Here is a 121,484-nt window from a genome sequence, read left to right as displayed (position 1 = left end):
TTAGCACGGAGCTCTTGAGACTCTCGGGCACACGGAACGACGTGTACCCGTTCAGGTCGCGGTCGCTCAAGCGGACCGCGCCTGGAAAGCACTTCGTGCACTGAAAGCCCTCGGGCACAGCGCACGGCACATTTACCTCCTCAGCAGCAACATGAAGTTGCTCCAGCTTTCCACGCTTCGAGTACGTCTCGAAGCGGTCACGCGCTTGCTTAATCCGATCACGGTAAGCACTCGGCCTCTTGTTGAAGTTCTCAACAAAGGCGTTCCAGCTTTGACAAAGTGCCTGCCATTCGGGCACTTTGCTGCGAGAAGAGGTCTTCTTGCTTTGAAACCATCGGAGCTCATGAAAGAGTCCGATGTAGTAATCGCGCCTTTGATGCGTTTCCGCATCAAAGTGCAGCTCGGCAGCCACAGCGTCATCTTTGATGGCGCTGCATACGTATAACGGCACCTCATTCGGAGGTACCGAGTTCCCAAACCGGTCCGCGATCTCGGACGCGGACGGCATCCATGGATCGCGCGCTGCAGGCGCGTCACGCGCTGCAGCAGCAGCGCGCGAGTACTGAGAGCCCCAGCAGAAGCGAGTGGGGTATCGCTCTCAGTACGCGAACGCTTCGAACTCGAAGCGTCCGATTCGTCCCCTTCACGCGGGCGAACGTTCTTGGCGTGAGGGTCGAGCGATTCGCTCGACACTGAGTCTTTACGCTTTGAGGGCGAGTCCTCCTCGCCCTCCATGTCTTCATCGTCGTCGTCGAAGTTGACGACGTCACCGTACTTCGCCTTCTGGCGTTCGAAGTAGTCGTCGATGGAGAGATGACTCCCCATCGACTTTGCGGACTTCTTCTGAGGCGCGCTCATCGTTGAATGAGCGCGGATTTCTTCTCCAAACGCGGAGAATTGACGAATGGTCAATTCCAAAGATTGACGTGCGGGGACCCCGCGCGTCTAACCTTATGGGGATGGTGTAACGGGGTTACACGTACAAGTGGCTGCAAGCCACTTGTGAATTTAACAGATAGGTTATCTGTTAAACGTTTTGGATACTTCCTCACATTGGTGTAAGACACACCGATGGATACATTGAAGTGGACCACCACAGTGAGTGGTCCACACATACCCAAAGATCCTATTGGTAGAAAGCAGCATCTTTCTACCAATCAGAGACATGCATATTAGCGGGGCTCTGACAGCCAGCCGCTGCCAACCCTTTCATAGATGATAAACAGTTTTTAGCAGATTTTAGAGGAAGATCAATTTACAAGCAATACAGTTCTCATTTTACCTTAAACTTGCTACTTGGAGTCTTGTCTAAGTTAACTTATATTTGTGTATTCAAATATAATTAACCTAAGTAATTACTAAGTACTTACGCTTCCTCCTACACGTTGCGCAACGTGTAAGCTAAAGTAGTGAGTCAAGTTAGACCCACTACACATCGACTTAGCCAAAATGACTGAAAGGCACAATACAACAGCATAAAAATAAGCTACAAACATATGGTAGGATAAGTATTCTTTGGCCGGACACCCGGCCCCTATCATTAGCTGTTGCACTTGTTCCATCCAATCAGCAGTTATTTTTTTACAACTTGTGGATCGGCTGCGGCATTTCAACCAATCCTCACGGTTTAGGGGTATGTTTGTTGTGTGCCGACTTATTTCCGGAAAAAGTTGGAATTTTCCTTTTCGCGCACATAAGTATCTATACAAAACTTCATATATTTAGTGTCCTTTTCAGATAAATCTACTATGTACCGGACGAAACATCCCCAAGGATAGTGTGCATGCAATACTAAAGATAGAATCCCAACGTAGAAACTTCTATAGTCACTCTAAAAATCACACCAAGACGGAGAGGAGATGCAGCGAGCGTCCTGTGGTCTCGATACCCCGGCAGGCACAATTGACCAAGAATTAACCGCAGAAAAGTGTTTAGGGAGTTCCTCTCCTCGACAGGACTGTCAAAATCAGTGTTAGATAGCATGCATAGTTCGATAGCTAGCGGTGTTAGCCTTCCCACTCAAAACTTGTACTCTTTGCTAACAGCTTTTTCAATATTCCTACAGACTAAAACAAGCCACAGGGCCCGTGCTGCGGATGGTTTGCTTGCCCAGGCGACTGCTCTAGGCTACTTTTCTCAAATTGTAAATCTTCTCCGTGAGCGCTACCCAACTTCTCTGTCTGACTCGAAACGCATCGGGCAAATACACGACAAAATGGTCAGCGCAATTGAAGAACGAAATTTACGTGCTAATGTGCAGAAGAGTGATGCGCCTGGATGCAAGATTGATGATCTTTGTGCACTTCAGGGACACCTAGTCATACACGCGGACGTTGCCGCCGGGCTAAAAGTGTGCACTACCCAGCTCTATTAACTATGATGTGGCACACATTCGGCCGTGCTATCGATACTTGCTTCGCCCGAAAGCAGCAGTTGACGATCGCGGCGTCAGGAGAGCTCTTTTTAAATATTTCGCGTGTTAAGACCTCAATAGTTCAAGGTGTATCGATTTACAACTCACCTGTGCGATGGCGGCAATGTATGCTGCATGCCTTCGGAATACTCTTCGTGTGCTATGATCAACCCTCTGAATATTTATTTCCATTAGTGCCCCGATTTGCTGACCCTGACCTCCCTGGCGGCCGCACGTACTCCCAGGAAGAAGCTGTCATCTATTGGGAAAGCTTAGAGGAGGCCAACGATGAAGTGGCTAAACACCTCTCAAGAAAGAACGCAAACGACCAAGTGTAGCCAGCTATATTACCGTAATCCGTGTCACCGTTGCCAAAATGGTTCCTGCTGTAGCCCAGGCTATGACGAGTCACTCTCTTCGGCGCGGCGCTGCAGCGTACGCTAATGCCTGCCCAAAACCTGCCGTCCAGTGGATATCAACGAGGGGTGCGTGGCTGTTGGAGTCGCTGACGAAGGCCTTTGCCTACATTGGGACGACAACACGTGAGGACCAATGCGTAGGCAAGATGTTAACAGGGTACGAGGCACCAGACGTACCTGTGGCAACTCCGACTGTTGGCGATCTACAGCATCGTCTCTCTGCGGTCGAGTTTGGTCAAGTTATTACCCTGCGTGACGAGTTGTACCAACACGTCCTTGGCTCTCCGCACGCACAATACAATGTAGCTGTGGACGTTGTTGACGCCACCTTCGCTGCCCTCTTGATGCACCTAAAGACCGTCCTTGACGCTGCGCACAGTTCCCCGACTGGCTCAACTGTACAACTCACGTAATATGAGTACCAGCTGCATCGCTCGATCGCGGGCACAAACGCTCGTCTTGGCTGCCATATCAGCACCACCTCGTGCTGCGAATGGGGCGAGCACCTCACCGCCCGCTGGCGCGCAACAAACCACGCACAAGTTATTAAAACAGTCAGTGGGGGCGACACGCTGCTTGCATCGACAATGGAGAACATACTGAAGCAGTTAGTGCAGATAAATGAGCGACTTGTGCGTCTAGAAGACGCCAAACCAATGGCAGCTATACTCCCTGCTGCTGCGAATACCACCTCTGTCAGCACGACTGATCCAGCTCCGCTACCTGCTCCAGCTACTTCTTCCACGCTCGCTGGTTGCGTCTTTAACTGGTACACAAACAAAATATGAGAAACCGTGAAGGGTAAGAAAGAACAGAATAAGCGAGCGGATGCAAAAGCAGCAGTCAATATCATGCTTGTACTGTACCAAACACCTTGCACAATCACCGCGCCACCGCATCGGTCGAACGTCGACGCGTACCAAGCGTGGAAGCGCGATCTATGGGAGCTCGCCCTCTCTCTCGACCGCGCTGTGAACGAGCGTCTCCGCAGCTACGACGGCAAGAGGCCGACGACAAAATCCTCCTCGCTTCGCAAGCGCTGGCGAGCGTTACGGGCGTCACACCCGGAAGCGTACGGAGTGCTCACGGCACAGTATCTAACGCTGAAGGCGAATGGCTCAATCTCCGACGCATACACACCTGCATCATACCAGTGGACGGCCAACGACGTAGCTTAACCATGTTCCTATGCGCAGAATCACCACACTCCACACATACCATAGCACATACAAACCATATACATATCACAAATTAACCAAACTAAGATGCTGGAGGCCGGGTTCGAACCGGCGACCTGGAAGCGAAGCTTCCTGCTCTTCCTCTGAGCTGCACCAGCGTTGGAGATGGGTGGGGATCGTACCTCACGGGGGACACCACGCCCGCGGCGTTGGTTGGGCTGCAATCCACCGCGCTGCTGCGCTCCGCAGCGCTTCCCACCGGGCCGCTGCTAGCCGCTATCCGCTGGGCCACCGTCCTCCGCGCCGCTGTCCGCCGCGCTGCTGTCCTCCGCCGGGCCGCCGCGCTGCCTACCGGGTCGCTGCTCGCCGCTATCCGCTGTGCTGCTGTCCGTCGTCCCGCTGTCGTACGCATCGCTGTCCGCTGCCGCTTGCCGAAGAATGCCGAATGGACGCGTGGAGAGGATCTGCAATTTTCAATTAAGTGCGATTGCTATCCGTATTCACTGCAGTCCGGAATGAATAAATGGACGCTGATTGGTGTGGTTTTTGTGTAGGCACACAAGTGTAACTACATTTAGGCTTTCCAGATTCCGGTCCGGAATCTGTCAATTACTGTAGTAGGTCTGAGCGAAACGCTGCTAGGGAAGCCGGCGCTTCCTGGCAAGTCCCTCAGTCTATTGAGTTCGAGTACGAAAAATTTGATCTAATCCACTACTCGGCTCGGTCCGTCGGCTGGCAGTAGTTCCCTAACTGCTCTGTTGTTTGCGCATCGCGTCGTGTGCGATGCCCGCTGAGTGCGAAGAAGCTCGCTACTGTAACCCCCCACCACACTGCCTTCCCAAGCCTTGACCACTCTCTAGACCTCCTTAGCTTGTCATGGTGCGCTGGCCACGTCATTGATGACTTCCTTCATACCTTGCTCCTACCATCTTTATTCACATGCTGCACGAATTTCTGATCCTTTGTGTCCACTGCATACTGCTTCAGCAACACCGGAATGTCTTTGCGTAACTGTTGGGTCGGCTCCCACGAGTCTTCGATCGACTCGAGGCATCTCCAGGTAACTAACACTTCAGAGTCCTTCGTTTCGCGGCTCCAGCGGTAGTCATTTAACTTGGACACCGTCGGCACCATGCCTGGGGCACCAATGTGCTCGCTGAGATCCCCCGTGCCTTCTAATGAGCAGTCCGCGTAAAAATTAAGTCGCGACGGGTGGACGTCCATTTCTTTGTGGGTGAGGCTCGCTCCTACTGCGTTTCCGCAGTTTCACCAAATTCAAACGCACAAATGGATCTTGGTTTCCGGCCCACCGAGAAACCGTATCCGCCCATACATTCGACTTCCTGTCGATGTGTTCGATCTTGTAGTGATACTCAATTGACTTCGTCGCCCACATCAGGAGCTTGCCTCGAATGTGATTCTCCACTTCCTGCCCTGGCGCGAACACGCAGGTCAGGTTACGATGGTCACAATAAAGCCTAAAGCTGTTCGGGCGGAGCAACAAGTAGCTAAGCTTGTCACATGCGCACACAATGGGGTAAGCTTCCATCTCTATTATGCTCCAGTTGCGCTGTGATCCAGTGAACGTGCCACTCAAACAGATAAACATCTCGTGTGCTTGTTCCGACACGTTGCCAGTGTTATCAATATTCTTCAACCGTCCTTTGGATGAGCCAACGTCACACTTCGTGATAACATCTCTTTCATTTCGTCGAAAGCTTCGCGCTCTGTAGCGCTCAGCTCAATCGCAACACCTGTCGCTACCCGCTTCGTTCGCGTAGAAGCACGCGACAGTGTGTCGTCCAGCGCGTATTGCAGCGGTCGATCCACTCTTGCGTAGTCGATGAGTGAGTCTCTCATCCAATTTGTAGCGCACAGAAATTGTTGCACGTCGCCTGCTGACCGCGGGTACGGCATGTCCTGCAACGCACTAATACGTTTCGGGTCATGGCTCACTCCATTTCCATTTATCAGTTTGCCACACTACCGAACCTCCCGTTCAAACAGACTAGACTTCTTCGGGCTGAGCTTAAACCCGAAGAAGTCGAGTTACTCGAATAGCCGTTCTAGCTTCACGAGGTAGGTGCCGACGTTGTGTGCGCACAGGATAAGGTCGTCGATCCAGACGAGTAAATCCTTATGTAGAAGCTACTTCGGGCACTTTTGGACCGTCGACTGGTAAAATAACGCGGCATCCATACAACCTTGGGGTACGCGGCACGGCGTACACACTTTGCGGTGCGTCATGGAAGAGAGCCACTCCTGACCCTCCTTGGCCAATGCACGCTGCAAATATACTTTAATAAAATCAAACAGACCGTAAAACATGGCTCCTTTCACACTTTTGAGGTCAACGTGCAGGTCGGGCATCACCCCAACAATCGCTTCAATGTCGACGTCTTGGCGGAACTCACCACTGACATTGCGCACAGGAAGTGCGGGACAAGCCCATCGGCGTTCCGTGTTCTCGAATACCCAGCCCAACCGTGCTAGTTCATCATTGAACTCGTCCATGAACTTGCGAATCTCGGACGGGTACTTCCTAGCCTTGCACGGTAGTGTAGTGGGTCTAACTTGACTCACTACTTTAGCTTACACGTTGCGCAACGTGTATGAGGAAGCGTAAGTACTTAGTAATTACTTAGGTTAATTATATTTGAATACACAAATATAAGTTAACTTAGACAAGGCTCCAAGTAGCTAGTTTAAGGTAAAATGAGAACTGTATTGTTTGTAAATTGATCTTCCTCTAAAATCTGCTAAAACTGTTTGTCATCTATGAAAGGGTTGGCAGCGGCTGGCTGTCAGAGCCCCGCTAATATGCATACTCTGATTGGTAGAAAGATGCTGCTTTCTACCAATAGGATCTTTGGTATGTGTGGACCACTCATTGTGGTGGTCCACTTCAATGTATCCATCGGTGTGTCTTACACCAATGTGAGGAAGTATCCAAAACGTTTAACAGATAACCTATCTGTTAAATTCACAAGTGGCTTGCAGCCACTTGTACGTGTAACCCCGTTACACCATCCCCTAGGTTAGACGCGCGGGGTCCCCGCACGTCAATCTTTGAATTGACCATTCGTCAATTCTCCGCGTTTGAGAAGAAATCCGCGCTCATTCAACGATGAGCGCGCCTCAGAAGAAGTCCGCAAAGTCGATGGGGAGTCATCTCCATCGACGACTACTCGAACGCCAGAAGGCGAAGTACGGTGACGTCGTCGACTTCGACGACGACGATGAAGACATGGAGGGCGAGGAGGACTCGCCCTCAAAGCGTAAAGGACTCAGTGTCGAGCGAGTCGCTCGACCCTCACGCCAAGAACGTTCGCCCGCGTGAAGGGGACGAATCGGACGCTTCGAGTTCGAAGCGTTCGCGTACTGAGAGTGATACCCCACTCGCTTCTGCTGGGGCTCTCAGTACTCCGCGCGCTGCTGCTGCAGCGCGTGATATTAAAGCTCAAGGCTCTCCGCGCGCTGCGCCTGCAGCGCGCGATCCATGGATGCCGTCCGCGTCCGAGATCGCGGACCGGTTTGGGAACTCGGTACCTCCGAATGAGGTGCCGCTGTACGTATGCAGCGCCATCAAAGATGACGCTGTGGTTGCCGAGCTGCACTTTGATGCGGAAACGCATCAAAGGCGCGATACTACATCGGACTCTTTCATGAGCTCCGATGGTTTCAAAGCAAGAAGACCTCTTCTCGCAGCAAAGTGCCCGAATGGCAGGCACTTTGTCAAAGCTGGAACGCCTTTGTTGAGAACTTCAACAAGAGGCCGAGTGCTTACCGTGATCGGATTAAGCAAGCGCGTGATCGCTTCGAGACGTACTCGAAGCGTGGAAAGCTGGAGCAACTTCATGTTGCTGCTGAGGAGGTAAATGTGCCGTGCGCTGTGCCCGAGGGCTTTCAGTGCACGAAGTGCTTCAGGCGCGGTCCGCTTGAGCGACCGCGACCTGAACGGGTACACGTCGTTCCGTGTGCCCGAAAGTCTCAGAGCTCCGTGCTAAGTTCTTAGCACGTGAGGGTTCGGGCGCTGGCGATGATCGCAGCGCTCGCTCTACTTCCGCTGTGCCAGTGCGTACTGCTCCTCGTACGCCCTCACCATTTCCGGAACGTCCTCCAGCAAGACGTTCCGCGGCTCCCATGTATCTCGATGGGGAGGAAATCCTCTCCAACGAATACGAAAACGAGCCCCTTGAGGGTTCGTTTTCGGGATACTATGGTCAACAATCCGCTCAACAATCCAGCGGGTTGAGCCGCGGGCGTCACGGATCGGCGGTGGCGGGGTGAGAACACGCCCGGGTATGATCAGCCCCGGGCTGATCAGTATGCGCCTCTCCACGACCGGGTGACCGTCGTGGAGCGTCTGCAGGTGCTGAGTTCGCCGCCCTAAAACAGGAGCTGGCGAACCAGAAGGCCCAAGTCGCGGCGGTCTCGCAGACCGCCTCGAATATCCAGGTCGAGCTGGGGACCCAGATGAAGGTTGCTCCAGCGCGTCCGCGCGCTGGAGGAGAGGTTGCTCGTCGCCGAGGCCAAGTCTCCGCTTCTGCCTCGGCTCCTGCCGAGGCTTCGGGTCAGCCGAGCTAGATGGCTCGTGCTGCCGGTATGGCTTCAGCCGTCCGACGTAAAAGGTCGGATGGAGGCGCATGCTAGACGGTATGTCTAGCGTGTATGCGTTGCCGTGCCGTGCCAACACAGTGAACGGCCCGATGTAGCGCGGAGCAAGCTTGCTTGCTCCGAAATCCGAAACTGCATGTCTAGGCAGGTTTTGTGTAGCTAACAAAACTAATGAACCAACTTTAAATTCATTTGTGTTGCCTCTGCCCGCATTGTCTGCGTTCAGCTTCTGTTGATCAACAGAAGCTGCTATTGTGTCTTGGACAAACCGAATCACGGCTTGTCTTTTGGTGATGAAACTGATTGCATCCGAGCTGAAGTCATTCAGCTCGCTCTCCGCTAGAGGCCCGGCCTCTGCGTGGTTCTTTGCGGTGTCTGCGCCCTGCGCAGACTCATGTGGTTTGTCCATTGTTGCAGCTGACACTGTGCAAGTGTCAGCGGTTTTCTGCGGCTGCTGTATTGCAGTCGTAGATCCTCCCCCACTTAAAGTGGGAGCCATCACTCCGAGTAAACTCGGTAGACGTGGATGCCGCATGGCATTCACGTAGAACGGTGTATGCCCTGTCGAGGCATGCACTGAGTTATTGATGGCAAACTCTGCCATCGGTAAGCACTCGCTCCAGTAGTGGAACGAGTGAGCGTAGCTCTTCAACATATCGACGAGCACGCGATTCACGCGCTCGGTTTGACCGTCCGTCTGCGGATGATCCGCAGTCGACATGGAAAGCTGGCTCCCAAGAAGTGTAAACACTTCTTGCCACAGGTGCGCTGTGAAGCGCGGTCTCTGTCCGACACGATGTCGGTCGGCATGCCATGGTGTTTGAACACCATGTCGACGAGCAACGGGCCGTCTGCTTCGCGGTCACCTCTGCTGGTACCGCAGCAAGATGTACCATCTTGCTGAAACGGTCTACAAAGACCACAACACCGGTGTTCCCTCCGCTGTCCGGGGAAGACCAAAGATGAAGTCCAAAGACATGGACTTCCAACACTCCGACGGAGTCGGTAGTGATTGTAATGGAGCCTGCGCAAACGGCGCAGGCTTCACGCGTTGGCATACCTCGCAAGCACGGATGTACTTGCGCACCCACTTATACTGGTGGTGCCAGTAGAAGTCGCGCGTGAGAAGGACGTAAGTCTTCACGTCCGAGATGTCCCGCAGTCGGGGCATCATGATACTCGTACATGATCCTGAGTCGCAGGTCATGGTCATTTGGCACGACAACGCGATCCGCGTTGTCGTCGACTGCGTTGTAGAGTAGCAGTCCGTCGTGCACACGAAAGCGGTGTGCACGCGCTCGAAGGTGCTTGGGCAGCTTCTGACGGGACTTGTCAGAAGGCGCTGTGCCATAGGCCAGCAAGAGCTTCGCGTCCGCGTCGTGCGCGTACGCGGCCTTCACATCATCCAACAGAGATGATGTGGGTTTGCTCGATCGCATGGCGTCAATGGCATTGACGTCAACAGCTTCTGCATAGTCCGGCCGACGTGATAACGCGTCGGCCACCACGTTCAATCTTCCGGGTTTGTATTCGACCCGGAAGTTATACTCCGCAAAGAATGAGAGCCATCTCGCCATTCTTTGTGAAATGTGGCGACTTCACTGCGGTGCGCAGTGAAGCATGGTCGGTGTAGACCACAAATGGTCTACTCCCAAGCAAGTACACTCGGAACTTTGCGAGTGCATACTTCATGGCAAGGAGTTCCTTGTCATGCACCGGATAGTTGCGCTCAGCTGGCTTCAGCTGACGCGATTGGTAGACGACACGATCACGGCCCTCGTGATCGTGCTGCATAACGCGCATCCGATCGCGAAATCGGATGCGTCACACACTACGTGAAATGGGCGATCTTGGTCAGCCACTGCCAAGATCGGCGCCTCAGTCAAGCCCCGCTTGACTGCATCGAATGCTTTTGGCAATCGGGTGTCTAATCCCACAGCTTCTTTCTTAAGAAGCTGTGACAGCGGGCGGATCTTGCCCGCATAATCCTCCACGTACTTGCACAAGTATGTGGCTGCCAAGGAACTGCCTCAGTTCCTTGACACTTGAAGGCGTTGGCCATTCATTTATCACTCTGACCTTTTCCGGGTCAGGGCGAACACCATTCTTCCCTACGAGACACCCGAGGACGGGTATCTCGCTCGCCCCGAAGATACACTTCTTCAGGTTCGCGTAGAGCTTATGCTTTCGCATAAGCTCAAGTAGCTTCCGGAGATGCACCCTGTGCATCTCTACGTCGAGCTTCCTGTCCACAGCCCGGCTGTGGATGAACACATCATCGAAGTAGCTCGGTGCGAAGTCGCGCACCGAGCGCAACAAGTGCGTCACGCACCTGTTGAAAGTCGCAGGGGCATTCTTAAGCCCCTGTGGCATTACTAGCCATTCCCAGAGCATGCCGCTTGGCGCGGTCACTGCCGTGAGGGATATCGCTCGCGCATTAGGATTTGATAAAATCCATCTCGCAAGTCGAGAGCACTGTAAACGGTGCTCCCGGCCATCGAATCGATGATAACATCTTTCGCGGTATCGGTGTCTGCGTTGGTACCGTCGCATCGTTCAGCTTGTTGTAGGCATGAACGATGCGCCATCCGCCCTGTGGCTTCTTGACACAGAACGTCGGAGCACTGTGCGGGGACTTTGATTCCCGCACTTGTCTGTTTTACGACGACTTTCAAAGAAGTCGTCGATCGCTTTCATTTGCTCTCGCGGCAGTGGCCACTGCCGCGTGACACAGTACTGTGCCCGGCACGAGATCAATCTCGTGCTGAATGCCCTTATCCTGCGGAAGCTCCGCAGGAATCTCTTCCGGGAGTACGTCTTTGTACTCCCTCAACAATTGTAATGGGGACTCGACTTCAGCGAGTCCCAACCTTGTTCCTCGAAGCGCTCTCGCTTGTCTTCGCACTGAGAGTGTCTTCACTCAGTGGTACTTCCCATGAAGAGCTGCTCAGCTCTTCGCTCGCTCGCCGTTCTTTCGCTGTCCGAAAGAACGCAGACTTGCTCGATGCGTCCATCGTGCAAGTCGCGCGTGAAGCGATTCCAGCTCATGGCTGAAGCGAAGTCAACTCCGACGCCGTCGTCGGAGGACTAGCGAGTTCCATGTCACGATACTGGAAACCGGTATCGGTGCGCGTCAAGACGCTTAGCGTCTTGACATTCGGCGTCACCGCCGCAGTCCGCCCAGCAGACTGCTCTTGTTGCGTCTCGGTCCCGGACGAGACTTGCGCAGCGTTTTCGCTTGCGCCGTTCTTGTTGTGCGGAGCCCGGCTCCGCACAGTTGTTCTTCTTGTCCAGGCCCGGCCGTGGACAGTCGTTCGCCGGCGGACCCTGTCCGCGGGCGCGCGGTATCAAGCCCGGCTTGACCGCGTTTTCCTTCGTGCAGCCCGGCTGCACGGTAATGTGTCCTTCGCCGGCAGACCCTGTCTGCGGGCGCGCGATATCAAGCCCGGCTTGATCGCATGGCGCTTCGTCGTGCAGCCCGGCTGCACGACAGCATGCAATTGCGTCAGTGCGGTACGTTTGCAACCGTCCGCACTGTTTGCAGCGTCAACTCCCGGAGTTGACACGCCTTGTCACCTCGACGCCATTCATTGGCGGAGCCCTCATGACTGAGGGTGCGTCGGCTCCCGGAGCCGACGCGTCGTTGTCGACCTGACCGCTTCGGGTCAGGGACTGTCCCTTACACGCTTGAACGTGGGTGTTGGTTCCCGGAACCAACATATCTTTTCCGACGTCGGCAGCATTGCCGACGTGGTCCACTTGTGCGCGCCCTCGCGCACTTCCTGGCACTCCGGGACAGCAGCATGAAGCGCTGTCTCGATTGAGAGCCGCGCGCACCTGCTGGTGCGCGCGCTGCGTAACAGGGCCATCGCTCTCTGTTCCGCTGTCGCGTCCGAAGCGCACGAGCGTGCGCTTCTTCCAGTCTATTACCGGATCATGCCGTGCAAGCCACGGCATGCCCATTACTACGTCGAATTTATCGTCCAGGTCCAGGACGATAAAGTGTTCGACAAACACTCGTTGTTTGTACGAGAAGCGCACGTTCACGACGCGCTTCTCGGTCTTCACGATGGCACCTGTTGCCAGTCGTACCTCCAGAAGACTTCGAGGTGTATCTACCTCCTCGAAGTCAAGTCTTGACAGCTTCGTAGTCGAACAAAGTTGTTCGACGCGCCTGAGTCTACCAATGCTCGAAGAGAGTCACTCGCTCTTTGAGTAAACCTTCAAGATGACTAGGTTTGGCCTGTCATCTTGTTTCTTGCAGTGAGAGCTGGTCTCACTGGGGCTGCAGTCTCAGTGTCGCGTGCCCGATGTCGGCACGCGCGACTGCATTACCAGTAGGGCGCCCCGCGCCTACTGGATGTTCGCGTTTGTTATCCGCGGCGATGCCTAGCATCGCCACGACGGCCACCCCAGGGCATGGGAGCTGTACACTCCCGTGCAGTGACCGATCCTTCCGCAGCGGAAGCATCGCACGTTACCCTGCTGCTGGTAACCAGCAGTTGTTGCATTCGAGAGGTCCATTGGTTCTGGACCTCCCGTCTCGCTACCGGGCGCGGTTGCGGCCTCGGTACGTTTACATGGAGTTTAGCCTGCCGCAGGCTAAACTCTTCTTGCATGGCAAGAGTTATTGCAGCTTCGAGAGTACTGTACTCTCGGAAGAGATAGGTCTTCACAGGCCCATCTCTAAGCCCTTTCATGAACGTGACGACCTTGGTCGCCTCGTCAATCGATTAGTCACGATATTTGATACCAAATATCGTGCGCGCTGCGCGTAAGCATGGACGTCATGCTTACCTGCTGAAGGTCGAGGAACTCCGCCCTCGACCGGAACTCGTTTGCGGGGCTCAAACGCTTGTTTGAGCTCCTCTTGAATACTTCGTACGTGCTGAAGCACGTAGGATCGGAGAGTCGGCGTCCATACGCCCAACTCCTTGCGCGTCCGCCAAGGCAGGACATGGCGAACGCGACCTTCGACAGCGGGTCGACGATGCGTCGAGCCGCTATGGCTGTGTCGAGTTCGACAAGCCATCGGAGGAGAGGCTCGCCCTCTCTTCCCACGTAATTGCTTACGCTCAACTTTAATGGTTGAGCACGCGGTGTCGTCCCTGACGACGCCGTCACTGAGGAAGCAGCGTCACGCTGCTCCTTCATGATGAACCCCAGAGCAACACCATGTTGCTCCGTCGGCGACAGCGTACGCAGCATTGTAGCTATCGCCGCTTCTCCAATGACTGTTGACAGTCGTTGGAGGCCTCCCACTCTGGGTCAGACAGGTGGGGCAGTCAGCGCGTGCAACATGCGTTGCAGGCGTGTTGAGCTTCCATGGGCACCTCCGTGCTCATGTGGTTTCGGCTCCGCGTTCGTACACCGCGTACGAACGTCAAGCAGTCGGTCGTTGGACGGACTACAAAGTGCTACCAGGTACTTTAGCTTACACGTTGCGCAACGTGTATGAGGAAGCGTAAGTACTTAGTAATTACTTAGGTTAATTATATTTGAATACACAAATATAAGTTAACTTAGACAAGGCCCAAGTAGCAGTTTAAGGTAAATGAGAACTGTATTGTTTGTAAATTGATCTTCCTCTAAAAGCTGCTAAAACTGTTTATCATCTATGAAAGGGTTGGCAGCGGCTGGCTGTCAGAGCCCCGCTAATATGCATGTCTGATTGGTAGAAAGATGCTGCTTTCTACCAATAGGATCTTTAGTATGTGGACCACTCATTGTGGTGGTCCACTTCAATGTATCCATCGGTGTGTCTTACACCAATGTGAGGAAGTATCCAAAACGTTTAACAGATAACCTATCTGTTAAATTCACAAGTGGCTTGCAGCCACTTGTACGTGTAACCCCGTTACAGGTAGAGTTCAGCACCGGCCTTGAGCCGGATCTTCATCGGAGGCACGCGAACTGGAGGATAATCACCTGGTCGGCGTCTCCAAAGGTCGAACCGCGTATCAATCCTACGGTGCGCGGGCGCCAATTCCTCCGGGAAACCCTTCTCCACAGCACGCGCAATCATTTTCTCCACCGCAGTCAGCACCTCGTCACCCAACTCAACACTTGAGCCAATCTACGGTTCATCCATTCACCATCTCGTTCATCTCGCATTGCATTAGGCACTAGCATGTCCAACTGCCTCAACACCTCTATCCCTAACATGGTCAACAGGTCGTTGCCAAAAAGGAACTCGGTAAAGTCACCAGGAATTGCAAGGATCTCAACTGGCTTGATGATCCGGAAACTGTAATGGGGTTACACGTACAAGTGGCTACAAGCTACTTGTGAATTTAACTGATAGGATATCTGTTAAAAGTTTTAGATACTTCCTTACCTTGGTGTAAGCCACACCAATGGATACATTGAAGTGGGCCACCAAAATGAGTGGTCCACACCTACCCAAAGATCCTATTGGTAGAAAGAGCATCTTTCTACCAATCAGAGACATGCATATTAGCGGGGCTCTGACAGCCAGCCGCTGTCAACCCCTTTCATAGATGATAAACAGTTTTAGCAGATTTAGGAGGAAGATCAATTTACAAACAATACCGTTCTCATTTTACCTAATCTAAGTCACTTGGAGTCTTATCTGATTTAAATTATATTTGTGTATTCAAATATAATTAACTCAAGTAATTACTAAGTACTTACGCTTCTTCATACCACGTAGCGCAACGAGTAAGCAAAAGTAGTGAGTCAAGTTAGACCCACTACAGAAACTGCCCGCAGCTGTAGTCAATTTGAGATACAAGTTAGAAGTCATTTCCACTCTAATTGCTTTCCATCAGCACCTTTGCATACGAGTGATTTCTTCAGCCTCACCACTCGTTCTGCCTCCGGACATGCCTTCCTAAATTGTTCATGCACCATCATGATCGTTCCAGACCTGTCTGCGCCGCTGTTAGCACAGAGAGTTGAAAGACGTTTACGGTCTTCCTTGGTAGGGGTTGGGCATAATGGGGCCCTCCACAGTGAAAACAGCCAGCCTTCGATACTGCTTTTGGATCCGTTCGGTTTTTCTTGTTTTTATCGTCTGTGCTCACTGCAGTCGACTGCATAACCTTCCTTTGTTGTTTGTTCGACTCCTGTTGTTGTTCAGTGTGTCTGCGCTTGTTCTTCCGAAATTGCTGAGACTGCTCTTTGAATTTCTACTTACGAGTCGAAATCTTTTCTCGCGCCAGCGCCCGACGCTCGGTAGCCTCGTCCAGCGCCTGCTGACAAATGGGGTTGTACAATTTCACAACCTTGCTCTGTGCTCCTGGGAAGCAGTAGTCAATTTCATTCTTCACTTCATGCTTAGCGTGGATGGCAGCGAGCCACGAGCAACTCCAACTTCTTCTTCGAGCCTTTCTCCTCCTCGAGTAACCTCGTGAATCTATACGTCTTGATCAACGTGTTGCATGACATGAAGTAGCTGGTTACTCGCGCGGTGATGTCTTTGTTGTTCATGTCCATGCGTAGCTCCTTGTGGAACAGTTCGTCGAGCGGCGGCAACACTTGGTTCTGGTAGCTGCCAGTGATCACCATTCAGTCAGGTCGTCCTTCATGACGCCTCAATTCACCTCACACAGCGTCTACAGCAGACCACCATCGAACGAGTTCTTGACGCGCTTCAGTACCACCTCAATTTCCTCCTTGCAGGGTACTTTCACGGGGGGATTTAAGTCTGGAATAAATCCATTAAGTAGTTTCAATGTAACGATTAATGAACATGTTTTTTGTTGTTGACAAAAACAGTGTGTTTTATAGGCCTTGATCGCTGGGCAGGGTTGCTCACGATATCATTGTTACTTATTTTCATCTCCACAAGCAATAAGTAGCGGCGAGAGACCTTCAGGACCAGCAACTGAATAAGGTGAAGTGATAAGACAGCAAAAAAATAACTAGTCGGATCAACGAGTGGGATCACGTTGGCAGCGAAAGGTACCTAGTTCATCACCGCATCCATCGTCGTGACGTCCCAGTACTTGCTGTTTACCTTCAAAAACAGCAGCATATCAAGCATCAGCGGCGACAAATGGTTCCTCTCGTACCGAAGCACCATTCGCGCCATGCTGAACACCCGTTCAGCTGCGTTCGACGTCGGCCGGATGACATTCAGCCAAACATACGCGCTTGCTTCGTCTTGAACCTTCCTGCGCTTCAAAATCCTGTCCGCGAAGCCCACCTTGGTTGTCTCCTTGGTCGCGTCGGCGGCTGCGCGCGCTTCCCTTTCAAAAGGTCTTAGGGCAGCCTTTTCCGCCCAAGAAAGCTGCTTCACTCGTCCTCCAAGGACTTTAACCACGCCGTCCTCGAAGTCAGGAGCAGCGACAATATCAGCGTTCGGGCTGCGAAACTCAAAGATATTAGCAGTAGGAACAAAACATCAAACATAGTGAATTCACACTAACCAAGATAGTGACGGAGGCTTGGCTTTACCTTCAGCATTCCATCGAGCAGGTCGCGCGCAACCAAGAGGTTGAGCTACTCGGATTGCAACTTCATCGACACAGACTCAATATCGGCCAACTCAACCAACAACGCTTCCAATCTCCGGTTTGCAGCTGGCGAAGGCATAAACTCAGCGAGGTCCTCGATATCCGAGCTAATAATTCGCGCAGCTCGAAGTAGCGCGCGAGCATAGCGAAAGTGGAACCCCTCCTAGTTTCCTGGCGCAGCTTCGGCCTGCGAGACGTTTTCAACCTTCATCAAAAATAGTATTAAGATAAATTCAACTACAAAATTGCAACAATGCGTACCGCAACGGGGCGGCTTGAGTCAACGTCCGAAGCCATTTCATGAGCGACTAAACTTGTTCCAGCTCGGCTTCATGTGGTTCGAGCAGCGTCCGAACCGCAAGATTCAGACGATGGCTGGTGCAGCCAACCAGCGCTACGCCCATTAGGCAAGCGAGCCGCTTGTCCACCGCACAATTATCTCCAACCAAAAAATACAGTTAGACAGTTCTTTATATAAAAAAGGTAGAAAAGCAGCCAGCGCGACTCCGCGTCGAACCGACCAGAAGAGTCGACTACAATCGGAGCCAGAGAAAGCAGTGGGTGTTGTGGAGGGCGTGTCGTAACACGCGAAGACACCAAGGTAGTGCTCCGTTCTGTGAGACCACGCGTCCAGCAGTAGCCCGAAATTGCCAGGCATCTCGTCGCCGATATTATTCTCCAGCGCCTTGGTGACGCCCTCCACGTTGGCCCGAAGTGTGTTGCGACACACTGAGGGTAACTTGGTGTACCTAACACAAAGAAACCAAAGCGTAGAAAAATATGGTTACTTCCAAAATACAGTATTTGAGCGAATTGAGACTAATACGAACCTGCGCGTGGACTCCATTTCAACAAATGAAAGGAAAGGGAGGTTTCCGTTAACAACTCACTCGAGCCAGGCATACCGGTTAGACGCCTTCTGGCGAACCCACGACAAAAACGAGTCCGTGGCGGCGATGCAAGCTCCATCTCCAGCTCGAATCGCGGGTGATCCGACTTCACGTGGGACACCAAACTGGTGTACCCTGTCTTTGGGGTGTGCTTCCGAGTCTTGCCACATGCCTTGCAAATTTGGAGCCCGGTCAGGTCTCCATCTTCAGTTAGTTAGGCTTTGAAGAAGAACGTCGCAATCTGGTTGGGGGTGAACTTGCAGTTGGGGCGTTGAGGGGCAGACAGAGATTCGGACATGGGGCCGGTCTGGAGGTTGAGGTTGCTGAAGACTCTTAGCACTGTAGATGCAAAATGCAAAATGCAAAATGACCTCGAGACGGTTGAGTCAATGCACCAGCGGCCAGCAGAAATCTATTGCTTATCCTGTGGGGTCAGAATCGTTGGTCCTCGTTGACCCAATAAATGTTGTGTACCCAAAGACCAAAATCCGTAAATGAATTTTATGATTGTAGCACTATCAATAAATAAAATATTTACGTAAACACTGTAAATATATTTTCAGCAAATATACTTGTGAGCACCCTGCTGCTGGGTGCCTTTCATAAATGTTTTAAACGACTGCCATATATGCAGCAAATTAGGCGAGGCATATGCCGGTCATAAATCACAGAAGGCTCGGATATGGAGCTGATAAACTGCCCTACTCTTAAAAGTATGTCGTGTATCCATCACAAACTATTTGTATACATTAAATCGATCATCACTCTGCCATCACTTAGGCGACTTATCGCCTGGCATGTATCTTCCTGCCTACAACTTGAAGTTGAGCTTACTTTTGAAATAGCCTCGTGCGAAGACCCCAGATCAAAGGTCGGTAATGTGACTAGGTTCTGTTGGTTGTCGACTAACATGTGCGCTGTTCTGAAACCGACGGGATGGCTCACTTGACGCGCTCTACTGCCGACTGGCGGCTGCGCTGCATTAAAGACCCCTCCAGCAACGAGAACACCTCGGCAAACGTCCTCCCGTCTCTACAGCGGTGAAGACGCCTCCAGCGCTGCGGGTACGGTGACGCCTCCATGACCGTCCCCAGGACGGGCCAACACTGGACCAAGCATGTCACGAACCCACCATCAAGTCAGGCCCCAGAGACGGCGCCTCTACGGACTGCATGGGCGAGCGCCAGCCTAACAACCTCGTCCCGCGTGCTCCTGGTGCCTGTGACGAAAGCGGAATGAAGCCACCCATTGTACATTGCATTTCGGAGTTTGTAGCAGAAGGTTGCTGCACCTGCAATACATAAGGGAGCAACAAGGTTTAGGATCATTCTCGTACCAAAGCGATAAATACATATGCACTGTGCTTCAACTCTCTGTATACCCCGAAGATCTTGACGTCAATGAATCCGATTTTGAACTTGAGCAGCGACTCACGGGCTTCGACTAGCTCCGCCAGATCCACTTGGCGCGAATGCGATGGTAGGATAACCCGAGCTGGATCATAACTGTCGAGCGCCTTGGCCAGCGCCTCCTCACCGCGGCGCTGGTTGTGCGACAGTGTGGTCGGAGGCACGCCGAACAACATGCAGAGCGTGCTCTGTTCCATGGAACCTACGTGGTAGCACAACACCATACCGAGAATCTGGTGGTAGTACCGCAGCTTTGGAGGGCGGCCACACGATTCCTTCATGAGGATGTGGTAGAAGCCGACGAACCTCCGCAGCATCTACTAGGACCTGGGCTTCAACACACGTATACATTATAACTTACTTCGCAACAATAACTGAATCAATCGAAGTACCTTGTGAGACTCGTCGTGTCGACGACGTTGGTGTCGCCGCCGTAGCGGTACGGCATCATCCACGCCAAGCTGCACATCGCGTCTAGGCACTGCGTCGTCAAGTAGTGGCGGCTTCGCATGGCGATCCGCTCCGCCGCCTCCATCAAGAAATGGTATACCTCACACGGAGCCTCACCCACCGTCTTCGCCTGCTTCAGGAAGGCCTTGGTCAACATCAGCAGGACGTCCGTGCTTTCTCTAGGCATCTTCGACCACTTGTGCCCAACGGCTTGAATTCAAAGGTAAGGAGACTAGAAGAAGGCGGCACACGTGTAGCCGCTGCGATGACCGGGTCAAAGTGACGAGTACACTTTGCAATAGAGCAGCTATCAGATTGAGGACAGTACGAATAGGACGTAGACTGTGGCAATAAGTCAATTTTGGTGCCGGATTCGAGCGATAAGGCGACATATATCTTTTTAAAGACCGACTTATTTGCAGCATATAAGGCTGTCGTTTAATGCATTTATGAAAAGCACCCACTGCCAACCCAGCTTGACAACGTTCCAAAGGATTACTACCAACTTAAGTACTACGTCTAGTCAGCCGCCAACCACCAGCTGCAAGAAGAACGCTGTTTCGTGCTACGTGCCTCTGCGACCAGCACCAGCAAGGCCCAGGGAGCCGCGTGGTGCGTCTCGCTCCCGTCAGGAGCACCAAGTGATGTCCATCGCGTACAACGTCGCGGTACCTCCCACTGGCAGTAGCAACGATAACTCAAGAGCTGCTCGACGCTGCCCGCTAGCCGCAAGAATAACAAGGCCCTCGTTAAAGCGCCTTCGAGTGGAGCACCTTCCACACCTTTGCGCACCTTCAACGTAGAAGTTGTGCACCATCGTGCACTTCCAGCCCCTTTGAGCACCTTCAAAATGAAGGTGCGCAACATTTAGATGAACGGCGGCACTACTCGAATATTTGCAATAATGTGGTTGGCGCTAAAACGTGAACCAGTTAGCACACGTTGACGCTGGCGGGGATCAGCATAGTGTTGATTCATTTGGCAATTCCCCACGGTCCGACACAGTGTTGTGCAAGACAAAGAATTGTCAATTAGAACTATGAGTTCTCGTTCGCTGACCTGCTACGTCTAGCTTATTTATGCACGCCACGCTATGCATATCAATGCTAAACAGCCACTCAACTCCATCCTGTGGTAGTGGAAACGCCACGTTTTGTGGAGCACACAAAACCTAATTGGAACAGTGTACCAGAGCCGCCTAAATGAGGAATCGACTGTACTACTCGGCTGCGTGGATAAATTGCACCAGTCAGCCGAGTTCACCGAGCAAACGCGCGCCAGAGACTCACCAAACGCGGCTACGTGGGCGAGAGAGTACCTGGAGCTAAGAACTAACCGGCATCGACTGTAGGACACGCACCAAGTCCACCGCCGAGTCTTGGAGGACGCTCAGCCGAGTGCAAGGCGAGTTTCGGCGACTAACGGCACCATGTACCGTCCGGATAAGACAACACTGGCCAAGGGTACAGTATTCCGTCTGGATACTAGTTTCGTGAGCTCAAGGGTCGCTCGCCGAGTTACCCAGACCGATTATCTAGCCCAGCCGAGTTCAAGCGTTGTAGCGAGGGTGAAGGGTCGGCCGAGATCCGAAACCACTCGATTTCACTTGGTATTTGTATTGGACCTTAGAAATAGTGGAGGGGCCCTTTCCGAGAGCCCGGAAGAACAATCAGAGCAGGGTTTTCTAGGCCCACCACTCGTGTGTACGTCACCGCAAGCCGCTGCGCGGGTCGGATTATGCCTGCCCTCGGTACCCGAGAGGCATGGATTGTAGGGTAAGCCTATCGATACACATATTTGAAGCATTTTGAGGGGCGGTATTTTTATGTTCTTACCGAGGTTTTACGAGATGTGTATGTATGGGCATCGATTAATCGGTCATGGGGGCGCTGGTGAGCGAGAGGAGGTACTCGGCGGATTTCTTCTCCTGCTTCCTGCTGCTGCTGCCAGCGACACAGAGTACGAGACAGTCTCCTTCTTGAATAGATACGGCGTAGTACCCAAGCCTTGGTTCTCCGGCTTGCTGCTAGCGGGCAGCAGCGAGAGATTCCTGTGTTCTTCGACACCCCTTAATGCACCTTCGGGTTGCGCACCTTTGCGCATCTTCGATAAACTTACAGACCTAATCACTTTTTTCACAGATGAGGTGACCGAAGTCACAACCGCAACCACGGTCCTGGAGAACCCAACCGATATATAAGCGTCGCATTCCCCGATTCTCCGCTTCGAGGTCAGGTAGGTTCGAAGTTGCGCATCATTTTCACGTGATAGATCCAGTTTAAATTAGATAACCCTGCGCTGGGATGCTGACAAGCGTCATGCCAGGGAAAGGGAAGTACCAGTGCAAGAACTAGCGGGACGGAAAACGAAAGCAAATGCGCAGGCGACGTAGTTGGTGACAGCTACGCTTTTCTAACACGAATATCGAATACGTAGGCCGAGGCGATAGAAGTGTGACACCGTCAGCAACTGGTCAAGTGACCGAGGGCCAGCGTCATAGAAGGCAACTCCTCCGAGGAGGAGACGTTCCTGCAAAAGTCAGACAATATTACTGATCCACGGAATCAGACTAGCAAGAACAAGAAGAACTAGGACTACAATACAACAGCGTAAGTAGGGCTTTAGAAACGTGTGAAGTGGCGTTATGTTGTAATGTTTTGTGTTTGGGATCACATCAAGCCAAACAACTGGGTGGCAATTTTGCGAGCGAGCTTGATGAACTGTCCGGCGGGCTTGGTCCGTACTGTTTCAACATCGTGAAACAATAATGGAATCGAGCCTACATATCAGGAAAAAGCTTTACATGGCATTATTCCACTCGCGATGCGGTCGACCTGTACCTTCTTCATGTAGTGGCATCGATACTGTATGGTGGGATACAGCCCCTCGTACATGCAACTGCTTATTTGACGTGTCAAGTTGCTTACCGTGTCAACACATATTCGGGGTGATAAGCACAGGAATGCCTCGATCTTTAAAGTTGCGCAACATCAGGCTCGTTGGTCAATGAAAGTGGTGGTGACAAATTATCCCATTCTGGCTAAAGATTTAACTAAGCTGGCTCGTATGGGTGAGGTGCACGTGGCGAGGGACCTACCAGTTCGTTTGAATTCCGCAAAAAGGCGGATTGGATATGTAAAATTCAAACGAAGCGAAACGTGTGCTCATCCAGTACTTTCGGGGGGTGAAAAATACAAAGTTGTTCTCGCTGAACTGTTCCCAGAAATTGACGCAATGCAGCACCTTCCAACTAACCAGTTCTACAAATGCTTCTCTGAAATGCGAAGTTCTATTGACGCTTTCAAGAAAACTGGGAATTTATTGCTTCCGGTGATGTCGAAATGATAACACTAATAAGGACATTGAGAGTGGGGTTTTGAGTGATGACGACGTTATGAAGTTGAAGCGTCCCTAGACCCATCACCGACTGGTGAGTTTACGTTGCACACCCTGAAAGCTAAATGGCCTGGCTGCAGAGGTTTGGGAGTTCTGGCTAGTTGATCATTGATCGCAGTGAACGCAACTTGAACTTACGGTCTCTGATGCATCCCAGAAAGTACTGGGGTTTTCAGTAGAATTCAATATCCAAGAATCTACAACAGTGTAAGGTGATTTGGTGGGGGCATGGGGCATCAAAATCACACAGTAGGTTCATTCGACGACAGAAGTTGCGCCACACTGTGTCTACGACACAAAACGTAGCAACACGAAGACTGATCCTGCTTGAGCCGGAACCGTCTTGTATGTAGAAGTAATTACACTGCTTTCTTCTACTCGCGTAACATCAACATCAAGTGTGACCACGAAGAACACGCTTCGGCTAGCCTCTGTACTGCAGTACGTGTATCACCCTATTGATGTGGGAGCTCGTCTTGTGTCGGTAACGTATTTTTCTCATAAGCGACGCGTCAGTGAAATGATAGATCGGTTCCTGGTGCTGTTCTCCGAGTCGTTTTTGCAGTCTCGGAAGTCGCTGTTCTGGCCACTGATGGCGGGTTCACGAGATAATGGTGCTGCTGTATCTTAGTGCGACAAGTTACTGATTAATTTATTGTAGGAAATACACGCATGTAGTTCGGCAGATATATATTGCGCGGGACGCCATCCGCCGTTATGAGGACGATCTCGAGTAGTTTCCAAGATATTGGAGCCTTCGTAACAGTGTTATTGTTGTGCTGCCGCTTTGCAGTATCGATTGTCGCACTAAAAACGATGTATTACGTGGTGGACCCTCTTAATACAGAGTGTAATGAAATTGACCTCTCGGTGTACTGAATGATTATGCTCACATAGTTGTTCCTGTGTATTTGCGAGAGTTGAAGCATTGGATTCCCCAGATTATCAGTCGTTCAGTATACGCAACGCTGATGCCCCATTTAAGTTCTTCTCTACGAATCACTTAGCGCTGCTCCGAGTTTGAAATTGCTGCGAGTTAAATGGAAGCCATACACGTTACTTCTTCTTCACGGTTCGCAAGCTCGTGGTGCAAAACGTGATGCGGGACGGGGAGAGGTTAATAATCCGGGCTCAAGTGGGTGTGATGAGATCAACCGGAACCATACCCATCGAAAGAGAACAATGTGAATCATAGAAATAACGGTTTGGGCTCTACTAATGTGACACACCGTGAGATCGGTGTCTTCTCCCCATCTGTGGAGGAAGAGGTGATTAAACACCCACACCAGCGTGATCAAGTGATTTGTGGTGTAGTATGTCTGGCCCAAGCTTACAATCACGTCACCGTCGACACTACCTATTTTAAGCAGAAGAAGACAACGGGGCGGCGATTTTCAGGTGATACGCCTCTCCATCATGTTGGCAGCTTTTGCACGACTGTGATGAAGCCCAACATTGCTATCGATGCAAAGTTTAGCGACGATCTTGAAGTGTTAGCGACCGACAAGAACATCAAAAGGTTATTCAAAGCGTCACCCCTTAGAGAGGCAAAACTTGTGTTAACTGTGGTGCTGTGCCACGCACAAAATCGTCCATAGCAAAACCCACGAAAATAGCCAAGCAAGTCGGCTCTCTAGCTCTCTTGGCTTGCGCTGAGTTGCACGAAGCGGTTCGGCCCTTCCAGGACAAGAAGTGGCTCGCCTCCGCCGAGACCAAGTACCCCAAGTAAGTCAAATCATGGAAATCAACTGAGCTGCCTGCCTCTTGGTTCAGAAATCCTATGCCCTCCACCATAGGATGGACGACGGCACGCGAGCGCTTTTAGCGGTCGCCGGGGCGGAAGCAACCCGACTTGAAGAGTAACGGCACCCGGGCTGTCATCTTTTGCGCGAGCACATCCTTTTTTTTCAAACGATTTACATTAATGCTTACATTGACCCCCCCCCCCCTCCCTATTACGATAAGTCTAGAGACGATTACCCGGTGGTGAAGGGTTAACCCTTTCACTACTCGGGCAAATCGATCTTGCTAATAGGTCCGCAGTGGACCGCTAACGTGCCCTTCCCTTCAGTGCACGTAGATTGGCCAAAATGACGCTCCCTACTACTCGCACTAAGGCTAACAAGATCGTAGCGGTTCCGTAAGAGAACATCCACATCACCGTACCGTGACGCCCAAAACAATTTTAGTTTGCATGTGAGGGACGTATGCGAGTTTGGCTGTTTTTTCTACTACTATATTTGTTCGTGAGCTCCGTGGCAATAAGCTCCGCTAACTGATCAACGACACCGTAACCAAATACATCTAAATTGAACGCAACGCATAGCGTGGTTTAGAGCTAGTTATCTTGTACTACTGATCAGGTGTCTTCACTACGCGACTTCACCAAAGAGGCTCGCTTCCGCTGCTGAGGCTGATATTGAGGCTTTCACATGCCCCCCCCCCCCCCCCCCCCCCCCCCCCCCCCCAGCACCGTCGTTTCCGCGATCCACTCAGCTCTAGCTTTCGATATCGTTCGCGCTGCTGTACCGGGTAGTATGGTCGAACTCACATGACTACATCAGGACACAACCATCTAGATCGGACTCAACGGTGAGCGTCGCCTGCTAGGTAACGCGAGGGTTCCCAGCCTACTACTAATGATGCCTTTGCTGTATCGTTCCCATTCGCAAGGCGCTTCGCCACAGCAACTACAAACCCGAACAGAGATCAAAACGTTTTGGTCGGAAAAGCTTTTCCTAGGTCAAACTGACGTCGATTAAACGGTGGCTCGCAATTGGTTTGAAATTATTCGTGCCGCTTCCAGGTTCACGCCCCTGGAGGTGTACCTTTGGAGCGCCGAGTGCAGGATCCACTGCGCCATAGCAGGTGGTTGCTGGTCCTGGTGCAACAAACGTTTGCTATCATCGCTGTGCCGGGGGGGCAGAAGCTTAGGCGAGATCAGCACTAGAACAAAGGCCCGCTCCGGGGCGAGGACATACACACCTTCAAAGATGGACGTGTATGGTGCCCACGTTATGGTGTAGTTAGTTGGGAACTCTGTATGCTTACTGCATTGTGCACTGCCGCGTCTGGAGATGCCACCGCACAAACGCGTCTAAAGAAGAACAATCCGATCACATACATCAGTCAGCTAGAACTAGCATAGGCAGGTGAGAACGGCGAGAATACAATTCCTGAAAGTGTAATTCAGGGCGCCTATTTGCTTCTCCATACTCAGCGGAAGGGTGACCTCTGACGTCTTGGAGAGCGAGTCATCCTTAGGTAGAAATAAAGCTGCAAGAGTGCGCACTTGATTTGCCGTAGGGCGCTTCTCTGGTGCGTGGATGCCAACATCCGAAGCCTGCTGCCGATGATCTCCTTGCGGTACTGCTGCCACTCAGGGGGAGCATCACCGCAGTAGCAGCACTTTTTTTTTTTTTTGGGGGGGGTTGCTGTGACCATGCGCTCTGTTTCAAACTTTCAAACTGAGGGCTGTTCCGTGAAACGTATCGTAAGGCGCAGCAGGGGTGCTATGTGGTGTAAGTTGAAATAAATCGCATTCTTACACTACAAACGGAGTGCATTTTCGCAATTCTCGTCATCGCTTAGTTGGTGGACTACGTCTACAATGTCTTGTGCAGGTGGAGGGACAAATACAGGTGCTTGATGGAAGGAAGGGCATATCGGGCACAACGGTAAGCCCAGTGGACGTCTACCAAAACCTAACAAATCACCCGACATAGTTGCAGCAGATATGGCGGGGCATAACGGAGCATAGATCTCGCGGGACGTAGAAATCGTCTCGATAAACTCGCCTACCCCTAGCTTTATGCTGTGAACCCATCTTAATCGATAATCTTGAAGTTTATATTGCCTATGCGGACCTTCACTCCTAGACGCTGTAGCCATCATATATCTTTGCACCGCCCCGAGCCTTCAACAGCTCACTTTCGAAAATCGTCGGCTGATTAACAAGACGTCAACTTCAACGAAAGGTACGAGCACGCGTAAGTGTGTTGGTCGAAGCCATGCTCACGATACCTCTACAGTCAGGACCACGACTCACTCATCCACGTACTGCCACGTCCACTGCATTCAAGACTCCTCCAGCGACGAGGAGAACACGCCGCCGAATGTGCAGCGCGGCGGTAGCGAGGCCAAGTCGAGCGCCGTGAAGACAACGCCCGTGGAGAGAACTCCGCCACGGGTAGACTCGCAGTACGGCATTCGCTTGCCGAAGGTGGTCACGAACCCAGCTCCGCCCGAGTCGGCGACGGGCAACATCTCACCGTCGCTGCCGCCCACGCGGAACCCGCTAAGCCCGACGACATTATCACCTGTGCTGCTCGAGGCGCCACCGTCACCGCTTCCACGCCCACGGCCAAGGCCACTGCTTCGCGAGCACCGTCGCTGGCGGCAAGACCGTCGAGCCTCTGTGGACCCGTACCCGCGCCGCCGAGACCAGCCGCCAACGTCACCGACGGTGAACCCAAGTGGTCTCATGTGAATGAGTCCTGGTCCTGCTCCTCGCTCTGGACCTCCTCGCGATGCTCGGCATCGTGAACAGTATGTTCGGGCGCAGTGGCCATTGCGCGTGGCCCATCTAAGAGAGCTGTTTAACCCGCTTGGCACCGCTTTCCCGGTGGTCCCCCACTTCGGCTGGTGTGTCTGCCCCACTCCATGCCGAGTGGGGACCTGCCGAAACTCGTTGATGTAGTTGTACTGCAACATGGGATGCTGCCCGTATGATGGCAAGTGTGGAAACGGGCTGGAGGAGTCGCCGAAGGTGCGCTTGGCGAGGAACGCGCGAACGCAGGAGCTATCGTGGTGGCTACGGACGAAATTGAGAGCGGTGAGGTGCTGGACCAGTACTTGGGCGAGCTCGAGCAAGTGAGCATTTCGCATGCGAACCGCCCACGCAATGAAGGCTTCCGCCTGGTCATGTGGCAGCGTCCGGGGATGCCCAACCACCCCATCCGCGTCGCCACCAACGCCCAGCATCTTGGCGGGCTCATGCGATTTGTCAATCATTCGTGCGCGCCGGTGGCTATGTTCCGTGAAGTGGGAAACGGGCGGCGAACGAATGTCGTGGTCGCTGCTACGCAAGAAGTGCACCAAGGAGAGGCGATCACTGTGGACTATGGGGATGACCTGTGGTTCGTCTGTTGACGAGGCAGCGATTCCGGCCGCCACCGCGCCACCCAAGACCAGAGCGACCCGTAGCGGGTGGTGCAAAGAGACCGTAGCGAGTGATGAGAAGAATCCGTTGCATAGGTAAGCGTGCTTTGAGGAGGATGTGCACTACGAATCAATGAATGTTTGTTTGACAATTAGTTTACTATTGAAGTTACTGTGACCAACGCGGACAGCTCGCGTTCGCCGGTTGCCCGCATTCCTGCTTTTGACAAACACCGGCCAAGTCACCTGCCCCAAGCGCAACCCCCCCCCCCCCCTCGCCCTTCCCCGCCTTCTGGTACACTGCTACTGTTGTAGTGGTGCTTGTGTAATCTACGCTGATGGGCTAACGCGTTTGTGTGTATTATACAAATGACTAAACTTACTGGTAGCTCGAACTACAAGGTGAACGAAGCTCGCCTTCTCCTGGCACTGGTTGCGAAGCATCTTCCGCTCGGCAACGACGAGTGGGAGCGCCTCGCGAGCCATTTCAAAAGCTAATCAAGCGCGTGGTGTCGCCGAACGCGATTACGAGAGCCTTAGGCGCAAAGTTTAGGTGCTCTACAGCACCCACAAGTCCACGGGGGTGCAGGAAGCGCCTCCGCTCGTCATGGAGGCCAAGTTATTAAAGCAATCTATCGACGAAAAAGCCAATGTGGATGTCATGGACGACGGAGGCGACGAGGGCGACCGAGTGGAGGACGAGGACGAGGACGAGCAGCCGGACCTTTGCGTGTACGGCGACAACGTCGGCAGTGGCACCGGCGTCGAGCGCACGTGCAGCAGCTCCGCCAGCACTGAGTCGGTGAACTCCGTCGAGACGCGTGGATTCAGCGAAGTCGGTGCTGGCTCGGCATATGTGCCAACCGGTGAGAGCGTCGGTGACTTGTCGGAGCTGCTCGACTCGGCCGCCGTCAGGGACGGCCTGGAAGCTTTTGCAAGTACACCACGCCCACCCACCAGTGGCCGTCCGATCGAGCCAACGCCTTCGCTCAGCTGGTCTCAAAAAGCCCAGCAAGACGTCGACCGTGGCTGACTCGAGAAGTGCTGCGTCTACAACTACAGTGATGGGCGGTAATGCTGGCTCAGCGAAGATGCAGGGCACTCGTACGCGCGACCAAGTGGAAACGCAGCGCTTCCTGGAGCTTGTCAACTACTCCAACAGACTAGGGTGGCAACCTGACTGACTTCCGCGACAACGTTGGGCGCAAGCGCCGAACGAGGAGGACGAGGACTTGACGAGGCTATCTACGTCTATGCGACGAGAGCCAGGGCTGCTAAAGTAACCGCCGCATTGAAGAAGAGGCTCAGTGACCTGGAGTGCTCGGCCAATTCAATGGGGGGCAACATTTTCGAGATGATGCTGATGATGCGAGAGGAGAACGAGTGCAAGGCTGACGCCCGGCGTATGGATGAAGAGCAACGCCGCCGATATGAACTCGCCGCTCGTGAGGCACACTACCTCACCGAGAAGGCGGAAGCAGAAGAGCGATACCGCCAGGAAAAGCTGGAGAGCGAGGAGCGTGCGCGCTGTGACAAAGAGGAGGGTCGTGCCCGTACGCAGAAGTTGATGCTCTTGATCGGAGTGCTGACGTAGAAGGCCTAAGCTCAGCGCAGATGCAAGGCGGTGTCGGATACAGAGAAAGCGGCAGCGAGAGTGGCAGCAACTAGGTAGCGTTGCATTTTCAGAGCAGCCCTCTTTAACAAATCATCATTTTTCAATGAAGCTTCATCATCTTCTTTTTAGTAGTATCCCCTTGATGATGTCACGAAACGCCAAGTATTTCCTGTACATTAGTGCTATTTACTCAACTATAACGCTAGAACTGCTGCAGCCACAGAAACCCGTCCTAGTGCGGCATCGTCATGGCGTCCGCGAAAGTGGTGCGTATTTAGGAGATTCCGACGGTGCGTACACGGAAGATGGTCATTCGGAACAAGTTGTTTAGCCGCATACCTCGAAGCTACTGGTCATAGGGCAGCGGTAGATTCAGACGGCTGTGGACGTTCTGAATGCTGCCCATACCCCACTCCGCAGCTTGCCTCACCGAGGTGATTGCAGTGTGCAGCGTACGCGCTGAACAACTCAACCACGGTAGTCTAAGTCCCCGTCCTTGTTCAGCGTGAGGATCCGCCCGACCATGGCCATGGAGCACGAGAAGGCCGAGTCGTACACGACGTTCATGCACTCGTCCGGGCAGAACTTCGGGTCCGTTAGCTTCGTCAGGAACTCAAGCGACGTGTCCGAGTCGTTCCATGGCCCCGGACAGTTATACTTGCACCAGAAGATGCATCCGTCGGCTGCGAAGCAGATTATCCCGGTCACGAAGACCGAGTGAAGCCAGCCGTTGTACATATGGCGTTTTGTAAGTCTGTATTTGATTGTTGTTGGACCTGCATATCATGCAAACAACAGAGTTAGCAAACCGTTAACCAACTTTATACAGCTTAGCGTGTCCCCGTACGCGAAAGTTTTCCCATCTATGAAGCCGAAAGTGTGCTTCAAAAGCGGCTCGCGGGCCTCGACCAACTTGGCCAGCTCCGCCTGGCGTAAAGGGGGCGGTCACGCGATGCGAGCCGGCGCGTAGTCGTCGAAAGCTTGCGAGAGCGCTTCCTCAACTCTGGTAACGTTCTAGACAGGGTGCTCGGTGGTACTCCGAACAGCATGCACAGCGTGCTGTTTGCCATGGATCCCACATAAAAGCACAGAATGAGCCCGAGGGCCTGGTGGTAGCGTAGCTTAGGCGGGTGTCCCTTCGACGAAGGCGTTGCGATGTATCAGAAGCAAGCAAATCGATCGAGGTGTTGGTGGAAGGCACCTCTGCACATTTACGCATTAATATTAGTTGCAGCGTCGTACACAGCGAGCATGACGGTCACAACGTACCTCGTCAGACTGGTAGCGTTCAGGAAGTTGCGATCGTGGCCGCTGCTGTACAAGGCCATCCACGCGGCCTCGCAGGGCGTGTCGAGGCACTGCGAGGTAAAGTAGTGTCGTGTACGCATAGGAATGCGCCACGCCGCCTCCACAAATACCAGGTGAACATCGCGGCGAACCTCGTGCAGCTTGTCGTTGTGCTGCAGGTACGCCCCGGCTAGAATCATTAAGGTGTCGTCGTCACTCATCTTGGCTTGTCTTGGATTTCGTAGCACCGCTCCCGAAGTGAAATGGCAAACTTCAAGCGAACGTCAAGCGGGGGAGAAATCTGGAAGGATTGCGCATGTTCTTGTGTCCTACAAAACGTGTCCGTGTATACATAGGCAAATGTATCGTATCAATGCTAAAGAGCGACTAAATAGACCAACCACAGCTGCTCTAAAATGCATTTTATGGTGGATGCAATTTACAATAAGCCGACATTATCGGAAATAAGAACCGTCATATCTGCTACAGATATGGCGGGTAATTTGTTAGGTTTTGGTAGGCGTCCGGTGCGAGTCGATTGTCTTGAACCCGCGTAAGCAGCGCCACCAATGAATCGTTGATCATGACGTGGACAGGAACAAAATCAGCTTGTTCCCTTACAGTACTTGGATCTTGTTCCAACCTGGCGATGTGCTGAAATTGTCGGAACGTCGTGTTATTTGGCACGCCCACTTCTTAACCGTCTGGTAGCATGTTAGCCTGACCAGGGTAGTTGTAGTATAGCGTAGAGTAGCCGGACCGAATGCGATGTTAGCTGGCTCTAGCGCTTCTTGAACACATGGAAGAACTTGCTGCACAGTGTTTTCCGTTTCGCGCCGAAGTGTAGTTCTGGCGTTCACTTTGGTTTTTCTACATATACAAAGATGTCAAGAGCACAGTCAACCTGCCCACTGCGTCGCAACCGATTGTTGCACCATGCCGTTTGAAGGAAGTACTTGAAATTATCGTGATCTAGCCTCCGGAATGACTTTCGTGGCACGATCTTTGCGAGTCTGATGTAGACGTCGAGACCGTCATTTCAGCACAGGCGTTCCTTTGTAACGAATGCTGTCTTAACCTACGCCCTCAGCACATTATAGCCTTCAGATTCATTTATGTCGAACGCCAGAGCTACTTCTTTTTCACGGAGGCGCTTGAGAGGCCTACCCGCGTTCGCTGTCATCTCGCAGCGCAACTCGCTCGGAAGAAAAGCTTCCACGGGAACAATGCAAAATGGTCTGAAGCTCAAGCACTTTTATTAAGGTGATCGAAAATACTAGGTCTATCTCTAACACAGCCAAAGATCATATGTAGGCGATGCAGAATGCGAGGTAGATGAAGTTGCAAGGTTGCAGCGACAAGAATTACTTGTTTTGAAGTGTATCTGGAGGGGCTCTAACCCTTTCGGATGGCATTCCCTCTTGGAATGAGGTTTCTTCCCCTCTATTGACAAATGTCGTCGCGTGTGCGTGCGCATTGCTCACGATGCCGTCAACCAGACAATGAATAAAGTCTGTGGGGACCTATTCATGTTACCTGAGTGGTGGGTATGGAGTGCCTTGATTAACTTAGCTGGGTGTGTTGATTAATGTAACCCTAACCGCTCCGTACACTCATCCTAAGTTCACCTATTAGACTGACAAAAGGAAGGAAACGGACAATAGTTATAGCGTTGGCACGCAGTGGAGGGTAATTACGCCCGCAACGTCATTTCGGAGTTGGGGTCACGACGGGCGGATGGCGGAATGCTTCGGTTCTGTTGTCCGAGGAAGCGTTCTAGGACAATCAGACCGGCGTCATTGTGCTGCTCTTTAATTTTCCACAAGGTCCAATTTAATTCCTGCAGTCGGTTCGTTGGTGATCACACCAGGACGGAGCGTCGCTTACGATGCAGGTGTAAAATCTGTGCAAAGTACCGGAAATGTTGAGTGATCTGGAAGATACACCACCGCAGTGCGCAAGGAAAGTGGTTTTGTCGAATGAAACGACAAGAACCACACACATGAGGCACTACCCTGTGACATATGTCCCTGGCTACGAGTGACGAAGCCCATGAAAGCTTTCATTATACAGAAAGACGACCGTGCCCCCCCCCCCCCCTCCCTAGCGTTATTCTTGTAACTATGATGAAGAAATCGGTGATTGCTCCTTTAGCTGATGGTTGGTCTGATCTATCGCAAATACATAATCAGCTTAAACGAACCCGTTGTGAGCAAGGTGGAAGTAATGCAGTGGAAGACGTGAAGGGATTGTTAGTTGTGATGGAACGTAAACGACGGGAACTTGCCGTAAGGGTAAAGTTAACGTAAATTTACGTTATAGCAACACTATGTACTGTACACAACTGCCTCAGGTTTCGAGCCACGTCTCCAAGTCGGCTTTGGCAACGATGCCCTTGCACATGCGGCTGTACGTCTCCGAGTCCAAGGGCTACCCACTTTTGGTGCCCGAGTCCAGCTTGCTGCCTGCGCCCACGCCCTCCGACACGCTGTCTAAACCCGAGTACTATTGTGAGTTCTTCTCCAAACTGGTCGGGGCGGTTGGTTAACCCGATCATCCCGAGTCACTTGCAGTGACTATAGCTTCTGCCTCCCTCTACTCAATACGATTAAAGCTTGACATGTGAAGCGGGGCGATTGAACAAATGACTTGAGTTTGTATTGGAGCGATTCACAAACAGTGCGTCCTCGCCAAACTTTGCCGGAAAGCACAATACATATGAAAGCTCCGTCCGGAAGTCCCAGGGTTTAGCTGTTGCTCGTGTATGTGCCCAAGTCTGAGTTTGTGCCTTGCGCCGTGCCCGTGACCCGGTTTGTGCTGTTGACCAAGCCCGTGCTGCTGTCTACAGTCGAATGTGAATCTGAGGAGCTGCCCCTGACGAATTTACAGCCATTGTCCGTGCTCAACCCACTGCTCCGCTTGCGACACTGTCTAGGCTCAACACCAGCGCTGTAGTTGCTATAGTAGCGCGTCTGAGACATCACGATTCTGCAAAGTTGTATTGGTGGGGTGTGGGGTGGTCGAGCGCGAGGAGACTTTGCGAAAGTTCCATTCGCCGCCACATCCCGAGACTTGGCCGTCTATCTGACTATTGATTGGATGGTAATATGGCCAATCCTGGGATACATGCAAGGAGATCAGCCCAAAATATCATTTTCTGGGACACGGCGGATTGGTGTCCGACTGATGAACTTTCAAAAGGCTAAGCGGAGGATGGATAGCACTGATTTTGGGGTGACGGAGTGCGAAGAAGCGCGCCTAAGGTGGATCGAGAATGTGTCCAAGGCAAGGGACACCCAGAAGCCAATGAGGGAAAATGGCGTTCGAAGTCCTTGTGGCTATTCCTGAGTTCTCTGGTATGTGAACTCCCAAACATACTTAACCGGACCTCCAAAAGGAATCAAGGGAACATTGCTCTGAAACCCGACGACCCGTTGCAAGATGAACCCAGAATCAGGCGTGATCTGTACCCACAAAGGACCTTCCAGATTCCCAGTATGCTCCAGTGCATATAATAACGACCGACCAAGACGACCGACCTGATCGGTTTTGCACCAAGAGCCGGTTGAACCGAGGCACGCGATCGACGGATGTGCAAGCTGATTACGCCAAGCACCTATAGCGGAACCAAGTACAAATAGAAGTGCAGACCAAGTAGTTGAGAGCGCCCAGCGCGAACCTTATTTAACAGAGAATTTGTTTTTGCCTTGTAAGTGACGAGTGGGCAGGCAAGCCTCGCAGAAGTCCGGGACCCGGAGAAGGAAGCTTACGCTAAGGACGCAGCGGGAGCGCGAAGGACCGCCGTGGAATTCTCCCTAGATCAATACCAAGTTGGACGGGGACCGCGGCGACCCGCGCCACGGAGTGATCGGCCCATTTCATATTCCAGTTAGAGGTGTTGTTTCATACGATAACTATTTTTCGTATTAAGTTGTGGTTTTGGGAGGTAGTTAGTGGTCACCCCTGGAATCTATTTGATCGACTACTGTGTGATAGGATTGTGGTTTGCTTTGGAACGATATATTGTCTTTCGGGTTGTATCTGTAGTGATCTCTCCGAAAGTGGTGCGAGTTTGGTAATTGAAGAGTGTAAGTGTGTCTGGAAGTGACCGGTTTTCCAAGCGAAACTCGTGGAACTGGTGGAGTGACCCACTGCTCAAGGGTCCGAAAGAATAAGGGCAACCGCATATTGTGTACAACTCTCGGTTTGTATTATTGGTTACTTGTGAGGCGACTTTACTCATAGTCTGACCCCCGCCGGATTGACTGCGTTTGAAGTAACGTGGGCGATCGCACCTGTATTTCTGATTGATTGTATGTAGACAACTTATCCGGTGGAATCCGGGGTTACACAAGGTCACACGACAACTCCTCATAGAACACCTGGTGTTTCTTTTGGAGACTGACCCCACAAGGCTCTCCGAAAGGTCAACCCGGGTTTTGCTCCTCTGGGTCACGCACTGTATACCTGGAAGATTCAAACGTCCACCCGCCTCGTCTCAAGTCGTGTTCAATAAAAGCAGAATATTACCATGACCGACAACCCTCAGCAGGCTTCACCACCACGACTGCCTCTACTTAATATGTTGGGCCTTCACAAGGCAGCATACTGGCTGTTCGTCAAGCTTGGACCTCCTACTGCAAATCTACCTCCTGGGAAAACTAAGTGGGCATCGTCTGATGCGTACTAAAGTGCTGCTATAAACTATAGGCGCACAAGATTGTTTTGAATAGTGTTCGACAGAAACAACTTAGAAAAGCACGAGGCATTCAGTCAGCCATGCCTATTGCTGTCAGGCGACCAAAATCGACATTTTCGGGGGTGTTCAAATCTATAGGCGCATTAGAAAACCATTGCAGTATCTGACCTATTTTCTATCGGACCGACATTCTTGAGAACCACTTGAACCATACGAGTTGACATACCATTGGCAAAATGTTGTAGGTAGTTTTGCTTGATGGTCTTCCAGCTGCGACCAACCTGAGCCTTCAATTCGTCTTTTGTGTCAAATCGACGTCCTCCTTCGTATACTGACCACGCCAGTTGCCCCCAAACATTTTTGATGGGGTTGAAATTGGGGCTTTTGGAGGGTCACTTGAGCTTCCGACTTTCTAGAGTATCAATGTGAGCCTTGATAAATCGTGATTCGTGAATAAAAGCACTATCTTACTGGAATATGGCTTAAAATGCCGCGTATTCCACGAATATTTTCGAGAAAAGGCTTGAGATATTTGTCTAGCGTTTTGGTGTAGCACTCGGAGTTCTGTCTTCCCTCGATGTACTCAGTTTTCCAAACAACAAAAATCATGCCAGCCCACACCATTATTCTTCCACCTCCCCTAGCTCGCTTAGAAAAAAAAACTCTTGGTCGCTCCTGACGTTATACCAGTTGAACTGGTATCCGTCAGGGCCATCCAAAATAAATTTCTTTTCATCCCTGAAAATTACGCGGTTTTGCTAAGCCATTTTGCATCAAAGGCTGCTCTGGCGACGAGGCTTAATGGCTTGCGTAGGTTTCCTCTTAATCCACTTGGCCATTTGTGAAGTGCTGAGAAGATTTCAGATGGCACTTGGGCGTAGAACATTGTTCGACAGCCTCCGAAATTCGTTTGGAAGAGAATTTCTTCGCAGCAGTCAGGCGAACAACGCGACTTGCCATACGCTTGGTGACTTTAGACCTTCTTCCAACTTTTTCCTGGGTAAATTAGTCTTCTGCAGGCTCAAAATGTTCCGCACATCACGCTCGTTGCGCTTAAGTTCGCGTGCAATCCAGCGATTGTTGTTGCCGTCCCAATGTTGCGCTAAAACCCAACATCTCTCCTCGTAAATCAACCCCGTGCCTCTTGGCATCTTGGCGGGCGAATGAAACGAGTGCGTGATGGAGGCAAACGCGCGAAATTTGGTAACGTCATACTTGCCATTTTCAGTCAATAAGCATTGTTCCAGATCGCACAATTGAACAGAATGCCAAGTGCGCCTATAGATTAGATCACCCCCGAGAAAATGTCTATTTTGGTCGTCTGACTGCAATAGACACACGATTGGAAAATGGCTTCCTGGGTCGTTTTAAATATCGTTGAAGCAATTACTGAGGTGTTTCGTGCTTATCAACGTTTTTTGTTGTTGTTGAGCACAATCCAAAATAATCTCGTGCGCCTATGGTTTATAGCAGCACTATATGACGAGTGCAAAGTTACGTTTTCCTTGAAAACAGGAAGCAGTGCTGATATTAGAAAGCATTTGAGGGAAAGGCACCCTGATGTGTCGATAAAATCGAGGGAAACAATGCCTCGTAACTCTGCTGCAAGCGGATGTATGATGCAATCGCTTCTCATAGAAAGACTTCGGTGCCGTTTCTGGCACCAACAAAACGTTCTAAGATGGTCTCACCGGTTGATGAAGAGATAGCGGCGCGAGCTCTCGTGGATTGGATTAGTGTCGAGTTGCGGTCGTATTATCGAGGACAAGGAACTCCGCTTTTTTTTTTTACCTTCATACAAGTTATCAACGGCATCAATCAGATGCCATCCCGTCGTACAATGGACGTCTACCGAATATATCGTAACCGCGCGCTTAACGAGATCTAAAAAGCTAATATTTATTCAGACGATATCTACGTCTGAGTAGACGAAGGGTCGCCTTACCCTTTGATTTGGCAACTGCATAAGTTTAATTTTAGTGAGTATAGCGCGCCCTTTTGAAGCAACTGAACCGGCATATCAGGCAACCTTTCACATAAAACGACCTTTGGGCATTCCCATCGCAAACATGAAAAGGAGCCTGATGCTCAAGTTCGTAATCTTTTTCGGCAAAAGTACAAAAGGGAAATCTAGGTTGAAGGCTCTGCAGAGGGTGCCTCAGCCACTCACTGTAATTGCCGATGTGGCCACCCACTGGGACACTATCCATCATATGTTTAGAGACATTTAGCGCATCGACCAGCGCTACAAGCGTTATTGGAGTACATACAATCCTCCATAGGATAGGAAGAACTCGGTGACGTCGAGATAGCGCGACCGACTGGGGAGGTGTGGTTCAAGGCGAATCCGTCCCTTTTGTTACATCTCCGGCGGCAGGAGCCGACTCGTTAGCCAACGCGAGATAGATTCGACGTGGAACGCATTCTGAGTCGGATCCATCTGAGTTCGCCATCTGATCCAGAGTCTGCGCTCGGGGTCTGAGCTGAATGCACGGTGCGCCTAGTTGGGACGGCCAGTGTAGTGACGTTTGTTCTAGCGCCAGCAGAGCGCCAGAGCCGCATCTTGAACTCGCAGTTCAAGGCGCTGGGTTAGACTGTTAGCTGGACTGCAAGAGGGTCGACACGTCCAGCGGTTCATGTCTACAAAACAAGAGAAGCGACGAGGAGGACAGATGATCTCGACCTACAAGGTAAGCACTAGTACTGCACAGGCTAGGCGACATCAGCACGTAGCGCTAAACCCTCTAATACGCTTTCTCAGTTCGCAATCTACTTTCCTGAGCTCAAGTAGTCCGGGTCACGGTAACCCGGGACGTCGAACAATGTTGACTTGCTCGCTGTCGGCAATCTCACCAAGATGGCGGAGGAGGCTGCCAAACAAGACCTAACGATCGAGGTACCGGAGCCACTCCCGAGGCCCGCTGGGAATACGCTGGGTGGTGCGCAGCCGTTGTTTGGGCGCAGCACTGCACGCCGGTACCAGTGGACTGGACCGTTCACGGTGCCAAATTCAATGTTTGGGAGCTCTGGCGCTGGAAATGAGGGCGTGGAGATACCCATGGTTTCGCCCGGAGGAGGAGGCACAAGCTCAACAATGGACCCAGAAGATGGCTCGACGGTTCAATATGTGATGAATAACTCCCTGGCACTCCCATCAGCTCCAAAGTACAGTGGAAGCACACTTCAGTAGACGCGTGCATTCATGCGGCTTATCAGACATAGTTCATGCCCTCAACTCGTTCCACACTCCGTCCACGCAGCCGTATATCATGCCAGTAAGTGTCTGTATCGGGGAACGCACCTGCCAGTTTATCGGCATGTACGAACTCAATAAGGACCCCAGCTGGGTGACCGAGGATGAATGGATTGCATATTTTCTGGATGTAAACGGCCGTTGACGATGCCATGCGCAGTCTTCAAGTCATGATAAATTTCCCGGATGCGAAGTATTGTATGAATTAACTTAGGACAGATGTGCATAAACTTCTTGACCAGCATAACGTCGAGAATATCTTCTTTAATAAGGAAAAAAGAAGCTAGTTAACTACGTTATGGCTGCCCTGGAGCCTAAAGACTGTCGAACGGTGTTCCGAAAGCGACTCTCTCTTGAGCAACACAAGGAATTGAAGAAAAACATTGTGAGCTGCTACAAGCGGATCCTGGATTTGTTGGTAGCGTAACCGCAATAGAATTTCCCAACAGCCAAGCCCTTATCCGCGTCTGCAGGCCTCCACAGTAACGCCATCTGCTGCAGGTGCCAACCGTCGCCAACCCCCAGGTGGTGCGCCCACCCCACATTCTAATTCCCGTAAGAAGCCCGATCAAGGATCGACGTCTACAACAACCCTGAATAAAACAACAAGACCCTTGTTAGAGTACTGAAAGCTCTCGTCAACCGAGCATCGTGTTCACCAGTGTCATCATGTTCAATCTGGCGAGCTTGATGGCCTCACTAGCACTTGGAAAGCTACACGTGCTGCGAAAAAAAAAACGCACATGAAGCGACTCCAAGCAGCATTACGCTCACCGGACGTGCGTACGAATCCAGCATTACTGACAAGGATGAGGATGACGGTACTACGGTGGCACACATTTGTGATCTGGCTGTGTCTGCCTCACTCTTAGATTCTAGGGAAGATGGTTCGCTCGTAACGCTTCTTTTGATTTATTTGATCTTCAATCTTGCACGGAGTGCGGCCACATCCAGGCGATAGAGATAATCCAGCAATGATTCGTCCGATCGCATACGCGCATGGTAATATTGCTACCCCGAGCTTACAATATTAAATCTGGAAACCACGCAATAAATAGCTCCATTTCGAGTCGATAGGGCAAGCTGTACCAATTTCTGGCAGGTCTAGTCAACAGATCGGCTCAGGTAAGGCATATTTCATCATCTGTAGCTTGATCCAGCAAGACCGCAGACTTGACTTTGCTGATCCACGTCCTGGACCGTTCTTCGTCTTGGTCGTTCCCGCTGAACTCTTAGCGATCCGGGACTATCGAGATCCAACCCTCGGGATCAGGTGCGATCCCGCTCTTTCGGTCGCAATCGCAGCGATCGCGGCTCGGTTAGCTTCTGGCAGATCGATGTCATCGGGGTGGTATACCCAGTGCGAACGATTGAGGTCCTGTGAACTGGTAAACTTCATCGCCACATCCTGTGTGCCGGGGTTACCGGTCATACCTCTCGCGGGTCGAGCAGCAGCGGCTAGTTGGTCCCTCAGGGATCGGTCCATAGCGACTTGGGAGTATGATTCCAACCGACCAGTCAAAGCATCCGATCGGTATCGATCCAGCAGGATCGCTGGTGATCGAGGCTGATTTGGTTAGATCGCCGGCTTCGCGCTCTGGTTTTGCTTTGGACGCTGTTGTGCGAGGCCCTTCGATGGTTTTTCCAACATAGTTGCCGCGATGGACCGAGAGACATTGAGGTTCCGGCGATGTGTCCGATTGGATCGCAGTAGATGACAGGTACTGGGAGGAGGTTGGGCATCTTGTCGATCCGATTTGAGGCCGTACGCTTGGACCTGGGGTCACCGCGACTGGAAGGTTAGGGATCGGTTTTACCAGAGGACTCAGCTTGTTGATCGCCACCCGGAACAACGATCGGATCACATCAAGATCCAGTCCGAAGACGTCGTTCACATTGAGGGGTCCAACGTCAATGCCAACCTCTTTGAGTAGGCTCACCAAACTTGTCACAGCTGATGGATTGGCGACCATCACTGGGAGTGTGGGGACCGACCCGGCCAGATCTCCAATAACCTTCGGTTGGACGATCATCATCACCGGATCTTGACCAAGGAAATCGGGTAGCTCCTTTGGTAGTAATGACGTTCTAGATTGGCTTCCGACCCGCCGGGTGTCGAACGCCGAAGCGCTTCGTCGCTCGGTTCGGGCGCCTTCACACGCAGCTAAGCTTTCGATCGCGGCACGCCGAGAGGCAGAAGAGACGTAATGTTCTAGATCGTATTTGATTAGCGAGTTTGGGAACGTATATTGGTCTGATCCGACCTTGGTATGTGTGTTAGTGAATTTCGACTTGGATCGAGATCCACTGGGCCTCCAAACGAACCTGGGGAAAATAGTGGGGTTTAACGTCTAGATCTGTCGCCAGATCGCCCTCTATTCCATCGACAGTGGACCTTCCAGCACCCTGTTAATCCGCGTATCTCGTTTCGTTCAGCAGTGTCTTCGTCGATCCGAGTTCCGATGACGCCTCTTCACCTGTTTCTTTCATCACTTCAGCATTTTCTGCCGTCTCACGGTGAAACCCGGGGATCCCAAGCGATTCGATCACGCGCACCCCTGTGGTGTCGCGGGATCAGCCAAAATCTGGTTGAGGCTTGATCGAGCTGCCCACCAGCGCCTGGACAACGGGGGGCGCTAACGATCCGTGATCGACTGAACTTGGTTTCACCTTGTGTACCCTGGATTTGCTCTCTCGGGGCTCCAACAATGTAGCACTTGGTGAGAATCGAATGAATTGACGTGACGCGGAGAGATCAGTTGGAGCTGCACGGGAATCCTAGCTTGCGTACGGGTAGGGGCTCCTGTAGGGTGGCTTCTGCTCCGGTCGGGTGGCCTGGGATTGATCCGGGGCCTGATCTTGTTTTCTGTAAGGGTTCCTTCCTTTATTCCTTTACTTGATTTGCTTGCCGCTTCCTATAGCGGGATCGATTTCGATGAAAGAAGAAACGATTGCCGGCCAAGAAAAGAACCCCGGCCAATCGAGGATATGCACACAGACGTTAGATCACTAGGGAAGTTGGTCAATGTATCAATCCAAACTTAGCCTAAACATCTAGATCCACTCGTGCCTTTGTCGAGGTCATTGCAGTTCCCCGAGATCTGAAGACTTGGGGGGCACATGTGCTCTGTGATGCAATTTCCACGCTGATTTATGTTTAGTCTGTGTGCTCCTACAACAGACCATCTCAACTCTGGTCACACCAGCTGAATTCTTGGTCCAATTGTGCTTCAAGGTGTTTCCCATTCTTGTCCGCTGTCGGTGTCACGTGGCTTCCTCTAGATTCGATCGCCATGGCTTACCTCGATCACTTACAACTCCCCTTGTCGGTCGTCTCCTGCTGTCCCCGACACTCTGGCATCATCTGATTCGGTCGCGGATTCTTCGGAGCTTGCCTGTGGGACTGCCGTTCCCGGATCTTGGTCGATTTTGGTCGCAGTTCGCGATCGACTGTGTTGTCTTTCTCGGAGAACAATTCTTGTTTGTCTCTTCACCACACGTACAACGAATCCCGTACGGCTCAAAGTCCCCCAATGCCATCCGCCTGTAAAACAAATATGGTTTAATCGCTGGTAGCATATACTTCTTACAGCAAAGGTATATACCAAAATGTAGCTTGTAGGCGACATCTATGGTACCCAAAAGCTGTACATCGTGCGCACTATGACACGCCAACTCATTTCGGAAGACCGTACTACTGCTGACCATCAGCCCGTACGATACTGTGTTTTCTACTTTTTCTGTTCGTGAGTGAGTGCTCAAACACATCCAAGACCACTGTTCATTTCGCTCTTGCTCAGAAAGGCTGCCAGTGCGGTCGCATCGATGTCAGCATCAAACGTAGATCCACTAAAGCGTTTTTCGGCGATGTCGCACATTCTTCCGCTCGCCAATTCGTTGAGCGCGGCAGGGATCTTGATATACCAGCCAGCCGCAAACACAAATAAAACAATGCAAGCATGCGTTAGACAACGTTGGGTATTCTTAATTCGAAAATCTTACCAGTAGTTTCTTTTTTTCAAGTAGGCGTTTCTGTTCTTCATCTGGGTTGGTGTCGGCAATTGAGAGACAAACTCGGGTTGTTTTCCATGTCTCGACATAAGCAGTCGCAGACACGTTTTGGGGCCAGCTCCACCCGAGTATCGTATCTGCTTCGCGCTTCAATGAGAGTTGGATGCCTTATATAGTCCTCCCACTGGCGTCACTAACGTGCACACCACCACCTTCGAGAGCAAATGTTTACCGATTAAAGTATTTTAGATCAGGCTGCGTCGAACGCAGAAGTTGAAGTTGAAGTGCTCTGTTGTGGTCCACCGTAAGTACGACCAAGTACTAGATCTCTTGGCTGGTATCTCGGCAACATCCTGGAATCGTTGCAGTTTAGTATACCAAGGTTGTAGACTGGTATTAGAGGGATTAGCAGGTGGCATGACAGCCGAATGCACAAATCAGAACATATTACGTAAAGCTAGGCCCAATGACTACATATCCTTCCGAGAGTACAAGTGCACACAACGACGTTAAAGCACATTATTCCCGACCTCATTTGCAATTTTGTAGCATTACGATGCCACCGCCCCGAACGAAGACCAAACGCACGGTCCGCGAGCCGACCCTGGCCGAGGTCCGTGCCTCCTCCGCACGCTGTTCCAGTTGGACAAGCTTCGCAAGGCTGAAAGTGGCTCGCGCCGCCGCGTGAACGCGCTGAAGAAGCGCCCGGACGGACTGAGGCATGTGGATGACGACCCCTTTGCGGAGGAGTACCCGCGTGACTGAGCTGTTCTAGCCAACAAAGGTTATCAGGGATTCAGTAGCATCTTCCGGGTGATCCACCCGAAGCGCCAGATCCAATTGAATCCGTTGACGTTGGAGAAGTCCCGCGACAACGACAGGATCTCGCGCGATCGCGTCGTCGTGTAGAACTACTTCGGTAGGATGAAGTTGTTGTGAGGCGTCAGTGCCGATAAGTGGCGCGGGGACGGGAGCCCATATGACTTCTTTTTTTTGCGTGCCTCGCGCTTACTAATGCCCGCCCGCGTATTCGATCTCTTCTTTACGGAAGAAGGTCCTGACGATCAGTGCTACGAAGCGCGTCTACATGGCATTGGCATTCAATCAAGGTGCGCGAGATGGTAAGACGTGTCAACTACCGGCTGGGCAGTGATCTCCCAAGCGCGTGGTGACGAATCGTACGAGGTGTACAAGCCATATGGATCCGACGCCGAAATCGAGAGATAAATGGCAGCTTCGCGTTGGCAATAGCGAATGGAATACAGCGCGTTGTTGTTGTAATAGGAAATGCGGTCGTGAAAAACTAATAACGATAATATATAATTGGCTTGAAGCACAATCTGTAGATTCGGGTTGTTTTGTACCGTATTGCGACATTGATGTTTGAGTAGGGTAGGGTGCAAAATACACTATCAAATATCATGTCAACCCGTAATACTCTTAATCACACGATGTGCCATATGTTTGGTACAAGCGATCTGGGACGTCGAATCCGACGCCACTAAACCCTCCCAACGCGGGGGCCAAATCGATCTAAGTCCTACGACTGAAAATGCAAACACGAGTGTGCTCGTTCGTACGCGGGTGCAGCGACCGTACGTATTAGACTGTATTGCAGCAAATGTTGGTCAACAATATCCTGTTCGACCTTGTCAATGCAACTGGTTAGCAAACCTAACTCTGCCAGCTTCTCTGCTAAGTTGTCATACTTCTCAGCTAACTTTGGATCCAAACCACTATCCGCCTCCACGCAGTTAAACCCGTTCGCTACGGTGTTGCCGACATGTCGCTCCACCCGTCCGCGATCCACCCGGTTACCTACTTTCTGGCAGGCTGTGTCGGCTTGAAGGCGCGTCCGTCGGCCTGATCCAGCTGATATTGCGGGTCCTTCACCCACAAGCTGCGGATCCGTTGCTTCAGTGGCTTGTTCCGGCAGACATCTGCTGGCTGGCAGACACAGGTATAATCCGCTGGAACTAGCATCAGCTCAATGTTGAGCTCCTTGGCACAGACGATAACCTCGTTAGTCCAATGGACCGAAACGTTGTCCCACAGCAGCAGCACAGGTTTCGTCATGTCAACTCCGTCACCAAATTGATAGCGTAGAAACGTCGCAGAGATGATGTTCCACCAACCTGTGTTGTTGCCGTAGATCTGCACGCTAAAGATCTGCTTAAGCTGCTTGATGTCCTTCCACAGACGCTCGCCAAACTCACGGCATTACAACGTGTTGATCACAGCCGTCGCTGGCTTCTTAGAAGGCTTGGTCTTGAGCATGATGGACAGCATTTTTTCGTCGCACGACGAACTCCCGAGAAGCAAAAAAGGTAAGACGCTCCTTGTCGCGCCCACTAGAACGGATGCATACCGTCTTGTCGTCATTCTTCTGGATGTTCGAGGTAGGAATGTACTCAAAGAAGATAGGTGTTTCGTCAGCGTGGTAGATAACGTCCACTCCGAGTTCATCCATCATGGCCAACACGTCAGAACGGAAGCTAGCTGCGATTTCTAATGTATCGCTTGGGCAAATCTGGCTCGAAAACTAAAGTGGTGGTGATGCAGAATCTGTCTTGCCAGGAGTTGATAGCCTCCAAGAAGCCGCGAGGTACACCACTCTCCCGGGCCACTCGCAGCGCGTGCAGCCGAAGAATCTTCGACGAAACTGGGGCGGCTTCGTCGCGGTAGTCGTTCCCCATCGAACTAGGTCTTGATCGGCGTCTGCAGTCAGCGATGTGCCGATCTCGAGCTGGCGGAAGCCACGACTCGAAGCTTCTGCCACAGTTACACACATGGCGATAGTCTTGTCCTTCTTCGTGGCCCAGAGGTAGACGCTCTTGCGCTTGGTGTCGAGGGCCGTCCCCTCTAGCTCCGGGAAGAACGAGTCGATCGTGTCTTGAATACCAACGCTTTCGTAGGAGGTGACGACGGCGAGACGAAACTCGTGGGTCACCCAAGTGTTCTTGTGCTGGCGCAGTTTGCGACCACCCGTCCCGTTAACCCTTCTAGCCCCATATTATGTATCCTATAGAATAAGAAGTTTAGCAGGACAAAGTATGCAGCAAACTTTGTTTCATACTCTATCTTCGCATATAAAGTTTGTATAGTGCCCGATCTGTTGAACTTTCCCGTTTGATGTGCGAGGGGTAGATAGACGGGAATACTTCTGTGTTAATAGAAAGACGAATATAAATAGCAAACAGGTTTGAAAATCCGTATGAAAGCCCACCCGCGCCGCGTGTCAGCCACTCCTCCCTCCATTCTCAAAGATGAACGGTCCAAGTGAAAGACCTTCAAGCAGCTATGGCGCGACCTGTGTAAGCAGGGGTGGAAGGCGCGCAAGCCTACGGGCATAGCTAAGGACCATCGCTATGTGAAGCCGGGGATCAAGGGGCGCCTACAAGAAGAAAAACGCAACATCGACTTTTTCGAGAGTGGGTAAGAATCTCTGCGTGTATTATATCGATTAATACTTACGTAAAGGTTACTGAGCAGGCGAACGTGATCTTATGGCGTATGCGCGTCGTTCCGGCTGGCTAGAGCTGCCGCTGTGCGGCGCTGCTATGGGAAGCTCATCGTCGCAAGTTCCAATTGGCATGAAGGTGGCGCACACTGCAGGGGTGCGGAAACCAGGAGAAGAGACGCCGGTCGTTTCTGCATCAAGTCGCGCGCACACGGCAACCGCACCCATGATGCCAGTCGCTCCCGATAAGCGCTCGACCTCTCCTGTCGTTCAGGAGGGTGGTGTGGCAGCCGATACGTCGGTGGATACACACACAACCGTTGGGGGGGGTATGCTCCAGAGCAAGGTATGTTACTATTCTAGCTGCTACAGAGGAACCGAAGTGCTGAATGCTATTATTTGTGATGATACAGAACAAGACAGCGTGGACGTGCAGAATGCTCTGGGTACTGTAGATACGAACGACCACAACGTTCAAGCTGGTGTCTGCGCTACAGAGCTAGTGGTCTCTGCAGTGGTGACGAGTCGGGCCCAATCCACTGTGAAGAATCTACACGTGAGCGACAAAGTTGTAACGAGGGATGGGCTTACGCTACACAGCTGAAGCTGAAGCCTGACAGACGATTGTGAAGTTGTAGACATAGTAGATGGGGAACTGAATATGGGTCTGTGGACGATGAAACGTTGGGAAATACTGGCTGGATTGTGGATAAGTCTGATACCGTTGCGACATTGGCTGATTACCTGACAACTCCAACCGACTGGACCTTGAAGTGCGAACACACCACAATGAGTTGGTCCATTGCCGACATACTAAGAAGATCATTTGGAGGAGATCGATGAGAAAGTTCTCCAGCTTTCTGCACACAAATCATGAAGCACGATACCACGCGTTATGCTAGGTTCGGGATCATGACAGCCGCGCAGCAGACAAAGCTGCGGCCAACCAAGTGGTCGAGAAGACTTTCATATCGACTGGCAAGGTCAAACAACCGTTTATTCATGCAGCTTTCTAGAGGAAGATCTAATCTGTACAAATGCAATACGTACAGAATTCTCATCTGCTGTACTACAAATGCTACTGGGCATGGCAGCTGTCGTCAGGAGTTGAACTCATATGATTGTGTATATCAAATGCTAGGCATATTTGTATTAATCGATCTAAGTAAACCTACCGCATAAGCTAAGGAGATGACATTGAGTTACTAAGCTGACCATACAGGCTCAGTACTCGCATGACAGCGTTACCGCGCAACGTGTATAGACCAGCTGCTAAATTCAAAGTAGTACTACAAGAGTCAAGTTAGACCCACTACACCTGGTAGCACTTTGAGACCCATATGAATGCTGAGGACCTCGTGTCAGTAAACGCTTGACGTTCGTACGCGGTGCGTACACGAACGCGGAGCCGAAGTCTGGCACGAGACCACATGAAGCACGGTAAGGTGCCCATGGAGAGCTCCAACACGCCTGCAACGTACATGTTGCACGCGCTGACTTTCGCCCCATCTTCTGTCTGACCCAGAGTTGGAGTGGAGCCTTTTGGACCACGTCTTTCGCCGCCACGAAAGGGCTTGTAGTTCAACACACGTCAAGTGGCTGGAGAAGATAGGTTATCTGGCGATGGATACATTGCTAGTGGTCAATACCCAAAGATCTGCGCATACGCTATCGGGGCCGACGCCAGAACCCTTTCATAGATGATAAACAACATGGTCAATTCACAAACAATACAGTTCTCATTTTACCTTAAACTAGCTCTGGGGTTCATATTTGTGTATTCATATAATTAACCTAAGAATTACTAAGTACTTACGAGCAGCGTGAGTCGCTGGTAGCACTTCCGTCCAACGTGCTTGACGTTCGTACGCGGTCGAACGCGGAGCCGAGAACCACATCAGGGACGAACACCGCGTGCTGCAACCATTAAAGTTGAGCGGCGATAACAATGCTGCGTAATTGGTGACATCATGAAGGAGCAGCGTGACGCTGCTTCCTCAGTGACGGCGTCGTCAGGGACGACACCGCGTGCTCAACCATTAAAGTTGAGCGTAAGCAATTACGTGGGAAGAGAGGGCGAGCCTCTCCTCCGATGGCTTGTCGAACTCGACACAGCCATAGCGGCTCGACGCATCGTCGACCCGCTGTCGAAGGTCGCGTTCGCCATGTCCTGCCTTGGCGGACGCGCAAGGAGTTGGGCGTATGGACGCCGACTCTCCGATCCTACGTGCTTCAGCACGTACGAAGTGTTCAAAGAGGAGCTCAAACAAGCGTTTGAGCCCCCGCAAACGAGTTCCGGTCGAGGGCGGAGTTCCTCGACCTTCAGCAGGGTAAGCATGACGTCCATGCTTACGCGCAGCGCGCACGATATTTGGTATCAAATATCGTGACTAATCCGATTGACGAGGCGACCAAGGTCGTCACGTTCATGAAAGGGCTTAGAGATGGGCCTGTGAAGACCTATCTCTTCCGAGAGTACCCGAGTACTCTCGAAGCTGCAATCACTCTTGCCATGCAAGAAGAGTTTAGCCTGCGGCAGGCTAAACTCCATGTAAACGTACCGAGGCCGCAACCGCGCCCGGTAGCGAGGACGGGAGGTCCAGAACCAATGGACCTCTCGAGCGCAACAACTGCTGGTTACCAGCAGCAGGGAGGTAACGTGCGATGCTTCCGCTGCGGAAGGATCGGTCACTTTGCACGGGAGTGTACAGCTCCCATGCCCCCTGGAGGTGGACATCGTGGCGATGCTAGGCATCGCCGCGGACCAACAAAAAACGCGAACATCCAGTAGGCGCGGGGCGCCCTACTGGTAATGCAGTCGCGCGTGCCGACATCGGGCACGCGACACTGAGACTGCAGCCCCCAGTGAGACCAGCTCTCACTGCAAGAAACAAGATGACAGGCCAAACCTAGTCATCTTGAAGGTTTACTCGAAGAGAGCGAGTGACTCTCTTCGAGCATTGGTAGACTCAGGCGCGTCGAACAACTTTGTTCGACTACGAAGCCTGTCAGACTTGACTTCGAGGAGGTAGATACACCTCGAAGTCTTCTGGAGGTACGACTGGCAACAGGTGCCATCGTGAAGACCGAGAAGCGCGTCGTGAACGTGCGCTTCTCGTACAAACAACGAGTGTTTGTCGAACACTTTATCGTCCTGGACCTGGACGATAAGTTCGACGTAGTAATGGGCATGCCGTGGCTTGCACGGCATGATCCGGTGATAGACTGGAAGAAGCGCACGCTCGTGCGCTTCGGACGCGACAGCGGAACAGAGAGCGATGGCCCTGTTACCGCAGCGCGCGCACCAGCAGGTGCGCGCGGCTCACCAGTCGAGACAGCGCTTCATGCTGCTGTCCCGGAGTGCCAAGAAGTGCGCGAGGGCGCGCACAAGTGAGACCCACGTCGGCAATGCTGCCGACGTCGGAAGAAAAAAGATGTGTTGGTTCCGGGAACCAACACCCACGTTCAAGCGTGTAAGGGACAGTCCCTGACCCGAAGCGGTCAGGTCGACAACGACGCGTCGGCTCCGGGAGCCGACGCACCCTCAGTCATGAGGGGCTCCGCCAATGAATGGCGTCGAGGTGACGAAGGCGTGTCAACTCCGGGAGTTGACGCTGCAAACAGTGCGGACGGTTGCAAACGTACCGCACTGACGCAATTACATGCTGTCGTGCAGCCGGGCTGCACGACGAAGCTCATGCGATCAAGCCGGGCTTGATATCGCGCGCCCGCAGACAGGGTCTGCCGGCGAAGGACACATTACCGTGCAGCCGGGCTGCACGAAGGAAAATGCGGTCAAGCCGGGCTTGATACCGCGCGCCCGCGGACAGGGTCCGCCGGCGAACGACAGTCCACGGCCGGGCCTGGACAAGAAGAACAACTGTGCGGAGCCGGGCTCCGCACAACAAGAAGACGGCGCAAGCGGAAAACGCTGCGCAAGTCTCGGTCCGGGACCGAGACGCAACAAGAGCAGTCTGCTGGGCAGACTGCTGCGGTGACGCCGAATGTCAAGACGCTAAGCGTCTTGACGCGCACCGATACTGGATTCCAGTATCGTGACATGGAACTCGCTAGTCCTCCGACGACGGCGTCGGAGTTGACTTCGCTTCCAGCCATGAGCTGGAAGCGCTTCACGCGCGACTTGCACGATGGACGCATCGAGCAAGTCTGCGTTCTTTCGGACAGCGAAAGAACGGAGAGCGAGAGCGAAGAGCTGAGGCAGCTCTTAAGTACCACTGAGAGTGAAGACACTCTCAGTGCGAAGACGAAGCGAGAGCGCTTCGAGGAATAAGGTTGGGACTCGCTGAAGTCGAGTCCCTATTACGAATTGCTGAGGAGTACAAAGACGTACTCCCGGAAGACATTCCTGCGGAGCTTCCGCAGGATAAGGGCATTCAGCACGAGATTGATCTCGTGCCGGGCACGAAATACTGTGTCACGCGGCAGTGGCCACTGCCGCGAGAGCAGGTGAAAGCGATCGACGACTTCTTTGAAAGTCGTCGTAAAGCAGGACAAGTGCGGGAATCAAAGTCCCCGCACAGTGCTCCGACGTTCTGTGTCAAGAAGCCACAGGGCGGATGGCGCATCGTTCATGCCTACAACAAGCTGAACGATGCGACGGTACCGGCGCAGACGCCGATACCGCGAAAAGATGTTATCATCGATTCGATGGCCGGGAGCACCGTTTACAGTGCTCTCGACTTGCGAGATGGATTTTATCAAATCCTAATGCGTGAGAGCGATATCCCTCTCACGGCAGTGAGCACGCCAAGCGGCATGCTCTGGGAATGGCTAGTAATGCCACAGGGGCTTAAGAATGCCCCTGCGACTTTCAACAGGTGCGTGACGCACTTGTTGCGCTCGGTGCGCGACTTCGCACCGAGCTACTTCGATGATGTATTCATCCACAGCCGGGCTGTGGACGGGAAGACCGACGTAGAGATGCACAGGGTGCATCTCCGGAAGCTACTTGAGCTTATGCGAAAGCATAAGCTCTACGCGAACCTGAAGAAGTGTATCTTCGGGGCGAGCGAGATACCCGTCCTCGGGTGTCTCGTAGGGAAGAATGGTGTTCGCCCTGACCCGGAAAAGGTCAGAGTGATAAATGAATGGCCAACGCCTTCAAGTGTCAAGGAACTGAGGCAGTTCCTTGAGCGGCCACGTACTTGTGCAAGTACGTGGAGGATTATGCGGGCAAGATCCGCCCGCTGTCACAGCTTCTTAAGAAAGAAGCTGTGTGGAATTGGACACCCGATTGCCAAAAGGCATTCGATGCAGTCAAGCGGGGCTTGACTGAGGCGCCGATCTTGGCAGTGGCTGACCAAGATCGCCCATTTCACGTAGTGTGTGACGCATCCGATTTCGCGATCGGATGCGCGTTATGCAGCACGATCACGAGGGCCGTGATCGTGTCGTCTACTACCAATCGCGTCAGCTGAAGCCAGCTGAGCGCAACTATCCGGTGCATGACAAGGAACTCCTTGCCATGAAGTATGCACTCGCAAAGTTCCGAGTGTACTTTGCTTGGGAGTAGACCATTTGTGGTCTACACCGACCATGCTTCACTGCGCACCGCAGTGAAGTCGCCACATTTCACAAAGAATGGCGAGATGGCTCTCATTCTTTGCGGAGTATAACTTCCGGGTCGAATACAAACCCGGAAGATTGAACGTGGTGGCCGACGCGTTATCACGTCGGCCGGACTACGCAGAAGCTGTTGACGTCAATGCCATTGACGCCATGCGATCGAGCAAACCCACATCATCTCTGTTGGATGATGTGAAGGCCGCGTACGCGCACGACGCGGACGCGAAGCTCTTGCTGGCCTATGGCACAGCGCCTTCTGACAAGTCCCGTCAGAAGCTGCCCAAGCACCTTCGAGCGCGTGCACACCGCTTTCGTGTGCACGACGGACTGCTGCTCTACAACGCAGTCGACGACAACGCGGATCGCGTTGTCGTGCCAAATGACCATGACCTGCGACTCAGGATCATGTACGAGTATCATGATGCCCCGACTGCGGGACATCTCGGACGTGAGAAGACTTACGTCCTTCTCACGCGCGACTTCTACTGGCACCACCAGTATAGTGGGTGCGCAAGTACATCCGTGCTTGCGAGGTATGCCAACGCGTAAAGTCTGCGCCATTCGCGCAGGCTCCACTGCAATCACTACCGACTCCGTCGGAGTGTTGGAAGTCCATGTCTTTGGACTTCATCTTTGGTCTTCCCCCGGATAGCGGAGGGAACACCGGTGTTGTGGTCTTTGTAGACCGTTTCAGCAAGATGGTACATCTTGCTGCGGTGCCAGCAGAGGTGACCGCGAAGCAGACAGCCCGTCTGCTCGTCGACATGGTGTTCAAACACCATGGCATGCCGACCGACATTGTGTCGGACAGAGACCCGCGCTTCACAGCGCATCTGTGGCAAGAAGTGTTTACACTTCTTGGGAGCCAGCTTTCCATGTCGACTGCGGATCATCCGCAGACGGACGGTCAAACCGAGCGCGTGAATCGCGTGCTCGTCGATATGTTGAAGAGCTACGCTCACTCGTTCCAATACTGGAGCGAGTGCTTATCGATGGCAGAGTTTGCCATCAATAACTCAGTGCATGCCTCGACCGGGCATACACCGTTCTACGTGAATGCCATGCGGCATCCACGTCTACCGAGTTTACTCGGAGTGATGGCTCCCACTTTAAGTGGGGGAGGATCTACGCCTGCAATACAGCAGCCGCAGAAAACCGCTGACACTTGCGCAGTGTCAGCTGCAACAATGGACAAACCACATGAGTCTGCGCAAGGCGCAGACTCCCCCAACAACATGGCCAACGACCACGGGTCTGCGCAGGGCGCAGACACCGCAAAGAACCACGCAGAGGCCGGGCCTCTAGCGGAGAGCGAGCTGAATGACTTCAGCTCGGATGCAATCAGTTTCATCACCAAAAGACAAGCCGTGATTCGGTTTGTCCAAGACATATAGCAGCTTCTGTTGATCAACAGAAGCTGAACGCAGACAATGCGGGCAGAGGCAACACAAATGAATTTAAAGTTGGTTCATTAGTTTTGTTAGCTACACAAAACCTGCCTAGACATGCAGTTTCAGATTTCGGAGCAAGCAAGCTTGCTCCGCGCTTCATCGGGCCGTTCACTGTGTTGGCACGGCACGGCAACGCATACACGCTAGACATACCGTCTAGCATGCGCCTCCATCCGACCTTTTACGTCGGACGGCTGAAGCCATACCGGCAGCACGAGCCATCTAGCTCGGCTGACCCGAAGCCTCGGCAGGAGCCGAGGCAGAAGCGGAGGACTTGGCCTCGGCGACGAGCAACCTCTCCTCCAGCGCGCGGACGCGCTGGAGCAACTCTTCATCTGGGTCCCCAGCTCGACCTGGATATTCGAGGCGGTCTGCGAGACCGCCGCGACTTGGGCCTTCTGGTTCGCCAGCTCCTGTTTTAGGGCGGCGAACTCAGCGCCCAGACGCTCCACGACGGTCACCCGGTCGTGGAGAGGCGCATACCGATCAGCCCGGGGCTGATCATACCCGGGCGTGTTCCCACCCCGCCACCGCCGATCCGTGACGCCCACGGCTCAACCCGCTGGATTGTTGAGCGGATTGTTGACCATAGTATCCCGAAAACGAACCCTCAAGGGGCTCGTTTTCGTATTCGTTGGAGAGGATTTCCTCCCCATCGAGATACATAGAGCCGCGGAACGTCTTGCTGGAGGACGTTCCGGAAATGGTGAGGGCGTACGAAGAGCAGTACGCGCTGGCGCAGCGGAAGTAACGAGCGTTGCGATCATCGCTAGCGCTCGAACCCTCACGTGCTAAGAACTTAGCACGGAGCTCTTTGAGACTCTCGGGCACACGGAACGACGTGTACCCGTTCAGGTCGCGGTCGCTCAAGCGGACCGCGCCTGAAAGCACTTCGTGCACTGAAAGCCCTCGGGCACAGCGCACGGCACATTTGCCTCCTCAGCAGCAACATGAAGTTGCTCCAGCTTTCCACGCTTCGAGTACGTCTCGAAGCGATCACGCGCTTGCTTAATCCGATCACGGTAAGCACTCGGCCTCTTGTTGAAGTTCTCAACAAAGGCGTTCCAGCTTTGACAAAGTGCCTGCCATTCGGGCACTTTGCTGCGAGAAGAGGTCTTCTTGCTTTGAAACCATCGGAGCTCATGAAAGAGTCCGATGTAATAATCGCGCCTTTGATGCGTTTCCGCATCAAAGTGCAGCTCGACAGCCACAGCGTCATCTTTGATGGCGCTGCATACGTACAGCGGCACCTCATTCGGAGGTACCGAGTTCCCAAACCGGTCCGCGATCTCGGACGCGGACGGCATCCATGGATCGCGCGCTGCAGGCGCAGCGCGCGGAGAGCCTTGAGCTTTAACATCACGCGCTGCAGCAGCAGCGCGCGGAGTACTGAGAGCCCCAGCTGTAGCGAGTGGGGTATCACTCTCAGTACGCGAACGCTTCGAACTCGAAGCGTCCGTTTCGTCCCCTTCACGCGGGCGAACGTTCTTGGCGTGAGGGTCGAGCGATTCGCTCGACACTGAGTCTTTACGCTTTGAGGGCGAGTCCTCCTCGCCCTCCATATCTTCATCGTCGTCGTCGAAGTCGACGACGTCACCGTACTTCGCCTTCTGGCGTTCGAAGTAGTCGTCGATGGAGAGATGACTCCCCATCGACTTTGCGGACTTCTTCTGAGGCGCGCTCATCGTTGAATGAGCGCGGATTTCTTCTCCAAACGCGGAGAATTGACGAATGGTCAATTCCAAAGATTGACGTGCGGGGACCCCGCGCGTCTAACCTTATAGGGGGGATGGTGTAACGGTTACACGTACAAGTGGCTGCAAGCCACTTGTGAATTTAACAGATAGGTTATCTGTTAAACGTTTTGGATACTTCCTCACATTGGTGTAAGACACACCGATGGATACATTGAAGTGGACCACCACAGTGAGTGGTCCACACATACCAAAAGATCCTATTGGTAGAAAGCAGCATCTTTCTACCAATCAGAGACATGCATATTAGCGGGGCTCTGACAGCCAGCCGCTGCCAACCCTTTCATAGATGATAAACAGTTTTTAGCAGATTTTAGAGGAAGATCAATTTACAAACAATACAATTCTCATTTTACCTTAAACTAGCTACTTGGAGTCTTGTCTAAGTTAACTTACATTTGTGTATTCAAATATAATTAACCTAAGTAATTACTAAGTACTTACGCTTCCTCATACACGTTGCGCAACGTGTAAGCTAAAGTAGTGAGTCAAGTTAGACCCACTACACTCAGAGGTTTTGATGTATACTTTATCCAAGATGTTCGGTTATCCTGTAGGATACAGAATATGCCGTGGGGCTAGAAGGGTTAAGCGGCTATCGCCCCCGAGGCATCTTGCCAAATGAGCTTTAATCTAATGCAGGCAGGCCAGTGGACGCATGCGCTCGGATTGACGCGGCTCTGGGAGTTTGTCGGAATCAATATATTAGCTTGGCTTTTCTATATGATTAAACACAATTGGTCAAAACTTAATGTCGGAATAAACAAGTTCTATACGGTACTAATTTTGAGGTCTATTGTACTGGTATTGAGATTAAAAGTATACTGGTTTCGGGAAGTATCTACTGAAAATTATTACTACGCCTTTCGGCATTCCCGAACGTTCGCATGCCTGCGCGGCCGGAATGCTGCGCGGCGTGAACCGAGCGGACGACGAGACGGACGACGAGATTTTGGCTGAGCTGATGCGCGAGGGGGAGAGCCGGCTGGCGTCCGAGCAGCGCGCGCGGCAGGGGAGACGCGCGCGTGAGTCGCGCTGGCGGCAGTTCATGGCGGCCGTCATGTTCCTGAGCCAGGTGTTCGTGGAGCTGGGGCGGCGTGGCCTGCGGTGTCTGCAGCGCAGCGTGCCGCGCTACGTCGCGTTCGTGGACCGGTGGCTGGTGCAGTCGATCCGCGTGTCGGTGCACCCCAGGAAGAAGATGAGCACGCTGCGCCTGCTGCTGGCGCTGGGCGTGGCGTTCGCGCTGCCGTATATCGTGTTCACCATCGGTCGCATGCGGTTTCCAGCGGGCCGAGGGGCCAAAGTGAGGTGCGCGCGGTGGCTAGACTGCTAGCGTAAGGTCTGCTGAAAGGCTAACGGTTTCTGTGTACCTATTGCCGGCGTGGTCAGCGCGGACGAGCTGGACGACGAGAAAATCCGGTCGCTCATTATTGTGGACCGCGTGGACACGCTCGTGCCGGGCCGTCGTCAAATGTTCCTGCGAGAAGGAGGCGACGGGCTGAAGTTGGACGACACGGCGCTACAATGCGAGAATACTGTCCAAGGCGTGAGGCTGCTCACGGATGCTATGGGTACGAGGCATTTGACCCTGCACTTGCTGCTGGATGGGCTGGAATATTGAGTGTGGTTGTTGTCGATTATAATACACTGCCAGGCTATGTGTGCACGCGATCGCAGCTGGACAAGGTGAAGACTGGCTGCTGCAACGAGACCGACGCGAGCCTCCCGCGGATAAAGCAGTTCACGTGCGATCGGTGCGATACGAACCCGCCGCACTGCTGCGACGTATTCGAGCACTGCGTGTCCTGCTGCATGCACCCTCTCAACGTACGTTTTGTGTTGCTGCTATGGCCGGTTGAGCAGTTGCGCCTGCAGGCTGCGTAGAGCTACTTGGCGGACATTTGGTGTAGGCCCGGTTGAGCCCCCCCCACGCACACACACACACTTGAAGGTCCCCCAGCTGACCTTGAACTGTTTTTCACCTTGTGCTTGAGGTCTGTCAGACTGGTATCCGGCGAGACTACTTGACGCACGCTGACCCGAACCATCCGGTCTACAGCGACCCGGCCGAGATCACCGTGTTCCAGTACTGTCAGTACCGCTGCCGCACCTCGTCCGCGAGCGTGCAGCACCAGAACTCGTACCGAAGGTTGGTTTGGCTGGAACGAGGCGTTGGTGGTGGCTCGCGGTTCTAATGTGTGGAGTCACTTGCCTGTGTCATGCGCTGCGCCAGCCACCGCTCGTTCTGCTACGGGATCCACCGGCCGCTGAAGGTGCTGCCGACCGTCAACAGCGACGGCCTGCACGACGAATGGTTCGTTCTTGCACTGGTTTCAGTCGTTGGCCGCTCTGTGATGAACTCCGGTGTCTAACGCGCATCTGCGCGCTCATCCTTCTTCCGCCGTGAACAGGAGCGGCGCGTCCAGGGAGGGCGCGCGCGACCACCTCGTGCCGGCGGCGCAGCTCGAGCTGGACCCGTTCTACCGCGACTACGCCGTCGCTGCCGACTGAACGCCGGACGGCGTTTCGACAACCCCGGCCCGGATAAGCCGCAGGATCGCGCGCCAGCTTCAAGGTGGCCACGTAGCCATCACTCGGGCGTCGTCGACGAACACGGTTGAAGTTGGCGTATCTTGTTGCGCAAATCGCGCCGTGTCAAGTGGCTCCGCCATATACGATGGCTGGGTCGATCTTTTTCTCTCGTCCTTCCCGCCGCTGTCGTGGTCCTGTCGTGCCTGTGTGGGGCCCCGATCGGCGCGGCGCCGGCGACGGCGGCGTGCTCTCTTGCTAGGGGCAGCGAGCAAATGCCTCTCCGTGAGCGGGTCACGGGCACTCGCTCTGCGAGTCGCAGCGGCTGCAGTGGAAGGGCATGACGAGCAGCTGGCCGCGGACTTGCCGTTGCGCAGGCTTCGCATGCCGGGAGGGAGGTTTTTGGTCTGAATATGAATATGGTACGGTCTGAATAATTCAGACGAGGCGGTCCTCTCTTGCTTCAACCTAAGGAACGCAAGGTTGGACCATGCCGGACCATGCAGAAACCGTGCCCTTTGCATCGGATTCTCCGCGCCGAAGATTCCGGGGCATCGTGTCTGGCAGTGCGCTTTAACTTGGTTTTGTTCTCAACAGTGCATGCGCTCTCGCAGGTGGACAGAGGGGTGTAGCACAAGTGCGCGCAATCCAGCGCATACATTTCCCGAGTGAGTCACATCGAGGAAAAGTATCTTGGTGTGCGCTCGTAGTGTGCCGAGGCTAGCGCTCGGCGAGTTCCTCGGCGCTGGCGTGGTGGCGCAAGGCTAAGATGTTGTCGGTCGTCGTCGCCGCGCTGGCCAAGGCTGGCTCGGTCGCCTCCTCCGCCATGCCGAGCCTCCCTTCCACTTCCCGCTCCGAGCGTGTCACAACTTCATAGAGAAGACAGCTGAAAAAAGTGGCGGCTAGCTGGTCGACGACGAGCGCCGCCGCGCAAAAGGTTCCGCAGACATCGACCGCCGCCGGTCACGGCAATTAGCAACCGGGGTGTGTCGCTAAAACAGTCAAGCGAGGCAATGATTCGCGACCGGGCTTATCTGGGCGCTCCGAGCCCTAGACGTGCAAGAAACCCAGCGCAAAGCGGAAATTCGTGGAAAGCTCAACATACTGAGCGCCAGTCAGTGGCCGTTTCCGCGTGACTTGGCTCCAGTATGCTTAACTCAATTTTTGCCAGTTGACGCGGGCGCGCACTGCAAGAAGTGCGCAATGGCTTATCCGATACCCGCGCTAGCCGATCGTCATCGGCAGTGTCTCAGCATACACTTTGCGGTGCATGCGAACCTGCGAGATGGCATCCCCAGCGGAGTGGGACGCGCACTTATTCGCGCGCTCCAGGAGCGCCCATCACCACAGCTGCCCTTCAAAGAGTAGCACCCTGCAACATACACACGTAGAAACGCACCTCACCGCCGAGCTCGGCCTCAGGATTATCCAGGCCCACTCGGCAAAAGCCAACGTCTTGTCTGCACGAGGCGCTGCAAAATTGCTCCCGTCGTCTGGCCGCTTGATTTGCAGACTAGTCTCGCGCGGGCTCGGCTCGACTCGACTCTGCGCCGCGGCCCCCTCCGCAGTCTCTCTCGGAGCGTTCTCGGCCGCTTGCTTTTGCGAAAATGGCGCCGTCCTTCATCTCCATGCTCATGACACACAACGCCGCCGACAAGCGGGGCGGCGTCGGCTCGGCTGCTGCCGCCGCCGGCACCGGCGCTGCGGCCAATGCCCAGCTGCCGCAGCTGGTGCGCGGCCGCTCGGCGCGTGCCGAGGGCCTGCAGTTTGGCTTGCCCGTGGGCACCTTCCAGCGCACGCCCTTCGGCCAGCCACAGACCGCACCAACACAGCCGCACGCACATTGGAATGACCGGCAAAAGGTCCAGGACTTCTTCCGACATACAACCAGCTCGCTCGGCCCCGACAGCGGCGCCAATGGCGACGACCAAACATCCGATAGGAACAGCGATAGCGACAGCGCCACCGAGGACGAGAAGGCCGCGCAGAACGACGACAAAGCCATCGACGTCCGGGAACTCGTGTCCAGGACCGCCGCGGAGAGCCGAGGCTCGTCCGCGACGTCGTCCACGTCCTCCGAGGACAACCAGCAGCAGGAGGACATGCGCGGCGCAGTAAGAGGCCGCGGACGATTACAGAGCGCGCTGGAGGACCTGCTGGCGAGGCAGCAGGCCGAGGAGCAGCAGGACGACGAGCCCGTCGACAGGACCCCGCAGAGGCGGAAGAAGGAGCGGAGGAGATACGACTCGTTCGACATCATGGCCGACGTGCGGATCGAAGACGAGAATGACGACCTGGACTCCATGTACTCCTCCCCCGCGCGCTCCAGAAACAACAGCGAGGACTTTTTCGGCGGGGGCCTGCTCGAGATGCTCTCGCAGCGACATATGCCTGCGGGTGTGGACAGACACGCTAGTGTAGCGGACATGCTCGCCAACCGCGTGCTCCCCCCTCCGAACCAAGCCGCCGAGGATTCCGATGAAGAGGAAACACCAGGGTCAAGGCCCCCAGAGAACCCTCGGAGCACCCCTGAGAACAGCGTACGACAACCCCTCCAAAAGAGCCCTGCCATGGGCAGAAGTAACATGCTGGCCGAGATGCTTGCGAAGCGAGCTGCCCCGCCAACGGAAACGAGCAGCCCGACGGAGGCCCCGGTGAAAAAGACGAACGCACTCGAGGCAATGCTGGCAAAACGGTCGTCCCCGCCGCCGGAGTCACCGAGCACGGAGACGCCCAAGACGGTCAATCCGTTGGAGGCTATGCTTGCGAGGAGAACTGCGCCGTCACCTCCACCGGCGGCTGCACAGGAGGAATCGAGCGGGGCCGCGCATCCTTTGGCTGCGATGTTGAAGCAGCGCCAAGCGGCCCCGCAGACACCTGTAGCAGCAACAGCTGATGTCGCGTCTCAGCCACCTGCCCCAGCAGCGGATGGCAACAACGCCGAGAAGGATCAGACCCCGCTGAAGGACCACCCGACGTACCAGAAGTACTTCAAGATGCTGAAGGTGGGTCTTCCTCCCCCCGTTGTGAAGCACAAGATGCAGAGTGAGAACGTGGATCCGGCCGTCCTGGACATGGACCCGAACAAGCCCCTGCCCGAGGCGCCAGCACCCGCTCTCGACGAAGAAGCCGAGGCGGCATACCAGGCGCAGCTGAAGGAGTACGAGGCTAAGCACGGCAAGTACTTGCAAATGGTGAAGGTGGGTTTGCCCCCAGCCGTGGTGGAGCACAAGATGCGCATGGACGGTGTGGATCCGGCCTGGTTGCAGGGACCGCCCAAGAGGCCGGAGCCGAAGCTTGCAGCTGCATCCGAAATCACCGAGGAGGAGAGAGCTGCTCACCGCAAGAAATACCACAAGTACTTCCAGATGCTTCGTATGGGCTTGCCGCGCGGTGCTGTTGAGCAAAAGATGCGGATGGCTGGACTCGATCCAGCAGAGCTGAATGGACCTCGTCAGGCCGCGACCCCTGCCCAGGAGCCAAAGAAGACGCTGAAACGCAAGGACTCTATCCGCAAGAAGCTGCACTGGGAGGGAAAGAGGCACAGGACGCGTCGCGATAGTCTGTGGGGTGGGGACGCCGTGGAAGAGGCGAAGGAGGCGGTCCAGATTTCGGAGGAGAGTCGCGCGATGCTAGAGAAGTTGTTTGTGAAGGATCTTACAGAGAGCAAGAAGCGCAATGCCTCCGCGAAGTCGGATGATGCCGCCGTCGCCAAGAAGAAGAAGGCGATGGTCCAGCTCATCGATATGAAGAAGTCGCAAAACATCGCCATTACTCTGGCGCGCGTGAAGCTGACGTTCCCGGAGCTGAAGCGCGAGATTCTGGCGATGAACCCGTCCGTGCTTTCGCCGTCTCAAGTGCGGTCCCTCATGGACATGTGGCCTGACCGTAAGGAGATGGAGGCCATCAACGCCTTCAACGGCGACATGGCGACAATCGGCACTGCCGAACAGTTTCTGATGGAAGTGCGCAGCGTGCCTCGCTTCCACGAGAAACTTGGGTGTCTAGTATTCAAACAGGAGTTTCCCTCGCGTGTGCACGAGCTGCGCGAGTCGTTGGACCTTGTGACCCGAGGTGTGTACCAGGTGTGCTCTAGCGCAGAACTACGCCAACTATTTATTTATATTTTGCAGATCGGCAATCTGCTCAACTTCGGCGGCGACGACGAACAGCAAGGCGTCGACGCCTTCTCGCTGGGTTCCCTTGTCAAGTTTTCGCAAACCAAGGCATTTGTGGGTGGCATCACCTTTTTGCAGTATGTGGTGCAGTCGATCGAGCGCGACGTGCCCCACCTCGCTCACTTCTACAATGACATCGACCTCATTTCCAAGTGCAGCAAGGTGGCGTACGCTTCTCTCGCGTCAGAGAAGAATGGACTGGAGGCTGGTTTGCAGAAGCTTTTGCGCGAGGCCGAGGCCTCAATCCCGCCGGATACCGCACGCGATGTTGACAATGAGGCCATGATGACGTACAACATCACATTGATGAAGTTCTGCAAAGACGTGAAAACGGAGCTGTACGCTCTTGAAGAACTGCTGGGTAAGCTGAACGCAGCGAAGGCACACTTCCTGGAGTACTTCGAGGAAGAGGACACCGAGGAGGAGCTAGACGTGCTGCTTACGCATATTGCCAACTTTACGACCGAGTACCAGCGCGAGCACAGCAAGTACCAGGCCAAGATGAAGAAGGAGATGATCGGTCTGTACTCGAAGTTCTCGCCGGCCAAAAACCCGGTCAAGGCGGTGGAACCCAAGCAGGAGCCCAAGGCGCCTCACGGCAAGATGCACCACGGCGCCAAGCTGCCGCAGGGCCAGCATGGCCATCGTAACCATGGCAAGGCCGCGCACCCGCACCGGACCGCGATGCCGCCGCAGATCGACCACCCTCAGCCGCTGCGTCAGATCCACCACGCGCGGGTGCTTCATCTGGAGATCCCGCAAGACGACGATATGGACGAGGTCTCGTCCACGGCGTCGATGTCGCCCAAGACCAGTGCCGTCCTGTCTGGAGACTCACCCTAAGCTGTTCGAGTCGCGTGCCGTCATCTCCGTCGAGCAATGTAAATACCGTCAGACACCAATCATTATCACACAAACCAAATGCAAGTATTATGATATGAGACTTTGTGCCCAGACACTTTGTGCGATTGACGTCATGCTCTATTCCAGCACTATCGGATATCGGCTGGCGAGGCTCTCTTGCTTGCAGGCTGCAAGTTGCAGCGCAGGATCGTGATCGGCAGGCATTTTGATCGCAGCCAAGCCACCTTGGTCACACAACAACAGCCGGGTAGGACAGTGCGCTCGAGCGCTTCTTTGGCAACGTGGGAGAGCTCTGGCGACGATGCTTGAAGCGGTCGACAGGCTTTCCAACATCACGATGACCACAAATCCGCGTGGTCATCTCAACGCTCGCTGCGCCGTTCCCACTGGGAATCCCAGCCACGACATCGTTGACCTGGCCGCCTGTCATCAACACCGCACAGGCACGTAAGGGGGATAGAGAGTCATGCCGCTGGCTACGTGGAGCGTCCGCGTCAACTTTGGGCGGAGAAGCTTATCGCGGTGCTGCATGATAGTAGAGCAAGTCGATGGCAAGCCACTGCAAACAACGGCATGAGCTTCATACATTTGCTTCATTGATCCATCGTACGACTTAAATACTTGACTTCACAGATACAGAGCTGTTCACGTAGACTAGACTGGATGGCACGACGCCGATGAATACGAGCTAGAGACATAGAACACATACACCCGAGCGATAGACGGCGGCTCGAGTTGTCCGACATCGACTCCTTGTCCTGATCCTTCCCCTCCTCATCTTCCTTTGAATGAGGGATGGCGTTCGCGCGGTTGTTGAGAGAGAGAGAAGAACGGAGTTTGAGCGAGTCGACTTGGAAATGGGAGAGCTAAAGACCATCACGACCTTCAGACAGCGAGAGCAGCGGCGGGCTCAGCCTTCACAGAGGCGCTGGGGTTGATGTCCTGCTTCTCCTCGCGAATGTGCATGGTGCACATGCCCTGGTTGCGGGACAGCTTCTTGCAGCCCTCAATCTTACAGAGGCGACCACGACGGTGCACCTCACAGAAACCTCCACCACGGTCCGTGCGCACGCAGCCCTCGATCTTGCAGTTGCGGAAGCCGCCGTGCGTGGCGCAGAAGTTGCCGCGCTGGGCGCCCTTGGGGCACCCAGCAGCCTGGCAGCGCTTGCCGCCACCGTGAGCACGGCAGAGACCGCCTCCCTGCGAGCTTTTGTTGCAGTTGGGGAACTTGCAGCGAGCACCGCCGCCGTGAGCCTTGCACAAGCCGTGCGACTGAGCCGCCTTGGCGCAGCCCTCTTCCTTGCACTTCTTGCCGCCACCGTGACCGATGCAGAAGTCGCCGTTCTGGCTGGACTTCTTGCAGCCCTCGATGCTGCACTTGCGGCCACCGCCGTGGGTCTTGCAAAAGCCCTTGGAGCGCACGCGGCGCTCGCAGCCAGCAACCTTGCAAGTGGCCATGCTCTTGGGAGACTTGGTCGTAGGCTTCATGTTGGCGGCCACCGTGGCATGGGCGAACTGGTCCAGCTCAGGCGAACGGAACAGCATCTCCTGCTCGATCTCGGGGAGCAGGCGGTCCAGGGAGTCAAAGGCGGACTCAATCTGCTGAATGTCCTGAGGCATGCCCGGGAGCGCCGGCTTGGGGGCGTTTCCGAACACGGCGTATGCGAGCGGGTCCAAGTCGTCCATGGGCATCTTGGTGTTGTTGTCGGCGGGGGTAAAGGCAATCGGCTCGACGTTCATAGCAGAGGAGGTAATAGGCTCCGGCTTCATCATGCGCTGCTGGGGCTGGTACTGCAGGGGCTGCTGCTGGCCCATGCTGATCTCCAGGAGGTGCTGCATCTCGTTCACGTGCACCTGGCGCGGCGGCATGGGCACGTTCATGGAGGTCTGGAATCCCTGCTGTTGCTGCTGCATGACCGACACGTATCCGTGGCTGTGATGCCGTGAAAGCGTCGGGGGCATGCCCATGGCGAAGGACGTTGCCGGCTGCTGCTGCTGCTGCTGCTGGAAGTGGACGGGAGCCATTTGCTGCCGCGGCATGGCCACGGGCATGGAGGTGTGGCGCGTGAGCACCACCGGAGGGCAGGCGAAGCCGTACTGCTGCGGCTGTGGGGCATACTGCTGCTGGTGCTGCTGCGGGCGCGACCAGGCGTCGACGTCGCAGCCCATCATGCCCATGTCTCCGAGCAGCATGTCCGAGTACTGGCTGTGCGGCGCCGCCATGGCGACGGGCGGCTGCAGCGTGCGCACGGTCTTGTGGGCCATGCCGCTGCTGCTTCCCGGCCGCTGCTGGCCGGTCTCGCTGTCTTGCACGCTCTCAATGGACATTCTGGTGGCGGTCGGCAAGGCTCTTTCCTTTGATTGTCCTGCGCGGCTCGATTTCTCAACTGAGGCGCTCGCTCGTCTCGGGGCGTCGTCGACCTGGGCGGCTGGATTCACTCGCTGAGCGCCGTAGCTAACGGCGCGGCCCTGCTGCTGCACGGCTTGAACAGGTCTCGTGGCCCAGAACCAGGAGAGCGCGCGCTCGGATGGGGCGACGCTCCTCGGGATGTGGAGCGGATGCACGAGATTCGCTTTGCTTCGAAATCGAATGCAAGCGATTGTCGAGCCGAGGATCGGAGGGAGGGCAGTGAGAGCGGCCGACGGCGAGCCTTGGAAAGGCAAGAACGCGCTTTGGGATCGGCGGGGGAGTCTGGCTGATCCGAGCAGCGAGGTGCTTCGCTCGGGGCCGGCGCAAATAGAAGAGTGAGAGCGGGCCGCCGTGCCCAGGGCTCCGCAGGGTTACGGCCACCGCCGCCGCGCTGCCAGCAGACAACGCGCCAGCCGCTGGCGACGGATGCCTGCGCGGCGCACGCCCCTCGTTGGTGCTGTCGTGACCGGGCGAGCTCGCCGCTCGAGGGAGGATGGGGTGTGGTCCGACTTCCTCTAACCCGAACTGACTCGCCGCAAGTAGTCAGCAGCATACAAACACCAAGTCACCTCGGCCCGGGAACTCGCGCCGCGGCATCTGGTGGAGGCGACCCCGGCAGCTGTTGACGTCCACCCGGGACACACACAACACCAAGGTCCGCTCTCCCGCTACACGCGACCAACATGGCAGGCGAGAGCCGTGCCGCTGTCTGCGCGCGGATACTCACCCGCCAGCGCGGCGTCATGAGCTATGGCAGCAGCGCCTTGACAAGCGGCCTCCCATCAGCGAGGCTCAAGCCGCGCCGTTGCTGACAACGCTGCGTTGGAGATGCGTCCTCGGGGGCGCGCGCATTCAACGCAATGCTGTCGCTATGAAATGCAATTGCCGAGCTGCGCGCTCCCGTGACGAGGGAGCTAGGCTTACTGTACTACAGCTGCGCTACTGTACTGCAATGCGGTCGCTTGCTCGATCCACTCGTTGGTTTTCCGGCGGCCTTGTCAGTGCCGCCACTTAGACATGCACCTGCTTCGCTGACTGCCCTTATCCACCAAAATGCCGTTCATGTCTTTTGTCGCAGCGAGTCGTCACCGCTGCAGGCCGAGACGCTCGCCGCCTGTGCTGCGAGGCATGTCTCGATGGAGCTCGTGGCTCCCGGCGCCGCGGTGAGGCCAGTATCGCACGCGCTGCTTGCAGAGGGGCGTGGCTGCCCAGCTCGATTTCATTCTCCTTGACTTCAAGAATTAGCGTCGCGGTCGTGGAATCGCGCGCCATGCTGCGGCCGCATGATGGTGCTCTCGGAGCGACTATCAAAGTATCAACAACAACACGGGAACGACTTCCTCGAAGGGCAGCGCCCTTCCAGCGTGTCGCGGGCCATTACAGCGCGAATTCTCTCTCTACTCGCCGCAACTTCGAGGGCACGCACGATTTGCGGTGTTCATTCTGTTGACATCATCGGATGTTCTGTAGCCACCCTTGCTCGCTCGGCCGCAGCCCGATCGGCGGCACCTCGACCTTATATTTATGTGGTCATCCTTGTCGCTATACTAGCTGACGCTGATTTCGGGGAATGCCTAACTGACAAAAGCTGGACTTTTGAGTCTGACCGAATCCAGCTCCTTCTCACGATAAACTGCACACCAGGCGTCACGAAAACAATGTTTTTTTTTTCTAAACGAAGGCCTCGCGCTGTCACGTGCAGGATACATGTACACCATGCGTCAAGACTCTTGACTCAAGAGGGTCGCGAGAAGCGGGGCTGTTGTTACCGCGGCGCGAAAGTTTTCGCTCGCCGAGCACACATTACACATGAAAGCGGGAACTGCAAGGTCGCTGGTTTGTTGGGCATGTTACAGTACATGTACAAATCGTGAGCGCTCATGGTGCAAATTGCTGCCGTCGTCGAGCCTGCGCTTTCGAACAGCACCGCCCGCGCGACCCGAATCGGGATTCCGATCTTGCCTTCCACCGAGACGGGTACTGTACACACGCTCACCCCGGTGTACATGTATCGCTGTGAACCCAGCCCCTGGTCGGGGAGCACGCAGATGTAAATCGAGCACAAGTCTCACGTCATCGCTTTCTCAACGCGACGACGGCCTGGCGCCGAGAGAACGGACTGGCTGACTGCCAGCCAGCCGGCTCGGCCACACCGAACGAAGGTGAGTCTTGCGTAAAATGGCGCCTCACACACGCACGGACCTGCTGTTGTCAGCGCCTTCAAGCTCTCGGCGACAGCGCCACCACCCGATGCAGGCGTCTGCAGCGAGAGCCGAGCCAGAGGAGAGCTTCGGCAGGGCCCCATGCAACAGTCAGGCGACCAAGCTGTGAGATCCCTTCGGGTCTTCAAGCGGTAGCGGTTCGATCGAGCGGTGGGAAGGCAAATCTGCGCGCGAACACCCGAGCAAGCGTGCAGACGGAAAGCGTGCCTGCCAGCGACGTCGTCGCTGCGCTTAGGCATCTGTCGGTCACCGAAGCCGGAGCGCTGCCATCACTGACAAAGCTTGCGCCAAATACTTGAGCTCAAGTATCCGGCGCGAGCCGTTCTCACCATGAAAGGTTCCTCGTAATCACCACGCGAGGAGCTGCAGCCCATTTCGGCGTGAAAGTCCCGGGAAGGCGGTCGTGTGTTCAATTACTTGCACCCTTCTGCCTTTTGATGGGCTGCGCGTCAACCGTTGCAACTTGCAGCGCCCTCGGATCAGTTGAAGCCAACCGATCAGGTCTGGGCTCAGCCGACGAATACTGTATGAAGCTGCAGTGAAGCCGCAGTGAGGCTTCGTCCCGCCGTCTGCATTTCCAGCTGGGGTCCGAGGTGATCCTTCCTCCACCTCGCGTCAAACTTCGGCGACGAGAAAATTTTTTATCAGAGGTGCGGCGCCCACCAGCAGGGCTGGTCATGCCGGCTCTCGCCGCTCGCTGCTGGCGTATGGGTGAACTGCTCGGTGCTCCAGCGAGCACGGAGCCGTCATGGTAGCAGTCGAGAGCAACGTGGCTGGAGACTGACTGACAAGCATCCAAGTGGTCTCCGAGCGACATTACTCACAGGGGTACAGTGTACCGAATCGGTCCGTCGCATGTTGTGTACTTCACACCGTTTTGTGTTGGACACACCATTATGTGTTCACCACACCGCCAGGTGGTTGGACAAGAAGAGCCCCAGCGTATCCGCCCACAGCCAGCTGGACGTCATTCAGCTTTTTGCCTCGCTCGAGAGCAAGCCACTTTTGGCCGTAGATAGTCTGCGCACTTGCTGCACGTAGAAACTCGTCGTGGTGGAGCCGGTGATGATCACAACACTATGTCCAATTACTGCATGAGTTGCGGGGTTACGACCGCCGTCGCAATGCGTCAAAAGAACCTTCTGAGGCCCACGGTCCCAACCATTGTTAGTGTAGTAGTCCATTTGTAGGCTCAGCGCACTCGCAGGAAGAACTGTAGCATAAATTGCACCACTGTGCAGCTAGAGCAGAACAGTTTGGTTTATAAATGCACTCGGGCTCGTCCGTTTCGCCTTCTTCAGCTGTCCGTTACGCTGCTGTGGTTTGCAGCCTGCAAGTGTCGAGGAGAAAGGCAACGTAGTCAAACACTGAAGCAAAGAGTGGCGGGCTTGCAACAGGGCATCTGTCGTCGCTGTAGCCGCCATGGGAGTGGATCTGTTCCTGGTGGCGGTGGTGGTCATCATCGCGGTGGCGCTGCTCATCTGCAACGTCTACATCCTCGTCTACTTCCAGCACGACGACGACAAGAACACCGCCTACTTTCCGAAAGCGCTCGTGGTACGTCAGCGTCTGTTTTCTTACTCATATTGGTCGTAGTGCACAGGGCTGAGCGTTTGTTTCACTCGCAGGTCTTCGGGCTATTCTTCGCAGAGGCGACGGTGCTGCTGTTGCCGCTGGATGTGGCCAACAACTCGACAGCCGTCGGCTGCGCTGAAGGCTGGAACACAGCCTGCGGCAACATCAATATGGATCTGCTTTGGCTGATGGTGTTCTTGTCCATCGTGATCTTTCTGGTGGTGCTGCTGCCGTTCGCGATTTACTACTACGAGGCCGATGACGGTGAGGACAACCCGAAGAAGAGTCAATGGGGCGAGGCGATCAAGATGGAACTCGGCACCGTGATCGTTGCCGCGGCGTTGATCACTGTACTCTACATCACAAGCGCCAAAAGCAGCGTGCCTATGCGCGCGCTGGAGGTGAATTCGAGGTCTGCCACTGCGGGTTTTCAAGCTTACGTCGACGGCACGACGTTGTCCTCTGCAGTCGTGACTGCAGCAAGCAATGTTACAGTGCAGCACATTACTCTTACTGTGGACGTCTCGCTACCGGTGTACGTTACGGGTCTCACGAGCTTTGTTGGATGGTTTGGCTTCTCGATTTTCTGCGGTATCGGCCTTGTCGCGCTGCCCCTTGACTTGATTCTGTAAGGCGTCCCGCTGTCAGACTTCATGCGCATACCTATTTACTGACGATGCTTTTGTAATACTTCAACAGCGCTTTCTTCCACCGCCCGAAGTTTATTAGTGCCGACGTGTATGCGATTCAGAAGCTGATTCTTCAGCGCCGTTCAACGGAGCTTCTAGAAATCGGTCGGTCGATCAAGCAGGGTATGGACCGCCCTGGCCACGGACAGAGCTCCTGGGAACGCAAGAAGCAGCGACGGCTGGACTTTGTGACGCTCAACAAGTTCAAGCAGTCGGTCTACTTGCTCGAAGGCGATGTCGTTGACCTCAAGCTTTGTCACGAGGAATATCGGAACTTCAATCCATTGAAGCCGATTTTCAAGCTGTTAATGGGCTGCATTGCGAGCATCATTAGCTGCATGTGGTTCTTCCACATCGCCCTCTATATGCTGCCCAACACGCCGCTACTCCCGTTCCTCAACACCTACTTCATGTGGTTCGATCGCTGGTTCCCGCTTTTCGGCACGATCTCTGTCGGCATCTTCAGCTCCTACCTGCTTGCTTGTGCGGTCAAGGGCTGTTTCAAGTTTGGCATGCGATGCTTCTGCATTGCGTTGCACCCCATGAAGCTGCACGCGACGTACATGAACTCGCTTGTATTCAACCTCGGTTTGGTGCTGCTTTGTGCAATTCCGTCGGTGCAGTTCTGTGACCAAGCTTTCGCAGACTACGACCGCCTGACGGCTTTGCGGACGCTTCTGGGTGTTCAGATCCACTACTTGAAAGGCATGCGCACGATCTGGGACTACAACATCTTTATCTATGCTATCATCATTATCAGCTTTATCACAGCAGGCATTCTGATGGCGAAACCTCGAGACCGTGCCTCCCCCGTTGACGGTATCCGCAAGAGAATCGAGCGCCAGGTTCGTGAAACAGCTGCAGCCAACTCGGTGTAGGCTACCGGTGGATCTTTTCACTTGCATTTACACCGACAAAGTAAGCTCGTAAGCATTTGAAAGCAAGAACATTTTATTCAGTTGCGTGGTTGCGTCCAAACAGACGACCAGGATCAACGATCTTTAGGGACTTGTGATTCGGAGACCTTGGACTTTTGGCCACGTTTTGAAGTGCTCGGAGGACCGGTGAAGTTTGTCCCTCGGCTTGCACCTGATCAACGTGTGGTGATTCTCCTCCTTTTTCTTCTTTCATATCGAGAGGAGTTGGCGCTGCTGCTGCTTGAATTGCGGAATCGGATGCTACTACGTCAATGCGAAGGAGACCGAGATCTCTCTCATCGTACTCGTCGAGAAGTTTCTGGAGCCAAACGAAAATCTTGGTGCCTGCACCCGCTGCAATTCGGACGAAAGCGCTTTCAGTGAAGGTAGGCTCCTGGAATATTGCTCGCAAAGCTGTAGCTTGAGAAGGAGCTAGCGAATTGCCACGCACAGCACGCAGCCGGTGGCTCCACTCCGACGACTTGTGTAACACTTGGCGACAGTGAGCCCACGAAAAATCGGACGGCACAAACTGTTCTAGTTGCTTCGGCGTCGGTTTGCTTTTTCTTGCATCACGCTGCTCGATAGGAGGTTCCAAAAGCACTACCAAACACATGAAGAGATAGTGGAGCTCTCGGACAGGCACTCGAATACTGCGCAACTTTCGCCACTCCTCGCGCGAAATACCCAGCCACTCCAAACTTCCAGTACTCTTTGCACTGAGTACATTGGTAATACCTTCATTTGCGATCTCTTCGGCTTGTTCCGCTTCTTGGTTTCGTGCTGCGGCGGTAATCTCCCGATGGCGAAAGTGGTTGATGCGGCCTTGCTTGACACCCTTACGACCTCCACCATCGCTTGTGGGTTGGTGGTGTTTTGGCCAACTTGGGACCGTGGCAGTAGACATAACGCACGTTGCCGGAATGACTTGCTGCAGTCGCTCTTGAATCTTTTCCGTCGTTGACGAAGCAGCTTCTTCAGCTGCAACAACTTCCGCTGAGAATTTGGCAGCTTCGGCTACAGAATCCAGATAGTGTTGTTCCAGAACCAGTTTCGCAGCTTCAGTTGAGAGCTTGTAAAGCTCAGCGCCGCCCAGCAGCCGCCCACTGAGGCTGGAGTCGTGGTGTGCTACCACCACCACCACATTCGTCACTTGCCAACGCTGCAGCAGATACAGCAATCGCTCTCCAACTCCTATTAATGTATTGTCGTCGCACTCCTCAACGATGTCTACGCCGCTTGGGCTGCAGTCTGTGGTTGCTGCTACGCGAATACGAGACGCTCGAGGAAACTCCTGGAACTTCCGTAGCCGAGGTTGCTTCGCCAAAGCTTCCGATACGAGAGCATGAACATTTTGCTGCTGTTGGAGAGGAGGCGCTGGAATCACCAGACCTTGGAATATGTTTTTCTTTAGAAGAAGCTGCGGGCCTAGCGTTGCGAGACGGTAATCCGTGCTGCTGCGTCGAGGAGAGCCCATTTCAAGATGTAGTCAGAGAAGTGATATACTTGAAATGCTGCGCTTGATGCAGCAGCTGGCATCTCGATTGTTCCAGGTTATTTATACGAGCCCAAGCTGCTCCGCGTCGATGTTGGCTCCCTGCTATTCTTGCCTTCCATCTTTACTTGGTTGGTTCGACACTTTTGCTGAGAATTTCGTAGTCCTGTGAGTTGTCTCCGCACGCACTAGGCGAGGTCTCGTCGATCTCAAAGCCCAACCGCTCTCTATAGAACTTCATAGCACCAGTATTGCTCTTGAACACCGTGAGCACCATGAGCTCCATGCCGTGCTTCCTCGCCACCAGCAGCAACAGCTGCATGAGAAACTTGCCGAGTCCGTGGCGTTGCGCCGTCGAGGCCAATTGGACCTCGTACAGGTACAGCACAAGAGCCCCGTCATCCTCTACGAAGCGGAAGTGCGCGAAGCCCACGAGTGGCGCGGAAGCTGTGGAGGCCACGCTCTCGTCGTGCACGAAGAGGTAGCGTGCTTCGTCCTCGAACAGCTCTTTGCGCTTAGCGACCGGGTCGTACCCCCAGTCCGAAGCCTGGTACAACGCCTTCATGTTGCTTTCGAAGAGAGCGACGACGCCTTCTCGCGTGGACTCCGACAGGTCTATGGCTTGGGAGCCTCGGATGGAAACATCGGCCCCGTTGCGAGCGTAGCGCGCGAAAGCCTGGAAGTCGACCATCACGTCGGCGACGGCGTTGGCGGCGACCAGAGCTGGGTGGTCCGGAGCATGGGCAGGCACCGATGAGGCAGCGGTCTGCTTGGACTTCTTACCCTTCGACTTCTTGGGCATGGGGCTAAAATGCTAGGCGCCGTTATTTCTAACGTGAAGACTGTGTTCAACGTTAAATGTGTTTTTGAACTTTACATGTTGACTGATGAAAATAATTGCAATTGAAAAAAGAATATTGTGAAAAGCACTCGCGATGTCTTATCGGATAGTAAATCCAAGCATCCCACGAGCTGAGCGGGAGCGCTGCTCGCGGGAACGAGCAGGAGCAGAAGAAAGCCTGCGAGCGCGCTTGTCGGGATTTGAGCGCTCCCAATGAATTCGATTCGACAGGGGAGCGCCAATCCCCCGCTGGACGCATAGCATTATTTATTGAATAAAAATAAATTTCTGGACCAGGATCAGTTAAAATAGTGCAGAGCGCGCTCCGAGCGGCGCTCACGAGCAGAGGCCCAAAAAACCTCAACTTGCCAGCTATCGCCGATCAAGCGAGCACAACGATTAATCCCCCTACTAAGTACGTCCGCAACGAGCAGGGGGGGGGGATGCTTGAGTAAATCGGCTGATTTAGTGCCTTATTTAAAAGACTGGAACCCTTATTTATTTCGGTCGCTTCCTTATTTATAATTGGATACCCCTATTTAGACGCGGTCTTAGCCGCACGCCTTCGAAGCTACAGTCTTCCCCGGCAAATCTGGAAAGGTGGGACCGATAGAAACTGCGAGGTAGCAAAGCTTGCAAAGTAGTGGATAAAGATGCAAATGTACTGAATTACTCGTTTAGTGGCAAAGAATGACACACATCGAAAGTGCCGAGTTCGATCCCGGTATGATGCCCAAATGGACCCAGCAGTTCTTCACAGTCTCGGGAGTAACACGATGCTTGGTGTACAGATTGCACATGGTGATCTTCTGACCCGCGCGCGCGCTCAGTTGACATCAAAGCGTTAGAGGCACAAGTGAAGCGTGAAACTGACTTGCGGCTATACGCCGTGAACAGGCAAAAGCGAAAGGGGATTTGTCAATTTGCGCGTTTGATTCCGAAGGACGTGCTCTGGCACGTCGTGGGCGATGATCTCACGAACGACCATGGAGGCAAGGTGATCTGCTTGTTGTGCAAGGCTATCCAGAACGTTCATGTCGGAAAACATTATATGGTGGAGCACGTGTCATCACGCCGCTCTGACGAAGTAACACTCTGTCTAAAATGCAGCGCGTTGTACGTCGTCTGGCCTACACCCTAACGGATGCAGCGGAACCCGATAAAACGATTCCTATCCGCACTGCAAAGGAAAAGCAGCAGGTCAACTGATTAATTGCCAGGTGGATTGCTCGTCACTTTCGCCCGATTATTATAGTAGAAGATGAACGCTTTGTGGAGTTTGCTGACTTCATCACGTGTGACTTAGAGCGTGTGCACTTGGTTATCCCCAAGCGTACGCAGCTCCGAAACGACATCATTGCTCTTGCGGTGTATTATCACATCCGTGTCACAAGACAACATTGAACAGTATTTCGTCTATTACTCGCTGACAAGCGATATTTGGACTGGAGGGGACGGCCGATGCTACCTCTATCTCTCACTATTCACTACGTAACCGACACGCTTGAGGCCAAGAATTGGACACTGGAGGTTTGTGAACTCCCTGGGATTCATGACGGGTTGTTATCGCCACTGCGTTGAATCTGATCATGGGTGAATGGAATCTGCTCAAGTCCTATTACTCTAAACAGCTAAGGGATGATGGGTCAAACATGGTCAATGCAGCTTCCAGAATGCGGGTGAGCAATATGGCACGCATCGCACACTCTCTCCATCTCGTAGTTGCTGGAGCGATGATTAAGACAAAGAAAATGATAAGGCGCCGGCAAAACCAGCATGGGAGGGGGAGCGAACTCATAAAAGAGTACGACGAAGACGAACTGCTCTCTGAAGAAGATCGCTTGAATATGGAGAGTGTTCGCGATCTCGCTGTCGATGAAATGGACATGTATTCTCGACGAAACCATTTTTAGTCTCGAGCGTAATGACCTGAACGCTGTTCCAGAGATGTTGTTCAGCGTTTTGAAACGTTGGCAGTCTGCTTTAGGAAGTCGCCTAAGGGACAGAATCAGCTCGTCGCGTTTCAAGTGAAATTGCGACGTGTTTCGCCAAGCGAGGCACTTTGTTTACGAGTGGGCCCTCCGACGAGATGGAATAGCTGCTGGGATATGCTGTAGTGGCTCATCGTTCTTGAGCAAAGCTTCATCAGCTTCTTTGCATATTTGAAATCCCGCGAGGGCCGCGTTTAGTTTAAGGACATGTCAGCGAAGCTGCGACGACCAGACTCCTCGGGCTAATACAGACAACGACGCTGAAATCCGGCATCACTTAATGCCATCCTCCATAGTAATAGACGAACACTGTGTCCGACAAAAAATCCGGCAGAAAATGTCATTGGTCAAAACGTGGGTCAATTGTACAAAGACCGTTCATAAATGCATATGAATTTCAAGAAAAGGTATTCAATTTCAAATGGTTACTTCCGGATACCTCGGAATAGCCTTTTCGAAGCTACGGATTACAGTTCTTGCTGTAATAGACTCCCATGCAGCATAGTTGAGTTAATCGCACGAATACGCTTTTCTCTAGCAGTACCGCCAGTGCATCTACTACTACTGTTTCTAATCGCTGATTTTAGAGGCCCCATTGCCCCCCACATCAAGCGGCTGACACAGTGCGGTGCTATTGGGTGGTAATGGGACCACCGTAGCGTTGGCTTCCTCAGCCACGATCCGCTGTCCTTCTTCCGAGACGTGGCATTCAAAGTTGTCAAGAAGAAGGACAGCGGGTGCATCTATTTCAAACTTTAATAGTTTTTCTACATAGAATCTCCACACGGAGCTGTCTATCCAATCTTTTTCTTGAACGGTGTGTCCCTCTGGGTATTCTTCGAGCTCGCCCTGTTCGAGCCGTCCACCGGGAACTCCACGGATAATGAAGAGAATTGGCAACTTTATTCCTAACAGTACAAATTAACAGTGAATATACAACATTAATACACAATAGCATATATGATAACAGATAGAGAAAAACTTGCCGTCATCCCGCACGGTCAAAACTGCCGTCATACGGCCTGCGTGTTTGTTAGCGCCCAAAATACGCGCCGAATCTCTCCTTCCTTTGCCAGCCCACGACTTTATCGGCGGCATGTCGAATAGAATCGCCGTTTCGTCCACGTTGAGCACACCGCCGCCTCCGAAGGGCTCGTATTTTGCCCAAAACGAGAGAGCGAATTCAGCACATGTTTCTTCAAGCTCCTCGTACGATTTTGTTTAGCAAATTGGGGCTTCTGTAACGAGAATCCGTTGCTGTCAAGCCATAAATTACAAGACAAATTTAAATACATCAATACACAGAACAATATAACAAATATCATAGTATATTACCGATTAGCAAGTCACTGGACCATGCGCTCGAGCGCGAGCGTACCCGTCTCCTTCTCATTCAAGTAGGAGGTCATCCACTCCGGCTGAATCTTCCACATGAACGCTATGATTCCAGCGGTAGACAGAACCTGCATAATAGACATAACCTTTAAAATATACAGTCCGTAGCAATTAACATCATTGTTGACGTACTTGCTCAAGCCGCCGCACGTCCTTCATGTACGTCAAAACCTTAGAGACGCAAGGAAATATTTCCTTGCGCCCCTGACATTTTAGCGTCTTCGACGTTGCGTTACCCGTAAAGCCACGAATCGCTTCGGCTTGTTTAGTCCAGTCGTGGAGGGTGCCTCGGGCGATGTTTAGGCTACATGAGGCAGACTTTATGCCGACTTGGTCAATCACTGCCAGCGCCTCGCGCTTCTTCTTAATGGAGTAGCTCCGCTCGATGCGCCTCATGACGCAGAATAGTGTGCGGATTTAGCGGGCACGCAGTGTGATTTTGGGTCCCAACCAGTCGTTATTTTTTGCTAGCGATTGGCCCAATATCTCGTTGCTGTGACATTTGTTTGGGTAATAATATATTTTGCTTTACTATCAGATCAGATGAGTACCACTGTACAATGCCGGATTTTTATGTCGACCGGATTTCTGCGTCGTTGTCTGTAAAGTGTTTTACGGACCTACTATCTCCAATTACTGTCGCAACCGAAGCTCTAGGCGGTCAGAAGTATCCGACACTACTGTCGGTCCTTCCAGCACTTCTGGCATTAGAAAGCATTTGGTATGAGCCAACTTGTTTGTCCACTCAGAGCGGCGGCGGGTGAGGAAGAATACGTTGATGAAACATCCGTTATGATGAACGAGTGCCGCAAAATTATCCTTAAACTATTTGACATTCGCTTCGCGGGTCTAAAACGCAGTGATTTGATGTGGATCGTCTAATTGGATCCTCGGGTAGGGAAGCGCATGTTACACTTGAGCCTCGCACACAAACAGAGCACATGTGGTGCAATTGTCGAGACAGTGTGGGAATTGGCCATCGATCCATCTCGTAGTGAAGGTAGCCGTGGTGCTAGCAGCAGTCAAACGCCAGTGCAAGCATTGCTAGAAGCGCGCATGGTTGATCACATGTTCGCGCCCGATGAGATCCCCCAACTGGAACCAAAATTGGAAAGTGCATTTCAAATGAGCTCACCCTCTATCTGAGCGATATCAAGAACGTGAGAAGCAAGGATGACCCTTTCCTGTGGTGGCGTGTAAACGGTTCCAAATACTCTATTTTAGGTCACCTCGCAATGAAGTGGCTAGGGCTATCGCAACAAGTGTTCCTTCGGAGCGTGCTTTCTCTACGAGTGGAAACATCTTGACTGCAAAGCGTTGCTCTCTTACCCCTTCAATGGTTCGCGACCTAGTGTTCATTACTCAGAAATCGAGCATTAATTATATATATTTGCAGGAGTAGCCGTCCGTAACAATCTCATTGCAGCATTGCTCGATCGCACGTTTTACCATTCCCGTTCAGTACAGTACATGACGGCGTTTCTATCTGTAATACATGCTACTAACGGATGTTGACATTTCTGCGCGCACTATAAATCTCAGGTTGATGATGCAGTCCATCGCGTTCGGTGCGTGCGCTTGATGCCGACGGCTGTCGGCACAGAGTATACTGCTACTTCTACGAAGATGTTTTCTGCAGCAACTCAAAACCAATTCACACCTATACCGGGAAGGTTAAATATTTTGGTAAATATGTTCCAACTGTAGCAAACTCACCTTGTACGCTGTTTCGAGAATGGTATAACCGTACTGTGGCAATTAGACCGGGGTGCTTGACCTTCCTCCACGCTACCGTCCCTGCTGGAACTAAGGTGATCACGACGTTCGACGCCCAATTCTCTCCCAGGATCAATTACGGCCAAATATGTTTAGGCAGTAAGCTCATGACTGACTGGTACGCCGATAGACGATCGTAAAGGCTTCGATAGAAGCTTCAACCCTGTTAGCTGTCTTGCTACAGTCTTCGGCGTTGTTGTCGTAGCCTACACGGGAGGGGGGGGGGCAGCTCCACTCGAGCACGAGAGTCTGCTCCACGAGATGCTTCACGAAGCGACTGGACTTACGCAGCGACCATTTCCCAGGCGCCACGCGTGCCGTTACCGCGCGTGTACTCGCTCACCGCCATGACCGCGCTCCTCGCAAGATAATACACGTGGTGTATCAGGTGATAATATAGTGTGGACCACCCCTTTCGTGCGCATACTCACATTAGTATAAACGGAGTGGGTACAGAGCGCATTCATGAACGTTTGAGTAGTGAAGCACCCCTCAAACGCTGAACGTTGACGGCACTGCTACCGACTAATGGAGGGGGTACTCCCCTTGCAGTGAAAAGCCTAAAGATCTTGCTTGCCATGTGTACAGACAACGACCGTTACTAAAAGAACGCCAATGTAATCACACGCTTTAAAATATATACTAAACTTTACCTAGTCAAAACATAATATCCAATCGGCTGTCAATATTTCAAAAGTATTATCCAATCGTAGTACAATTTTATTGACTGGTTGGCAAGCAACAACTTTGGCGCCAACTGCGTGAAGGATGCCACGCTATTGCCGCACTCACTTTTCGTTTGGAACCATAGCTCCATGCTCACGGCCAACAAGTCAACCAAACAACGCACCTATATGATCCAAGAGAAGCGCTATGCCCTCTAGCTAGCACCGGGGCTCGGCGTCGACGGCGCGGCTGACCACCTCGGCTGTCCTCGGCGCACCGTACGGGGGTGGGAGACTCAATCCCACGCCATTTTCGCCTTTAAGGAGTATCATACAAGCAAGACGTTGAAAGGACAAAGTCGGAAGGAAATGATCCCGTTCGCACACGAGCTCGTCACCTTCATGAACGACATGAGGCGCGACGAAGAGGTTCGTTGCTTACTGTATCTTGCTTGTATCATGTACGCGTATTACTGACCAGCATTACTTTAGCCCTTATGCACTACTATGATGTTAGAGAACATCAAGAGGAACCACAGACATTGGTTTAATAGCTATGTTGCTGGCAAGAAAAGTATTATCTCTGCTGATAATGCTATCATGCGTTTGCTCCAGCGCTTCTCCAAACGGTAATATGTTTTTGGCGGTACTAAACTGATATTGTTGGCATGGGTTACTAATTGTTTTACTTACTGTGTTATTCTTATTAGTCATGGCTTTACTGTGCAAGTAGCTCAACACACGAAAAAACGGCTGCGGATCTGCAAGAAACTCGCGTGAAATCCGCGATTGGGTTTTGGAAAAAGTACGAGCACAGCCACGACCTGTCCGCTATCTACAATGTCGACGAAACGGCAATTTATTTCGGCACTCCACCCAAGTGTACATCTTGGCGGAACGTGGTCGAAGGGGGTCTGCCGAAGTCAAGTATATGGAGAAGCATTCAGCGAGACTGACAGCTGTTATGACTGTACGAACGGATGGTACGTCAAAGTTGAGCGAAGCGAAGAAGTGCTTGGTGAGAAGAGTGCAAGTCGCAAAGTGAGATTAATGAGAGTCGTCGAAAATGTCATACGCTAGCTAGACAGGCTCCTTACATGTGTGCAGGAGGCATTGCGCAGTCGGTCTGCCTGACTTCAACGATGCTCAAGAGCAATCTTGTCCTAGCGACATCAAGCAAAGGAGTGAATATTGTCCTAGCGACATCGAGCATCCTCTCGATGTCGCCAGAATCACATGTGACGCTTGTCCTTCAGAGCCACTGTCCAACTCCCTCCCCACCACCACCACCACCACAAGCGGTGCATGGCGTTTTGCAGCCTAGTTGACGGATTCTACCAGCCCACAGAGGCTTCGTTTCAGCTGGAACTGAGTCCGCACGAGAGCCTTGGCATGAAGATCGGCTGGCATGTGTCCCGTTGGGATATACTCGACCGTCAGTTTGCCCTTGTGGATCAAGTTCTCGACCGCGTGATATTTCACGTCGATAGTTTTCTGGGTCTCGCTCAGACCATTACGCTGCAGTCGTTGCAAAACAGGTTGGCTATCCATGGCGGAAGCGTCATCTGCAGAACTTCGTTTGCTATCATTTGGACCATGAGGGCTTCTTCGGTTCCGACGTCTGCAGACACGTGTTCTGCCGCCGTGCTTGATTTGGACACGATGGTCTGCTTCTTGTTCATCCAGGCCACGGGACACCCGAACAAGTAACCAGACGCGCTCTTTCGGTCCACGCGATCATTTGCCCAGTCGGCGTCGGTGGTGACAACGATATCCTCGCTGGTCGGCTGGAACTTCAACCGCAAATTCTTCGTGGCACTTAAGTACCTCAGCAGGTACTTCACTGCATCTCACGCTACTTTTCGCGCAGTAGCTGTGTGTCTTGTCAACTGTCCGGCAGAAAACATGATGTCGGGCCTCGATACTCTAGCCAAATAAAATAGAGCGCCCACTGGTCGCCGATACGGCATTTTAGTCATCATTGAGCGTTCGTCATCTGTGGCCCTCCATCAGTAAAGTCCAGCCTTGTGTTGGTTGGCAACCATGGGCAGGTGTGATGGTCGCGTTTCATCCATTGCGAACCTATGTAGCATTTCATCGATGTACGCAGTCTGGCTCAGAAGAATCAAGTCGTCTGCGGCACGATCCACCTTCATCCCGAGAAATTGATCAGGCGTGCCCATGTCCTTGACTTGTCACCGCTGGCTAAGCGCTACCACGACCCGCAGGCACTGCTTTTCGTGCTTGTGCGCCACGAGTAGGTCGTCCACGTATATGCACACAAGCAAGTGGGAGTCGTCCACGTACGCGAAATACAGACAAAGGCCACCTTTAGTTGGCGTCAAGCCGTACTCAATCAGGAAAGCATTGAGTTCTCGGTTTCACTCGCGGCCGGCTTGGCGCAAGCCGTACAAGGCTTTGCGAAGGCGCCATAGCTTGTCTTCGTCGCCTTCTTTTGCGTACCCTGGTACAGGTTTCATGTAAATTTCTTCGAGAAGATATGCTCTCACGTACGCGGCGGGTACGTCTCCTTGGCGCATGTGTATCTTTTACCGCACGACAATCACGAGAAAAATTCGGACTGTGACGAGGCCTGCCATGGGCGCGTAAGTTTCGATGAAGTGTATGATCCAGATTTGTCTGTCACCGCGAGCACATGATCGATCTTTAAAGCGTTCCAGCTTCCCACCGGCACCTGTTTCAACCGGAACTGCAGAGCGTGATCGAGGACTCGTGCGCCTGCTGGAGGGTCTACCCATCTGAAAGTCCCGTTAGCGAACAACGATTTGACTTCGCCGTCAATAGTTTCTTTCCGTTGTATCCACTGTGGTGATCGCTTAGCCTCAGCGAGGTTTAATGGTCCTTTGATGACATCCCCCAATACTGCAAATGCATGCGCCTAAGTTAATGTACGCCGAGTTATGCGCTGTGATCGTCGTACAGCGGCCAGTTCTGATGGGAAAGCACCTTCACGTCCCTCCTGATCCCGCTCTGGGTCGCTATCTGGTTCATCTTCTCCGTCGTCGCCATGTTTATCATCATCTTCAGCGTCTAGATCCACTTCGAACAGCATTCTGTCCACCACCGTCACATTTCGGGCAGTAAAAATCGAGCAATTTGAGCGCTTTGTGTACACATAAAACCCCGTTATATCTTCTGCACAGCCGATGAATGCACCAAATTGTCCTCTGGTGATGAAAATCTTTTTTTCTAGCGGCGAAGTTGATCTGGCACGCGAGCCACCACCGCCTGTCCAAAGATTGGTATGTTGCTCACGTCTGGTCGCTGCCCAAATATGTGCTCAAATGGAGTAATTTCAGCGCCGCGCCGAGGAATCCTGTTTCGGATAAATGTGGCGTACTGAAGAGCATATTCCCACAGCCTATGCGGTAAACCTGAGTCCACGAGCATTGCCGCAGCAGTCGCTGTCACCGTTCGGATGCTGCGCTCAGCTACTCCATTCTGGAACGACGTGTATGGGGTCGTGTGGTGCATCAGGATGCCGTTATCTCGAGGAAGTTTCCTGAAGGCCTTGTTCAGAAATTCTGTTCCGCCGTCAGTACGTAGAACCTTAATCGATGTAAGCCGATACTTACGCTTGCCTCTCGATCATGTTAGGAATCGCTTGATCATTGCAGCAGCTTCATTCTTGCGCTTTAGTGGATATGTTTGCACGAAATCACGCCAAACCACCACCATGAAGTACCTGTATCCATTTACTGAAGTGGCAATCGGGCCTGTCAAGTCCACATGACAAATCCCATCAGCGACTTCGTCGGGACTTGACCTCACGCGTGATACGGGCTGGCGAGTAGACTTGGTGAGGGCGCACACTGTGCACATTGCAGGCATGGCCCCAGGAGCAATCCGCAGCCCCCGAACCGAGCCACCCCGCGCCATTTGTTTAGTGTGTCGTAGTTCACGTGTCCAAGACGACGATGCCACACCTCCAAGGTCTTCCCTAAAGCCGCAGCTGATAGTCCGCTTGCCACGTCATGGGCAGTATCGTTGCCCCATGCAGTCACCATTGAATACACGCTACTGTCCAAACGTGCAATGCACCCTGTCCCTCGTCGAGATCTAGTCGTGATGGTGCAGCTTGATGGTCCGATGCTCAGCGCATGTCCGTTGCGCCAAAGCGCTGATATAGAGAGCAGAGTATGCGGTAGTTTTGGCACCAAATACACGTTGTCGACGACAAATTCTCTCTCGACCTCTCGTCCCGCAGCATCTTGAACGAGCGCCTGAATATGCAGTCTACATTTTGCTTGCGCGATGGCCGTTCTGCCGTCAGCTACGCGGATGACTAGAGTCACCTTGTCGTCAGTCACTTCAAAACCTTTTTGGTGGCCTGTCAGGTGGTGTGACGCGCCCGAGTCCACAAGAATCGGACCGCACCTGACGCCCAAGCTTCAAGCTGAATCGTCCGCGGGACTCCTCCGCCTTGACTGCGTTTCCTTGAGCTTTTCCTCCATCAGTTCCGTCCTTTGTGTCACCGAGCTGCTGTCGGTGGTACTTAGCCGTGTGCCCCACTTCTCCGCAGATATAGCAGACGATAGCACCGCGCCTAAGGACCTTCGTGGCTTCCGGTTCCTCTCGATTATAGCCGAGTTAGCGTTGGCGGCAGGTAGGTCCGGCTGTTTTGATCGCCTTTGGCTTGGCGTCCACTCGCTGAGCTCTCGACCCGTCTGCTATCTTGCGTCACTTGTAGTCATCCAGGCCGTCAGACTGTGAAAAATCACTCAGAAACTGGATTGCTTCGTTCATCAAGTCGGCTGGTGACCCTTGTTTCCCTCGAACGTGAGCTTGAACGATATCCTTCCGTTGGGACCACGCCAAGCGAAGGAACGTACAAAGAGCGTGATTCACGTTGGTCATGTTGTCCACTCCTCCTGTGAGCTCGTCAGCTATCTGCAACAGTCGGTCCGCATACTCTTGATACGTTTTCGACGCGAGCTTCCCCGCCGAGTAGATCCTGGCCGTAATCTCTTGGTCGGTTAGTGTCGGGCGAAACTTGGCAACTAGAGCATCGCCTGTTGCGTCGAAAGTCGCGTTAGGGTGTCCGTTACGGTAGGTCTTGAGCCAGCGGCGTGCTGAATCTCTCAGAAAAATGGACAGCGCTGACTTCTTGATGCTGTCAGATCATTCCTGTCCAGCAAGAACTTGAACGTCTTCAAGCTGGTCGGCAAGTTGTTCCCACCATTCACGGACACCTGAGTCGTAAGCGCCCGGGGAAATGACGCCGGCGAATTGTTCCGTTTTCACGTTTTCCAGGTCCACCTTCTCAGTTCGCTTTCCAGAGTCGCCATCACTTCCTCTCGCTACAGTCGTCGCTATGTTCGGCTCATCGTCAGGCTCGGGTGCACCACCAGTTATTGCAGGCACGGAAGCCTGCGAAATTGGGATCTGCGCAGCAAGTGCATCTTGGGCTGTCGCTGACGGCAACGGCGTCGCGGCGGGAACAGCGAAAACGGTTCCAGCTGCTCCTGGGGCGCCTCGACTACGGTTGGTGCGACGAGTCGACATGGAGCGATTGCGGCTGTTAACCAGTTGAGCGAGGTGAAGAAATGCTTGGTGAGAAGAGTGCAAGTCGCAAAGTGAGATTAATGAGAGTCGTCGAAAAGTCATACGCTAGCTAGACAGGCTCCTTACATGTGTGCAGGAGGCATTGCGCAGTCGGTCTGCCTGACTTCAACGATGCTCAAGAGCAATCTTGTCCTAGCGACATCGATCATCCTCTTGATGTCGCCAGAATCACATGTGACGCTTGTCCTTCAGAGCCACTGTCCAACTGTCAATTTCTTCTTTTTTTTTATACCAAAAATGGTTTTAGAGTTATTCTAACTGACGTTTATTTTTATTTATGTTGGTAGGAAACTAGTGCCCCATCCTCTACATCGTAAAGGCGTCCCCGGGAGGTCTATTGAAACGACGGGGCTTCCCACGTACCCACAAGGTCAAGGCCACGTGTGCTGTGTGCAGGATGGATAGTAGAGTGTGGGAGATTTATGCTAAAGAGCTTTTGAAGTTCGAAATCAACTCCCCTTTTGTCACTGCCATGTGTTGGAAGAGGGCCAGAAGGTTATCGCTAGGGGGACAAAGGCCACAGTGTGCGCGCTCCCTGCTAACAAGCACGGTGGTTTGTCAGTCCCTTGACGTTGGTGTCATGGGGCCGCTAAAAACACACTGCGCGCACTGTGGCTTACCCACTTTCGCAAAGGCAAAATTCCTGCAAGCGAAAAGCGCTTGATTTCTATTAAGTGCACCATTAGAGCGTGGGAGATTATTACGACTGAGTGTGTAGCCTCTAGCTTGAAAAGGCCATTCCAAGATACCCAGTAGTTGAAGGTTAACGACAATACACTGCTTCGGTTTTACAAAACAAACTATTTTCTGTTCTAAAACAATAACCTAACACATTACATAAAATTGGTTTTGGCCAATCTGATCATCGTATTTAGTCGTATTTGGTTGTTGCGCCCTACTATGTCGTGTGAAATAATATCACTTGTGGCGGCTTTTCTCGTCGTTGTCTGTACCTGTCGGTGTGGGAGGCTATACTCTTCCGAGGCGACTCGGGAAGATATCTGGTTTGATCTTCGGATCTGGTGTGGACGGCACATAGGGGAGGCTATGCTTATGTAGTAGCCGTTAAGGTTTAGGTCATATACGCGATCAACTGGGTGTTGTCCATTGGATTTGTTCTGATGTTCCTTGAGTCATTTTCTTGCTTGGCCGTCTCCCTCTGGTGGGATATTCAGTAGTGTAGAGGAGTGTACAGCCCGGCCAAGCTATCCGGTGCTCTAGTGCCTTTTACTTACGCAACTTAGCGTTCCTGGGTCGTTGGAGGGGGTCAATATACTCCCCACCTCCGTAAAATGGAAGGTACTAGTGTTTTGCCAGGAAAATCTCTCTCCGTGTTATCCTGCATTCGTCTACGTTCTCTCCCTTTTACCCTGCCCACCTTCTACGGTACTTGAACACTTAGCCGCCTCCAGCCTCACATTTGCCAAATTGGCTACCTAATATGAGTGCACCAACTCCCTGTTATCGCATAACAGAACTCATAATTCACACCCAGCCGCATCGAAATCGAATGGCCGTACCTGAGAGAAAAATGCCACCCAAAAATTAGGATGCATCTGGTTACTGAACAGCGAGCCAAGGAAAACGAATAGTTTTACGGAGCTTTACTTACCGCAGTTTGCTTAGCGAAGTCAGTGTTAGATTGACCGCGAAGCGGATTGACGGGGAGCTGGGTATCTTGTCGCCTTGACAATGGTTAATGCCCCATCCAACACGAGAAGGTCGGCCTCGCCGGTACTATTGTCATACTACAACAGCAACTATACTAACGGATATTGTAACTCTTGTTGCAGACCTACCGGTTAGCTTTTAAACAGGTCTACTGCGGGCCTGGTACGGTTCCTGGTCAACTCTACCAGCACCAGACCCACGAATATGCTGCAATGCCCGCCCCAGACCCAGACCCACCAAATAGCCATTAGCAACCTGGGAAACCGTAACCAGCACTCGTTTAACTACTGTACTAATATACCCAGTTGAGAACAGCTGTATTAATAGAACTACTACGGGCCAACGACTACGCTGGATTATTACCGTCTGTTTGAGCCACACCCCAGACCATTTTGGGCTGCATATCTGCATTTTGGGAACGTCCCTCAGGATGACAAGCGAGTACCATGCACGTCCGCCACATGGGTGGCAACGCTTTCGCCCCAAGTTTTCCATTGGGACTGTAGCTGCGTTACTAGGAAGCAAAGGCTCGTAACTACGTTCGTCTTCAAAGAAAGTTGGTGGTAACGATGGAGATGAACTTCTATCGCAGTCTCGCGTTCCAAGGGACCCGAAATCGTTTTCAGACGCCATGAAAATTCTACACCAGCAGCTTAGCTACTTGGTCCGCTCCCAGGACGAGAACTTCGTACCGACTGTCTACTCGTTTATGAAATCGTTGTCAAATGGACGCGAGCAAGCTCCGCATCAAGCCTACACGCGACACACGATTGCAAAAGTGATGGAGAAATACCCGTAGACTATTCCGTGCAGCTTGATTGTTGCGTTTGAGTCAGGAACGTCTCTGAAGGTTTTGGACAGCTGGCTTACGAATGTGGACCCGTCGTCGAGGGCTTTGTTGGTGGATTTTTACCCTGTCGTGTGTGTTCTGTTTCGTGAAGATCTTATTCATTGCGATGTGAGCTATGAATGCCTGAACTACAGGCTGCACTGCTACGTTACGATTGCCGGAGTGGAGTTTGTCCCAGATATTGCTGCAGAATAAGAACTGGAATGAGAATTTTTTCGATTACATCGATGTCAACTCTGAAACTATTTTCCAACACCGTTTCTACTACAATGGCAACTCCAAGACCGCGAATGAGCTTGGGTTCGTGTTCATGACCGCCGAAACCGAACCAAGGAACCCGACCGCAAGTGCCCCAGGTGTGAGAAAGTGTTTACCGCAGGAGGATACCGCATGCATAAGAACAAGGTCCCACCTTGCATGCCAAGGGACAACGAGGCGTAAGCGACTGTAGCTAGTATCGACTAACCGAACATAATATGGGGCCATTTCTATCTTCACAATACGTAATGGGTTTTGATAAACTTGCATATATGTGAAGATTGAATGAGGGCTTTATTGTTGTACTCGCCGTCGAGGCGCATCAAAAAATAAAAGCAAAAAACTGGAAACTGGTAAAAGAAGAAAATCTAGAAAGGAAAGAGGTGAAATGCGAGAAGAGCAAAGAGAAAGTCACCCTGACTACACACGTAGTGTCTACACCACGAATGCTTTGGGCACGGTGTACGTTCCGTGAGGAGGCGCGCGAGCACGCTTACGCGCAGTGTCTTCCAGTAGGGCAACATAGCGAGATGCAGGTATCAATGATGGTAGGAAGATTGGGGTTGGGAATCGGGAACGCACCGTTTAGCTCACGGTTGTACCTCTCGAGGTGATTGTTAGTGCGGTTGACCACCGCGCACCGAAGGCCGTGAATGTTCCACAATGTGGAGGAAACATCTCGAGACACGTCTTGCGAAATTACGACCAGATGCCGACCCATTTCGACGCTGAGTGTTTGACTTCTTTCTCGCCAAGATGCTGCTTGAGCTTGGTGATGACGAAGTCGATCCCGCGGGGATCGATATAGTCGTGAGGGAGCACGGTCAGCGCGTAGAGAATACCGCGCTGCATCATGCCGGATATCTGTTCGGAATCTGAAGCTTGCTTATCTTGCGTCGAGTGGCTTGCTTGAAATGAACCAGACACCCCACGATATCGGCTTAAGAACTGATCTCCAAGTCGCATTGATGAGACCACGCTCGATGCCGCACGAGATGGTGTCCACGTCCACGGTCATCCTCGTTGTAGATTGAATACAGTGGAGCGTAAGCCAATACGTCTACTCGCTCTTATTCATTAGTAGAGCGTACTCGCTGGGCACGAAACATTTGAAGCCACGATCATGAACCATCACGATCATGCACTGGTAAAAAGACTAGGCAAGCAGTGGAATGTTTCATCAGTGTAGATGGCCGTCTGGTTATAGGACACTAGTCGGATCAACGCAGGGTATCACCAGCCAAGTATCTGCGGGACTTCGCCACTGCCCACATACGTGTAGCGGAACGGGAAGAATGCTAATCACCGTCCTTGGCCATCGAGATCGGCGGTACACTGACACGCCCGTAGATGGTGGAGCCAAACTGGAAGTTGCGTGTAACTTGCTCACGGTTGAGGCTGCGGATCACCTTCGACGTGGTGAACTCCTCTCTCACTAACTCTCAAATATTGCTTGGCACCAACATAACGTTCTTCAAAGCGAGCTCATCCCCCTCAGCTTCCATGTTGTCGGCGACATCTTCAATAGTGTCAACGAGGCTGTCTTCCGACGTACTCGCGGTGGTCGCGTTGGTTGTTTTACCACATGTGTGGAGAATGCCATTCTGGTAGGTGCCATCTGCCATGACGTCGGCACGTCCCTTGCGCTTGGTACTGCGATAGTAGCTGCAGCGAAATGATGTCTTGCCACCCGAACAGTACGTCTTCGTATAGGCGTAGCCTTCCCGGTATACGGTTGTCGTGAAGGGGCAGAGTTCTTGGACGTCGCTCATGTTTGAATGTACGATCACTGATTTCTAGATTGTTAAGCTCCACCGTATACGGCCCATCCACATTAATTGGCGACGGCTAGCCAGCCAACCACTACGTCGGTCATTGCACTTGCAGTATGTTCTTCATTATTGGTCTTTCAATGCATGCAAACCACGAGTTAGCGCAGAAGTTGCGGCTCCAAAACCCAGTCGGGATACTGGCCACGAAAGGCAAGTACGACGCTTACCTCTTATACTGTATTGCGAAAATGACCACTTGTTATCTTGTGATATCACCCAGAGTACTGTCAAGAAATATTAATCGTCTAAATAGTCTATACACTATATTACTCAGCGTTCTACTTTTCAGGTCTGGTGCGGGTCTGCCTGACCAGCCCCAAACCAACCAGATACACATACTCGACCTGATACCGAAACAGATCCGCAAATACCGGTTTAATATTATTCCAGCCTTACAGTACTGATAAAAAAAATTACACGAAATGTATATTTTCGAACATTGCAACCTGTAAAATGCCCCAATTCGGCTGACAATTGGCCAATCGACGTACCTCGCGACGTCCGATCGAATGGTGGTCGCCATTTTGAAATCGGCCAAGAATTGGTGCGTTGTCAAAAATAATTCCTCGCCAGGGTGGCAAAAAGTATAAGGACAAAGGCATATATTTCGTTTTTAATGGGGTTCTAGGCGTTATTTAACATTGCTGCTTCGGTTTGTATGTGTTACGCGAGTAGTATGTCTGTGAAGCGGCGTTTCGATTTCTTCAAAGGCCTAGCGCAATGCTAAGACGCCCGATCTTCTCGTAACTCGAGCAATGTCAGATCCGAGCTTTTCGAGACAGCGGCATGAGCATGGAGTCGATAGCACAGCGCCTTGGGCGCTCCAAGACTGGTGTGCATCAGTATCTGAAAAGAAACAAGGGCCTACAACACCACCAGGCTCCCAGGAAGACCGTCCAAACTATCGGTTAAAGATACCCGCCGTCTTCTGCAAGCCGCTCATTCTGAGAAATTTAGCTCGTCGCAGCTCACTAGCGATCTACACTACCTATTAAGGCTCGCCGGGTTCGCGGAATCCCCCATGACATGACTACACTGAAGCACAAGAAACGAAAGAAGTTACCGGCGTTGAAACACCTCCAAAAGATTGCACATGTGGAGTGGGCTTTTCCTCGGGCTAGATGGACGGAAACATGGCAGGTTGTAGACTTCATCGACGAGAAGAACTTCAATCTGGATGGTCCAGATGGATGTCAATACCATTGGCATGACTTCCGCACCGAGGAACAGCTCTATTCCAGCCGACAGAATCAGTCATGGTATGGGGTGCGTTTTCATCTGACGGTAAGTCGAAGCTGTCTATCCTTTGAAGTACGCAAAAAAGCGTCAAGTACGTGGAGACACTAGAGCAGTATTTACTGCCGTTTGTGAAGGCGAAGCACACCCAAGCTTGCTTCCTCCAGCAATCGATCCAAGTGTCAAAATACACCAATGCGTGGTGAGACGATCAAGATTTTGCTGTTGTACCGTGGCCAGCGCTGTCACTAGATTTAAACCCCATTAAGAATGTATGGGGGAGCTAGCTAGACTTGTTTACAACGGAGGGCAAGCAGTACCAGAGCATGGAGGAATTAACTCGTGAAGTACTAGCAGCATGGGACAAAATCGATCAGCCGTACCTCGACCCACTGCTCAACTCAATGCCGCATCAGTGTGCCACTGTTCTAAAGAATACGGGCAAGCAAACTCAGTACTAACCACGCTTAATCAACGCCTAGAACCCCATTAAAAACGCAATATACACCATCATCCTTGTACCCTTGCGAGGCGTTATTTTTGACAGCTCCGTCAATTCTTGGTCGCCTTAAAATGGCGACCACCATTCGATCGGGCGTCGCGAGATACGTCGATTGGCCAACAATTGTCAGCCGAATCAATAAAAGATCTCAATCCTAGCATGCAGATAAACAACATTAGCAAATATCGCACGCGTCAAAATACAACATGCATAACTTAGCCACACATTAAAAACAGCGCACCCCCTCAGGAGTCCACTGTTCGTGAGGTGAGGCGATTGAACATCTTTTATCGTCCAGGTGTATAGTGTGAAATGCCGTGGATTTGGGGAGAAGAACACAACCCTTTTCCCCAGATACGGAGTACCTTTGGTATCTGTCACCACGATCCAGTCACCAATACACGGAATGACTTGGAGCTGGAACGGAACAGGACTACTGGATCGAGGATCCAGTATTGGCGTTTGTCCTTGTGTCAACCCCTGTCGGCACGTTTATCTTTGGGGACCGGATTTGCCACCTGAAATTGTTAGTAATACGCAATTGAGTATACAGAAATGTAAGTTGTTCCGAACTGCACTGAATGGAGTAATGATCAGACTGAAAGGTAGGAGTCACAGTAAGACCGTAACTCAGAATAAACACATACAATGCCAAGCTAAACGTCAATCAATATCCAACCACCTCTTATTCTTTGAGACCCTTGTGTGGGGGTCTATACGCCGGTCGACAATCGAGTCTTCACCCTGCACACTAGTCAGCACTGGATGCGCACTCAGCGTTCGCGCACCATCCTTACTGAGTAAGGGAAATATAAGACAATACAAAATACAGTCCTATCACACTGCAGTAAATCAATTCAGTCCCATGGGTAACAGCTAACAATCACCTGAACCAACAGTAGGGAAATATGAAATCGGCGCGGCAATTTGGAAATGAAGCCACAGCAGATCATTCTAGGGTGCGATACCCCAGTCCTAGCCCGCTTCGGCTTGAAAAAATCAAGAAGCCACTTACCCAACGCTCGCAATCGGGGATGCCTCAAACAACCGTCATCTTGGGCCCCCGGGCAATATTCCGGGCAGTTGTAGCTATCTCCTATCACTCTATTGACCGTTAATGAAGCTTTCAGTATGTTTGACTTGACTTGACTATGCTTCGATTTGTTGTTTGGTCCCATTTAGACTGGGGACAGGCTCCACAATATAATTACGGGTAGCTTGTATTGGTTGGGCCATCACTCGACTCCATCCAGTGTGGTCATCCGGGGGTTAACTCGATTCGGCGCGACACTTAGTAATTCAGTATGCCACAATCCGGGATGCCACTACTCAGCCTGTTAAACCGTTAATCTTTGTCAGTGGGGTTCTTGGTGCACGGGATCATGGTGTTGGGGGATCATTTGGTCTTGATCCAGTGTCTTGAGCGGATCCAATGCAGGCTGCCGCTTGGCTTGATTCTTTTCGCGCTGAAGAAGCGCATTGTTGTCCAATGCATCGCTGTAATGTCGTCGGCAGTGTGGTCGGTTGGTGCTGGTAACTCGACGGAGTCTTCGACAACTTTTCCACAATCCAAATCCGCAATTTAATCCACTTCAGTGTACCAGTTATCTGACTTGGCGTCGCCTACTACATCAGAACTCAGCGCTCCCTGTCCGAGCGGAGAGGTTGGAGCAGCATCACTGGGGTCTCCGGCTTCCATGTTCACTTCGCTGTCCACTGTATCCACAGAAAGTCACCTACAAACGTCCACGTAGAATGAGTTAGTATACAACAATAACACAAATAAAGCTGTGGTATATACACCCTGCTTTCATATACATACCTGGCAGTCAGCGGTGGTGGATTTGGTGAGGTTTCATCAGCGTCAGAGGATTCTCTTGCTGACAGCTCCCTGAAAAATATCAGCACGTAGTATACAACATAAGATAATCAGTACATGTTGTATATACATCACGAGGAGGATTCCGTACCGGACAACTTCGACGGAAGATGCAGCACTCTCATACTCACGCTCTGCAACACGGGGGCTCGTCTTCTGCTTTTTCTTACCTTCCACACTCAGCTTCTCCATAGCCTCACGCTTAGCTGTCGCTTTTGATGCATCCGCCTTGTTCTGCTGAAGCTGAGGTAAAGCGGATTGCCGAGCTCCACTCCCACGCTCTTCCTCCGCTGCCACGCTTTCACGATGCTTCTCTTTTGTTCGGGAGCACGCTTCAGCTGCAGCCGCAGCTCGCTCTATCGCTCTCGCCTCCTTTGGGATCTTTTCCTCTCGCAGACTCGCCGCCTCTTGACGCTTGCTTATCTTCTTCACGCCCGACGCTGTGTTGTATTCTTCAGCCTCTGTGGCTAAACGGGTCCCCATGAGTCGTCTAGCCTTAGCCAAGCAGCTAAACTCCTTCCCCCGTGGCGGGGCAGGAATGACGCGCGGGCGAAGTGATGCAGGTTGGCGGGGGCTGGTGGTGTCGGAGCTTCCGCGGTCTCCGAGCTCGTACCGAAATCAGCGTCCGTGTCCCGCTCACCACCCAGGTATGCGCGGTGCTCTGCGTTCAGCCATCTTGCCCTCGAGTCGCGCTATGAATGCGTTGTGGTCTCGACGAGTTTCGCGCCGCGCAGCCATTCTGTGGTGTGTGTGAGGGGGGGGGGGGGTAACACGACGCTCGCCTACGCACTTCAACTTGTATACAGTAGGAATCTGAGTTTTATACCAAGTACGTTATAACCCTTTACTATTGAGGATTTATCCCATGTTACTATGAGTCTAATACACGGTGCTCGGTTCTTTTTTCATTTTTCAGAGGGGTACATTGTTGTCACTTAGTGCCTGCCTAACGACTACCTATGTCCTTATTAGTGCAGACGTCTCTTGCCCATCTTGCATATCTTTAGTTGTGCTTCTAGTGGCACCCGACTAGAGCCCTCCGATGCCTTACACCGTACTATCCGCGAACCCTGATGTGTTCTCAACCAAATTTCTTGCCAGCCAGTGGCCTACGTCGTTAGCTGCGTGTGAAATCGCAATGAACCAACGATGATCTACTTGTTCCGATGCCAGCTGATGACTCCGTCTGGTGTCCATCGCCATATTTGCTAATGTGTCTGCAGTTCTGTTGTGCTCCCTCAAATGGTGACTCCAGCTGAGAACTCGAACTTTGTCTGCAAGTCGCCGACTTTGCCAATATATTGAGCGCAGGCGCTTAGCCAGTTGAGCTTTTCGCGTGTTCTGCTGCCGAATGATCATTGCACTGTCGCCGACCACGTGAAGAGGTTCCCACTGGTACCGCGCGCAGGTTTTGAGTCCTGTGAGTAGGCCCATATTTTCTACAAAGTTATTCGTAGTGGATGGCGCAGCATAGGACATGCTGGCTAGCCAACAAACATGAAGTTCCGCCACGGATGCGCCAATTTTCACAACGACCGCACCACTGCCTCCAGGCCCCGGGTTTCCCCTAGATCCACCGTCAAAAAGCAGTAGATACCTTTGCGTCCCGGAAATTTCGGGTTCGTGCACCAATGTGTTTGGCGTCATCAGTACTTGTCGTACTACATTGGATGCTCTGGTCCTTGCAACTACATTAGGACTGGCCCGTAGATGCAGCGAGACTGTATCATATCCGGTCCATATTCTGGCGGCAAGATTTGCTGTATGGTGAGCTTCCGTCACATTGTTGAGGTCGTCAAAATGAGCCACGCGCCACCGCCATACTAAAGGACAGCTCCAATCTGCCAATAGCCTTCCACCATTAGTTCGATGGCGTCGGTGAGCCGATCGTTGTCTGCCAAAGACAAGAAATGGAAGATCTGCTCCGCCGAGATCCAAATCCCTGGTGGGGTGACCCGTAACTGCAACGAAAATATATCTTCCTCAACCGTCGTAATAGGTAACCCCAATGTCCTCCAGCGTTGGGCAAATGTCCTCCGAAGGGTTACAGCGGCGAGGCACGTCCAAAATACGTGGTATAAAGTAATATTGCCCTCCGCGATACACGATGCATGCGGGCACCCCACGCGGGTCTTTGTCGTATCATACAGAGAAATTGCGTGAATTTTAAGGCGCAGGAGGAGTTGCTCGCCCCATGGACCAATGCCTACAATCCGTCTGATCCGCTTCCACTCAAGTTTCTCAATTCCACTTCCAGCTCTTCCGCTGAGTGTGCTCCATTGTATACTCCGCTGTTTGACCTTCTCGGTTCCTCGTCGCCGTGAGGTGGAGAGGATACAGTGCTTGTAGTACTTCCGAGGTTGTGTCCATCGACGCCGACCCACCCAGAGACAGACCATGCGACACAAGACTGGATGAGGATGCACAAATTGCACCCTCGCGATGGATTTCAGTGTCCGTGTGAGGAATGTTTCCAGATACGGTTGGCTAGATACGGTTCTGCATAGCACAAGATCTGCCCCATTATTCACGTGAACCAACGGCGGGGTACCTGCGCTAATCTCAGCCAAACAAGGGTGATCCGGTGGCGACGTGATGTAACGTACCTCGCTGGTCGTGATGCGTTTGTACCATAATCTCGGAAAATTCAGAACAAGTAGATAGACCAAGCGTTCAAATTGTGTCCGGAAATTCTTGTTCCTAAACTTGCGAGGGCATAAAGCCGAGATAGTCAGCTGGCCACTTCCGTGAATCCTCCAATGCATGACATCACGAAGGCGCACTCCTTGAGCACACGCCCTCAACTCCTTAACAGGGCTCAGAAGTGCGCCATCTTCGGTACTCGTTTCTGGTAGTTACCCCCCCCCCCCCCCCCCCCCTACGCCCAAGTTGGTTTTTATTCGCCCAACACGTTACTCGTGCAGCATGTTAAAGTCGTGCAACACCTTTTCTTTACTATAGTATCGGATAAGTTCGAGTACCGACTGTGTATAACATCGACACGACCATTTCGCCAAATCGTTTATCATGTTGTACAGCCAGCATGTACACGGTATATCTACAGCATGACAATGGTGTAGATACACCGTGATAACGAATTTTGGATGAGAGGTCATTGGCTTTTTATCAAGAGAGCGGACAAAGACCGCTAAGAGAGTGTAAGCAGAGTGACTTGCACGGTATCTTGCACAGAGGCGACAGCGCATCAAATGAATACAATCATAAACGCACACATTGTAGCCTCGAGCTGTCACCCCAACACGATTTTGCGCATTGCTATCATACACGTACAGACGCACACTATGCACAACCCTGGTCGTATACCCCCTCAAATTTGTTTTCCTGTCTTACTAAATGTAAGTAAGTATTCTAGCCTATTTATAATTCCCACTCAAATTTCCAAGCAACACCTATTGCCACTCAACTTACACATATACAGACTGCAAATACAACTAACAGACTGCCGTTTGTTCTTACTCTTTCATGAATCGATGTAGCTACAGTAGCGCATTGATCTTACTTTAACCGTACTTATACAGTTTACGTTGGATGGGCTGGTCCGGCGAACCCAAGCCCTGTGCATTTTCAGGAGGGCCTAGGTTATGCATCTAATCCGCCCATACTTTAACATGTTGTACGTACAACATGTTTCGTGGTGTATGTACAACGTGTGGGCGTTGGGGGTGGGGGTAATTACGATGTTTGGCTGTTGTTGACAAGTTATGAGAGTTTTACTGTATGCATAGAAGGGAGATCTGACCAAAGAGGGCTTGGTACAGCAATTTCTGTTTTAATGAGCGATAGGATTAATTAAAACTTCTTTTGCCTTCATCACGGAGTTGACAGTCCTGGGACAAATGCAGAAGACTGTTAGCAATGTAGCTCCTTCCAACGATAAATACGAAGTGGAAGTACATACCTTCCGCGTAGAGTGCTTGGGGCCTGGACGCTAAGTTCGTGCCGTCATAGAGAAGTACGCGTGGTTGAACAGGGTTCAAAAATGAGATGGTGGCGTCTTTTTTTTAATCCGTCACGACTACCTTGGTCACTTGGTGATGGCTTTCGATGGGCTGCTTTGTAGGTGGAACCCTCGTATCGATGAACTTCCAACGCTCCAGCGCTCCCACCACTGCGTAAAGTACGTCATCTGTAGCCAATCTACCAAAGCAGTTTCTTTGCTATCCCTCAAAGCTTAGACAATTCTTTTAGTAAGACCCCAAAAATGTATGTGCGAGCACGCAGAGTTGAACCCGGCACTACCGTTTCCTTCATGAAGTCTTTAGTGTTAGCAAGTTTTGCATCACTGACCAGTTTTGATCTTGGGGCTCCATTAGTAGGTTTACTGTGGTATTACAGTTGAAAATATGAAATATTATCCTAATCATGCTACAGCTACTAATACTGCAATCTCCCGAGTTAGCGTAGGTCAACGATAGTTGACCAGTCAAAGTGGGCTAGTTCCTTAGTACGTTTGAGGTTATCGGCCCCAGTTACCCAGATGCATCCCGGTGGGCGGGTAGTACCCGTCGTGCTCTCGGCTTTGCAACCGTTCTTGCTTTCCTCGTCCTTGCTCTCCTCATCTTCGTTCCCCGCCTCCGCCTCCGACCAGCCCACCTTATCCAATTCTCTCTTATTGGTGTAGTCTTTGCTGGTTAGGCGGTTGGCAAGCCGCCTTTGGCCCGCAGCCAGTCTTGCGTAAGAGGTGCTGCTTCAGTTATGATGGCGTGCTAAATTTGGTAGCATCGCCAATGCGTTGTCATCTTCCGACTTTTGGGGCGGTTGGGTTATTTTTTTTGCGTGAGTGTCGAAGTTCTGGTGCCATGAAGGATGACAAAGAGGAAATGAGCGGCATCGTAGAATGGTAGGCACTGACAGCCCGAGAGCATATCGGCACCAGTAACTCATGGTACTAATATGCACCGAGTAGTACTGATACAATACAATTACTGAGTCAGTGATTTGCAGTGTTACAAATCGATTTGACAAAGCTCAGTAGAAATCACTGATTTATGGAAATTCCACTTTGTCTAACTTTTAAAAATGCGCTATTACAGGTCAATGGCGTTGTTCAGACAACGCTTGGAACCTGGAACCTGACAAAAATTAGTGACATTTTGCCAGGTTCCAGAGAAAACGTGTTCAGCGTCACCACGTTTTGCCCTGTAACCCGAGAAATGGTCACTAAAAACACCAGAAATAACCCCGCTTCAGTGCCCTTTTCCCAGGGGCCTCAAAAGCTCCTGGGATCTGGGACTTCTACAATCGAATAGTCTCCCTCACAGCCAGAGATCAAAAACTCGCCGAATCCCCCCCCCCCCTCACCGAAGCGATGGACGCAAGCAACGGGGTGCTTCATGGGAGCGGCTCGCCCGCGGTACCTCCCGCGCCGGAGCCGACAGACACAGTGCATTTTCCCAAGCGCAAATGGTCTGAGCTAGACACGCTGGTCCTTGCTTGTGCATGGTGTGATGTATATAAGGCAAGTGTTCCTAAGGACGAAAAGACAACCATGACGACCACGTGCATATTTGACGCGATCAAGGCGGCACGTCCTAGCTCTACCGGCTCGAAAAAGGTTGTCGAAGATAAACTACAAGCCCTGCGTGAGATGTTTCGCTTCATTAGAGATGTCAACGCCAATCGTATCTCGGCCAGCACGGGGAAACCCGACTGGTTTGAGTTATCCAAGAAAGAGAGGAAAGAATCAAAGTACGTAAGCTTTCACCACGTTCGAAGAGTCTGTAAACTAATGTGTTCTTGTATTTATTACAGAGACCTGCACCGAATGAAGAGCCCAAATGTGACAAAAGAGGTCTTTGAAAGGCTTAACAGCTTCCTCGGCGACCAGGCGGACACTGTTCCGCTACGTACAACTTATATTGCTCGTGCTACTTTCGCTGAAGAAGATGCCCCACCAGCAGAGTCTCCGGATAATGCTAGTTCTCTGTTTGAAGAGGATACTCACGCCTCTTTGCGAGAGCAAGATCCACATAACACGGGAAGGAGGAACAACAAGTGGCAGCGTAACGACAAGTACGAAAAGGTCAGAGAGGTACTAGAAGAGCGGTCTGAGGCATTCTTCGCTAAGTTCGAGCTGATGCAACGTGAAGAAATGCGAGAGCGCCGTCGCCAGCACGCAGAGTAGATGGTCATGATGTAGGCATTTCTGGACGCAATGACGAAACAGTAATTGCAATTCAAATGTAATGGATATATCTTGCATTAGCCGTGGTAGTTAGTCCCTATGCTGCATTTTAAATTCATACCACTTTTTGAGTTCATTGCGTAGGTTGCTGCTGGGGATTCTTCAACTACCGTGTTCGGCAGTGGAAAGCGTGCCTTGTAATGCGCTAACACTCGCCGCTGCTCTTCCGGGCTAATAGTGTAAGTATCTTTGTGATCCAACAAGAAGATTTGAATAATGCACAACGCATATACGATATCGGGAATTGTGCTGATATCTTGACCAACTCCTTTCAGCAAAATACGCCAACGACATTTGGTTTGCCCAAATGCACTTTCCACTCTGTAGCGCGCATGACTCAGTCTTTTGTTGAGCGACGCACATACAACTTCTTGAGTCTCCGCAATTTCAAAAGTAGTCACCATGTACTCGTTGTCCTGGTAGCCGGAGTCGCCCAGCAGAAAGTAGGGGATACTGGTAAAAGTGTTCGCACCAGTCGGGACCGTGACCCTCTCTGAAGCCGCCGATATTGATGGGAATGCTTGTGCCAATGCGCTATTACGGAACACACGACTGTCACCAACCTGTCCCGGCCACTTGCAATCAAGGTTGCAAAACCTTCCCCTCCAGTTCACCACCGCTTGCAGTACTAGAGTGTACCAGCTCTTCCTATTAAAATACATGGCTACATTTTTGCTGGGTTTGACAATAGGAATATGACATCCATCAATGCAACCAACTATCTGAGGGATCCCGCACGCTTCAGCAAACTGCGATGCACTCAAACGAAACGGGGGGAAGCGATAAGGTGCCGCAGCGTGCAGCAAACCACTCGAGCAACCTCTTTCACAATCCCCGACACAGTCGATGGGCCGATAGCAAAACGGTCTGCCGTTGCTCGCATAGTTGATGCTTGGGCGCACAAGTATAGAAAAACCGCTAGACGCTTGGGCGGAAAGACCACATCCGCTGAGTCTTTTAGCGGAGATAGATGCGGACAGACGGCCTTGGCAATGGCGGCAATACTCCCACTGTCCATGCGAAATACAGATAACGACGCAGAAATCCGGTCGACATAAAAATCCGGCATTGTACAGTGGTACTCATCTGATCTGATAGTAAAGCAAAATATATTATTATCCAATCAAATGTCACAGCAACGAGATATTGGGCCAATCGCTAGCAAAAAATAACGACTGGTTGGGACCCAAAATCACACTGCATGCCCGCTAAATCTACACACTATTCTGCGTCATGAGGCGCATCGAGCGGAGCTACTCCATTAAGAAGAAGCGCGAGGCGCTGGCAGTGATTGACCAAGTCGGCAAAAAGGATGCCTCACGTAGCCTAAATATCGCCCGTGGCACCCTCCACGACTGGACTAAACAAGCCGAAGCGATTCGTGGCTGTACGGGTAACGCTACGTCGAAGACGCTAAAAGGTCAGGGGCACAAGGAAATATTTCCTTGCGTCTCTGAGGTTTTGACGTACATGAAGGACGTGCGGCGGCTTGAGCAAGTACGTCAACAATGGTGTTAATTGGTACGGACTGTATATTTTAAAGGTTATGTCTATTATGCAGGTTCTGTCCACCGCTGGAATCATAGCGTTCATGTGGAAGATTCAGCCGGAGTGGATAACCTCCTACTTGAATGAGAAGGAGACGGGTATGCTCGCGCTCGAGCGCATGGTCCAGCGACTGGCTAATCGGTAATATACTATGATATTTGTTATATTGTTATGTGTATTGATGTATTTAAATTTGTCTTGTAATGTATGGCTTGACAGCAACGGATTCTCGTTACAGAAGCCCCAATTTGCTAAAAAAAAAAAAATCTTACGAGGAGCTTGAAGAAACATGTGCTGAATTCGCTCTCTCGTTTTGGGCAAAATACGAGGCCTTTGGAGACGGCGGTGTGCTCAACGTGGACGAAACGGCGATTCTATTCGACATGCCGCCGATAAAGTCGTGGGCTGGCAAAGGAAGGAGAGATTCGGCGCGTATTTTGGGCGCTAACAAACACGCAGGCCGTATGACGGCAGTTTTGACCGTGCGGGATGACGGTAAGTTTTTCTCTATCTGTTATCATATATGCTATTGTGTATTAATGTTGTATATTCACTGTTAATTTGTATTGTTGGGAATAAAGTCGCCAATTCTCTTCATTATCCGTGGAGTTCCCGGTGGACGGCTCGAACAGGGCGAGCTCGAAGAATACCCAGAGGGACACTTCTACACCGTTCAAGAAAAAGCTTGGATGGACAGCTCCGTGTGGAGATTCTATGTAGAAAAACTATTAAAGTTTGAAATAGATGTACTCGCTGTCCTTCTCCTTGACAACTTTGAATGCCACGTCTCGGAAGAAGGACAGCGGATCGTGGCCGAGGAAGAAAGAACGCCGTCTGGATACCGGTGCAAATTCCTGTCAATTGTATTACTTATGAAGCCACATGCTGTACATCAAGCGTCGCCAATCACATTTCAGGACGATATGTTTGATAGCGGATATCATTTTGGCCATTTTACTGAGATCGCCTTTTCTACGTTGATAGACGTCTGCAAAACGACTGCAAATGAGTATATAGGTATTGAAGTTGATATGCAATCGCGTGAATTGCAAGTATTTGCAGTTGATTACTCACGTAGCTACTCCGCTTCTGTTCGTACAAAGAATCACCAATACTTCTCTTCTCGTCGGTCTTGTCATCAATCCTCACTAGCAATTTCCCCTTACTCAGCCGTCACCTCCTGAGCATCGTCATCATCACCGCCAGTCGCGGTATCGGTTTCCTCCTGAACTTCGTCTCCTTCATTGGCAGCCACACCATCCTCGCCCGCCTGCGCGTCTCCATCGGTAGTAGGTGGCTCCTTTATTTTGTTGGGGTACCGTCGCCTCTCTTCGTCTACGGCGTCGGCTTCGCCAGCACTTGACAGCTTCTCCCCCAGCAGCTCTCATTTGGTGGCCACGACCACAGCGGGGCTGCGGTCGTTCGCTCCCGTTTCGCCAAAGCTGGTGCCAGATTGCAAAGCAAGTCAAGTTGTTGTTTGGATACTGGTCGCTACGCTCCCTACCACACAAATACAGAATAGCATGATATCGAGCATGGGTCAATCGTTTACATGCTTGATATCAACCATGATGCAATTACCGCTTGGAGCATTTGCTGTACTTTGGACAGTAAAAGCGTATTACCTGACGCTCGGTGCTGACAGCTTTGCGGATAGTCCACACCTTGCACTTCCGCTGCCGCCGCTTCCAAATCCCGTTAACCTCAACCTATTAATTATCCATCTCGAGCCTGCAGCCTCCGGTAGCACCGCTATTTGCGCTTTTCGCTGACGCAACGGGGACAGGTGATTAAGACTTCAAACGCAGCAGCAATTCGCATTAGATTCTTAGCTTTCTTTCCTCGTAGACGGTTTGCTCCGCGGCGCAGCGGGTGGTGTGGTCGTTTTCTCGTACTCAATGTCGTTGTCCGGAATGTCCTCTTCTTCATCGACGTAGCCATCATCTTCGTCGTCCGCCTCCGACTCAGCTGCTGCAACATTCTCCTCCAGTTCCTCAGCATCGAGGGCTGCCACTGGCGCTTTACCTAACAGCCGTGGCGTCTTCGCTAGCGTATTTTAGAATTCAGATAGAGCTCTTTTCTTCTGGTAGCTTGATATCGACGTATTGCGAGCATCAACTGTCGCTCGGGATCGCCTGACAGAGGCGGGGGAGGGGGGGGGTCTGCGATGCCAGCGGGGTGATAGCGGTTTCATCGTCGCCGCCAAAATTGGCGTCACAGTCCCTGGTGCCTTCAATGTACTCGCGATGCTCGCGGGCGAGACGCTCCTGCTCAGTACTTTATCTTCCTTCCAAATGCCGCAGGAACGGCTCTGCCTCTTTTCTCGTCACACGGCGGGGCGGTATTTTTCCTTCAGGTGGCCGATTCTCGAATGAGCTCTGTCACCAGTAAAAATCATCGAACGTGTGTACTGTCCCTGAACCGTAGTGGATACATCGAACTTTCTTTCTACAGTTGGAACCCCAAGCGCTGTGCACTGTGGACCAATTTGGCGGTTTATGAACATTTTCACATACTTGGTTATCACGCACGTGAAAAATGCCACATGCTTCCTTATCAAGCCTTAGTACCGGGAGGGTTACCAGAGCTGACACAAGTTTGTTGCTTCGCATCTAGTTCTTATGAGCCCCTGGCGCGATGCTTGCCTCCGTGACGTTCGACTCCAAGGCACTCTACGATGTGGATAATGTAACGCATGACAGCACTGTGGAGCGTGTGGCGTGGGGTTTTACCGCTGCCGCTTTTGTTTCAGGCGATGCGACTCCTCTCTAACCATGAGCGCTACTGCGACTCCAACCCCAACAAGGCGATCATCGCTAGAAAACGCAAGGTGAACAATGACAAGGGGGCGTTCTGCAAGAAGTGCCAGCGCCACTTCGGCAAGAAAAATGTTAAAGGGTGATGCGTACACGTGGCTTCACACTTGGCGCGCCATTGTGTGTGCGTGCGTGTGCGTATGCGTGTGCGTGTGCGTGCGTGTGCGTGCATGTGCGTGCGTGTGTGAGCGTGTGTGTGCGTGCCTCTACGCGTGTGCGAGGCTTTGTGGCGGCGTCCAATGCTCAAGATGAGACGCGCAGGCTGCGTGTGCGTGAGAACGAGCGCGTGGGAGCGCGTCTGGATGTTCAAGCAGCGTGGATGCGTGTGTGGGTGCATAGTATTTGCATATGTAGGAGTAGGGTGTCCATGACTTTGTACAAGTCTGTATTGCTTAGTGGGTTAGTACCCGGGCTTTGATTCGAAGGTCGTGGGTTCGATCCCATAGATGTTTGCTTTTCTTTTTGCCAACAAGAGAGCATAGTAGGCAGGCTAGAAGCTAAAACTCACTCAATCAATCTTACTTTTGGTTTTGCAATCTCGGCCCGAAGCCGTCTTTAACTGTTTCAAGCTCTACAGCTCGTAGTCCAACTTCCTTTTGGTTATGAGCCCAAATACCGACACCAAGTTCAACGTCGAGCCTTTCGACGGCTCGAACGACTCGCTGTGGAGCTACAAGATGAAGATGTACCTGATGTCCAAGGGATTGTGGGATGCGGTCAGCGGAGAAGCCGGGGTGGCCTCAGCGAAGGAGCAGCAAGCGCACGCGGCGATTGTGCTCAACCTCAACGACTCGCAGTTGATGCACGTGGTGACGTCCAAGGCTGCGAAGGAAGCGTGGGAGACATTGAAAACGTTCCACAAGACTCAAGACATGGCGAACCGACTGTGGCTCAAAGAGAAGTTCTCGGCGTTCAAGTTTACAGCATCCTCCGTCAGCAATCACGTAACGGAGTTATAAAAGCTCGTGATGGATATGAAGAACGCGGGGTGTGAACCGAGTGAAGAAGACGTCTGGCGGGACGATGTTGCGGAGTCTACCATCGAGATACGAGAGCCTGGTTCAAGTATTTCGCATGTCAGGGAGCGATTTCAAGCTTGCAGATCTCGTGAGCAAGCTGATTGCGGAAGAAGTGCGTCAAAAGGACTCGACGCGCGTCGAAGAGGCGACCGAACTTCTTGCCGGTAAGGGCAATGGAAAGCAGCAACAGAAGAAGAAGAACACACGCGGGGGACGCAAGAAGGGATTCTCCGGAGCGTGTTTCAACTGTGGCAAGATGGGCCACTACGCGAGGGATTGCCGTTCTAGGGCAAGTCCCGATGAAAGTATCCAAGACCAGTCGAACGTTGCGTTTAACACGACCGACGCTTTTGCGAGCGAGAGCTGGGTGATGGATAGTGGTGCTTCGGCACACATGTGCAAGGCACGCGACGCCTTTCACAAGTACTCGGCTATAAAGACTGCGCGCAGCATATTGAGCGCAAAGAACAGTGCGAACTTGAAGATTCTCGGCTTTGGAACAGTTGTTTTGTGTGTCTGGACTGGGAGTTCGTGCATAAACGTGCGGCTGGAAAACACGTTGCATGTTGAAGACTTAAACAAGAACCTGTTCTCTCTGACGGCTGCAACAGCACGCGGTATGACCGTGACTATGGACAGCGAGCGGTGCGTTGTGAAACGCGGCAGCCAAGTTGTGGCGACGGGTAAGAAGCAAGGCAAGCTGATGTACCTCAACACTGATGGTGGTGAGGAGTGTCATGTGGCTGAAAAAGACGTTGGTCTGTGGCATCGGCGACTCGGTCACGTGTCTTTCAGCACGTTGAACTCAATGGTTAAGGACGGAAAACTCAGTGGTGCGCAAGTAGCACCTGGAACCGTGTGTGGTGTATGCGCGACTGCGAAACAAGCACGCAAGCCATTCAGTTCAACCGAGAAGGAGCTCGAAGTCAGGGAGAGTGCACGCAATGACACCACCGTGTGCTCTGATGTGTTGGGGCCTGTCATCCCCGCATCCAAGTCAGGCTACAAGTATATTGTGAGCTTTATTTCGATGAAAAGCCGTTTTGTGACGATCCATCCACTGCGCAAGAAGAGCGAAGTGTGAGGCGTTCAAGAAACTTCTCAAAGAGGCAGAAACAAGCGCGGGCATCAAGAGTAAGGTGTTACGCAGTGATAATGGTGGAGAATATTGCAACGCAGCAATGGAGACTCTTTGCGACGACAAGATGGTCAAGCAGGAGTTTACGGTACCATACAACCCGCAGCAGAACGGTATGGCAGAGCGAATGAACCGTACGCTGGTCGAAATGACACGCTGCATGCTGAAAGAGAGCGGGATTGACAAGTCGTACTGGTGTGAGGCTATGATGACAGCAGCAGACATTCGGAACGTGTTGCCTAACACTTCAAACCCACACTCAAGTCCGTTCCAACTGGTTTACAAAAGGGAGCCACGTCTGGAGCACATGCGCGTTTTTGGGACCGAGTGCTACGCCCATGTGACCAAGCAAAAACGCAAAAAGCTGGATGACTCGGGTATCATGTGCATTTTCCTCGGCTACGCCAAACAGCACAAAGCATATCGACTGCTGGACCCAACAAACGGATCAATCGTGATTTCAAGGAGTGTGACGTTTGCTGAAGCCCCACTCGCTACGGCGCGTAAGGAAGGCAGCCAGGAGGTGATCGATATCATCGGCAACGACGAAGAAGAGGAGCGCACGGAAGAACCCAGCGTTGAGGAAGGTTTCCGCACGCCCCCAACTCACCCACGCCGGGAACCTGATAACCACAGCGGGCCGACTGACTCTGTGCCGACGCGTGGCTCTAGCACTCCGGGGAGAGATGGCGAAGAGGAGTGGATGGTGCGTCCGGCACGCAAAAGGCGTGGAGTTGTGCGCTACCAGGACGAGTACCCCGGGACTCGACGTGGTGAGTTCAACTTGGACGACTTTGAGGGTGAGTTCGATTCCCTCTACTGTCTACTTACCGAAGACGACGACGGCGAGCGTGCTGTTTCATACGACGAAGTTATGCGCAGCAAGTACAAGGACGAGTGGCTGCGTGCCATGGAAAGCGAGATGAAGTCGCTTGAGGATCACCGCACCTGGACTTTGGTGGATATGCCATCAGACAAAAAGGCAATCGGGTGCAAGTGGGTTTTCCGCATCAAGCGAGACCCGAGCGGGAAAATTATCAAGTTCAAGGCTCGTTTGGTGGCAAAGGGCTTCACGCAACGCTCAGGAGTTGACTACACGGAGACGTTCGCTCCTGTAGCACGCAAGGAGTCCATCAACATGGTTGTGGCAATTGCTGCAGAGGAAGACATGGAGGCTGAAAACGTGGATGTTGACACCGCGTTTCTATACGGTGACGTGGACGAGGAACTCTATATGGACCAGCCAGATGGTTTTGAGGACCAAAGCAACCCGACTAAGAAGTGTTTGCTGATGCAAGCACTTTACGGCACGAAGCAAGCGGCGCGTCAATGGAACAGCAAGCTGAATAAGCACTTGGAAAGCCAAGGTTTCTGTCGATCGGCGGCGGATCCGTGTGTGTACGTTCGGCGTTCTGGCTCAAAGTTCAACATTATTGCCGTTTATGTGGACGACCTCATGATCTTCAGCAAGACGAAAGCAGATATTACTGGGATCAAGGAGGCGCTGAAGCGTGAGTTCAGCATTAAGGAGCTCGGTGAGCTAAAGTACTGTCTCGGCATCGAGATCCACCGCGACCGTGAGAGCAAGGTCATTATCATGAACCAACGAGCGTATATTCAGCGACTCGCAGAAAAGTTCGGTGTAGAAAACTGCAAGGCAGTGCACACACCAGCGGATAGCAACTCGAAACTGGTGAAACCCTCGGAGGACGAAGTTTTCGCGCCTAAGTACCCGTTCCGCGAGTTGGTGGGGGCTTTAATGTACCTCGCAACTTGCACCCGTCCGGACATTGGTCAAGCTGTGGGTGAAGTGGCCAAGTTTTGCGAGTACTACAACCAGTCTCATTGGGTGGCCGCAAAAAGGATTTTAAAGTATTTGAAGACGACTCAAGACTTGGGGCTTGTGTTCAACGGCGGGACCAAGGGAGAGTTGTTCGGCTACGCGGATGCGAACTGGGCGGGCGATCTGGACACCCGGCGCTCGACTACAGGCTACGTGTTTTTCCTGAATGGGAGTGCGATTTCGTGGAAGTCGAAGCGGCAACCGACAGTGGCAACATCGAGCACGGAGGCAGAGTGTATGGCCTTATACAATGCCACCCAAGAGGCAGTATGACTGCGTCAGCTACTAAAGGACGTGGGGGCTGAGTGTGTGGGTGCTACTACACTATTCCAGGACAACCAAGGCTGCATTGCGCTGGCCAAGAACCCAGCTTACCGCTCACGCACGAAGCACATCCACCTGAAGTATCACTTCTTGCGCGAGAAGGTGGAAGACAAGATCATCGTGCTTGGGTACAAGCCGACAGACGAGATGGTCGCGGAAGGGTTTACCAAGGCGCTGGCACGACCCAAGCACCGCCAGTTTATCGTCGGACTCGGCATGGACGACTAAGACGCCAGGTGTTAAAGGGTGATGCGTGCGCGTGGCTTCACACTTGGCGCGCCATTGTGTGTGCGTGCGTGTGCGTATGCGTGTGCGTGCGTGCATGTGCGTGCGTGTGCGTGTGCGTGTGCGTGCGTGCATGTGCGTGCGTGTGTGAGCGTGTGTGTGCGTGCCTCTACGCGTGTGCGAGGCTTTGTGGCGGCGTCCAATGCTCAAGATGAGACGCGCAGGCTGCGTGTGCATGAGAACGAGCGCGTGGGAACGCGTCTGGATGTTCAAGCAGCGTGGATGCGTGTGTGGGTGCATAGTATTTGCATATGTAGGAGTAGGGTGTCCATGACTTTGTACAAGTCTGTATTGCTTAGTGGGTTAGTACCCGGGCTTTGATTCGAAGGTCGTGGGTTCGATCCCATAGATGTTTGCTTTTCTTTTTGCCAACAAGAGAGCATAGTAGGCAGGCTAGAAGCTAAAACTCACTCAATCAATCTTACTTTTGGTTTTGCAATCTCGGCCCGAAGCCGTCTTTAACTGTTTCAAGCTCTACAGCTCGTAGTCCAACTTCCTTTTAAAAACACGTACAATGTGCACAAGTGCTGAGGCCGCGGTGGCGACGCATGACATAGCTGAGATGTCGATGCCTTTGATGCTTAAGGCCAATTCGCGTAATGAAAAGCACAGTGATCATCAACTATACAATTTCAGTAATACTTTGTTTTTATTCAAACTTAAAAATGTGTACCGTTCTATGGGAATCGTAAATATCAGAATATTTGATTCACTAGAGGTATGTATACAGACAACATTGGATCCAGGATACCAAATTTAAGGATACAAATAGTAATTTCTATATCCACCTTTAAAAACACTTAAATTGATTAAGTCATTCACGTATCCTCTTTGATAAACTCATGTATTCATTTTGAAATTTAGATATCCTCTTTGGTAAACTCATAGATAGATTCTGACAAACATGGATACTGTTGATTAAGTCATGGATACCAGAACCAAATCATAGACCTACATAGATGACTCATAGATAAATAAAGTAATTTATGGATACATGACGGGACTATCGTACAGACATTGTAATTCGTCGCTTACGGATGTGGATACCAAGATTCATCGAAATTTGTGGCTATTCTCGAATTGAAGTTGTTCATTTCATGGACACCTCATGACTCGGCGATTCGTATCAAAACTCATGGATAATACAATTTTTAGATCACGTGCAACTACTAATGAACCTAGAACTAGAACTCATGCATCATGCAACAAAATTCATGGATCCGTCTTGAGATTTCATGGATCCGGTACGTAAACTCATGGATCGCCCACCATAATTCATGGGTAATTATATATCCAACATGAGATTTCATGAACCAGGTACGGTAATTCGTGGATCAGGTATGAGAAATCATGGATTCAGTAACTGAATTCAAGGATTCGGTAACAGAATTCAAGAATCCAAGATAAGCACTTCATGGGTGTGCATAATAAATCGAACACTCCCATTACCAAATCAGGGTATTACTCAAATTAAGGCTGTGTCTGGGACCCTCCAGAATGGATGTTTACCTGCGTACCCTCAATAGCGAGGCGGAATATATGGTTGATGGTAAGGCTGTTGGAATTGGCGATGCTGGTGAGCGATCGGATTGATCTCCGGTGGTGTGGCCCTTAGCGATTGAGAGTCTAGTCGGGATCACAGCTCGATCATCCTGTAGAATTATCATATCCTGACTTGGACTGCCGGTTGGTTCCCTGTGTATTGGATCCAGCCGAGAACTGGTGAGAACACTGTTGTATCTTCCTTGGATATAAAGTGGGTCCGATGCAGGGTAGTTTCGATTAATTTTTTCGGCAAATGTACGATCACGAGCTGTGTCACTCACACCACGGTTAGCTCGGTGAGAGCGAGCTTGGTATGATTTGTACGAAATCTAGCGGGTCCTAAGATGCGAGGATGTCATGTCTCCATCCTGTCACGATATATCCACCAGTGAGGGTCAAACATTGTTGTCAGGAGCTTCAATCATCCGTTGGGCCGGATGATTGAAACTAGTTCATGCAGGGTCTTCCATTCACTGTTCTGAATACACCTGTGCATGCACGGAATGGGGTGGATCTAGTCAACATTCGAATAGCCTCTTTCCAGAGCTCATCGGTAGCGCGTAGAGCCCAAACGGTGATAATCCGACCCACTTGAGTGTAGCGGTCATTCTGACAGAGGTATGAAGAATCGTCACGTCGCGAGCTGCACGAATACTCACGGTGTTTGCAGACGAAAGCCACCACGGCAAAGGGCGGTTGAGAAGCGTACAAGTCACCATTGCTGTCCTGTAACCATAGTTTACACTGGGTATGTGTAACCTCCACTGCTGACGTATCACGATACGCAAAATGTGTGTACTTGTTTGTCCAACATCGGACGATTTTTCTCTTGTACTTCCACCAATGTGCCTCCAAGTAGGCAGCTAAACCTGGTAAGAGGTCCTTCAAAGTTACACACTGCAATTCATACTTGTATTCGGTGGTTGACTCTATGGCCCTGTAAAAATACGTCATAAAGACCTCGGTCTACCAGGTATTCTTTCACTTACTTACCTTGACCTGGAAGAGGATTTTTGACTTGGGCCTGGCCGAGAACACTCCTAACCTTGGCCAACACGTTCTGATTCAGATGCCACCTACATATCAGCGAAGGGACAGTAGGAAAAACAGTGTCGAGCATTCATCACTACCAACTCTCGGTTGGTGAAATTTACTTACAGATGGGAGTTAGATTGCTTTTTCGTCCATCAACTCTCGGAACCGCTCCAGAAACCACGTGAAATCGCTATCCCGTTGAACACTGGGCAACTGGCAGAGCGGTGTTCATTCCTGTCATGGCGATGACATTCATCAGGGGAAGGTCGTACTTGTTCGTCTTGAACGTAGCATCCATGATCAATGCGTCACAATGCATCTTGTACAGACGTATTGTAGCCGGATGAGCCCACAACAAGTATAATAGCTTATTTACGTCTGGATTAACCTCATAGCGAAAGAAAAGGTTATGGTGCTCCAAGAGGGTGAAAAGTGCCTCTAATGGCGTCTGAGTTGCCATAGCCTGTCTTCTGGCCTTCATTTTCATGTTTCTGATGTCACCAGAGAATTTGGTGTGCTGTTGAGGATAGATGCTCGTATCTTGGCAACTGGAATGCCCGCTGTTGTCTGACTAACAATCATTCTCTCATACTTTGATGGGTCGTCGACATACTGGTAGCTGCACGTTGCCTGTGAGCCGCGTGTACACGAACATCTTCAACCTCCGGGTGGTTGTGTACTTCGCTGTTATTGTTTGCGTGTACAACTTTCCAAGGGCCATCCACGGACGACTAAGAAACATCGTATATCTTTAATCGCATGGGGCAGCCACATCGTTTCGATTCACGCATTGGCCGCTGCCGCTCACCTTCAACCAAATGTTGTGTGTTTTCCAGCCACTCCGAACGATCGGAATCGTAATATCGTGCCCAACTAACCGATCAACTACGGCCAAGTTATTGTGGTTGTCCACGTTTTTCCACCCGATTTTATAACAGCTTTTTGTAAAACCATCATAAACCAAAAATCAATAATCCGACAACGCTGCTCTCACACCCAAAGCGAGAATCATACCACTAGACCACTAGGCCGCTAACCTAGCCTCAAACAAAACACACGTCGCGTTTACTACCCAAAACAACCACCCACACACTCCCACGCACACACAGCACGCACACACAGCACGCACACACCTTCCGCCGTTTACATCCGCGTCCACTCCTTCTGTTGCGAAACGCTGGTTCGTTCTCTACATCCTATCATTCACAATTTCAGGATATCAATTTATAGAGGTGACTCAAGCCCAGCCGACACAAGCACGCAGACCGCTTGCTCATGAAAGCGGCGTCAACACACAAACACATAGACGCGAGGCTCTCAGCCATTTGCCCCGCGCACAACAGGCCTACGCCAAGTGAGCGCCAAAACGCCGAGCGCGATCCCACCAAACCGAGGAGGTAGAGCCTTACACGGGACCCAGGAAGGAATCAAGGTGGGTCCCACCAAAGCCCCACGCATGCACGCAATGAACAGCGGGAGGACGACAGGCTGACAGGATCGACGGGCAGCAAAACCTCCCCAACAGTAGCAGCCCACCAGAGTAGTCGGTAGTACGCGCCGTACAGGAAATAAAACCCGCCGTGCGCCGCCTCGCCACGATGGGCGCGGTTGACCTGGCTTTGGGTGGTCCGATGCAAAACACGGGCCCAGCCGGTGATCGAAACCGGGAACTCTCGCACCCAAAGCGAGAATCATACCACTAGACCACTAGGCCGCTAACCTAGCCTCAAACAAAACACATGTCGCGTTTACTACCCAAAACAACCACCCACACACTCCCACGCACACACAGCACGCACACACAGCACGCACACACCTTCCGCCGTTTACATCTGCGTCCACTCCTTCTGTTGCGAAACGCTGGTTCGTTCTCTACATCCTATCATTCACAATTTCAGGATATCAATTTATAGAGGTGACTCAAGCCCAGCCGACACAAGCACGCAGACCGCTTGCTCATGAAAGCGGCGTCAACACACAAACACATAGACGCGAGGCTCTCAGCCATTTGCCCCGCGCACAACAGGCCTACGCCAAGTGAGCGCCAAAACGCCGAGCGCGATCCCACCAAACCGAGGAGGTAGAGCCTTACACGGGACCCAGGAAGGAATCAAGGTGGGTCCCACCAAAGCCCCCACGCATGCACGCAATGAACAGCGGGAGGACGACAGGCTGACAGGATCGACGGGCAGCAAAACCTCCCCAACAGTAGCAGCCCACCAGAGTAGTCGGTAGTACGCGCCGTACAGGAAATAAAACCCGCCGTGCGCCGCCTCGCCACGATGGGCGCGGTTGACCTGGCTTTGGGTGGTCCGATGCAAAACACGGGCCCAGCCGGTGATCGAAACCGGGACCTCTCGCACCCAAAGCGAGAATCATACCACTAGACCACTAGGCCGCTAACCTAGCCTCAAACAAAACACATGTCGCGTTTACTACCCAAAACAACCACCCACACACTCCCACGCACACACAGCACGCACACACAGCACGCACACACCTTCCGCCGTTTACATCTGCGTCCACTCCTTCTGTTGCGAAACGCTGGTTCGTTCTCTACATCCTATCATTCACAATTTCAGGATATCAATTTATAGAGGTGACTCAAGCCCAGCCGACACAAGCACGCAGACCGCTTGCTCATGAAAGCGGCGTCAACACACAAACACATAGACGCGAGGCTCTCAGCCATTTGCCCCGCGCACAACAGGCCTACGCCAAGTGAGCGCCAAAACGCCGAGCGCGATCCCACCAAACCGAGGAGGTAGAGCCTTACACGGGACCCAGGAAGGAATCAAGGTGGGTCCCACCAAAGCCCCCACGCATGCACGCAATGAACAGCGGGAGGACGACAGGCTGACAGGATCGACGGGCAGCAAAACCTCCCCAACAGTAGCAGCCCACCAGAGTAGTCGGTAGTACGCGCCGTACAGGAAATAAAACCCGCCGTGCGCCGCCTCGCCACGATGGGCGCGGTTGACCTGGCTTTGGGTGGTCCGATGCAAAACACGGGCCCAGTCGGTGATCGAAACCGGGACCTCTCGCACCCAAAGCGAGAATCATACCACTACAGGTAGTACTACCACTTCCGACACCTCCTAGAAAAAATATCCTTAATAATACGTTATCAGCTTAAACAGGGATGCTTAGCGCGCGTCCACCACTCGCCGCAGACTGGCTTCTGAGCGCTGTGGCCCCCCTTCCGAGGGGAGCAATGGGACGCTGGCTGACGATCGAGAACAAGCGCGAGCTGATTGACAAGAGCGCAGCGGAGCCTGGCATGACCCATTCAGAGCTAGCGCGGTGGTCCAAGCGAGCATTCCGCTTGCGCAAAGCCCCAGCCCGCAACACAGTATCTGACATACTAAAGAACGCAAGCACTATCAAGAAATCAGAGTACGGTGAGGGCAAACGGCGTAAGCCGCTAAAGGTAAAGGCGCCTGCTTTAGAAAAGAATTTAGAGGAGTGGGTGGGTAGCGTAGAAGCGAGGGGGCTGTGTCTTAACCGCAAAGCTATCACTAGGAAGGCCGAGCAGATTCGAGAAGATGTAGGCGGGCCTGCGCTCGATGTCGGACTCTCCGTTGGCTGGCTGACCGGGTTTCTCAAGCGGCACAAGCTACGCTACAGATCGCGACACGGCGAGGCTGGCTCTGCTGACGCCGACGTAGTGAGAGAAGGACGCCATGCCATCCAGGAGATCACCGACTGCTACGACGCCCACGACACCTACGCGGCATATCTGCCGGCCAATACTACCACCTATCTGCAGCCTCTGGACGCCGGCGTTATTGCGTCCTTCAAGGCACGCTTTAGGTCGTTACAGATTGACCACGGGATCGAAAGGTTTGAGGCTGATGCAAATGTTAATGGGCAGTCTGCATACAAAATAGACCAGCTTCAGGCGATGCAATGGAGCTCGCTGTTGTGGTCGTCTACGGAGGCCAAGACGGTGGCGCACTGTTGGCAAAAGACTGCTCTTGCGACTCCTCTTCGTGGAAACGACGAGCCGGACGAAGACGGCGAGGACGAGGGCGTTGAAGAGGGCGATGCCGACGGCGTGATTGTCGATCTGATGCTCAAAGTGGCGTCAATTAGTCTGTAGTGGCTAAATCCTGCAATATTTTTTCATGTACATGAAAAATACACAACAGCTGGTGTCGGAAGTGGTAGTACTACCTGTAGACCACTAGGCCGCTAACCTAGCCTCAAACAAAACACATGTCGCGTTTACTACCCAAAACAACCACCCACACACTCCCACGCACACACAGCACGCACACACAGCACGCACACACCTTCCGCCGTTTACATCTGCGTCCACTCCTTCTGTTGCGAAACGCTGGTTCGTTCTCTACATCCTATCATTCACAATTTCAGGATATCAATTTATAGAGGTGACTCAAGCCCAGCCGACACAAGCACGCAGACCGCTTGCTCATGAAAGCGGCGTCAACACACAAACACATAGACGCGAGGCTCTCAGCCATTTGCCCCGCGCACAACAGGCCTACGCCAAGTGAGCGCCAAAACGCCGAGCGCGATCCCACCAAACCGAGGAGGTAGAGCCTTACACGGGACCCAGGAAGGAATCAAGGTGGGTCCCACCAAAGCCCCACGCATGCACGCAATGAACAGCGGGAGGACGACAGGCTGACAGGATCGACGGGCAGCAAAACCTCCCCAACAGTAGCAGCCCACCAGAGTAGTCGGTAGTACGCGCCGTACAGGAAATAAAACCCGCCGTGCGCCGCCTCGCCACGATGGGCGCGGTTGACCTGGCTTTGGGTGGTCCGATGCAAAACACGGGCCCAGCCGGTGATCGAAACCGGGACCTCTCGCACCCAAAGCGAGAATCATACCACTAGACCACTAGGCCGCTAACCTAGCCTCAAACAAAACACATGTCGCGTTTACTACCCAAAACAACCACCCACACACTCCCACTGTAACGGGGTTACACGTACAAGTGGCTGCAAGCCACTTGTGAATTTAACAGATAGGTTATCTGTTAAACGTTTTGGATACTTCCTCACATTGGTGTAAGACACACCGATGGATACATTGAAGTGGACCACCACAGTGAGTGGTCCACACATACCAAAGATCCTATTGGTAGAAAGCAGCATCTTTCTACCAATCAGAGACATGCATATTAGCGGGGCTCTGACAGCCAGCCGCTGCCAACCCTTTCATAGATGATAAACAGTTTTTAGCAGATTTTTAGAGGAAGATCAATTTACAAACAATACAGTTCTCATTTTACCTAATCTAAGTCACTTGGATCCCTTTTGTTACTTAACTTATATTTGTGTATTCAAATATAATTAACCTAAGTAATTACTAAGTACTTACGCTTCCTCGTACACGTTGCGCAACGTGTAAGCTAAAGTAGTGAGTCAAGTTAGACCCACTACACCTGGTAGCACTTTGTAGTCCGTCCAACGACCGACTGCTTGACGTTCGTACGCGGTGTACGAACGCGGAGCCGAGAACCACATGAGCACGGAGGTGCCCATGGAGAGCTCCAACACGCCTGCAACGCATGTTGCACGCGCTGACTGCCCCCACCTGTCTGACCCAGAGTGGGAGGCCCTCCAACGACTGTCAACAGTCATTGGAGAAGCGGCGATAGCTACAATGCTGCGTACGCTATCGCCGACGGAGCAACATGGTGTTGCTCTGGGGTTCATCATGAAGGAGCAGCGTGACGCTGCTTCCTCAGTGACGGCGTCGTCAGGGACGACACCGCGTGCTCAACCATTAAAGTTGAGCGTAAGCAATTACGTGGGAAGAGAGGGCGAGCCTCTCCTCCGATGGCTTGTCGAACTCGACACAGCCATAGCGGCTCGACGCATCGTCGACCCGCTGTCGAAGGTCGCGTTCGCCATGTCCTGCCTTGGCGGACGCGCAAGGAGTTGGGCGTATGGACGCCGACTCTCCGATCCTACGTGCTTCAGCACGTACGAAGTATTCAAGGAGGAGCTCAAACAAGCGTTTGAGCCGCCGCAAAACGAGTTCCGGTCGAGGGCGGAGTTCCTCGACCTTCAGCAGGGTAAGCATGATGTCCATGCTTACGCGCAGCGCGCACGATATTTGGTATCAAATATCGTGACTAACCCGATTGACGAGGCGACCAAGGTCGTCACGTTCATGAAAGGACTTAGAGATGGGCCTGTGAAGACCTATCTCTTCCGAGAGTACCCGAGTACTCTCGAAGCTGCGATCACTCTTGCCATGCAAGAAGAGTTTAGCCTGCGGCAGGCTAAACTGCATGTGAACGTGCCGAGGCCGCAACCACGCCCGGTAGCGAGGACGGGAGGTCCGGAACCAATGGACCTCTCGAGCGCAACAACTGCTGGTTACCAGCAGCAGGGAGGTAACGTGCGATGCTTCCGTTGCGGAAGGATCGGTCACTTTGCACGGGAGTGCACAGCTCCCATGCCCCCTGGAGGTGGCCGTCGTGGCGATGCTAGGCATCGCCGCGGACCAACAAAAACGCGAACATCCAGTAGGCGCGGGGCGCCCTACTGGTAATGCAGTCGCGCGTGCCGACATCGGGCACGCGACACTGAGGACTGCAGCCCCCAGTGAGACCAGCTCTCACTGCAAGAAACAAGATGACAGGCCAAACCTAGTCATCTTGAAGGTTTACTCGAAGAGAGCGAGTGACTCTCTTCGAGCCTTGGTAGACTCAGGCGCGTCGAACAACTTTGTTCGACTACGAAGCCTGTCGAGACTTGACTTCGAGGAGGTAGATACACCTCGAAGTCTTCTGGAGGTACGACTGGCAACAGGTGCCATCGTGAAGACCGAGAAGCGCGTCGTGAACGTGCGCTTCTCGTACAAACAACGAGTGTTTGTCGAACACTTTATCGTCCTGGACCTGGACGATAAGTTCGACGTGGTAATGGGCATGCCGTGGCTTGCACGGCATGATCCGGTAATAGACTGGAAGAAGCGCACGCTCGTGCGCTTCGGACGCGACAGCGGAACAGAGAGCGATGGCCCTGTTACCGCAGCGCGCGCACCAGCGGGTGCGCGCGGCTCACCAGTCGAGACAGCGCTTTATGCTGCTGTCCCGGAGTGCCAAGAAGTGCGCGAGGGCGCGCACAAGTGAGACCCACGTCGGCAATGATGCCGACGTCGGAAGAAAAAAGATGTGTTGGTTCCGGGAACCAACACCCACGTTCAAGCGTGTAAGGGACAGTCCCTGACCCGAAGCGGTCAGGTCGACAACGACGCGTCGGCTCCGGGAGCCGACGCACCCTCGGTCATGAGGGGCTCCGCCAATGATTGGCGTCGAGGTGACGAAGGCGTGTCAACTCCGGGAGTTGACGCTGCAAACAGTGCGGGCGGTTGCAAACGTACCGCACTGACGCAATTACATGCTGTCGTGCAGCCGGGCTGCACGACGAAGCGCCATGCGATCAAGCCGGGCTTGATATCGCGCGCCCGCAGACAGGGTCTGCCGGCGAAGGACACATTACCGTGCAGCCGGGCTGCACGAAGGAAAAATGCGGTCAAGCCGGGCTTGATACCGCGCGCCCGCGGACAGGGTCCGCCGGCGAACGACTGTCCACGGCCGGGCCTGGACAAGAAGAACAACTGTGCGGAGCCGGGCTCCGCACAACAGGAAGACGGCGCAAGCGAAAAACGCTGCGCAAGTCTCGGTCCGGGACCGAGACGCAACAAGAGCAGTCTGCTGGGCAGACTGCGGCGGTGACGCCGAATGTCAAGACGCTAAGCGTCTTGACGCGCACCGATACTGGATTCCAGTATCGTGACATGGAACTCGCTAGTCCTCCGACGACGGCGTCGGAGTTGACTTCGCTTCCAGCCATGAGCTGGAAGCGCTTCACGCGCGACTTGCACGATGGACGCATCGAGCAAGTCTGCGTTCTTTCGGACAGCGAAAGAACGGCGAGCGAGAGCGAAGAGCTGAGGCAGCTCTTCATGGGAAGTACCACTGAGAGTGAAGACACTCTCAGTGCGAAGACGAAGCGAGAGCGCTTCGAGGAACAAGGTTGGGACTCGCTGAAGTCGAGTCCCTATTACGAATTGTTGAGGGAGTACAAAGACGTACTCCCGGAAGACATTCCTGCGGAGCTTCCGCAGGATAAGGGCATTCAGCACGAGATTGATCTCGTGCCGGGCACGAAGTACTGTGTCACGCGGCAGTGGCCACTGCCGCGAGAGCAAGTGAAAGCGATCGACGACTTCTTTGAAAGTCGTCGTAAAAACAGAGACAAGTGCGGGAATCAAAGTCCCCGCACAGTGCTCCGACGTTCTGTGTCAAGAAGCCACAGGGCGGATGGCGCATCGTTCATGCCTACAACAAGCTGAACGATGCGACGGTACCGGCGCAGACGCCGATACCACGAAAAGATGTTATCATCGATTCGATGGCCGGGAGCACCGTTTACAGTGCTCTCGACTTGCGAGATGGATTTTATCAAATCCTAATGCGTGAGAGCGATATCCCTCTCACGGCAGTGAGCACGCCAAGCGGCATGCTCTGGGAATGGCTAGTAATGCCACAGGGGCTTAAGAATGCCCCTGCGACTTTCAACAGGTGCGTGACGCACTTGTTGCGCTCGGTGCGCGATTTCGCACCGAGCTACTTCGATGATGTATTCATCCACAGCCGGGCTGTGGACGGGAAGACCGACGTAGAGATGCACAGGGTGCATCTCCGGCAGCTACTTGAGCTTATGCGAAAGCATAAGCTCTACGCGAACCTGAAGAAGTGTATCTTCGGGGCGAGCGAGATACCCGTCCTCGGGTGTCTCGTAGGGAAGAATGGTGTTCGCCCTGACCCGGAAAAGGTCAGAGTGATAAATGAATGGCCAACGCCTTCAAGTGTCAAGGAACTGAGGCAGTTCCTTGGCTTGGCCACGTACTTGTGCAAGTACGTGGAGGACTATGCGGGCAAGATCCGCCCGCTGTCACAGCTTCTTAAGAAAGAAGCTGTGTGGAATTAAGACACCCGATTGCCAAAAGGCATTCGATACAGTCAAGCGGAGCTTGACTGAGGCGCCGATCTTGGCAGTGGCTGACCAAGATCGCCCATTTCACGTAGTGTGTGACGCATCCGATTTTGCGATCGGATGCGCGTTAATGCAGCACGATCACGAGGGCCGTGATCGTGTCGTCTACTACCAATCGGGTCAGCTGAAACCAGCTGAGCGCAACTATCCGGTGCATGACAAGGAACTCCTTGCCATGAAGTATGCACTCGCAAAGTTCCGAGTGTACTTGCTTGGGAGTAGACCATTTGTGGTCTACACCGACCATGCTTCACTGCGCACCGCAGTGAAGTCGCCACACATTTCACAAAGAATGGCGAGATGGCTCTCATTCTTTGCGGAGTATAACTTCCGGGTCGAATACAAACCCGGAAGATTGAACGTGGTGGCCGACGCGTTATCACGTCGGCCGGACTATGCAGAAGCTGTTGACGTCAATGCCATTGACGCCATACGATCGAGCAAACCCACATCATCTCTGTTGGATGATGTGAAGGCCGCGTACGCGCACGACGCGGACGCGAAGCTCTTGCTGGCCTATGGCACAGCGCCTTCTGACAAGTCCCGTCAGAAGTTGCCCAAGCACCTTCGTACGCGTGCACACCGCTTTCGTGTGCACGAATGACTGCTACTCTACAACGCAGTCGACGACAACGCGGATCGCGTTGTCGTGCCAAATGACCATGACCTGCGACTCAGGATCATGTACGAGTATCATGATGCCCCGACTGCGGGACATCTCGGACGTGAGAAGACTTACGTCCTTCTCACGCGCGACTTCTACTGGCACCACCAGTATAGGGTGGGTGCGCAAGTACATCCGTGCTTGCGAGGTATGCCAACGCGTAAAGCCTGCGCCATTCGCGCAGGCTCCACTGTAATCACTACCGACTCCGTCGGAGTGCTGGAAGTCCATGTCTTTGGACTTCATCTTTGGTCTTCCCCGGACAGCGGAGGGAACACCGGTGTTGTGGTCTTTGTAGACCGTTTCAGCAAGATGGTACATCTTGCTGCGGTGCCAGCAGAGGTGACCGCGAAGCAGACGGCCCGTCTGCTCGTCGACATGGTGTTCAAACACCATGGCATGCCGTCCGACATCGTGTCGGACAGAGACCCGCGCTTCACAGCGCACCTGTGGCAAGAAGTGTTTACACTTCTTGGGAGCCAGCTTTCCATGTCGACTGCGGATCATCCGCAGACGGACGGTCAAACCGAGCGCGTGAATCGCGTGCTCGTCGATATGTTGAAGAGCTACGCTCACTCGTTCCAATACTGGAGCGAGTGCTTATCGATGGCAGAGTTTGCCATCAATAACTCAGTGCATGCCTCGACCGGGCATACACCGTTCTACGTGAATGCCATGCGGCATCCACGTCTACCGAGTTTACTCGGAGTGATGGCTCCCACTTTAAGTGGGGGAGGATCTACGACTGCAATACAGCAGCCGCAGAAAACCGCTGACACTTGCACAGTGTCAGCTGCAACAATGGACAAACCACATGAGTCTGCGCAGGGCGCAGACTCCCCCAACAACAAGGACAAAGGCCACGGGTCTGCGCAGGGCGCAGACACCGCAAGAAACCACGCAGAGGCCGGGCCTCTAGCGGAGAGCGAGCTGAATGACTTCAGCTCGGATGCAATCAGTTTCATCACCAAAAGACAAGCCGTGATTCGGTTTGTCCAAGACACTATAGCAGCTTCTGTTGATCAACAGAAGCTGAACGCAGACAATGCGGGCAGAGGCAACACAAATGAATTTAAAGTTGGTTCATTAGTTTTGTTAGCTACACAAAACCTGCCTAGACATGCAG

General features: G+C 52.6%; 17 protein-coding genes across 18 annotated transcripts; 9 read left to right on the top strand and 8 right to left on the bottom strand.

The window, feature by feature from the left end:
- Positions 1 to 16,557: 16,557 nt before the first annotated feature.
- IUM83_11001 (Tripartite motif-containing protein 66) lies at positions 16,558 to 17,954 on the bottom strand (the record flags this gene model as incomplete). Its single annotated transcript, XM_067935534.1, has 3 exons — positions 16,558 to 16,957; positions 17,629 to 17,856; positions 17,938 to 17,954. The coding sequence occupies 3 exons, from the start codon at positions 17,952 to 17,954 to the stop codon at positions 16,558 to 16,560; spliced, it is 645 nt and encodes a 214-aa protein (XP_067798722.1).
- Positions 17,955 to 27,329: 9,375 nt separating this feature from the next.
- Positions 27,330 to 27,737, bottom strand: IUM83_11000 (uncharacterized protein; the record flags this gene model as incomplete). The annotated part of the gene is made up of 1 exon (XM_067935533.1): positions 27,330 to 27,737. One exon carries the CDS (start codon positions 27,735 to 27,737, stop codon positions 27,330 to 27,332), a length of 408 nt encoding a protein of 135 aa, XP_067798879.1.
- A 1,282-nt stretch (positions 27,738 to 29,019) lies between these two features.
- IUM83_10999 (uncharacterized protein) lies at positions 29,020 to 30,006 on the top strand (the record flags this gene model as incomplete). 2 transcript variants are annotated; one of them, XM_067935531.1, is made up of 3 exons in its annotated part: positions 29,020 to 29,350; positions 29,475 to 29,580; positions 29,682 to 30,006. In XM_067935531.1, 3 exons carry the CDS (start codon positions 29,020 to 29,022, stop codon positions 30,004 to 30,006), a joined length of 762 nt encoding a protein of 253 aa, XP_067798903.1. The 2 variants fall into 2 exon arrangements, with proteins under 2 accessions (XP_067798903.1, XP_067798904.1); XM_067935532.1 differs by lacking the exons at positions 29,475 to 29,580; positions 29,682 to 30,006 and having other exon boundaries at positions 29,020 to 29,445.
- Positions 30,007 to 30,495: 489 nt separating this feature from the next.
- Positions 30,496 to 30,890, bottom strand: IUM83_10998 (uncharacterized protein; the record flags this gene model as incomplete). Its single annotated transcript, XM_067935530.1, has 2 exons — positions 30,496 to 30,803; positions 30,875 to 30,890. The coding sequence occupies 2 exons, from the start codon at positions 30,888 to 30,890 to the stop codon at positions 30,496 to 30,498; spliced, it is 324 nt and encodes a 107-aa protein (XP_067798905.1).
- A 2,813-nt stretch (positions 30,891 to 33,703) lies between these two features.
- On the top strand, positions 33,704 to 44,042 carry IUM83_10997 (uncharacterized protein; the record flags this gene model as incomplete). The annotated part of the gene is made up of 2 exons (XM_067935529.1): positions 33,704 to 33,853; positions 43,827 to 44,042. The coding sequence occupies 2 exons, from the start codon at positions 33,704 to 33,706 to the stop codon at positions 44,040 to 44,042; spliced, it is 366 nt and encodes a 121-aa protein (XP_067798897.1).
- A 1,053-nt stretch (positions 44,043 to 45,095) lies between these two features.
- On the bottom strand, positions 45,096 to 45,750 carry IUM83_10996 (DNA binding protein; the record flags this gene model as incomplete). Its single annotated transcript, XM_067935528.1, has 2 exons — positions 45,096 to 45,467; positions 45,646 to 45,750. The coding sequence occupies 2 exons, from the start codon at positions 45,748 to 45,750 to the stop codon at positions 45,096 to 45,098; spliced, it is 477 nt and encodes a 158-aa protein (XP_067798898.1).
- Positions 45,751 to 45,819: 69 nt separating this feature from the next.
- IUM83_10995 (Protein Y6B3B.8) lies at positions 45,820 to 46,251 on the bottom strand (the record flags this gene model as incomplete). The annotated part of the gene is made up of 1 exon (XM_067935527.1): positions 45,820 to 46,251. The coding sequence occupies one exon, from the start codon at positions 46,249 to 46,251 to the stop codon at positions 45,820 to 45,822; it is 432 nt and encodes a 143-aa protein (XP_067798895.1).
- A 336-nt stretch (positions 46,252 to 46,587) lies between these two features.
- Positions 46,588 to 47,192, top strand: IUM83_10994 (uncharacterized protein; the record flags this gene model as incomplete). The annotated part of the gene is made up of 3 exons (XM_067935526.1): positions 46,588 to 46,708; positions 46,770 to 47,083; positions 47,151 to 47,192. The coding sequence occupies 3 exons, from the start codon at positions 46,588 to 46,590 to the stop codon at positions 47,190 to 47,192; spliced, it is 477 nt and encodes a 158-aa protein (XP_067798896.1).
- Positions 47,193 to 56,432: 9,240 nt separating this feature from the next.
- On the top strand, positions 56,433 to 58,039 carry IUM83_10993 (uncharacterized protein; the record flags this gene model as incomplete). The annotated part of the gene is made up of 6 exons (XM_067935525.1): positions 56,433 to 56,836; positions 56,918 to 57,099; positions 57,183 to 57,355; positions 57,532 to 57,677; positions 57,762 to 57,842; positions 57,940 to 58,039. The coding sequence occupies 6 exons, from the start codon at positions 56,433 to 56,435 to the stop codon at positions 58,037 to 58,039; spliced, it is 1,086 nt and encodes a 361-aa protein (XP_067798901.1).
- A 1,625-nt stretch (positions 58,040 to 59,664) lies between these two features.
- Positions 59,665 to 63,078, top strand: IUM83_10992 (formin-homology 2 domain-containing protein; the record flags this gene model as incomplete). Its single annotated transcript, XM_067935524.1, has 1 exon — positions 59,665 to 63,078. The coding sequence occupies one exon, from the start codon at positions 59,665 to 59,667 to the stop codon at positions 63,076 to 63,078; it is 3,414 nt and encodes a 1,137-aa protein (XP_067798902.1).
- A 906-nt stretch (positions 63,079 to 63,984) lies between these two features.
- Positions 63,985 to 65,427, bottom strand: IUM83_10991 (WRKY transcription factor 19; the record flags this gene model as incomplete). The annotated part of the gene is made up of 1 exon (XM_067935523.1): positions 63,985 to 65,427. The coding sequence occupies one exon, from the start codon at positions 65,425 to 65,427 to the stop codon at positions 63,985 to 63,987; it is 1,443 nt and encodes a 480-aa protein (XP_067798899.1).
- A 3,726-nt stretch (positions 65,428 to 69,153) lies between these two features.
- On the top strand, positions 69,154 to 70,873 carry IUM83_10990 (LMBR1-like membrane protein; the record flags this gene model as incomplete). The annotated part of the gene is made up of 3 exons (XM_067935522.1): positions 69,154 to 69,288; positions 69,360 to 69,841; positions 70,006 to 70,873. The coding sequence occupies 3 exons, from the start codon at positions 69,154 to 69,156 to the stop codon at positions 70,871 to 70,873; spliced, it is 1,485 nt and encodes a 494-aa protein (XP_067798900.1).
- Positions 70,874 to 72,531: 1,658 nt separating this feature from the next.
- Positions 72,532 to 73,209, bottom strand: IUM83_10989 (N-alpha-acetyltransferase 40; the record flags this gene model as incomplete). The annotated part of the gene is made up of 1 exon (XM_067935521.1): positions 72,532 to 73,209. One exon carries the CDS (start codon positions 73,207 to 73,209, stop codon positions 72,532 to 72,534), a length of 678 nt encoding a protein of 225 aa, XP_067798799.1.
- Positions 73,210 to 88,738: 15,529 nt separating this feature from the next.
- On the bottom strand, positions 88,739 to 93,372 carry IUM83_10988 (uncharacterized protein; the record flags this gene model as incomplete). The annotated part of the gene is made up of 4 exons (XM_067935520.1): positions 88,739 to 88,875; positions 88,996 to 89,105; positions 92,833 to 92,901; positions 92,981 to 93,372. The coding sequence occupies 4 exons, from the start codon at positions 93,370 to 93,372 to the stop codon at positions 88,739 to 88,741; spliced, it is 708 nt and encodes a 235-aa protein (XP_067798798.1).
- A 5,125-nt stretch (positions 93,373 to 98,497) lies between these two features.
- Positions 98,498 to 99,034, top strand: IUM83_10987 (Plasma membrane protein; the record flags this gene model as incomplete). The annotated part of the gene is made up of 2 exons (XM_067935519.1): positions 98,498 to 98,598; positions 98,662 to 99,034. 2 exons carry the CDS (start codon positions 98,498 to 98,500, stop codon positions 99,032 to 99,034), a joined length of 474 nt encoding a protein of 157 aa, XP_067798804.1.
- Positions 99,035 to 100,327: 1,293 nt separating this feature from the next.
- Positions 100,328 to 100,925, top strand: IUM83_10986 (uncharacterized protein; the record flags this gene model as incomplete). Its single annotated transcript, XM_067935518.1, has 3 exons — positions 100,328 to 100,591; positions 100,656 to 100,783; positions 100,862 to 100,925. The coding sequence occupies 3 exons, from the start codon at positions 100,328 to 100,330 to the stop codon at positions 100,923 to 100,925; spliced, it is 456 nt and encodes a 151-aa protein (XP_067798803.1).
- A 206-nt stretch (positions 100,926 to 101,131) lies between these two features.
- IUM83_10985 (Dimodular nonribosomal peptide synthase) lies at positions 101,132 to 103,544 on the top strand (the record flags this gene model as incomplete). The annotated part of the gene is made up of 3 exons (XM_067935517.1): positions 101,132 to 101,137; positions 101,224 to 101,358; positions 103,395 to 103,544. The coding sequence occupies 3 exons, from the start codon at positions 101,132 to 101,134 to the stop codon at positions 103,542 to 103,544; spliced, it is 291 nt and encodes a 96-aa protein (XP_067798806.1).
- Between the last annotated feature and the right edge of the window lie 17,940 nt (positions 103,545 to 121,484).

The sequence above is a fragment of the Phytophthora cinnamomi genome, assembly GCF_018691715.1.
Source record: "Phytophthora cinnamomi strain GKB4 chromosome Unknown Contig7, whole genome shotgun sequence".
Lineage (NCBI taxonomy): Eukaryota > Oomycota > Peronosporomycetes > Peronosporales > Peronosporaceae > Phytophthora > Phytophthora cinnamomi.
This window is presented reverse-complemented; position numbering and strand designations above follow the sequence as displayed.